The sequence below is a fragment of the Leopardus geoffroyi genome, chromosome A1 (genome assembly GCF_018350155.1).
Source record: "Leopardus geoffroyi isolate Oge1 chromosome A1, O.geoffroyi_Oge1_pat1.0, whole genome shotgun sequence".
Classification (NCBI taxonomy): Eukaryota; Metazoa; Chordata; class Mammalia; order Carnivora; family Felidae; genus Leopardus; species Leopardus geoffroyi.
In genome coordinates this window covers 146871093-147015271 of record NC_059326.1, presented here as the reverse complement: position 1 = coordinate 147015271, position 144179 = coordinate 146871093, and the positions used below count along the sequence as shown (strand labels likewise).

At 37.5% G+C, this 144179-nt stretch overlaps 1 protein-coding gene across 4 annotated transcripts; it reads left to right on the top strand.

Moving 5' to 3' along the window:
* Positions 1 to 71097: 71097 nt before the first annotated feature.
* Positions 71098 to 142838, top strand: HAPLN1 (hyaluronan and proteoglycan link protein 1). Of its 4 annotated transcripts, none has more exons than XM_045497255.1 (5): positions 71098 to 71488; positions 109852 to 109980; positions 130202 to 130570; positions 138518 to 138820; positions 141014 to 142838. In XM_045497255.1, the coding sequence occupies exons 2-5, from the start codon at positions 109878 to 109880 to the stop codon at positions 141301 to 141303; spliced, it is 1065 nt and encodes a 354-aa protein (XP_045353211.1). In that variant the 5' UTR covers positions 71098 to 71488; positions 109852 to 109877; the 3' UTR covers positions 141304 to 142838. The 4 variants fall into 4 exon arrangements, with proteins under 4 accessions (XP_045353211.1, XP_045353195.1, XP_045353204.1 ...); XM_045497239.1 differs by having other exon boundaries at positions 71101 to 71488; positions 130199 to 130570; XM_045497248.1 differs by lacking the exon at positions 71098 to 71488 and adding an exon at positions 99684 to 99902 and having other exon boundaries at positions 130199 to 130570.
* Positions 142839 to 144179: the final 1341 nt, after the last annotated feature.

Here is a 144179-nt window from a genome sequence, read left to right as displayed (position 1 = left end):
GCTCAAAGGAGACCAGGACAGAAGGAGGGAGTCATGAGATTGAAAGATAAGTCAGAGAAGGAATATGTAGCTAGAAATGGAATGTTTCCTTGAGTTATAAGGAGAGGCAAAAGACTGGTGTTCCTTGGATAAAGGCATTTCTCCTTTTCATATTTCAAACCCCAATTAGTGTGCTATTTTTCTCATGAGCATTCTTTTTTTTCGTTCATTGAACTATAATTGTATAACCCTAATTAGTGCTAAGAATCCATTAGGCAGTAAAAATTTCCTCTCTAGTTACAGAGGAGCACATGTCCTACATGTGAAATTAAGAAAAAATTAATTTTTATTTCACCAAGTTAGAAACCAATTCATTGATAATTTGGAACAAATACTGAGCTTTTAGTGTTTTCTGATGCATCGTGAAGCAAATAAAATTGATGTTTTTTGTGTTTTTTTGTTGTTGTTGTTTTTTAGTAAGTTATGTCAATACATAAGCCCTTTTATTCAGAGGAAGGTTTTTTTCTATCATTTCAAAAAGTAAAAATCATGACTGGGATAGTCATGGATATCCAAATCACTACTTTCTAGGAATCTTTTCTTCCTAAGCCAGTCATCTCAATCTTTCAGAGATAAAAATCTTACATGAATTCTGGCTGATTCACTGACATAATTAACCTTGTATAGCCTCCTATAATATAATAAACCTCATATAAAAATTAAGGGAGGAAATAAGAAAAATGATCATGGCAAGGAAGCCATGCAAACCCTAGATAAAATCAGGAAAGACCAATCTCCTTTTACAGACTTCACCATCATCCATCTTTTCTTAGTACCCCAGTGAGCTATATTTCCTAATCAGATGGCATAATTTTTGGCTCACCCAGCCAGAGAGAATTTGTAGTTGAAATCCCCTCTTTTCTTTGAACTTGAGATTTCAACTAGACATCAGCTAGACAATGTCATGAATTCTTGATAAGCTACTCTTTGAAAAAACCCCAGATAATACCTGAGTATTTTAACTATTTATCCATCCATCCATCATAGCAACAAATATTTAACACTCTATCCTGGAGGGTACAGTGATTTACATGGAAAATACACATATATGTCTAACATCTGATCTCTGAAGAGAAAAATCTACATGCAAGGAAAGGCATTCTGTCACAAATGCAGTTTATACTGCTATTATGAAAGTTAATACAAAAAACTATAGGAAATAGAAGAACCATTAAACTGCAGTGGTGATGGGCCAGGGGCTACTGAGCTGTACATTTAAGGGGGAGTGGGATTTATTCGGGAAAAGAGGTAGAGGCAGGAGCAAGATCTTCAGAACACAATTTTTTCTAACCCATCTCTGATATGTGTTGTGGCTATGAAAAATTTAATACACTCCCCCAAGAAAGCTGCTTCACATATTATTATGATCTCACATTATTGAGATCTATGCCAGAGGCTTTAAGTAGCATAATGAATGTAAGAAATAATTTTGCAAGAGAGAAGATAGCAGAGGAGTAGGGTGACCCTAAGCTTGCCTCATCTCCAGAACACAGCTAGATAAAAATCCAATCATTCTGAAAACCCAAGAAATTGATCTCAGAACTCAGAGAACCAACTGCACAACTAGAGGGAGAGAAAAAGCCACATCATGAAAGGTAGATGCTTTGGAGAGTTTATATGAGGGACTAAAGAATTGGAGGTGCTGCAGAGGGTAGGGAGCCCTGATCACAGAGGTAGGAGTCAAAGAGAAAAAGTGAAAACAGTCTTCAGGGGATTGCACAAGAAAAACCCTGCCCCAAAATCATGGACTGGGAAAAAGAGAGGAGTTGACTACCACAATTTTTTATAAGTAGTGGAGCTCAAACTCTGAAACTTTAGAAGTCCCTGCCATCACTGGGATCATGGCTGGGGGCTTAGTGGTGCCCTGTGGGGAAGAACAGAGACCTGAGATCAGGCAGCATGGTCTGAGGAGCCCCTGGGTCACATGGGGAGAAAAATTTCTTGTCCTTTCCAGGGACAAAAGAGCTGGTGGGCACCAACCAACTGCCCTGTTCGCTAGCATAGGAAAGAGATACCTGTTGAGGGCAGCAAACCTTGGTACCAGCTTTTTGCTGCATTCTACCATAAACTCAGTTGCACAGTCGTGCAGCTGCTTTTCTGTGACAAAGCAGCAGTAGCCACAGTTCAGTGAGACCCTCCCACAAAGGATCAGCGCAGGTCCCTAAAAATCTGGAGTTTTAAAACCAAGCTGCACACCTGAGATAAAACACAGATGTACTATGTCACCAGGCAGGCAGACAGATAAGACACAGACAAGGGTGAAGGCAGGGATCTGATGGAAGCTGGCAATACAAGAGGGGAGATTGTTTGCTCTCCTTTGAGGGCTTCCTGAAGAGTGGCAGATGTGAACTTCGTGTTCCAGGGACAAGAGACCTGGGTGACACCAGCCCCCACCCCCCACCCCACATCAGCAATGACCAACTTCAGTGAGCAACAAACCTCCCCAGAGTGGAGGCTAGAGCCACTTACACCAAGTCCCCCCTCCCGCCCCCCCCCAGCCCCCCCCCCCGCCAGCCCTGTGCCCTGCAGGTACTTTTCACCAGGGCAATTCTGCCTGAGAATTAGTGCAGCAGTTCCCTCCTGAAGAAAACCAGCACAAATTCCTCCCTCACACCAAGTCTACTGATCATAGAGGGCTGCAAAGCTTCAGCTCTAGGGGAACTAGGATCTAGCTTTTTAAAATCAGACCTAAACACACCTACTTAAAACTTGCTACACAGTAGACAAGGTCTACTGTGCCTCCCCCCACAGCAGGCAAGGAGAAACTCTTCAGAGGTCTGACCTAAGGGAACGAGTAGCCAAAACACAAAAGCAGAGTACACACAACATACACCAGAATCAATTCCCGATTCGGTACCAGTCCCAAGACAGTATAGGACCTCTCCTTCATATATCCATCATTTTCTGTAGCATGAATATAACATGCTTTCCTAACACACAAAAAAATCTGGCCTAGACAAAAATGTCAAGACGAAGGATCCATACCAAAAGAAAGAACAAAAAGTAGAAGTAATGGTCAGGGATTTAATTGAAACTGATACAAGATGCCTGAACCAGAATTCAAAACAACAATCATAAGGATACTAGCTGGGCTTGAGAAAAAGCATAGAAGACACTAGAGAATCGCTTGCTGCAGATATAAAACAACTAAAAACTAGGCAGTCTGAAATATAAAAAAAAAAAAAAAATACATCCAGTCAGTTTTACATCTCAGTTACAGCAATGAAAATGAGGATGGATGAAGCAGATGAATGAATTATGGGATGCAATGAAGCTAAAAAGAAGGAAATTAAAGTATGGTCATGAATGTAGACTTAAAGAACTCAGCAACTCCTTAAATCATAATAATAAGTCACAGGAGTCCCAGAAGAAGATAGGGGAAAGGGGGGGAAATACTTGAGTAAATTATAGCTAAAAAGTTCCCTAATCTGGGGAAGGAAACCCAGATCAAAATCCAAAGTGCACAAATAACTCCCATGAAGTTCAACAAAAGCCAGCTGATACCAAGACATATCATAGCCAAATTCACAAAATACTCAGACAAGGAAAGAATCCTGAAAGCAACAAGGGAAAAATAAGTCCTTAACCTTCAAGGGAAGACAAATCAGGTTCACAGTACATCTATCCACAGAAACGTGGCAGGCCCGAGAGAGTAACAGATATATTCAACATGCTGAATGGGAAAAGTATGCTGCCAAGAATACTTTATCCAGCAAGACCATCATACAGAATGGAAGGAAATAAAAAGAGTTCCTATCAATAATAACTTGGAATGTAAATGGACTGAATGCTCCAATCAAAAGACATAGGGTATCAGAACGGATTTAAAAAAAAAAAAAAAGCAAGACTCACATCTATATGCTGCCTGCAAGAGACTCATTTTACACTTAAAGGCACCTGCAAACCGAAATTAAGGGCATGGAAAACCATCTATCCTGCTGGTACACATCAAAAGAAAGTCAGAGTAACTATACTTGTAGCAGGCAAACTAGATTTTAAACCAAAGACTGTAACAAGAGATGAAGAAGGCCACTATATCATAATTAAGGGGTCTAACCATCAAAAAGAATCTAACAATTGTAAATACTTATGCCTCCAACTTTAGAGCACCCAAATATATAAATCAATTAATAACAAACATAAAGAAACTCATTGATAATACTATAATAATAGTAGGAAACAGATCACCTAAGCAGAAAATCAATAGGAAACAGTGGCTTTGAATGACACACTGGACCGGATGTACTTAACAGATATATTTAGAACATTTTATCTTAAAGCAGCAAAATGCACATTCCTTTTGAGTGTGCATAGAACATTCTCCAGAATAGATCACACACTGAGTCACAAACCACCAAGTACAAAAGATCTCAACAAGTACAAGATTGAGATCATGCCACATGTATTTTCAGCTCATAACACCATGATACTTGAAGTCAACCTAAGAAAAAATTTGGAAAGCCCTCAAATACATGGATGTTAAAGAACATCATACTAAAGAACGAATACGTTAACCAGAAAATTACAGAAGAAATATATATACATACACACACACAAATATATGTACACACATATACATACACACATATATACACCACATTAATAAAAGAAAGGATAAAAACAATATGATACTGTCAATACATGCAGAAAAAAATATTTGACAAAATACAGCATCCATTCTTCATAAAAACTGTCAACGAAACAGGGGGCATATACAAAAGATCTCAGTTAAGACTATATACCAAAGAGGCCTCAACATCATAAAGGCCATACACAAAAGACTCACAGCTAATATCATCCTCAATGAGGAAAAACTGAAAGCCTTTCCCCTACAGTTAGGAACAAGACAAGCATGTCCACTCTCAACATTACTATTTAACATAATACTGGAAGTCTTCGCCTCAGCAATCAGACAACACAAAAAAAGGCATCCAAATCAGCAAGGAAAAAGTCAAGCTTTCACTATTTGTAGATAACATAATATTATATAGAAAATCCAAAAGACTACACCAAAAAATTGCTAGAATACGTGAACTTAGCAAAGTCACAGGATATAAAATCAACATGCAGAAATTTGTTGCATTTCTATACACTAACAACAAAGCAGCAGAAAGATCAAAGAATTGATCCCATTTGCAACTGCACCAAAAGCCATAGGATACCTAGGAATACACCTAAAATAAACCTAACTAAAGAGGTAAAAGATCTATATTCTAAAAATTACAGAATGTTTATGAAAGATATTAAAGAGAACACAAAGAAATGGAAAAGCATTCCATGCTCATGGATTTGAAGAACATTGTTAAAATGTCTATACTACCTAAAGCATCTACACATTTCATGCAATCCCTATCAAAATACCATCAGTATTTTTTGCAGAACTAGAACAAACAATCCAACAATTTGTATGGAACCACAAAAGACCACGAATAACCAAAGCAATCCTGAAAAAGAAAAGCCAACCTGGATGCATCACAATTCCAGACTTTAAGCTATGTTAGAAAGCTGTCATCATCATGACAGTATGGTATTGGCACACAGACACCTAGATCCACAGAAAAGAATACAAAACCCAGAAATGAGGCCACCTGGGTGGCTCAGTTGGTTAAGTGTCCAACTCTTGGTTTCAGCTCAGCTAATGATCTCACATTTTGTGGGATCCAGCCCTATGTTGGGCTTTAGTCTGACAGCACAGGGACTGCTTGGGATTTTCTCTGTCTCTCTCTCTCTCTTTCTCTCTCCCCCTTTCTCCTCTCTCTTTCTCTCTTGCTCTCTCAAAATAAATACATAAAATTTTTAAAAAAAAGAAAGAAAAGATAATCCAGAAATGGGCCCACAACTACATGGTCAACTAATCTTCAACAAAGCAGGAAAGAATAGCCAATAGGGAAAAAAAAAATCTCTTCAGCAAAGGCATTGGGAAAACTGGACAGCAACATGCACAAGAATGAACCTGGACCACTTTCTTACACCATACCCAAAAATAAATTCAAAATAGATGAAAGACCTAAATGTGGACAGGAAACCATCAAAATCCTAGAAGAGAACTCAGGCAGGAATCTCTTTGACCTTGGCCATAGCAACTTCTTACTGGACACATCGCTGGAGGCAAAGGAAACAAAAGCAAAACTCAGCTATTGGGATTTCAAGATAAAAAGCTTCTACACAACAAAGAAAACAACAAAAAAGCAACCGACATAATGGGAGAAGTTTTTGCAAATGACATAGCTGATAAAGGGTTAGTATCCAAAATATATAAAGAACTTACCCAATTCAACACCCAAAACACAAATAATTCAGTTAAATGGGCAGAAGACATGAACAGACACTTTTCCAAAGAAGACATCCAGATGGCCAGCAGACCCAAGAAAAGATGCTTAACATCACTCATAATCAGGAAATTACAAATCAAAACCATGATGAAATACCACCTCACACCTGTCAGAATGGCTAAAATTAACAACCCAAGAACAACAAATGTTAGCCAGGATGTCGAAAAAGGGAAACTCTCTTACACTGTTGGTGGGCATGCAAACTGATTCAGGCACTCTGGAAAACAGTGTCAAGTTTCCTCACAACATTAAAAATAGAACGACCCTATGATCCAGCAATTGCACTACTAGGCATTTACCCAAAGGATAAAAAAAAAATTCAGATTCAAAAGGGGTACATGCACCTTGATGTTTATGGCACCAATATGAACAACAGCCAAACGATGGAAAAAGCCCCACAGTCCATCTACTTATGAATGGATAAAGAAGATGTAGTATATATGTACAGTGGAGTATTACTCAGCCATCAAAAAGAATGAAATCTTGCCATTTGCAACAACACGGATAGAACTTGGGGGTATTACGATAACCGAGGTAACTCAGACACATACCATATGATTTCATTCATATGTGGAATTTAAGAAACAAAACATATGAATATATGGAAAACAAAAGAGATGCAAACCATAAGGCTATCAACTACAGAGAACTAAGGGTTGATGGAGAGAGATAGGTAGGGGGATGGGCTAAATGGGTGATGGGCATTGAGGGCATTTGTTGGGCACCCATTTTAACTAGAATTTAAATAGAATTTAAATAAAAATTTGAAAAAAATTAATTCTTCATCCATGATATTTCAGACATTTAAGATACTTAGCTAGCTAGGACTTCATAGACCCATTTTCCTGTGTGATGGAATTTTAAGAACCCAGTCCCATCCAGCAAGGCATCTCTTCACAGTGCTTCTGTCCTGATTCAACTACAAACTTGCTTTAGAATATAGTTGCATATATGAAATCTAAATCCAGGCAAACTAATTTATGGGGACAGAAACCAGACAAGTGTTTGGGGAGGGGATTTGATGGCAAAGAGAGCACCGGGAAAGGGAATGAAAATGTTTTAATTCTTATTTGGACAGTAGTTACATGGGTATATAAAACTATCAAAACTCAACAAACTAATACTTATGATTATATTTTAATTCTATCTTAATAAAAAAATAAGAAATGGTATCATTGCACCTTCCTCAAAGTGAGCTTTGTATGCATGGTACTACTCAGAGGTTTTAAGGATATGTCTGGTGCTCTGCAAGCTACAAGAACAGTCTCAGAGTTTTTCTGACGGCCCATGAGTAAATGCAGGTAACTATGGCAGACTTTGGCTTTAAATGTGTTTTTATTGGAACTATCTAGTCACTAGTTCATAGAGGTGCTGACAGAAAAGCAGTACCTACCCCCTAACTCTCTGATATTTACCAAAAAAAAAAAAAAAAAAAAAAAAAAAAAAAAAAAAAAAAAAAAAAAAAAAAAAAAAACACCTGACAATACAGCTCAATGGTTGTACTGCCTTCTGTTAATTTGCAACCCTGAATAATAGCAATTCTCACTGTGGAAATACAAAGTCAAGCTACATAGGGAGGGTAGTGTGCTGGTGAATCCCAGTGTGCTGGGATTGTAAGAGAGATCTGTCTTTTAGTTCCCTCTCTAATTGCTCGTGAGCCAGGTTTACAGATGTGCTGAGATAGGGCTCACATATCTACTATCCTCACAAGGCTTTCTATAGTGTCTTGCACTACATATTTAAATACTTACAGTGAAGTAGAGGAGGAATAAATATAGAAAAGTTTGTTTCAGGTATATGTTTATTAATTTGCCAAACCAGAAATTTGTAAAGCCAAAAGAGGACAAAAAGAAAAGGAAAAAAAAAAGGAGAGGATTTGGGAAAAGTATTGACAATTGACAAGAAATAGACAAATATTAGATGCAAGAACCTTGCAAATGTTGTTACTGTCATACTCCTTTATCTCCTCAGTACTTTTCTTCTCTCCTTAGGAGTCTTTCTCTCACCCTATACAAACAATGAGCTTAATTTTAAAACTATTGTTCTTAAGGAGGCTGATAAAAACATCATATCTCAGACTTAAACTATGTTTATTCCGGCAAATGAGTCAGGCTTGGTTTGGTTAAAGCTCTTAAGCTATCTTAAATGATTTCCAAAAATATTATAACCTAAAACTGAAAAGCCCCACCTGCATTACATTTTCAATTTTATATACCTATTTATATACCAATTGTATATACCTATATACATTTTCAATTTTATATACCTATATACCTATTTCAAATTTATATATCAATTTTATATACCTATTGAAATTTGATAGCATGTGCCTTATTCCTCCACAGATAACAATGAAATAGTTTAGCCTTGATTGAGTGCATACTACAGTGAATCTGATATTTCTGAGGTTATATATTTCAATCTCCTTATTGACTGAATAAACAGAAAAAAATGCACACACAATTGTAATGTGAATACTGCCTCATGAATCAAAAGATAGCAACCCTAGATAACTAGTTTTCCCTGTAGAATAGAAACTCAGGATAGTGAAAAAGTAAGTTTTTGTCACATTCATTTTTAAAATGTCAGTACACGGTGAGCTTTGATTGTAAGGCCAAAGGAGTTGCGGGCGGGCAAAGGAGGAATAGTAAATCTGTTGACCTTTTAACAGACCAACAATGTTTGATGTGAATTTGCATTTATATTTCCAGATGCATAATATTTATGGCCCTTAAAAATTAGCGTATTGCTGAAACACCCAGTTTTTTTTGAAAATGCATAGGATACTGCAATGTCCATAGAACAGCAGGCATACAACATGCCTAATACAAGCTTCGCTTTTGTACAGTCTGTTCCAACTACGACACCATGTACCTTGGGGACTTTGCTTACATATTCTAGAATGTTATTTAACCTAAAGATAAATGAAAGTCTTTAAAAGAGAGTACAGAGGCAGCATTTTGAAGCCCAGGTCTTACTTTATTCTTGGGTGCAACTCAACCCACAGAAAGATTATTCACACCCACTCATAGGTCCCAGCTGCAATCCCACCACCGGGTATGCATACACCCAAAATGGTCCCTTTGTATGGAGTAGGGCCTGGAAAGGAGGAACAGTATGTTCAGTCATTCTGCAACCACTGGGTAAGAAGCTCACCTTCTGTCCAAGTTTAAGAATATTAGTACCTATTCTATACGGTTGTGCAAGCCAGACCAAATGAAATGTTGTTGAAAGAAAGTCATGTTTTAGAGTTTGGAATTCTTGATTTCAGTTTTAGAGATTTCCTTGCAAGCAAATTATTAACTTGGTATTCCAACCTATGTTTGCAAAAGCACTCTGTTGTCCGTTTAGAATGTGTTTTCAAAGAATAGCTGGCATAATAAGCTTGCACAAGCCGTATTAAAATGTTAATGCAGAGTGGAAATGAAACAAAAAGTACATTTATGTTTTATATTAGGCAACAATTTTACATGTAAGGATGAGTATATTTTTTAAGTACTTTTGGTGCATATCCTGATCTAACTGGAGCTCACTATAGAATAAGTTACTGGATAATACTCATCAAACTCCAAATTGGGAATATCAGAATACATGAACTGATAAGTATGCAGAAACACAATGAGATAGATTATTTAAATCAGGATTTGTCAGTCAGAGTATTACTAACTTTGGGGGCTGGGTAAGTCTTTGTTGTGGGAAGCTTCCTGTGCACTATAGTACATTTACCAGAACCTCTTGCCTCTACCCACAAATGCCATTAACAACCCATCCCCATCTTCCAAACTGTTACAAGCAAAAATATTGCTAGATATTGTCACCTGCAGGGAACAGGGGAGGTCAAAATTACCCTCTGTTGAGAATCCCTGTTTTAAATCAAGATAGTTCTATGAAATCCTGAACATATGGTTACTAGTCACTTAACTCTAAAAATTAGGATGTTGAAAAACAATACAAGTATGAACACAAAACAATGCCACAACCACACATAAGCTCTTTTCTTTGGCTTGAAGATATTAGCTAGTGTCAATAGGCAGTTTATTGCCCAAATATTACCCAATATATCTGATTTAGGAAATGGAGTCATATTTATCTAGACAAATTTTTATATCGGTTTCCTAGTGTACACCACTTTTTTTTCTGTATTAACAAATCTGAATTTTTATTTTATATTTTTCAAGGTTTTATTTTTAAGTAATCTCTACACCCAATATGGGTCTCAAACTCACAACCCTGAGATCAAGAGTCGCATGCTCTATCACCTGACCCAGCGAGGTGACCCAACAAATCTGAGCTTTAAAAAAGAGGCATTTTCTAAATTTTCCACTAAGCTTTATAAGTAAAGTGAAATCTTATTGAATATCAAGTGAGGTCCTGGGTGGCTCAGTCGGATAAGCGTCTGACTTCAGCTCAGGTCATGATCTTACAGTTCGTGAGTTCGAGCCCCACATAGGGCCTCTGTGCTGACAACTCAGAGCTTGGAGCCTGCTTCTGATTCTGTGTGTCTCTCTCCTTGCTCTCCCTCCCCGACCCCTCATACTCTGTCTCTCTCTCAAAAGTAAATAAACATTAAAAAAAAGTTTTTTTAATAAATATTATCACCCAATTATCAGAAACCATCAGTAATACCGTACTTGGAAAATCCAACTTCCATTGTTCCAAAGATAGAAGTAACTTTGTAAAATTTTGCTTTCTGGAACAAAGGACAATTAACCAATGCTATATCGCATGCAAACTATTCTCCTATTTATTTTGAGTCCAATTTCTAGCCTCACAACTTATCTATTGTTGTCATTTAATTTCTGGGTATCTAACTGATGCCTTTTAAACCTATAAGTTCCCTCTAAACTCTCCCTTCCTTTGCACATCAGTAACTGATGGAATTTAAAGAAAAGTAAAGCTTAAGTAGTGTGTGGGGCGGGGGCGGGGGGGGGGTGGAAGAATAAAAGGAATTTGCAAAGAAGAATATAAATCACAGAGAATATTGAGATACCTGCACTCTTCCAGGGTAGGGCAAGTGCTAAAACAACAGGGGATTGTCCCAGCACAGACTTGGTAAGATGAGAAGTCTCTGCCCCACCCTCACAGGGTACCCACCTGAACCTGCAGAAGGTCCCCAAGTCCTGAGATCTCAAATAAAAGCCACAAGAGAGGCTGGTCAGTTGTGAGCTGTATGTATTTTCTCACTGAGAAGTTCCTTAATCAGAAGCTTTCCATGAATGTATCTTGTGATATTCTCATGTGAGGGATTCAGATGTTGCTCAAATGTTAATGAAGTACTCATCATACCTCTGTTCTCTTAGCAGAGAAAGTCTTGAATTCCTTAAGTTTACCCTGTCATGGCTGACCAGCAGGAAAAGAAAGACTCAATTCCAGTATGTACTTGGGAGATAGAGGGCCTGAGATATACAAGTCTCCTGGACTCATCAAGTTCTCAACCTACTGACTTTTATAGGCAAAGCAAAGTTGTTTCATTTCCGCACATAAACAACAGAGGATGGCAACAGTTATGGGCAGTCCTTCCAGCGTTGTCTCTCATAGGACTTGCTCACCTACAATGTGTGTTTGCTGTTCTAATGCTTCATGAATGTAAATCCTATTATCTGAAAATTCAGAAGGAAAATTAAAAGTGCTGGTAAAGATGAAATCATTGAATGTAGTGGGAAATGATGAGGGTTGGGTAGGGGATGAAACATTTGAAATAAGAAACAATTCTGTAAAACAAAGAGAGTTCACATACAGCATGAGAAAATTCAGAAATGAGTAAGACACAAAGTGATTACTGAAATTTAAAAATGTTTGAATATCAGACATCTGTTAGCTCAATGTTAATTGAGGGAAAGTCTAGGTGTTTTCAGAGTTCATTTGGACCTTGCAATCAGTAGACTTAAATGTGGCCTTTCAAACATAACCTGTTCTTTCAACTGTTCTCCTATAAACATCTATGACTTTGCCATATGTCTTTAACCTGGCAATTTGAATACCATTTTTTATTCTTAGAGAGGTTGAAGAAGAAAGATGTTGAAGTGTTTTGTTTCTTTTGTTTTGTTTTGGTGGCATTCAGGAATCCAAGGAGATATGATTGGAAGTAATCAATATTAGTCTGCTCCCTGAATTCCAAGATTCCATTAATAGTAGGCCTACTCCACTTGCCATACAATTTCACAACCTCTAAGTCTGTAAGTGTTAATAAAAAAAAAAAAAAAAAAGGGTAGGGAGCCTACCAACGGGAGTGCTTTTCAAAACTTTATTTACCCTGATGTCTTGGCCTAATATTTCACACCTCAATTTCTGTGTACAGATCTCAAGGACACAGCTACATTCAGACTGCCATGTAGTCACACAAACTTCATATTCAGTATTCTTTGGTCTCTTGTTTGAATATATTTTTAAAATTCTTTCTCTGAGCAAATCTCCTCCTTTTTTTTCACTTTAACAACTCCTATTTAACCAAATTACATAGACTTTTGCCTCTGAAATGTCTGTACAATATTTCCTATCTCCTACTTGACCTATTCCATTCCCAGAATTATTTTGCTTATGCTCTGACTGCACTTCCACACTTATCACCTCCCACTTCTTTCATACATTCGGGTGTTGGTTTGTATTCATACACACAGCTCTGATAATAGACCAAATCCCTACTAAAGTCAGTGAATGGCTTCTAGCTCTCCAGAGACATCAAATGCAAACTCATCCTGCACATTTTCATGGCTGCTAACAATATCACTATGACTTTATTCCCCTGTCACTCCAGCTTTATCCCTTAACCCTTTCTGGAGTTTCCCTGTTCATCAGATTAAATGGAACATTATCATCACCCAAGTAGGCCTAGCTGTGTACATGTTGTTCTCTTGCTTAGAATTTCCTTGATGCCTAATTCATCAAATATTAATAACAAAGTATTACCGATATTTCAAGTTCCATCTCCAATGCCTTGTCTCTTTTCCCAATTCCTCCTGAGTGGAGGTGACTGCTGATTTTAAAATGACCAGTCCTTAAAGAACTTTCTTTGTACTCTTTTATGGCATGAAGCCTGCACATATCACCTTGTACTCTATAGTATGTGCCTCCTGGATCATGCCATATGCTAGACCATCAGGTCTTTAAGTGTAGAAAATAAAATTTACTCATCTTTGTGGTACTTAACAAGCACATAGTCAATATTTGTAAAGTTAAAAATAAAAGAACAGGAAGTATCGTCAGGGGCTTGAAGAAACATGCAAGTATTCACTCATGTATTCAATAAATATTCTTGAGTATATATATATCACTTGCCAGAAACTGTCCTATGATACAATTAGTTCTGCTCTAATGGTTGTTCCCATGTGGAAGCACTTAATATTATGTACTTGCCAATAACAATGAAAAATAAGCCAACTCTACTTCAAAAATAATCAATCTGCTGGGGCGCCTGGGTGGCTCAGTCGGTTGAGCGGCCAACTTCGGCTCAGGTCATGATCTCGTGGTCTGTGAGTTCGAGCCCCGCGTCGGGCTCTGTGCTGACAGCTCAGAGCCTGGAGCCTGTTTCAGATTCTGTGTCTCCCTCTCTCTCTGACCCTCCCCCATTCATGCTCTGTCTCTCTCTGTCTCAAAAATAAACAAACGTTAAAAAATTTTTTTTTAAATAAAAAAAAATAATCTGCAACACAGCTTTCACCAACAAAATCTGGCAGATATAATTTCTCGTTATGTTAAAATACGTAAATGAAATTAAATCTCCCTATGTGTTAATTTACGCATTATCTCTGCATAGAAATCATGATATATAAGTAGAAATTTTCACCTTCTAGGATATACTCGATGCAAAATAAACATATAACTGACAGCTGACAGCTTTGTACGATTAGTGTTGGAAAAACTCCGTAAAATTAGATCTGTTAGCTCCATAACACACTAGGTAATGGTAAATTTACACTAAAGTAACAGTAGGCATGAAGACTGGAATAGATCTTTGCAAAAGTCGTATTATTGTACTTGCTATTTTTTTACTGGCCTATGTGTGAATTATTTAAAATTAAGTTACCAAGCATCAGAAATTGGTATAGTTGTGCATATGTGCCCAACATACACATGACTACATACAAATTTTGTAAACTAAAGTTTGTTGGAGATTGACTACTGAATGGCATAAAGACTGGGTTACAATTCCTAGGCCTAGCTGTTCTAGCTAGCCTGTATTTACTAGCAGTACAATGTTAAATCAATTAACTGTTTGAGACTTAATTTAATGAGGTAAAAAAAAAATCACATAATCAAAATTAGCTTTAAGGGACTTCTGCCATCTTGGAAGAACATGGAGTAACAGAGTCAGATTTACCCTCTTTCTGAAACAACCCCAACACCAGACAGCCTATTGAAATAATGGATTTCAGGACTCTGGACACCAGGCAAAGAAAACAGTGATCTCTGAAAATGGGCAACAAATGAAGTGATCCTTTTGATTGCCCAGTTTACTGCCTTGAGAGAGTTTCCAGATAGTGTTTTGGGGAGGGGAGACCAGGTAGAATTTGGCTGATTCTTTAAGGTGAAGAGATGAAACTAAGACCAATAGGGTGTAGTTCTCAAGCCAGAGTACTGGAGAGAAGTCAGATGCACAGAAAAGGGAGCACTGCAGATCTGCAGAAGGTTTCCCTTCAAAATTCAGGAGAGTTTAGGTCATTGCATGCATATGGAGAAACTACTCAAAGCCAGGGCCAGAACCATCCATAAGGACAAGTGAGAACATTTCATGAAACACATACAGGACAGGATACTGTTCTAGTTCCCACTAGCTAGACTAAATATCAATGAAACTCTCACTGGTTCTTTGAGATCATCAATAAACCTCTAGTCAGACTAATCTGGAAAAAAGAAGACAAATACACCAATATTAGAAATTGAAGGGATAACATCTCTAAAGATTATATATATATATATATATATATATATATATATATATGCAATATTATGAACAACTTCATACAAATAAATATGACAACTTGGAGATACAAACTACCTAGGCTCACTCAAAAAGAAAAAAAAGAGATAATGGGAATAACCCCATATCTTTTTAAGAAATGCAATTTTTTAGTTAAAAACCTTCATACAAAGAAAACTACAAACACAGTATCTTCTCTGGTGAATTCTACCAAACATGTAAGGAAAAAAATCGCTATTTTACATTAACTTTGAGAAAACTGAAGACAATTAACGGCTTCCTAAATTATTCTATGTAACTAGAATTACCCTGAGACTAAAACCAACAATGTCATAAAAACAAACAGAACTTGAGCTGAATATCCCTCATGAATATAGTTGTGAACATTTGAACAAAATCTTAGGAAATCAGATAGAACAATACATTTAAAAATTAAAACAAATCATGACAAAGTAGTGTTTGAATGAACCTTTGAATATAGGTTGACTTAAGTCAAAAATTAATTAAGGTGAGGCACCTGGGTGGCTCAGTTGGTTAAGCATCCAACTTCTGCCCCGGTCATGATCTCATGGTTCATGAGTTCAAACCCCACATCAAGGTCTCTGCTGGCTCTCTGCTGTTGGCACAGACCCTACTTTGGATCCTCTGTCCCCCTATCTCTCTGCCCTTCCCCTGCTTGCTCACTCTCTCTCTCAATAAATAAATAAACTTTTTAAAATATTTTAAAAATTAAATTCACTGTAATTGTTCATATACTAATAAAAATCCTGTTACATCCAAATTTATGCAAACCAAGTATTTGACAAAATCAGACATCCATTCTTGACAAAAACTTACAGCAAAATAGGAACAGGAGGGAATTTTCTCAACCTGATAAAGGGTATGTGTATATGGGTATAGCTTATATCATACTTAATGGTGAAAGACTAAATACATTTCTCCTAAGAGCAGGACGAAGACAAGGAGGTCTCAACCTCACCAGTTCTGTTCAAAACTGTACTAGATGGTCTCTTCATTTCCATGAAATAGAAAAATAAGTATTCAGATTGGAAAGGAAAGGATTCCGTTTATTCATAAAAAATATGACCCACTATGCAGAAAATATAACGCAATCTTTCCCAGAGCTACTAGATTTAATAAATGAGATTAACCAGATGGCAAGACAGAAGATAAATATTCTGTAGGCAATTTTATTTATATATTTATTATCAACAGGCACTGTATATTAGAATTTTTTAAAACTCATGCCATTTATAATAGCAAAAAAATGCAAAAGATATGTACACTGAAAACTGCAAAAAGTTGTTGAGAAAAAATAAAGTAGACCTAAATAAGAGGAGAGACATACTTCATTCATGAGTTGGAAAAATACTCAAGATTGTATGCCTTCCAAATTAATCCATAGGTTGAAGCCAATTTTAGTTAAAATTCCAACAGCTGTTTTTATAAAACTGACAGCCTACATATAAAATTCACATGGAAATGCAAAGGACCTAGAATAATCAAAAACAATTTTGAGTAGAAAAACAAAGTTGGAAGGCTAATATCTGCTTTACAGATTTATTATAAACCTACACTGATCACTACAGTGATCCAGAAATATACCCCTATTTATGGAAAAGACTTTTTTCAGCTTTACTGAGGTATAACTCACAAATAAAATTGTAAGATATTTAAAGTGTATGATGTGATTTGATATATGTATACATTGTGAAAGGACTAACCCCATTGAGTCAACTACTATCTCACGTATTTACCTTCTATTTTTTGTGGGGTTTTTTTTTTCACTTTTGGTAAGAATATTCAAGTTCTACTCTCTTAGCAAATTTCAATTATACAATATAGTGTTATCAACTACAGTCACCAGGAGCCCCAGGAAACCACTTTTCTACTCTCTGTTTCTTTAACTTTGACTGTATATTTTCTACATGTAAGAGATACCATGCAGTTTTTGTCTTTCTCTGGCTTTATTTCACATAGCATAATGCCCTTCAGTATCATCCATTGTGTCACAAATGACAGGATTTCCTTTTTTTTTTTTTTTTTTTTTTTTTTGGTTGAATAATATTCCATCGTGTTTACCACATTTTCTTCATAGAGGTTAAACTCCTGGACATTGGTCTTGGCACTAATTTTTTTAATCGGCAACAAAAGCAAAAATAAGCAAGTGGAGCTACATAAACTAAGAAACTTTGGCAAAGGAAACCATCATCAAAATGACATGGACATACACGGAACACGAGAAAATATTTTCAAACCACTTATCTGATAAGTGGTTAATATCCAAAATATATAAGGAATTCATAAAATTCAATGGCAAAAAAACCTCTAAAAAACAAAAAGTCCAATTAAAAAATGGGCAAAGGGCCTGAATAGACTTTTTTCTACAGAAGATAAAAAACCAATGGGTACATGAAAAGGTGCTCAACATCACTGTGCATCAGAGAAATGCACATCAAAACCCCAATGAGACATCACCTCCCACCTTGTTAGGTTGTCTACTAACAAAAAGACCAAGTGATAACAAATGTTGCCAAGACTGTTCAGGAAAAGGAAGCCTTGTTGCACTAGTGGTAGGAATATAAACTGGAATAGCCACTATAGAAAAAAGTATGGAGTTTCATGAAGAAATTAAAAAAGAATTGCCACGTTATTTAGTGATCCCACTTCTGGGTAAACATCCAAAGGAAACAAGATCGTTGTATCATAGAGCTATCTGCACTCCCATGTTCATTGCAACATTATTCATAATAGCCAAAGTATGGACAATTGATTTTCAACATAGAGAGAAGATGGTCAAGAAATAGTGGCAGAAATAACTGTCTGTATGAAAAAGCATGAACTTTGATCTTTAACTCACACTATAATAAAAACTAACTCAAGATGAGTTATAGAACCAAATGTGAAACCTGAAACTACAGAACTTTCAGAAGAGAATTTAAGAGAAAATCTATATGGCCTTGGATTAGGCAACAATTTCTTAGACACTGAAAGTATATCCATTTAAAAAATTGATAAAATAGACTTTGTCAAAAATGAAAACTTCTGCTCTCCACATGACATTATTAAGAATATGAAAAGACAAGCCATAGACTGCGAAAAAATATTGACAAAGCATATTTCTGATAAAATACCTGTATTGTAAAAATACAAAAACTGTCAAAATGCAATTATAAGAAAATAACACAATAAAAATGGGGGGGGGGAAGGGAAATGCATGTGAACAGATGCTTCTCAAAAGAAAATATATAGGTAACAAATAAGCATATGAAAATCTAAATATTGTGAGTTATTAGGGAAATGCTAATTAAAACCACAATGAGATACATACATCATAGAATGGCTATACTTAAAGGGACTGACCATACCAAGTGTTGACAAGGATGTGGAAAAACTGATGCTTTCATACACTGATAATGGAATGCATAATTGTCAAACACTTGGGAAAAGTTTGACAAATTCTTAACATGTTAAATATAAACTTATAATATGATCTAGCTATTCCACTTTTAGCTAGTTACCCAAGATAAATAAAAACATATGTCTACACAAAAATATGTATCTGAATGTTCAAAGAAGCTTTATTTGCTACAGCCCTAAACTGGGAACAACCCAAATGTTCATCTCAAAATAATCACACCGAGTGAAAGAAGCCAAACAAAGAGTAAACACTGTATAATTTCATTTCTACAAAGCTCTAGAAAGATATCTAGAATTATCTCCAACATTTGCAGATGACATGATTCTTTATATAGAAAACCCAGAAGCCTTCACCAACAACTGCTAGAACTGATTAACAAATTTGGTAAAATCTCAGGATACAAAGTCAACACACAGAAACCCGTTGCATTTCTATACACCAAAAATGAAGAAGCATAAAGATAAATTTAAAAATCAGCCCCATTTACAATTACATCAAAAACCCTAAGATACATAGGAATATACCTACCAAGGTGAACAAGAAAACTTCTGGATGTAACAGAAACATTCACTATCTTGATTGTGGAGATAATTTCACAGGTGTGTACATGTGTCAAAACGTTTTAGGGACACCTGGGTGGCTCATTTGATTAAGCCTCTGACTCTTGACTTCAGCTCAGGTCATGATCTCACCATTTAGTGAGTTGGAGCCCCACATCAGGCTCTGCACTCACAGCGCGGAGTCTGCTTGGGATTGATTGATTCATTCATTCATTGGTTCATTCTCTCTCTCTCTCTCTCTCTCTCTCTCTCTCTCTCCCCCCCCTCCCCCCAAAATAAATAAATAAATAAATAAATAAATAAATAAATTTTAAAACCTTTTTAAGTTGTAAAATTTAAATCTGTGCACTTTATTACATGTCTGTTTTACCTCAGTGAAGTTGTTTAAAAATGTCCTTTGAAAACCTATGACATTATTTATACTTGAATTAAAAAATGTCTTGAAAACCCATTAGCTTGCCCCTACACTATAATAAACATACATATATTACATACACTGTAAATTCTTACATGGTGAACCACTGTGAGAACCACAAGAGGAGACTAAAAAAGGACCAAAGGAAAGTGTGTACACAGATATTAGGGCATTCAAACCATTCTGCTTCTAATTTCAGTGATGAAGACAAGAGCAGGGTGAAAAATTTCAAGACATTCTTATGTTCAGTGTTTACTCCTTTTGGTTATACTATAAACCTGACCATGTGAATGCACATTACTAGATTTGTTTGTTACTGTACAAATAACAGGGTCCTATCAAATTTTGTTGTGGCTTGTTGGCATAAATTAAAATCATTTCTATGTTCAGACTCCACTATAATTTCTACCTACTGCATTGCTTTTTGGATGTTTGAATATAAAAATTAGCTTCTACCCTAAAGGCCTGTACATTCTATTGGGAAAGTCAGCATGCAAACATTTGTAACACAATGTTGTTACGGCTACAGACAGGCAATTGATTTTGCATAGGGACAGAGGGTCAGGTAAAGCTTTAGAGAAGATGTGAAATTAGAACTGTGACTTGAATTAAATACAGTTATTTTCCTAGAAGGGAAGAAAGAGATTATTTCAGAAGAAAGTGTCTTTTCTTGGTTAGAAGCACCTTTAAAATCTCTCCTTGTTGCCACCCAAAATTTTTCAATTGCCATCTCCAAACCTTGTGTTGGTTACCAGTTGCTAAGCTTTAATGTATGTATTAATGTATATCTCACTCTGTCTTACATTAGCTTTGCAGAATGGGTAATGTTACCCCCACTTTATAGATAAGAAAATGTGTAAATCACTTTAGGCTAAGGTACAAAGTAGTATAGCAATAAGGGTTTATTTCCTGCTCACATTACGGGTCTCCAATGTGGATAGATTGTGTCTGTGCTTCATGTCTTCTGTTTTTCCAGACAAAAACTGAAGAAACAGCCCTTATCTGGTATAGACCAATCTTGTAAGAGGAAAAGACCAATAGTGGAAACACAAAATGGCTCTTAAAGCTTTTATTCACAATATGTTGGCTAAAGCAAGTCACTTGGTCAAATGCGATGTAATGGCTGGAAGTCTAATACTCTTATGGAAATCTACCATGAGCCACATGCCATGGGAAGAGACATGTCATTCTCTCACTGTTGAGGGTAGCAAATATCTAGAACTTCATAGAACTAAGGTTCAAAAATTTGTATAACTTGCAAGCCATAGAGCTGAGTGGCAGGGGCAGGGTTCAAAACTGTTCATTATCAAAACCTCTACTTTTTACACTAATACCACATTTCCACACTCATTTATCTCAAATGTACAGGTCAAGTTTGAGTGTAGCGAATATCCTTGGTAGGGAAGAGAGAATCTCAATAGTATGTGTGTATCCACACAAGCATGCATGTGTGTGAAATAGAGAACGAGGCAGGTAGACACAGACAGAGACACAGAGATGAACTGGAGAAAAATGAAAACAGGACTTGATCGTTTAGTCTTACCTCAATTCTATGGCTATAATAAAGAAGAAGTTCTTTATTTCTCCACAAATTTATCCCGCCCTTCCCCTGAATATGGATAAAAGTATTAGATACAAATTTGAGGCTATTTAATATAGTCTCAACATATGGCAATATGTCACTTGGCATTTAGTAAGCACACCATGGATATAGTGCTAAACCAGGGAGTCTAGAGAGACATCAGTCAGATGTCAACCCATGTGAAACAGCATTAGAGCTCCTACAACCCAAACAACAAATGCTTAAGATACTCCTTCAGATACATTGCTAATTGGGAGCATGTCCCACACACAAGTTAATCTCACCTAATCTGAGGTTCCACATCCCATTCCGCCATGGGCAACTCATTTTACCCTCCCTGTTTGCCTTCCCTGGAATCCTTTAGCACACAAGTATTTCCATATTAAAACAGAAGGATGAGCATGATAGAGACGCTGGCCTCCTTGTCTTGAGCTTCAACATAAATCAATGAGAGAGAACTTCAGTAATCATCCAAGTCCTCATCATTCTCTTCTGTCTTTGCATGGTTCTGACCGAGTGTCACTTGCCAAAGTTAAACTTTCTTGAGGTATTTCCTTCTAAATCGTCACAATTAAATAAATGCAGCTGACTGTATATAGCAAGGAAGGGGCAACAATTATGTGGCATTCTCAGCACGATGGAGCCCATTAATTTTCTTTCCTTTTTAAAAGAATGCTGTCACTTTAACTCTGCACTTAAGGCAAATTTTTAGAAGTCTTAAGTTGCTAAGAGTATCTAGAGAAAATTGTTAAAACACCATAAGTAAATCTGTGTTACATTATATAGAATAGTCAAGTACCAGTCAGCAGAGGTCTGGAAAAAAAAAAAGACATAAAAGATATAATTTTATTTTGAGATTGTATAGTGTGATTCTCACCTTGAGGGCTGCTGTGTCCACTAGTCAAATGTGTCATGGGCATCGTGCTTGTGAACTACTGGGAAATTGGTTTGTAAGGAAGTCTACTGGGGCTCTTTGGAAATAACTGAGCTTGTATCCATTTATGGGGTTCAGTTGTCCTCAGGTCTGCCTGGAAAACTGGAGTAGCTGACAGAGCGTATCAGGGGAAGAGAAGGTGGCAGAGTGTGCAGACAGCAAGTGAATTCCACAAAGGATGGCAACATTCATGGTCAAGTTGGCTCAGAAAAAATAGATTTGCATGGATGGTGCAAGGAGTTTTTAAGTATAAAGGAAAAGTGGAATTTCTCAGAGGCAGGTGCTGTTTATGCCCTGGCAGCAATGCCAGCTCACCTCAGAGCCTGCGTCTCTTTGTTTCTCAGTCATTGGGCTTTCTCCAGAATCATGCAAATTTGCCCAGTGTTACAGGGTAGCCCAGAAATAGCCCAGTGTAGCTCGAGAGTTATCACTCCCCAGGAGTACCCCCTCAACAAATGAGAAATGGGAGCCAGCAGATAAATAACCAAGTTTCCTAGACATTCAGTGGACAATTGTGACATGTATTCCACCCAATATCTCAAATAGCCCATAGTGAGGTTGAGCCCATAACCCGCTTATGAATGAACCTTTATCAGTGCTTCCCTCCCCTCCCCATCTCTTTCTTTACCCCTTTACTTGTGCTTCCTGGAATACTCAATAAACAAACCACCTGTTGTTATGTCATCTCAGAGTCAGCTTTTGAGGAATCAACTCTAAGTTACTCACTGAATACAGTGTATCACTGGGTCCAAAGAACTCAGCTTTTGAATTCTATTAAAAAAGGTGTAATACAAAGGAGGAAAAGACACTTTTCCCCGATTCTGCAAGATTATCTCAAAGCTCTGGCACCAAGAAGATTCAAGGTGATCACCAGGAGAGAAACATGTATCTGATAGAGCAGTGAGAGAACAGAACCCTTGCAAGGCAGTTACAAAGACTGAAGGGTAGAGGCAGCACTCACCACCCTGTTGGGGTGACAGATGCCATGTAAAGAGGGCCATGAATCAGTGAGGCATAATGGCATGGTAGATGTTTCACAGGGGGAGAGTAATAAAGGAGATTTTAATAGGAGTGTATTTTTATTGATGTGTTGCTTACATAGTGGACGTTTTGAAATTATAAATAGTAATGGATAAAGTAAAATCTGACACAGAAATAAAGATATTCCATGCCTCATTATTGATCAAGCAATTATAGTTACTTATTTCCTGCTGGTAGGGTTTAGGAAATGAATATCAGAGCAGAGCACAGACTGCACAACTGAGAGCAAAGACTGAAAACTGAAACGAATGAAAACTGAAGTAAAGCACCCAAGCAGTGGACTAAGCTCTTAAAGATGTCACCAAGAGGATTCTCCAAACTGAACCCTGAGGGAGGGGTTAACTCCCAAGTTAATGTAAGGAACAGATACAGGGTAAACAAGATCCATGTACTAATTAAAATACCTTGAAAGTAAAAAATTGGCCTACTAGGATAGAGGTTAAAAATTCCAATTTTGGAAAAATATCACTAAATGAAACTATTAAATTTTACATAATAAAACAAGGATCTACAAATGGTTATGGAGATAATAAACACATTTCAAACAAAATACTAAAATACAAACATTTGTAGACAAAAAAAAAACCTACACAAAAATAAATCCAAAAAAATGCACTGGAAAATATGTAAATATATTTGGATATGAAATAGAGTTAATATTTGAATATAATAGATCCAGAAGAAATAAAAATCTCCAACAACCTAACCTTACACCTGAAGAGATGAGAAAAAGAAAAACAAAAGAAGCCTAAAGCCAACAGAAAGAAGGAAATAATAAATATTAGAGCAGAAATCAATGATATAGCAACTAAAAATCAAAAGAACAGATCAATGAAACCAGGAGCTTGTTCTTTAAAAAAATTAATAAAACCGATAAACTCCTAGCCAAACTTATCAAAAAGAAAAGACAAAGGACCCCAAATAAAGAAAAACACAAATTCGAGAGGAGAAATAACAACAAACATCACAGAAATACAAACAATTGTGAGAGTTTTATGAAAAACTATATGCCAACAAATTGGACAACCTGAAAGAAATGGACAAATTCCTAGAAACATATAAACTACCAAAACTGAAAAAAGAAGAAGTAAAAACTAGAACAGACCAATAGCCAGCAAAGAAATGCATTCAGTAATCAAAAATCTAAAAAACTAAAGTCCAGGTACAGATGACTTCAGCAGAGAATTCTACCAATCATTTAAGAAGAGCTAATACCTATTCTTCTCAAACTATTCCAAAAAATAAAAATGGAAGGAAAACTTCCAAATTCATTCATGAGGGCAGCATTACTCTGATACCAAAACCAGATAAAGAACCCCCTAAAAAGGGAACCACAGGCCAATATCCCTGATGAACATGGATGCAAAAAAAATCTCAATAAAATCCTACCAAGCCAAATCCAACAGTACGTTAAAAGAATCATTCATCACAATCAAGTGGGATTTATTCCTAGGCTGCAGGGATGGTTCAATATTTGTATCTCAATCAACATGATATACACATTAATAAAAGAAAGAATAAGTACCATATGAACCTCTCAATAGATGCACAAAAAGCATTTGACCAAGTACAGCATCCATTCATGATAAAAACCTTCATAATGTAGGTTTAGGGGGAACATACCTCAACATCAAAAACCAACAGCTTACAAAGCTGTAATCACAGGCACTGGCACAAAAACAGACACACAGATCAATGGAACACAATAGAGAACGCAGAAAAGGACCCATAAATGTATGCCAACTAATTTTTGACAAAGAAAGAATATCCAATGGATTAAAGAGTGTCTCTTTCACATATAGTATTGGGAATACTGGACAGTGAAATGCAGAAGAATAAACTTGGACCAATTTCTTACACCATACATAAATTAAACTCAAAACGGATCAAAGACCTGAATGTGAGGCAAGAAACCATCAAAATCCTGGGGGGAGAAAACAGGCAGCCACCTCTTTGACCTTGGCCACAGCAATTTCTTGAGACAAGGGAAACAAAAGCAAACATGAACTATTGGGACTTCAAGATAAAAAGTTTCTTCATGGTGAAAGAACAATCAACAAAACTAAAAGGGCAACCGACAGAATGAGAGAAGATATTTGCAAATGGCATATCTGATAAAGGGTTAGTATCCAAAGTGTATAAAGAACTTATCCAAATCAACACCCAAAACACAAAGAATCCAGTGAAGAAATGGGCAAAAGACATGAATAGACACTTTTCCAAAAGACATCCAGATGACCAACAGACACATGAAAAGATGCTCAACATCACTCATTATCAGGGAAATACAAATCAAAACCACAATGAGATACTACCTCACATCTGTCAGAATGGCTAAAATTAACAACTCAGGCAATAAAAGATGTTGGTGAAGATGCTGAGAAAGAGGAACCTTTTTGCACTGCTGGTGGGAATGCAAACTGGTGTAGCCACTCTGGAAAACAGTATGGAGGTTCCTCAAAAAGTTAAAAATAGAATTACCTTACAACCCAGCAAATGCACTACGAGTCATTTATGCAAAGGATACAAAAATGCAGATTCAGGGGCGCCTGGGTGGTTCAGTCAGTTGAGCATCCAACTTCGGCTCAGGTCATGATCTCACGGTCTATGAGTTCGAGCTCCGGGTCAGGCTCTGTGCTGGCAGCTCAGAGCCTGGAACCTGGTTCAGATTCTGTGTCTCCCTCTCTCTCTGCCCCTCCCCCACTCATGCCCTGTCTCTCTCTCTCTGTCAAAAATAAATAAACATTAAAAAATTTTTTTGAAAAAAATGCAGATTCAAAGGGGCACATACACCCCAGTGTTTATAGCAGCACTATCGACAATAGCCAAAGTATGGAAGGAGCCCAAATGTCCATTGACTGATAAGTGGATAAAGAAAATGTGGTTATGGGAATGCAAGCTGGTGCAGCCACTCTGGAAAACAGTATGGAGGTTCCTCACAAAACTAAAAATAAACTATCCTATGACCCAGCAATTGTACTACTAGGTATTTATCCAAGGGATACAGGTGTGCCGTTTCGAAGGGACACATGCACCCCAGTGTGTATAGCAGCACTATCAACAATATCCAAAGTATGGAAAGACCCCAAATGTCCATGGATGGATGAATGGATAAAGAAGATGTGGTATATATATATATATAATGGAGTATTACTTGGCAATCAAAAAGAATGAAATCTTGCCATTTGCAACTATGTGGATGGAACTGGAGGGTATTATGCTAAGTGAAATGAGAGAAAAACAAACATCATATGACTTCACTCATATGAGGACTTTAAGAGACAAAACAGATGAACATAAGGGAAGGGAAACAAAAATAATATAAAAACAGGGAAGGGGACAAAACAGAAGAGACTCATAAATATGGAGAACAAACTGAGGGTTACTGGAGGGATTGTGGGGGGGGGGGGCTAAATGAGTAAGGGGCACTAAGGATTCTACTCCTGAAATCACTGTTGCACTATATGCTAACTAATTTGGATATAAACTTTAAAAAATAAAAAATAAAATTAAAAAAAAAATGAAGGGAAATACTCTGTACCAGAAGGAAGGAGAAAAAAAAAAAAGAAAATGTAGTAGAGATATACAATGGATTATTACTCGATGATTGTAAAGAATGAAATGTTACCATTGCAACAACATTGATGGAACTAGAATGTGTTCTGCCAAGCAAAGTCAGTCAGTCAAAGATAAATATCCTATGATTTCACTCATATGTGGAATTTAAGATACAAAACAGATGAACATAGTGGAAGGGAGGGAAAAATAAGGTAAAAACAGAGAAGTAAACCATAAGAGACCCTTAATTACAGAGAACAAACTGAGGGTCGCTGAAGAGGTGTCAGGTGGGGGGATGGGCTACCTGGGTGATGGGCATTAAGAAGGGCACTTGTTGGGATGAGCACTGGGTGTTATATAAAAGTGATGGATCACTAAATTCTACTCCTGAAACCAATATTACACTATATGTTAACTAACTTATATTTAAATAAAATTAAGAAACAAACATAAATAAATAAAAGCAAAAACAAAAAAACCTGAGCTAGTATCAGCCTCAATTAGGAAAAACTGACAGCTTTTCATCTACAGTCAGGAACAAGACAGGGATGTCCACTCTCACCACTGTTATTTAACATAGTACTAGAAGTCCTAGCCACAGCAATCAGACAACACCAATAGATAAAAGGCATCCAAATTGGCAACGAAGAATTCAAGCTTTCAATATTTCATATGACACGATTCTCTATATAGAAAACCCGGAAGACTTTACCAACAAGTGCTAGAACTGATAAACAAATTCAGTAAAATCTCAGGATACAAAGTCAACATACAGAAATCCATTGCATTTCTATACACCAATAATGAAGAAGCATAAAAAGAAATTTAAAAATCAGTCCGATTTACAATTGCATCAAAAACCATACGATACATAGGAATATACCTACCAAGAGGTGAAACCTATATTATGAAAACTATAGAACACTGATGAAAGAAATTGAAGAAACCACAAAGAAATGGAAAAAGATTCCATGCTCATGGATTGGAAGAAAATTGTTAAAATATCTATATTACCCAAAGTAACCTACACATTTAATGCAATCCCTATCAAAATACCAACAACATTTTTCAGAGAGCTAGAACAAACAATCCTAAACTTTGTATGGAACCAAAGAAGAGCCTGAAGAGTCAAAGAAACATTGAATAAGAAAAGCAAAGCTGGAGGGATCAAATTCTGGACCTCAAGTTCTATTACAAAGCTCTAGTTATCAAAACAGTATGGTACTGGCACAAAAACAGTCACATATATCAATAGACCAGAATAAAAAACCCAACAATGAACCCACAACTCTATGGTCATTTAATCTCTGACAGAGCAGTAAATATTATCCAATGGGCAAGAGAGGGTCTCTTCAAAAAATGATATTGGCAAAAATAGGGGCACCTGGTGACTCAGTAGGTTAAACTTCTGACTTTGACTCAGGTCATGGTCTCATGGTTCATGAGTTCAAGCCCCACATAAGGCTCTGTGCTGAAAGCTCAGAGCCTGGAGCCTGCTTCAGATTCTGTGTCTCCCTCTCTCTCTGCCCCTCCCCTGCTCATGTTCTGTCTCTGTCTCTCTCTCTCAAAAATAAATAAACATTAAAAAATTTGTTTAAATGATATTGACAAAAATAGCATGCACAAGAATAAAACTGTACCATTTTCTTTTTTTTTTTTTAATTTTTTAATGTTTATTTTTGAGAGAGAAAGAGAGACAGAGCATGAGCAGGGAAGGGGCAGCGAGAGAGGGAGACACAGAATCTGAAGCAGGCTCCAGGCTCTGAGTTGTCAGCACAGAGCCCGACGCGGGGCTTGAACTCGCAAACCACGAGATCATGACCTGAGCCGAAGTCGGATGCCCAACCGACTGAGCCACACAGGCGCCCCAAACTGTACCATTTTCTTACACCATACACAAAAATAAATTCAAAATGGATAAAGGCCTAAGTGTGAGACAGGAAGCCATCAAAATCCTACAGGAGAACACAGTAACCCGTCAGCCATATCAACTTCTTACTACACGTGTCTCTAGAAGCAAGGGAAACAAAAGCATAAATAAACTATTGATACTTCATCAAAATAAAAACTTCTGCACAATGAAGTAGACAATCAACAAAACTAAAAGTCAACTGATGGAATGGGAGAGGATATTTGCAAATGATGTAACTGATACAGGGTTTGTATCCAAAATTTATAAAGAATTTATAAAACTCAACGCTCAAAAACAAATGATTCAGTTAACAAATGAGCAAAAGACATGCATAGACATTTTTCCAAAAAAGACATACAGAATGCCAACAGACACATGAAAAGATGTTCAACCTCATTCATAATTAGGTAAATACAAATCAAAACTACAATAAGATATCACTTCCCTCCTGTCAGAATGGCGAAAATCAGCAATACAAGGAACTACAGGTACTGGCAAAGATGTGGAGAAAGGGGAACACTCTTTTTTTGTGTGTGTGGAGACACCAACTGGTGCAGCCATTCTGGAAAACCGTATGGAGTTTTCTCAAGAAGTTAAAAATAGAACTACCCTATGATCCAGCAATTGCACTACTAGGTTGTTACCCAAAGGATACAAAAATACTAACTTGAAAGGATACATACACCTCAATCTTTATAGCAGCATTATCTCCAATAGCCAAATTATGTGAACAGCCTAAGTGTCCATTGACTGATGAATGGATAAAAAGGAGGTATGTATATATATGTGAACACACACACAATGGATCAGCCATAAAAAATAATGAATTCTTGGCATTTGCAATGATGTGGATGGAGCTACTGAGTATTATCCTAAGCGAAATAAGTCAGAGAAAAATGTATGATTTCACTTATACGTGGAATTTAAGAAACAAAGCAAATGAACAAAGGGGAAAAAAGAGAGAGGGAGGCAAACCAAGGAACACTCAACTATAGAGAAGAAAGGTGGTTACAGAAGAGAGGAGGGTGGAAGATGGGTAAAATAGGTTATGGGGTTTAAGAAGTGCACTTGCTATGATGAACACCAAGTGTTGTATGCAAGTGTTGAATTACTAAATTCTACTCCTGAAACTATTATTACACTGTATTTCAACTAGAATTTAAACAAAAACTTAAAAAAATAAAAATTTTAAAAATATTTAATAGATATAATTATTTGAATAAAATACAAATATTTGGATATATTTAGATATAATTTGAATATAAAATTAAAAGTTAACATCAATAATATATCAACAGCTTCTAGAAACCAATAAGCAAAAGATGAATTTTCTGTTCCCTTCTAATCTCTGGTCTGCATCTTGCTGCTTCTCGGTCATGAGCTCTGGCCTAAATATTGTCAGTCATTTGGCTCTACCCAAAGATTTTATCAGACTCTGCTATTAAAAAAAAAAAAAAAAAAAAAAAAAAAAATCCACCGGCGCCTGGGTGGCTCAGTCGGTTGAGCGTCCAAGTTCGGCTCAGGTCATGATCTCACAGTTCGTGAGTTCGAGCCCCGCATCGGGCTCTGTGCTGACAGCTCAGAGCCTGGAGCCTGCTTCGGATTCTGTGTCTCCCTCTCTCTCTGCCCCTCCCCTGCTCATGCTCTCAAAAAAATGAATAAACATTAAAAAAATACAGTTTAAATAAATAAATCCATCCATCCATCCACTTTTTCTGGTTCAGCATCAGGATGAAAAAGCCACAAAGCAAGCCTATCTTTTTACCCTAAAAGTTGACAGTATTGAATGGCATGACTCCAGTTACCTTATTAACAGAATCTCTTTTCTCTACCTTATTAAGAATGCTACTGTTGCCTGCATCTGAATACATTTCCTATTATATGGTCCTATCTTTTTCCTATCTTTTAAAATAACCTATACTATCATCAAGAAATGGTATAGGGAGGGCCCCCCTGGGGGGGTTCAGTCGGTTAAGCTTCTGACTTTGGCTCAGGTCATGATCTCATAGTTCACAAGTTCGAACCCCGCGTCAGGCTCTGTGCTGACAGCTCAGAGCCTGGAGCCTGCTTCAGATTCTGTGTCTCCCACTCTCTCTGCCCCTCCCCACTCTGTTTCTCTCTCAAAAATAAATAAACCTTAAAAAAAAAAAAAAGAAAAGAAAAGAAACGGTATAGGGAAAGACATCCTACCATCTTACAGTAGCATCAAAATCCCATATCATTAAAAATTTTAATAAATGCATATGCAAATTTTCAGATGCAGAGTTGTAAACCATTTACTTCACTAAGCTTATTTTAATTCTTTTTTCATTTCTTTAGTATTTATATCATCATTTGATGTGACAACAACAGATGGAAATGTGTGTTAAATTCTGCCACTAAGACTGGTTTTGTCTACTTCTTGAATTTTTACTACCTTTGGTTTTATATATTTCATATATTTAATGACTCAACGTTCATGGTTATGATATTTTACTGTGGTTATTTAATATTTTGTCAATATTTTTAAAAATCTTTCTTCCAAATTATGACTTTCCTATAGTGTTTTCTGATATTAATATTGACTACCCACTATCTTTCTCTTGGCATTTGCCTGGCCTATCTTCCACTCATTTCTTTGTCTGTTTAGCCTTTCAATTTCCAAGGGAACTAAATAGTTTTAATAGTGCCCACACAGTCTCTGCAAATATTTGCAAATTCAAATAGTGAACTAAAACAGGTCTCCTTTTTTGAGGATGAGCACACGGAGAAAAATACCTTTTTATTGGACTGGGAATCCAGTTGAACATAAAGGGCAAAATAGTGCTGATTCTAAGTGTAGGGAGCTCTCCACTTTGCTGAGGGCAGTCCTTGAAATCGTGGGCATTTCATAATTAGGTGATCTTGGGTGGGTTCCTCAACCTTTCTGTCTCTCGGGTCTACCTCCTCTGAGAAATAAGGAAGATAGCAATATATACTTTCTAGGATAGATGTAAGAGTTAAGTAGGTTAATCCACGTAAAATGCTTACAATACCAGGCACATTGTCAGTATTCAAAGGACGCGAAGTAGTATCACGATTCCTATTGTTACTCCTGTCATAGGATTTGTTCCATCTGTTTCCTACTTTTCTCTCTGGAGCCTGCTGTTAATGTTTAGGGGTCCATGACAGGTTCGAGCTGCAGCGACCAGTAGGAATATGAGCTTATGAAACCGGACTTGCCATTTTTTTCTTAACTCAGCAGAAAATGTTGTGTTTGACATGGTGAAATTTTTTCACAATATCAAAGTTCCCCTCAAACCTCCCTTCCCAAGGCAAATCCTATACTCGGCTTCTTAATGTTTATTTCTGAGAGAGAGCGTGAGTGGGGAAGAGGCAGAGAAAGAGGGACACACAGAATCTGAAGAAGGCTCCAGGATCCGAGCTGTCAGCACAGAGCCCAACACGGGGTTTGAACTCAGAAACCAGGAGATCGTGACCTAAGCCAATGTCAGACACTTAACCAAATGAGCTACCCAGGCACCCCATGTATTCAGCTTCTTATGCTACCTTTCTGAATTATTGTCTAAGTCTTTAAAAACAAGGAAAAATGGAGAAAAACCAAAATGGTACTGTTCTGCCTGCACACAATACTCTGCACTTAATAATACCTCTTGTATATGGTACAGACTTTCCCCTATTTAAAGTATTCCCTGGCTTATCATTTTATTTTCAAAAATAAAAGTCACAATGAGTATCTTTGTACATATGGATATATTTTCTAAAGGGTAAGTTTTTAGAAGTAGAATTCTAGGCCAAGAGCATGAGCACTTTTAATTTTGGTAAATATGCCAAATTGTCCTCTGTGGAGGTCATATCAACCCACATTCCCAATAGGGTTGGAGGGCAGAAAGCTCACTTACTCTCCAAGTGTATTAGCAAACCTTTTCATCTCTGCCAGTCTGGTAGCTGGAAACAGTATTTTATTATGGTTGTGTACCTGTGTTTCATTCAGAATGAGACTGGGTGTGTCTGCCTCTGTCATGGTCATCGTCTAACATTTGGGCTGATGAGACAGCGAGTGAGGCGGCATCAGTCTTTGCAGAGCAGCAGGCTTTGAAAGTCTATGGTGTTCAGCCTGAACCTCGTTACAGATATTGTAAAAAGCAAAACTGCAGGTTTCTTTAGCCTAATATTTTTGTTTCTTTTATTTCATACTTTTGTACCAATTCAATAACATTTCTAAATTGCAGTGGCCACAGAAGTTCTCAGGCAGTCTTTTACACTTCTATTAATTTTCTTTTCTGTGAAATTATACTAAGAAAATATAAAGAAGGAAATCCTTTTCTGCTTGCCTACAGCAATTTAAAGGCCAATGATGAATGGTTAGCTGGGAGAGCAAGGCTCCCAAAGCAAGGGAAATAGGGTGATTAGGTTTTGTATTTTAAATGAGGAATATGTACTTGGAATACATAAGCAAGAAGATACCCGTTTGTGCAAAAGAAAGAGGAACACAAAATTAATCCATTAATTACAAAGGAATCAAGCATAAAAATACAACTTTTCCCAAAGAATAAAAATTTCTTCGTAGAAAAATGCTTTTTTTTTTTCCTGCTCTAGACTAAGGATAAGTGAACAGACATGTGTTTAGACAAAGCACAATGTATTTTCAGTGTGAAAAACTGAATCATGTAATGCCAACAAATCAGAATGTGGTTGGGGTGCCTGAGTGGCTCAGTCAGTTAAGCATCTGGCTCTTGATCTCAGTTCAGATCATGATTTCATGGTTCATGGGTTCCAACCCCGTGTTGGGCTCTGTGCTCAGCTTGGGATGGTCTCTCTCCCTCTCCCTGTGTCCCTCGCTTGCTCGTGTGTGTGTGTGTGTGTGTGTGTGTGTGTGTGTGTGTGTGTGTTTGTGTGTGTGTGCGCGAGCACGCGCGCACACACATACTCTCAAAATAAATAAGCTTAAAGAATATTTAAAAAGAATATGGTTATTCACGTGAATCATTTCTTAGTGAGGTCATTACCCCTAAATGAATTGATATTTATGAGTGGATATTCATAATCTAAACCTCACCTAGATTTTCTAAAATCCCTGTTGCCGTACATAATTGCTCAGCTACAGAATCCTCAATGACAGTACCTGAATCATTGAGTTGTGTTGGACAATTTTATTGCTACATCAAACTGGTCAACTGGTCAACTGCCCAAATATTTTCTGTTTCCTATAGTGACATTCATTTTTCTATTGATCAGATTCTGGTTTAATCTAATTTGTCCATAATGATTCATCTTAACCTTTTACTGGAATTTCTATAGAAATTAAGAAGAATTAAACACTTGAGAACATGCATCTGAAAACTGCATTGCTGGATAAATGTTATCAGTAAAGAGAGTTAATAGTTCATCAAGTTATTGTTTTGACTACCATATCTATATATGATAAAAATTGTTAAAAATGTTGTACAATATCAAATCTAGTAACAGAATAAATTAATCAATGAATAGAACAGAATTGGGCCAGGAGAGAAGGGCCAGTTTCTTGAACAAACCTCAAGACAACTTTCCCTTCTCACTTTAACAGTTTTGACTCAACACGATTTTACCAATAATTACTCATCCTCTTACCCAAAGAAGTAATAATAAACACTGGTGTAGAAAATATTTGAGGCATCTGTCCAGTACCTTCTGGAAATACCCTTTCTCCTTCATACAGTCAGATGTCTTAAGAAGAGACACCTCACGGGGTGTCTGACAGTTAAGCATCTGACTCTTGGTTTCGGGTGAAGTAAAGATGTCAAAGTCATGAGATTGAGCCCCACATGAGGCTCTGCTTTGGGCTTGAAACTTGCTTGGGATTCTCTCTTTCTCCCTCTCTCTCTGCTCCTACCCTGCTTGTGTGTGCATGAGTGCATGTGCATGCATGCTCTCCCTCTCTCAAAATAAATAAGTGAAAAAGAAAGAAAAAGAAGAAGAAAGAAGAAGGCAGCACCTCATTCAACCAAACCCTCCCTAAGCCCTGGCCACAAAGAGGAATACCTGACTCAAGCTGGTTTCAGGTTTGGAACTAAAGAAATCATTAAGCAGTCTCACCAAGAGTTTGAATTTGTGAGAAGTAAAGCTAGGGAGTTATCAATGGCAACAGAAGAATAGAGGCAAAAACAGAAAGAGAATCGCTTGTGACAAATGTCAAAAGGTAAAGGAACATACAGTTGACTGCTTTCAGATGGATGGGTCAGGGAAGACTTGGAGAAGTGGCATTCGAACTGGGTCTTAACACATGGATAAGAATTGAACATTCATTCTTTATGTGTGCCAGAAGGGGCTTTAGTGCAACTTTGGAAGTTTCTCTGTTGTTTTCCCTTCTGGAGACCCTCACTTCTAAATCACAAGCCAGTTATTTGGATATATACATAAGTATGTGAGTATGTATGCATACATATACACACATATAAAAATTTAAGAATAAAGTTATATGAGTAGGGATGTTAAGTGCAGCTTTATTCTCATTAGTAAAAAGAAACATGAATATTTCTGTTTTATATATATATATATATATATATATATGCACAGTTAATAATGACAACACATTATGACATAGAATGGTAAACAGATCTGTAAAAATTGTATTCCAGATACCTATGTATCTTTTGAAAAAATTTTATGCCGTGTATTTATTTCAATTTTTATTTTTGTCAAAGTTATACATGAACACAGTTCAGAATTAATAGCTCTTGTTTTTAAAAAAACAGCATGCCTCTGACCTCCCATATGCCACTGCTTCCTGATTTCTAGAGGCAACCACTTCTGAATCCTTTAACAATTTTTTATTAATTTTTATTTTTCTGAGTAATTTACTTTAATTGCTTCTTCTTGACCTTTGAGTTTTAGACACTATTGACTTCCCACTGTGAAGATGAGGCTCCCGCCCATGCATTCATATTTCCCATTTCCTATTAAGATAACAAAACATAATTTTTATTAAATCAATGTTCATTTTCAGCCATGGTGGACTATTCACTATACTATGATCATTTTGTGTTTTCTATACAACAGAAACTCTTCCCTCCAAATTACTTTATTTATTTCTTTGTTTCTTTATTTTTGGTGTATGCTTTTCACATTGGAGCCTTTTTCAAATGCCCAGTGATCCTCTACGGTCTGCTCCCACTTATGACTCAGCCAAAAAACTGTTGATTAGAAAGTCTACCTGTGGTGGACAGAGATGGTTGTTGAATGTGTATTCTTTTTAGGGTTGTCTGCCTAAATTAATCCACTGGAGGTAGTCAGCATCTTTACTTAGAGGATCAATCATTCCTCAGAGACAGTTTCTTCAATTCTTGCTTGTGGATATAATCCTAACAGGCAAGCTGGGAGAGTCAACATAGATATATCAATCTTTACTTCATTCCCCTGCTTCTCTGTCTCTGCAGGACGGAGACCTTCTAGAGAGGACAAACCTGCCAGCATCGGAGGAAAGCAGTGGCCGATTGAGCAGAGGAGAGGAGCAAACTGGGTGACTGGCTTTCTGGAAAGACTTTCAACCAAAATTCTTGTTTTCAACCCACTCTTGTCTCCACTTCCAGCACTTTCTAGCATCAGCAATTCTGGAGCCCTTTGCAGGTCTCATGGTATAAATCAGTTGGCTTCTTTGCTTTCTCCACTGTGTAATTAGGATTCAGCATTCTGGGATCTGCTAAGTCAGTTTTAATCCTTCCATCTGTTCTTTGGCTTCCAATGTTTCATTACTGACATTTCCTCTTCTCTTTGTCCTTAGGTATCTATCATCTTTAAAAATACCTGTACTGTCATTTTATTGAATTTTCAGGAGGGAGCAGAGGCTACTGCCTATTCAACTCACTGTGCTTAACTTCCCAATTTGCATTTTATACTAGACTTTTATTTTTTAAAGACTTCAAAAATTAGGCCTCAAGTAGCAATGTCTGCTTATTTATTGTAAACCCCAAACACTAGATTTTCTAGCAACAAACTTGGAGTCAGTTCTTTTTTTCCCCCCTCCAACTGTATGTAAGGGGATAGCAGGCAGTACAAATATATTTTAAAATAATTTGATATGATATTTAACTCAGCCTTGGTCCTGGAACCTCGGTAAACAGAGTTTAAAATGTGCACTCTGACAAATATTGAGTATTTGTATCCTAACGTTTGGAAACAGTGTACTGAAAGTTTTCTTTCTGTTTTGGAGTAAACAAAAGGGTCCCAAAAATGAAACAAAAACTTGAACATCTGTGAGACCTGAGCATCTACCAGTCACAAATTCTCATTGTATCCACTAAGTCTGAGATACTTAAATTATTGAATACCTGTGACCTTATCCCCATAAATTATTGTTAAGAAATTTAAATTTCAGGAAGAAGTGAAGGCACTTTCCCTACACCTAAGAAGTGTGCCATCTATCTTAATACTGAAACTTCTTTCAAACATGTTAATTTGAGGAAATTCTAGAACAAGTTTTGAAATCTTATTTGACAAGAATTCCTATACTTGTTTTTATCTCAACCAAAGGATATACTCACTGGTCCATGAATATTTACCAGACTTTAATATTTCACTAAACGTCTCAGACAGCCAAGAAGTAGCTTACCCACAGTATAGTTATCCATGCCGTCCAAGCAGAGACCTCTTACTAACTAGGTCATCAAAACACAGTGAGGGCTAGAGAGAACAGCCTCTCTTCAGCTTATGGAAGAGCATATGAGGAAGATTCATCTCAGGAGAGGATGGTGATCAAATCCAGGGATTTTTGCAGCAGCTCCCATTGATAAATACTAGGTTATATTGACTATGTGCACCACAATAAACCACCATTTCTAACCAGTTCAAGTCAACACTGATAGAGGTGAAAAAAAATTTCTACAAAACATTTTCACTTGCCAAGGTTAAGATAAACAGCTATTCTTCAAAATCGTCTCAACAAAAACAGAGGCTATGTGCCTGAATCTTCTGGGCTACATCCATCCTTCAAAAACTATTCCCCTTATCATTTTAGGGCACACAAAAACCTCTTGGGAAGAAAATGGTTAGTTCGATTGGAGTCAGAGCCTATGGCCATCTTGATATCTTAAGTAACTGACTGGTGCCAAATTCCCCAAGCTATTCTCAGTGTCATTATAGGACTGTGGTTCTGGAATCAGAGATTTGGATTAAAACCTGGGGGGCACCTGGGTGGCGCAGTCGGTTAAGCGTCCGACTTCAGCCAGGTCACGATCTCGCGGTCCGTGAGTTCGAGCCCCGCGTCGGGCTCTGGGTGGATGGCTCAGAGCCTGGAGCCTGTTTCCGATTCTGTGCTTCCCTCTCTCTCTGACCCTCCCCCGTTCATGCTCTGTCTCTCTCTGTCCCAAAAATAAATAAATGTTGAAAAAAAAAAAAAAAAGAAAAAAAAAAAAAAAAACCTGGGCCTGCCACCAATAAGCTGTGTATTTGGGGGGAAGTCAGGTAAACTCTTCTATATAAAATGGAAAGGAATCTTAGAATTCTTTTGATTGTTCATGTCAAAAACCCTACTTAAGGTGGCTTAACTAAAAAAAAAAATGCATTGGCTAGCATGATTTATTGGCTCTGCTTTCTTTTGGGTTGGCCTCATTTATAGGAAGATTCTTCCCATGGAGCAGCAAAAATGGGCCCTTATCATTCCAAGTATACAGATATCCCCAATACTAGAAAACCCAGATAAAATGGCAAGGTGTCTCTCCCCACGAACCCCATGAATCTCCAACATGGATTCTGGATGACTTTTTTGGGGGTCAGTTTTCACCCTTGGGACAATAATTTTGGCTACTGAGATTAGTTTTTAAAAATGGCAGATTTGATCTATGTTACATAGAAATGAAGGCACAATTACCTTCTGTACCATCAAAATTACATGGAGGCGTAGTTCCAGAAAGAAAAAGACAAATGCAATTTAAAAATTGTACAAGTCTACAACATGGCCTACCCATTCCTATTTTACAGAACCACTATGACAAATTCACAAGGTAACTTCAGCAAAGCAGTGGACATAATGACTTTTGGCAATTATTTTTTAAAAACCTTACTTACACAGATAAGCTAATTGTATCCAGGCGTTTTACCCATTTCTTTGAAAGCTAGATATGTGCCTTTTGCTCAGTAGTCTCCCGTAAGCATCTAATCAGATGCTGTTTCTTTAATTTCTAAGCATGCTAAACATGATTAGTTAAAGCTAGAGCCTTCAAACAAACTTCTTCTTCAAAAACAAAGTCTGAAAACCTTAGCAAAGTACAGATTGCAACCAATATTAGAAGTCACACACTGCCAAAAACCAGAAAATTGCCCCACAGTCAACTTTAACCTCCACCTGAACTGGCTGACACAGAAGCCATAACAGCCATAGAAATCATCGCAAATTTGGTGTGTTATAAAAATTCTGAATGCAGTCCTGAAAGTGAGATCTAGATGTTAAAAACTGTATGTTCTTGCTCTTTCAGCATGTATCTTAAAACCCAAAAATTAGAGACAGTGATATTTTTTTTTCTAAGGTCACCATTACAACTGCAAGGGTGGTTTGTGTATACACTACTTTAACCCTTTCGGGGTCCTCCCTTTGCTACTTATAAGATGATGTTTATCAGGTAGCCAGACAACTGTATGTGATATAATTTATGGGTGAGCTTAAATCCTTATTTGTCTCCTACAAGAAGAGTATGGTTAGTTATATAGTAACTAACTTAAGATAGGGTGCTTATATACTGCAATTCTTTGGGATTTCTGATGCAAATATAATGAGAACAGAGATTCAGAGGTGGGAAATTATACCAAGTGAATGCTTAGTAGTATAGTTTGTGCAGAAAAGAGAACACAAAGAAGAAGCTATGGGAAATATTCATGACACATTTTAAAGAATATCTGATGAAAGCAGTTGACAGAAAATTGGATTCTAATATTTCTGCTTATAGATGAATCAATAAAAATTATTTTAAAGAGAGGATTCTATAGACCTTTACAACTCCAGAGTGGCTCTAACTCAATGCTCCTTTCAATATACAAAAAAAGTCAAAATTATTTCACATTTGAGAAGAAAAAGAGCTCTCTCTCACACCCACTGGATCATTTTCTGGTCAAGCTCTCCTACGTTTTTTTTTTTTTTTTTTGGTTGTTGTTGTTGTTTGTTTGTTTGTTTTTGCGGGAGAGTAAGTACTACAAATTATGTGAGCTGCTTTTTAGAGCATGAATTTCACATATTAAACTTTTTTGATTTCATGCTGAAACTAAAGTAGTGTGGCTTTTTTATTAGGCAGTTGCTTTGATTGTACTGGTTTACTTACTGCCCACTACCAACCTTATTTCCAAAAGCTGGAGAGGAACCTGCTGTTAGCCTAATTGTCAACACACACCCTGGAGGAGGAAGGGGGATCATTTCCCGGGACAAAGACACCACACAATCTTTCTGGGAAAAGTCTTTCCATTAGTTTTCTTGGCCCTCAACTTGACCCTGTGTTACTTTTAGCCTTGGAAATTTCTTCAAGCTTTATGGATTGTCACAGAGAAACCCTCTTATGGGAGAGCCCTGAGTCCTCAGTTTAAATCTGGCAATGTTGCATGTGGCTATACAATGAGGAAATTTGTTTTGTTAATTTCCAGAGACTGACTTCTTTGTGCATGATGATATTACTTGCTAACAATAACTAGAGGCATTGAACTCTAAAAACCCCAAGAATGGAATCAAATAATGATAGATCAAAACCTACATTGGCATTTGAGTGAGGAAAAAAACTAAGTACATATATCACCAAGAAAAATCCAATCCGTATTCTGTAGGTAGCTCTTTTGAATGATAACTTTCAGAATTAGTCACCATTCGTGGAGAGAAGGGAGGTGAAAAGTTTTTATAATAGATGGTATCATCTCCAGATAGCAATCAGTAAACTGGTATGCTGTTCCTTACTATTAACAGTGGAAAATACAAATAAACACCTTCCTCTCAAGTAGTTTACAATCTAAAATTAGAGATAAAAGATATTAAAGAGATATAGTAACAAAGCATCATAAAACTGACAATCAAAATTGTCATAAAAACATCACTGGGTTGAGAAGGCAGCATATATAAATTCATGTTGAGAGAGCCTCATGAAAGGGTGAAATTTTAACTTGGACCTTTAAGAAAAGGTAGGATTTTGATAGAGAAATGTGTTGAAAATCTCTTTGTAGGGAGAACAGAGTGAGCAAAGACATGGAGGAAAAACAATGTTAAAGGAATTGGATTGGAATTGAAGCTTTGTGTGAGAAAAGTAGATTAGCTCCCAAGGTATATAAAGGGTAAATTGTGTGAGCCCTCAGATGCAGTATAAAGGGATTTAGTCCCAAAGGCAAGGGAGATTAACCTTAAAGAAGATTGATGTATGCAGGGTGAGCTGGACCAGGGAGAGGCTAAAAACGCTTTGAGCATAAGCTAATCTTTGTGTGGCCTTTCAAATTCGGTGCAAGTGATCTCGAAGCGGATGGAGCCAGCGTGGTATCAGTGGGAATGGAAAGGAAAGGATGGATTCAGGAGATACAGCAAAGGAATGTCTGATTAGAGGAAAGGCTATCAGACTTTCTGCGTCTGGGTGACTAGAGAAGTGTGATACAGTAGCAAAAATGTGACATCAAAGGGATGGTTTGTATAGGGGGAAAAAGAATGGGTTTGGTTTTAAAAACGAGTTTTAGTACTGATGTCCAATGAGGAGTCCTGAAGCCAGAACCGGAGAAATAAATTTAGTGCCTTTATAAATAAGCGAAGCCACAACTCTAAAAGGTGACCCCAAAGGGGGTGAGTATAAGGAAGAAGAATGAACCCCAGGAATAGCCAAGCTTCAGGATAACAAGTTAAGGAAGAAGAGGCAGCAATGAAGAAAAAAAAATTAGGTGGACAAGACATGTACAGGGGGATAAGGAACTGAACATTGAGCAGCAATAGAACAAAACAAGGGCCGGGGGACATGGGCACGGATTCCAGGAGGACAGAGCTCTCCTTTGGAGCCCCGTGTCCTCAGAACACACAACCATTCTCTGCTCTCCACTATGTGCACTTCCAGATGGCCCTGCAGAGTCATCTATGCCAGGATCCAGGTGGGCTAATTCGTTCAAGGGAGTATTTTAGTCCCACTCGGATGCCCAAATAAAGCTACCATTTCCCATGAGCCTTATCTATAGTAGTACTAACATTTTCATCTCTCACTGAGAAGGAAAAAAAGGGAAGTCTAAAGGCAAAAGACGGGGAGAAAAGAGAAAATGTTACATAAAGTAAGATGCTATAGAAAAATTAATAAGTATGAGGGTTGTCGGCTGAAAAAAAGGATTAGAAAAAGTCTTCTGAGAAGGCATCTGAGGAAGAGAAACACCTTATTTTTTAAGGAAAGCTGTTTTAGTAGTCAAAAAGTTTGCTGCCTTCACTATTCACAAAGACAAAAAATTTGAGAGTTTCCTATAGCTCAGTATACTGAATTGAACTTGGCAGAGTTCATTAACTGTAATGGTGCCCTCAAAATTACATCCCAAAATATGAATCCATAATCAAAAGTGTTCCATAGTTTTTGTAGCATTGATTTTGCATAAGTGAAAATTAATAGAATATTCACCAGTGAACAAAAAGTTTTCTCTTTATTAATTTGGAAGGGCTACAATGACTTGAGTAGCCAAAGTTCTGTGCAGTGAAAGCAAATAAACACCAACAGCTTCCTAATTGAACAGGCACACTATTGTGTTTTGAAATATTCACTGAAAAATTTTCAGGCTTGGAAGTGAGCTGCTCAGGGTCTCTTTCTTCCATATGTCCTGTAACAATTAAAACCTCAATACTACTTTGAGGAACATTTAACACCAGCTTTCCTGCTTTCTTCAAATAATAAATGTGGCTGCTAAATCAACTGTAGACTCATAAAGCTAAAAGAAATCTCAGGATCATCAAGTCCTAGAAGAAGCATAAAGGGTATTACCTAAGCAGTTTAATCAGAGATGTATATTTCTATACTTGTGAAAAGAACTTCACATTTTCAATTTCTATTGGCTAACGAGTCAGTGATTACTATGTAGATTCATTCCTACCTTTTCCCTAGTAACCAATCTGTGCTTACAATAAAGGGATTGAGGTTTTCTAAAACATATTTTTAAATATTAAATACATGCATTAATATATGCATAAGCCAGCAAGTATGGTTACGTCAGTCAAAATTAGTTTGGGCTATAACAACTGAATCCCAAAAGAATAGTACCTTACGCAAGCATTTTATTTTTCTCATATAAAACTCTAAGGAAGGGCAGTGTGGATGATTAGGGCCACTCTGCTCCCAGCCTTCTTCCAACTTTTGTTTCCCTTTGTAAGGTCTCAATCGGCAAGATTTCCCCCTGGTCCAAAATGGCTACCTCTAATTACATTTACCCAAATAAATGTGGTCTCTCATATTGTGTATTATAAATAGCTCTGTAAGAATTCATTTACACAGAAACTTTTGTTTATATCTCCCATTTACCTTGAGTGAATTCCTAGTGCCAAAATAATCATTCAGAAAGGGTATAATAAATGATAACTTCACCATCAGCCTATAATAGTACCCTTTTACCAACACATGCCCTTGACAAAATGGAGTATATCATTTCCTCAATTATTTGACAGGTGAAAATGTTTTCTGGTAATTTTAATTTGTACTTATTTGGTCATAAGTGACCTTGAACAACTTTTGTGAATACTAACTACTCACACTTATTTCTCTTGCAAATTGTCCTGATACCATGGTAATTTGTTTGAAGCTGGAATAAGAAGACTGTATGAAAACATTTTGCATATTATAAGATGCTTTATAAATAGGAGATGCTTTTAGAGTCTGATTAATAGTAAGAATGTCTTCCCTTTCTTCTTTCGGGATTATCATTCAGATCAAGTAAATATTATATGTGACAATGCTAAACATAGTTTATATGTAGAATGCACTTGGATATATGTAAAATTTCTTTAGTTTGTTGATGAATTGGCACCCATGCAAAAGGTAGGAAAGGAACATGTGCAGTTTTTCCCATGGTCATCACTTTACTCATGACCTATCTGCACAGGAGCATGGAGCATAGTCCAGGAGCGTGGAAAAAGTATGTTTTCTAGAAAGTTCCTTCCAAAATCTACATCAACAGTAGGGAAATCAGGTTTACGGGGGCAAAAAAAAAAACACAGTAAGATTTGAAAAAGAAACAGGGCTACTTTTGACACTTCTAAAAAGGAATTGTCACTAGGAGTTTTGAAACTAACCTCACCTTTCTTCTAAGAGCAAACAGAAGGAGCAATGATGCAGGAATTACCTTAATATCCCCCCTTCTCATTAAGTTACCTAAATCCACACACACCATTGTTTGCTTGCCTTAGTATCAGAGATGATGCTGTATACATTCCCCATGCAAGCTCATTTCTGGCCAAGGCTGTAACTAATATGTGTATTTTCATCTCTCAAATACAAACTTCCAGTTACATCTCGCTATAGACCAGTTAACCCATATTTAACAAAAACTAAATTCATCTATATATTTTTGCATTTGGTGTCCCTTAAGCAAACACATTACTAACACTTTGCTAAAATAAAAACATCTTTTCTGTGAGTGACAATAAACATTGCAAATGCATATAATTTATGTTAATAGGATATGCAGATTTGGAACACAAAGAAAAAGAATGATGGCAATATTGTCCTCCTCTACCTTATTTATAAATTTTTATATATTCTGATTATACTGCTTATTTCAAAGCAGAATACGATTTTATCAGAATTTAATCTATTTGACTTATGCTATTATTATTTTTATGCATGTTTTGTTTTATTAGTTGACTTGTCATGGTTGCTGGTTATTTTTGAGAGTTTGGTAAGATATTGATGCAAAAGAAATTAAAGGAAAAAATGCATTTACTAAATAATCCTAATATTTAAAATGCTTCACAGGAAATGAAATGAGTATTTCCAAAAATGAATATTGTTTAATAAATCATAATTATCTTTTTCTGGAGAAGAGTCAAACTTAACTAAGCCTTGGCTACTGAAAATTCTATGTCTCTGTCAAGGAGCAATGAAATGTTTCCTAAATGGCTTTGGAACTAGAGTGCAGGGCACAATACCTACATGAAGGGTGGTTCTTTATACAGTTGGGAAAAATAAGCATAATGATTCAAGTGCCATCTATAGGAAATGTTCAAGTATGTTACGAAAGCTTGCAGAGTTGATTGATAAATAATCTTTAGATAATAAATCTCTTATGCAAAATGAGCTAAGTCTTTGGCCCTGAATTCTGAAATGAGTAAGAATTTCTCATGCAAGGCAAACCCTGGACTTTAGTTTCCACCTCCCCTATTAGTGCTGGCTTTGTCTTTAGATCGTCTCTGCTCTGGGTCCATCAAGGTGACTGAGTGTGGCTCAATGTCTGATGCATTAGTTGCAATCTTTTCACTCTGATGATGTGTTATGAGTGCTGCTGCTAGCAGCTGTGATTGTTGTTTGTAATTATCTCTATTTTCCTGATAGGCGGTCTCTTGCTCCTATAGCTCTGAAGCAATCATCTGCAATGTTGACTTCTCAAAGCAGTAATACTCAGGACAGAATTGCCTCCCACTTTATTTGTCTACAAATGTCAAACGTGTATTGCCTGAAGCTGCTGTCATGCACTATGTGAAATGGAGAGGGTCAGTTATTGCCTAAAAATTTAAATAAAATAAACATTGGACATTAAACTGAGGAAGACAAAGGCCAGGATGACAAGTTTTATCTGGACTGAACGTTTGGATTGGTAATGGCTGCCTGTGCTGAAGACGGTGAATCTGTATATAATCCTAGCAGAAAGCTGTGAATTATTCATTAGCAATGTCTACCCTCAGTGCATGGGTCGTGATTCAGATCTGTTCATTTGGGCAAAGGGATTCTAGACAAATCTGGTTGTCATCAAGAGTTGTTATATAATCTGTGGAGTAAATTGCTTTTAAAATCCGTCAGTAAGCAGTGTAATATATACAGGTATGGGTTAACTTTAATACTCAAGGCAAGGGCATCCAGTTAGCATTTGAAATAGATTAAAGAGGAATCCACACTCAGAAAGTGCACTTAGGCATTTCAAATATTTTATCAAAATCTTTACAAGAAATTGTGTTAATCACAAAGAAACTCAGCAGTAAATTTTCATTGCTAAAATGAATGATTTCTGAAATATATGGTTGGCTAAATGCGAGACTAAATGAAGATGGCATAAAAATTCAACAAACCCAAATTGGCAATCACTTGATATTCAAGACTCCAAAGGCCTTGGGCCACTACATTTCAGGAACAACTCTGTCATTTGACCCCAGTAACCAGTGACTGACATGGCCATCAAAATATTGTAGCATTGGCCTCAGGTTAAATTTTTCACGTAAGCTACCTGTCAGAGTAGCTAAGGACAGAGAGATGGATGTTCCAGAGAAATCAAGAACAGATTTTATGCATATGTTTTTTCCTATTCATTAATAAAGGTTTATGCATTAGGCAGAACTGGGGTTTAGGCTAAGACTTGCTTTCAACATCAAGTATCACCCGGTAACATCAAAGGTAGCCTCCCACATATCTCTATTTATCTGATGTGACATTGTTGAGCCAAACTGGCTTAGACTGGTTCACAAAAGTGGTTACTCTTTTGTTTGAGATGGTTATCCCAGCTCCCTAGGTTTCTTTGTTCCTTTTTCTCAGATACATTTTATGTGTAATGCTTTGTTGAAAATTGTTTTCTCCACCATCCTTCTCTGTACTTCTTCCTTGCTATTTTTTTATCCATAGCATTAAAGGAGGCATTTTAGTAGAATGCAAGTTTCAAATGGAGTAATGACAAATTCTCTCCCAAGTTTAAACTCACAGAATTTATAGTTATCAAAGTCTGTAAGAGCCCTGATACGCTTAAGGCATATGCACTGTTTTTTTGCAGGCTAAAAGACCAGTCATCTTCTATTTGTCAGGTATCTAAGCCACTTAAGGAAGAACAAAATACAGCATGGGTTCTAGGCCAAGGAGCTGGAAGACGAGTTTTGAGCCACTGCCAAGTCCAGAGCACCACTGGTCACACAAATGAAATGGCAGCTTCCCTTCTGTTTTGCCAGGAAGTCAAGAGCTTCGCTGCCCACAAAACAAAATTTCAAACATTTTACTTCATCAGTATGACCCAAGACATGTGTGAATTCTGCATTTAAATCTTCCACCTTTGACTATGAAAGAAGATATTATTTGTTGTTGGGTAATTATCTGTGATATCTTTATTTCCTCAGTCTCTATTTTATATTTATTGAGAGTCTCTGGTCGGAGAGGTCCAGTTCAAGTAATGACAAAGTAGTTGGTATCAGAGTAACTCTCCCACATAAAACAATTAAAACTTTGAAAAAAATTATTAAACTGGAGAAAAGAACTGCACTGAGGGACATCCACATTTACATGGCTTTTCCTCTATAGGAGAGTCTCACCAGCACACAGCAGCAAAGTAGAAACCAAGGAGAAAGCAGAAGGTTTTTGAGGAGGAGGTGTCACAGGACAGAGTTCAATTAAAGTTATGCCATTTTGTGCAATTATTAAGAAAATTGAAGGTATTTGTAAGTTTGTCATATTAATTGGAAGTATTTACTATTCAGAAAGATGATTTTTTTATTTTGCACGACTGTACTTTTGCACAAGTGAAATAATTTAAGAAGAATATTCAACATATAGTATATAATCTATAAATTCAGTTAAGTATATTTGAAGATGTCAATTAAGTTTCAAATGGTGCCAAATATTATTTCAAAAGTAATTTAAAATGATGGTTAAAAGTTGCTAGACTTACAAATTACAATAGTAAGATGTGTAAGCTAAAAAGAAGTTAAAGAATTACCAAGTCTTTGAATTCACATAACTTTAAAAAATAGTTCTAATTATTGGAACCATAAGTTAACCTTTGGGTAGTTATTCAATGAAAAAAGAAGAATCGTCAGAAATACTAAACATCTTACACTGTCAGAGACAGGAACAGAACTACTCCAACAAGGTGCCAATGGAAGTTCAAAGTTCAAGCAAATAGGCAAGACTGAGGATCTGAAGGAGCTGACAAGCCAGAGAGAAGAATGCAGCAAAACACCAAATATAGCAAAAACAGGAAGGATCTTGATGACTACCAAAGTCACCCTTTGTTCTAGCCAGGAAATGTGTGTGTTGGGGGGAGGGGGGGGAGGTATTAGATATAGATACTTAAAAAAAAAAAAAAAAAGAACTGGGCAGTAGTCAGCCTTTTCTTCCTTTTTATGAAGCCAGAACCTATCACATACTGCAGTCACCGAACTGTAGGAGAAAGTTACAGGCCACAGAGAAAACCTGCACCAGAGTAAATTGATGAACCCTACAGATCCATCATTATTTATTCTTAGAAATCAACTAATTCTGTTCACTAACAGAACCTTAACCAGAGTTTGGACAATAAGATGTACTGAGAAGTGATGAAGTGAGTTATACCATCAAGAGATAGATGTAAGCTACCAGATTATGCTTTGCTTAAACTACCAACACTCTCAAAGCCCATTCAACATGCACTTGTACCTTATCCCTGGTGAGAACAGCTACTTTTCTTTACCATGTGATTTCTGGCTTCACTTTTTATTTTTAATGCTACCACATTTAGGAATATACACAAGAACCTAGCATAGTTATGTACTTGTTCGTTTTAAAACCCACCTTATATTTGGGAGAGTAAAATCTCTATTTATAACAACACAGATCACTAGACAACAGAGTCCTGCCTTAAATTATTTTCATCTCCACTATGAAATAGATTTTCTTCCCATTTACATTTTTTCTCCAAGGCATATTAGAGTTTTCTCAGTATCATGGAAACTCATTGAAAATAGATATTGAGGGGCGCCTGGGTGGCTCAGTCGGTTAAGCGTCCGACTTCGGCTCAGGTCATGATCTCACGGTCCTTGAGTTCGAACCCCGCGTCGGGCTCTGTGCTGATGGCTCGGAGCCTGGAGCCTGCTTCCGATTCTGTGTCTCCCTCTCTCTCTGCCCCTCCCCCGTTCATGCTCTGTCTCTCTCTGTCTCAAAAATAAATAAACATTAAAAAAATTTTTTTTTAAATAGATACTGACTTAACTTTTCTGATTGACTCACACTCCTAGGTACTGTTGGATGTCCAAAAACATTTTTGTTATTCAAGTAATTATGTTTATACAGACTCTACTGCATGTGCTGTCAAGTAAGCAGAGCTCATGGGCTAGAGACTCATTCAGCCCCTTCATTATTATTTTTAAAAAATCTAATGGTATCAACCAGTTGTTCTCAAACATCTCCCTTCCCTGCACTCTTGGGATGTGTGATAATTCCTATGAATAGCAGGGGCTCACTCTGGCTAAAGTAAGGGTAGGGACCAACAGGGATGGATTTTTAAAGAAGCTTAGATGAATTTTTACTATTACCCTTCACCAAAATTCCCCTGGAAATATTTTGCACAAATGGTAGGTTAGTGGTCGAGAACGATAAGCAATTTAGGTGGGTAATTTGCTTTTAGGAAAATAAAACTTTATAGAAGCACAGAATTATTATAATTTGCAAATAAATTGCTCTTACAGCATGGTAGGTAAGAGCTTGTACTCTTGAGCCAAATGATGGGTTCAAAGATGCTACCACTTACTTAGTTCATGGTATTCAGTAAGTTCCTAAAACTCTTGTGCCTCCCATCTCCTCATTTTGCAACACAGGAAAAACAAAAATGTGAGTACCAGCTTAATAGCCTTGTGGCACTTAAATGGGTTGATACTAGCAGAGAGGTTGAGACTGTGCCTGGCCAAAACAGAAGACAAACAAGCAGCAGTAGCAGAATTCAGGAAGACTAAGCTGTTATTGTTTTCATAGTGTTAAACAAATATGCAGCCCATCTGTAATTATTTTATATGCTTGTAAATACTAATATGCATTATTTTATAATACTTATGTATTAATCTGCTCCGGCTGCCATAACAAAATATCACAGATTGGGTGGGTTAAACAACAGAAATTTACCTTCTCACAGTTTTGGTATCACAAAGTCCAAGATGAAGGCCTCAGAGGTTGGGTTCTGGTGAAGGCTCTCTTCTTGGGCTTTTGTTCTGTGTGCACACACACACAGGCAAAAAGGGGAAGACAGGGAGCAAAGGAGAGGGGGAAGGAAGGAGAGATAGAGACACATGGGGAGGAAAGGAAAAGGGGAGAGTGGGAGAGGGTACAAGGGAGAAAGGGAGGAAACAAGGAGAGAAGGAAACAAGGAAAGGAGGGAGGGAGAGCAGGAGAGAGCTCTTCCATCCTCTTCTTCTAAGGACACTAGTCCTATTCAATTAGGGTCCCTCCTTATGACTTCATTTAACACTAATTACCTCCTTATAGGCCCTGGCTTCAAATACAGTCACACATGAGGTTAAGGCTTCAAATTGTGAATTTGGGGGTAGGGAAGGGGACACAATTCAGGCCTCAACAATTCAGTCCTCTACATATAATCCATGTATTTCACATTTTTTAGCCAATCTCACCACAATATCCCTCCTGACTAATTAGCCCACATTACTTTAGCTGAATTACTCAATAGAAGAACAATTTAATGATGCTTTGTAAAATTAAATTCCTAGTTGCTACCTTCCTATAAAACTGACATTGTCAGGTGAAACTGAATTAATCATACCTCTAATCCAATATTTGCCTATATCTTACCTAAATACTTCATAAGGGAGGGCGGATTGGGCAGAGGAAGGGATAGCAGCCCATAGATGGTACCACAATAATTAAGTCACAATTATCTTCTGGAGCTTCCTCAAAATATACCTGTCTTTTTCACTAACCTCTCCAACTCTGCAAAGTATTATGTAGTTATCTTTAGATACTGTTCTAAGAACTCCCCAGATTTCTCCCATGACTTCCCTCTCTCCAGAAAATTATACAACAAATATTCCTCTGCCAGACCCATTGGCTGCCAGAGCCCATCAGCCTCCAATTCTCAGCGAATATCAAACACAGTTATTTAGAGTTTTCTAGCAATGAGCCAGATACCTTCTTATTCTCCAAGTCTACAAACCCAATTATTTTTCAGAAGAGATTACTGTACAGCACACAGTATGCTGTAAGTCATGGATTCTTAAGTGCTAATAGATGTGGGATTACTCAGGGTCATTACAAAAACAGTCAGATTTTCCCATGTCACTCTCAGAGATACCAATGCTGCAAACCTAGGGTACGATCTAGTGGCCAGACATTTCACAGTATCCCCAGTGCTTGTGCTCCAAGTGATCCTCAGCCTGCACCTGTGAAACACTGCCATAAGGTGGTGTAGAAGGTGGTGGCAGAGTGTCTGCAGAATTTTGGTCACCTTGCCAAAAATTAACTTGAACCTGCCTACTCTAAGGAGCAGTGTTTGTTCCGTCTCTCTAGGTCATGCTTACATGTCAAAAATCACCTCTCTTCTAGGAGCCCTGATCACATTATCTCCTCCTCCAATTTGTCTGGATAATTCTATCCCAGCACTTTTCCTCTCCAAAATGTGTATTTTACTTGCCAATTGATTGCTGCTGAACAGCTACTGCTGGGTTTCTTGGCTAAGGATCAGACTTATGTGTCCAACCTTTAAGTAAAACAAGACTTTACTGGGTTGGGACTTCCCAAAGATCACACAATTTCTGTTCAAAATCATGCTTCCCAGGTTGCAACCTTTTCCTTGGAGCTCCTCAGAGACACCTAGTAAGAAATTTAAAGACTTTTGAATACTCTTTAAAAAAAACTATTAGGTAAACTCTACACCCAACATGGAGCTCAAACTCACGACCCTGAGATTAAGAGTCGCACCCTCTACTGCCTGAGCCAGCCAGGTGCCCCAAAGGCTTTTGAATACTCTTAAGGGTCTTCTCTTATCTCCCTTGAGGAGCAGAACAGCAATTCAAACTACTTACTATCAATCTTTTAGTATCTATGAGGTTAATATTTGCCTAACAACTTCAAATACAGTGACTGACCAAGCTTCTGTCTTTGCTGGAGTTCTGATATTGTACTGCACACTATTCATTACCAGTACCACAGACCTATTTCTCAGAGATTTGTTCTATCTGAATCCTTCATTCATGACTGTATGTACTGGCCACTATCCTAGGTATTTCCAAAGCACTCTTTTCTAAGTGATTTCCAGCATATACACACATGGTAGTATAATATTTCCAAATTTAAATCTGTTTTCCCTATATGCACACCTTGTCTGAATTTAGTTCCCTGAACTTTTCCAGTTGTTTCCTCCAGGGGCCTCTTCCCTCTCCCAAGGCTGCACAGGGAAAAGTAGATGTGAATCATCCAATGCAGAAACATGAACAGAGCCTGAGAACAACGGAAAATAGAAAGATTCAGTTATGGCAGAAGTTTTCCACTGGCAGAAGCTCTGGAAGGAAACTGTTGGGAGGAAGGTATATAACACGTAGAAAGAAAAAGAAAGTAAGGAAACCACTAGTCCCTGGAAGCTAACTTTTCTGGAATCTAACTAAATATGCAGCTGTTGCCTTTTGAGAACTATTCCCTTGAGCAGTCAGCCAGTTGCCCAAGTTTCCTTCAGTTTGTATTAACTTTGATCTAGACCAGAGAGACAGCCCAGAGCTCAGACCAGCCCTTTCTGTCAGCTTCTGAATCTGCTAGCTCTTTGCTAGCAGGAAATCTCAGGATTTGTGGAAGCTTCCAGAAGAGAGGGTAAAGGATGTTAGATCTTAGAAAATTTGTGAGTTAAAGAGAATACCAAGAGAAGTTCAAGTCCTCTGACCAACAGTGGAAGGTTAACAGTACAGTACCGTCACATAAATGGCATAATTTATATAAATACTTTGTATAAATGTGTAAGTGCCCCTTCTGAGTGAACCAACACAAGAAGGAACCACACTCAACAGAGAGATTACAGAAAGGTGCCTCCTCTGGGCAGATGAATTACAAAACAGCGTATGAGAGCAAGGCAGATCATCAGGAGCTGGACTTCAGGGAACAGCCTGTGCAACTGCATCCAACATGTTGGCCATGGTGGGACTTCTAACTTCATGGACCACCCTTTATGTGGCTAGTTTTCATCCCTGAAAACTGAGATTAAGCATTACCTCACCTTATCAGACATGGTCAATACTCTGTTCCTCAAAGTATTTGTAATGTTTCTGCCTAAATACTAATTTAAGACAATTATATCAAGATAACTTGTTCGTGGATCTGTTTCTCTCTCCAAACTATAAACTCATTAGACACAAAAACGACCAACCATTGATCTTGGGGCTTCCAGCACCCACTATAGTGCTCGCTACATAGTAGGATCTTACTACATGTTTGCTTAACTGCCTATCCCTTGCAAAGTTGTGGCATATTTACAGTAGCATTTGTTTCTCTGTTAAACACTTCTAAACAGAAGACGAAAGCTAAAGATGAAGAGACTTGAGTAATATACAGACATTCCACTCAACAGATTCAGTGAAGAGTTGTTTTTTTTTTTAATGAGGCAAGTATAAATGGTAGCCTTTTGAATTATTAATGCACACGATCTCTCCTTTAACGTAAGTACATATTCAGGTGGATTCTTAGAAATAAAATCCTCCAACCTTAATCCATTCTGTGAAGTCGTGTATTTCAGTGCCAATTTTGGAAATATCATGAAAGGCACTAACAAGCTACAAGCGATTATTTTAACATCTGTATTTACAAGGTACATGTAGAGACTATGACCATTTTTTTTAAGCACACAAAATGCCATCACTACAAGTGGTGGGATTGCACTGCAATTACAGGAAAGATAATCTGCATATTAAATTTTTAGGTTTATAATTCATAACACAATAGTTAGTAAACGAAATATTTGAAAAAATCATTATCATGTATTGTTCCAAAAAGAGGTGTCAGGAATTCCTAATGACAGCATACTTTGCAACCTCATGATCCTCTGGAGTCTATAAAGCTAGGGATGTGTAGAGCCCAGGACTGTCGTGACATTTTCATAGTGTTTTCAGTTTTTGTAAGTAGTCATTTACGTCAAAAAGTAATAAAGCATAAAAGTGGTGCTATGGTGGCAGTGGTTTCATAAAACTGCCTCAACAATGAAATTAGTAATATACTGCAATGGTTTGATAGTCTATCTTTTTCAGATATTATCTAAATGCAACTTTCAAAACCCCGGGGAGAAAGGCATTTACATTTTAATTTTATGGGTGAACTATGGTAGGTTTAGTATACATTAATTGAAATTCCTGTATGCTTGGTCAACATGATAGCCAATGATTACCCAGACTTAATGTTTTTTAACTTTTCTCTGTTTTTTCTTCATAAAGACAAGGAAGAAAGGATGGGAAAATTAGTGAGCAAAACTTGCTAGGGAAAATCATCAGAATATTGTTTAAGAAAAATGGAAACTATTATACATGTCCTATAACAGGACATAGGTTTTATCAGTTATGGTATGGCCTTGCCATGGAGTCGACTTTGCATCCATAGGACAAATGCTGCAAAATGTATTTATCATCTTAAAAGCATGTACATATTTTGGTCGGTTGAAGAATGGATAGACTATAAACCTTGAAAATGTAAAAAGTAGTAATATGCTTGACAAAAGCAGTATAAAGTTGTTTGATAGGAAGTAGCAAATTGTGTGCACAATTCATTTCCTAATCATTTACAGCAGTCATTTAATTGATAGTATCTAAAGTTACATTTTCCGAATGGCATTGTTTAAAAGATAACTCACTTTTATTTTAGAAGCCGTGGGCAAAATTATGCAGGAACAAACTGCACAAAAATTCTTTTTATTAATGCCTCTCTGAAATACTGCCTATTTTCATACTCAAACCTTTTAAAATTGTATTTTCTTCTCATGTTTGTACATTGGACTGATATGCTAATATATACACCTTGCCAAAGCTTTAGTCATAAAGCAATCAAAAAGACCAAAAGATAGTGTAGTTAAATAAACTGATTGCAATCATGTACAGAAATAGACTGAGTGTCAAAATGGGTATGAATGAAGAGCTAAAGGAGATGGTGGAACTTTAGGTCCTGAAGTGTGTATAGGTTAAGGACAGAAGAGCTTTGAAGGCATAGGAGATCCAGAAACAGCTCTGCTAACAGGGACCAAATTCTTTTGCCTTTCAGTAAAGAAATGCCTTGATTCATTGATTCTGCTCTGGTTTGGGAAGGAGGGGGGAAACTAGTGTGCAGGGTATCAGTGAGAAAGCAGAGATAAAAGAGAAGAAAACCCAGAAAATAAACAGATAAATAGTTGAAAAAAACCTCCATATGTGCTCCATATGTACTCCAAGCACAATTGGATGAAACAGGTTGGCAGGAACCAAGCATTAATGGCAGGGTATGGAAAGAACTCTGAATGAAAAGGTGAATTGGGATTCAAACATGGAAGGCACAGAGAGATAAACAGAGTAGTAGATTTTAGCAAGTATGAATCATCACTTGTGGTTTTTAAGCTAGACTCTGGAAATATTTCAATGGTGCAAAATGAACTAGAAGTACAAAAGAGGGAAAGGAGAAACAACCTTTCCTAACAATCAAGGGACAGAGCTTGGTAACTTCTCTTTCGTTATCTACAGCAACCCCATGAGGCTTATGTTATGGTTTTCAATTTACAGATGAGGAGATTAGGGCTCACTGATGTTAAATAGCATGCTTGATCAAGGTTGGCAGGAAATGAGACTATAAAGATGCTGTTGAAGAGACAGGTTTCTGGGATGGTAGGATAAAGATCCCCAAAAATCCACTCCTCCATACAAGTAAAGAAAACACGGACAAAACCAACTTTCTCAGACCTCTGAAAGTTAACTAATACACGCCAGAATCCAAGGAGTGTTTATTCAAGAAAAAATAGTTAAGTTTTGGTAAGGGCAGTGAGCTTTGAGGTGAATTCTAACAAACATTTAAAGAAAAGTAAACACCTATTCTTCTCAAACTATTCCAAAACATAAGAAAGGGAAGAAAACTTCCAAATTCATTCCATAAGGCCAGCATTACCCTGATACCCAAACCATATAAAGCCCACTAAAAAAGAGAACTACAGGCCAATATTCCTGATGAACATCGAAGCAAAAGATCTTCAACAAAATACTAGCAAATCATATCCAAAAATACATTTAAAAAGTCATTCCCCGTGATCAAGTGGAATTTACTCCTGGTTTTCAAGGGTTGTTCAATACCCACAAATCAATCAACATGATATACCACATTAATATAAGAAAGGATAAGAACCATATGATCCTCTCAATAGACACAGAAAAAGCATTTGACAAAGTACAAAATACATTAGTGATAAAAACCCCTCAATAAAGTAGGTTTACTTTACCTTTTGTATTTTTTGTTTTCTTTGTCTTCATTAAAGGTGATAATGTCTTCGGTAGTGGCTACAGCAAAATCAGAAAAGAAAAAAGTAAAGTAATAAATGAATATTCCCATAATAAACAGTCTCCTGAATCATCAAGAATTTGAGTCACTTTTTACCTGTCTTTTTTTTTAATGTTTATTTATTTTTGAGGGAAAGAGACAGAATGTGAGCGGGGAGGGGCAGAGAGAGAGGGAGACACAGAATCTGAAGCAGGCTCCAGGCTCTGAGCTGTCAGCACAGAGCCCAATACGGGGCTCGAACTCACAAACCCACGAACCCACGAACCCACGAACCCACGAACTGCGAGATCATGACCTGAGATGAAGTCGGACACTTAACCAACTGAGCCACCCAGGCACCCCTTACCTGTTTTCTTAAGCTAACTATTCTTCCAATGAATAAATGAGCGGTGCACCTACAGAGGAGAAGTGGAAAAAAAAAACAACCACAGCGCATTTCTATTTATATTTAAATCTGAGCATGCCCTCTTCCTCGAAATTCCCAGACAGGTGATTTAACCTTTGTAAATAGATGATGGGGATTAAGGAATACACTTGTGATGAGCACCAGGTGTTGAATGAAAGTGCTGAATCACTATATCGTACAGCTGAAACTAATATTACACTGTATGTTAACTGGAATTTAAATAAAAACTATACACCAATAATGAAAGAACAGAAAGAGAAGTTATGGGATCGATCCCATTTACAACTGCACCAAAGCCAATAAGATACCCAGGAATAAACCCAACCAAAGAGGTGAAAGACCTGTACTCTGAAAACTATACAACAGTGTGGAAAGAAATTGAAGACAACGCAAAGAAATGGATAAACGTTCCATGCCCATGAATTGGAAGAAGAGATATTGTTAAAATGTCAATACTACCCAAAGCAATCTACACATTCAATGCAATCCCTATCAAAATACCACCAGCATTTTTCACATAGCTAGAACAAACAATCCTAAAATTCGTATGGAACCACAAAAGACCCCGAATAGCCAAAGCAATCTCGAAAAAGAAAAGCAGTAAATAGGAAAAGCAGTGTGATCTACAGGTATAAGGAAAAACCCAGTCCTTCCTGTGTTTCTTTTTTACTCTCACACTACCAGACTCCCACAGAACACTTCTAGTCACCTGATGTGTGAAGGTTTTCCCCACACTACCAAACACCACTCAATTCTTGTGTGTGTGGAGGGCGAAAGGATCCTCCACACCTCCTAGCAATGCCCATGAGACCAACTGAGTGTCCTACAATTTAACTCAAATTTCAACTCAATTCTGACATTTTCTACCTAGAGAGAGTAGCAAATCCCACAGATTTAAGAGTTCAGTCCTACAACCTGGCCCCCCTTAACTCCCAACTTCAGATGACAGTCATAAGTACAGGTTGTTACCAGGGCTAGAACAGCTCACAGAACTCAGAAACACTTTACTTACTTGACTACCTGTTTATTTAAAAAAAAAAAAAAATAGGTTTTATTCAAATTCCATTTAGTTAACATACAGTGTAATGTTTAGTTTCGGGTGATTAAACACTTATACAACACCCTGTCCTCTTCACAGCAAGTACACTCCTTAATTGCTATCACCTGTTTCACCCAACCCCTCTTCTACCTCCCCTCTGGTAACCATCAGTTTTTTTGTCTATAGTTAAAGTCTTGGAGTGCCTGGGTGGCTCATTCTGCTAAGCATCCAGACTCTTGATTTGGACTCAGATCATGATCTCACAGCTCTTGAGTTTGAGCCCCACTTGGGGCTCTGTGCTGACACTATGGAGCCTGCCTGGGACCTCTGTCTCCCTCTCTCTCTGTTCCTCCCTACCTCTCTCTCTCTCTCTCTCTCTCTCTCTCCCCCCCCCCCAAAGGAAATAAACATAAAAAAAAAAAAGAATCTGTTTCTTGATTTGCCTCCCTTTGATTACCTGATTATTATAAAATTTAGAAACAACCAGATGAAAGAGATGTGTAGAACAGGGTATGAAGGAAAGGCATGGAGTTTCCATACCGTCTCAGAGTGCACTTCTCTCCCTGAATCTCTACCTGTTCACGAACCTGAAAGTTCTTCAAACGCTCTCCTTTTGGATTTTTATTACAGCTTCATTACATAGGCTTGATTACAGAGGCATGACTAAACCATCGGCCACTGGCGATTGATACAAATTCCAGCCCCTCCCCTCTCGCGGGACGCCCTGGGGTGGGACTCAAAGTTCTAATCCTCAAATCATGGTTGGTTCTGGCAACTAGCCCCATCCTTAGGCACTGTCCAAAAGTCACCTCATTAACATAAAAAAAGACATCTTCATTGCTCTCTTCACTTTGGAAATTTCAAAGGTTTTAGGAGCTCTGTGCCAGAAACGGGGATGAAGAACAAATCTACATTTGTTATTATAAATCACAGAATCCCATTTAGGCTTATGTAAAACAAGTGAAATCTGCACCATCCCTCGCCCCACCTCTCCTTTGCTTCCTGGCTTAGGTGAATGGGCAGATGGTGGTTTCCTAAGCCAGAGCATCTCTTCTGACAAGGTCTCATTGCTTTGATGGCCTTTGAGTTGCTAAGCAACTTACCTTTCTCACCCCCAGGTCTGTCCCCATCACTGTTCATCAAACTCTGGCCCTGTCGTCTTACTCATTCCATAAGCCAAATACATACATATACATTGAATTTCCACATTCCAAGGTTCTTCCACACTTCAAGAATATTTTAGGGTTTTTTTTTTTTCCTTAAATTTTACACAAATAATCTTGTAGCTGACATTGTTTAATCTCTTATCCATTTACCCTCCTTACAGGAATACCTTCTAATCCTTTTCTGAAGTTTAGCAGGTCTTTTTAGAGGTTCCCCCTGACCCTTTCTCAAATTTTCAGGTGGAAGATCTCTGCCTATTCAACAAAATGATAGCACATCTGATGTCATTTAACAAGTCCTGCCCCATAAAGGAGGTAGTATGTCCTTTTGTTTTCACAACACTCAGAATAAATAAGTTTAAAATGGGCCTCCTGGAGACACTTTAGCAATAACAACACACAACTCCAATGATGAGGATTCCAAAGATGTGGTAGCCAGGTGGGGGCTATTTTTGAACAAACACACCTCTCTCTGTCCCTCAAATTATACCACTGGCATTGCCTCCCACTCTGTTTATAAGTGGGATCACCCTACCTCAAACAAATTCACTAACATTTCTTATTAATAGATCTGGAAGAAGATTTGTAAAGAGAAGCAAGTAAATTAGAATAGGAAAATATTTTTCTCTCCACTGTCAATGTGATTCAAAGATTCAATTAAGGACACTCTGTGGCTAAAATGAACAAATCAGGAGACTATAGGTGCTGGAGAGGATGTGGAGAAACAGGAACCCTCTTGCACTGTTGGTGGGAATGCAAACTGGTGCAGCCGCTCTGGAAAACAGTGTGGAGTTTCCTCAAAAAATTAAAAATAGATCTACCCTATGACCCAGCAGTAACATTGCTAGGAATATACCCAAGGGATACAGGAGTGGTGATGCATAGGGGCACTTGTACCCCAATGTTTATAGCAGCACTTTCAACAATAGCCAAATTATGGAAAGAGCCTAAATGTCCATCAACTGATGAATGGATAAAGAAATTGTGGTTTATATACACAATGGAATACTACTTGGCAATGAAAAAGAATGAAATATGGCCTTTTGCAGGAATTGGAGAGTGTTATGCTAAGTGAAATAAGTCATACAGAGAAAGACAAATACCATATGTTTTCACTCTTATGTGGATCCTGAGCAACTTAACAGAAGACCATGGGGGAGGGGAAGGAAAAAAAAAAGTTAGAGAGGGAGGGAGACAAGTCATAAGAGACTCTTAAAAACTGAGAATAATGCTCTTCAGATTGCATAAATCTTTCGCCTTTTAAAAACTGAGAATAAACTGTGGGTTGATGGGGGGTGGGAGGGAGAGGAAAGTGGGTGATGGCACTGAGGAGGGCACCTGTTGGGATGAGCACTGGGTGTTAGTTCCTCTCTAATTTATTTGACAATAAATTTCATATTAAAAAAATAATAAAATAAAATAAAAATAAAAAATAAGGACACTCTGGACATGAAATCTAATTTTAGTTATGGAGTTTTTGAACTTTTTTATTTTTATTTTGTTACTTTTAATTGTTTTAGTGTTTATTTTTGAGAGAGAGATAGAGAAAGAGACAGAGTGTGAGTGGGGGAGGGGCAAACAGAGGGAGATACAGAATCCAAAGCAGGCTCCAGGCTCTGAGCTGTCAGCACAGAGCCTGATGCAGGGCTTGAACTCACGAGCTGTGAGATCATGACCTGAGCGAAAGTCAGACTCTCAACCGATTGAACAACCCAGGCATCCCTTTATTTTTTTTACCTTTAAAATAAACTTTATTTTTGAACATTTGTCAGATATTTGTCATTAACTTTCCACATGCTAGTCACTGAAAATAAAGTGGTGAACAAAATGACTTAGTTGTTGTCCTAGGATAGCTTAGACCAAGGAAGACAAATATCAAATAAGTCATAAAAACATGATGTAAAGGGGTTCAGGTTGCTAAGGAAGTATATGACACAGAAACTGAAACTATAATTCTGTGTGTGTGTGTCTGTGTGTGTGTGTGTGTGTGTTTTGGTTCCAAAATTTATTGGTATTGACTGCAGCACAATGTTCCATTTAACTGAAAATTTTCTAAGCCACTATCCCTACAGAAATATTAATAAGCATAATTATTCTAGATAATAAAGCTATAATTCTTAAGAGGAAAAATTTAGATATCATTTACTTCTAGATCTATTACAGTTTTCATACTTTATCATTCCTCATGTGAAAAATATCATAAGAGAAAAAATGAGAGTAAAAGAGAATTTAATTGAGGTCCTTTTCAGATTCCTGTTCATATATAACTGCACTTTTAATTTCTAAATAGGGTTAGAACTTGGTAGGTAGTAATCTTACATATTCTAACTATAACAGCTTAATCTAGAGTATAATTTTAAAGAGACTGAAATTCAAAGACAGCGTAAGCAGAAGTCTTCCAGTATTTTGACAGATCAAGTGAGTGTTTTTTCCCAAAAACTATTCCTCAAGTACAAATAAAAATAGCAGTGATTACAGCCCCTTTTACCACTGTGCTGGTAAACACTTCTAAAGAAGAGAAAATCATGCAATGTCTCTAAGAAAAACCAACAGAACTGTATCTGGCAAGGCAATTGGGGTTCTAAACTTACTGCCCTATTACAACTTTTCCAAGCATCAAATCTTCACAGATTCTGTCCTTGACACAACATGTATTCTTTTGAACAGAACACAAATACCTCTACAGAGAATGATTTACCAATAAATAAAGTACAAGTCCATCTAAGCCTGTAGCCTCAAAACTAGACAGAGGTACTATAATGCTCACTTGTCCAATATACATATATTTATATGCCTTTTATTGTATGAATTATTTTTTTTTAAGTAAAATGGAGATGCCCAATGCAGAGCCCAACTGGGGCTTGAACTCATGACCCTGAGATCAAAACCTGAGCTGAGATCAAGAGTTGGATGTTTAACCAACTAAGCCACCCAGGCACCCCTATGAATTATTATTTTCATTGCATGAATAATCCATATAGTCTCAATAATTGCTAATGAATTATTAATTCATTAAGAATACAAACTAGATGACTCACAACATAAAGAACAGACTATTGTTATTTTATTTTACTGATCAATTGATTAATGTCATTGCCCAATCCATGGTTTGGGGTAAAACCTGCTTCCATTTTCAAATGAAAACAACAAAAATTTTAACCAAAATAGTCATCACTTTAATAACAACAAAGATGGGTTGTATCAAATTACCCCTTTTCTAGAGGTCAAGTGAAGAATGGAAATTATAGCCATGGGTCTATTATTTCTCTTATTATTTGATAATACTAGCATACATAATATCAGAAAGATTACAGGCATTAAATTTAAGTGTTTTATTATTTAAGAGTCATCTTTTTTCTCTAAACCCTAAGGAAAAAAAGATATCTTTTGACAACCAGAACTTTGAAGAATCAGTGAGATAAAATATCCTTCAAATTCAATTATTTTTTTTAAATGGTACAAAGAAATCATTTTCACAGTTAACTTTTCAAAGGGCAGTTACAAAATGACATACATATTTTACATTGAAATGAAAATAAAGCCATGAACCTTCATTTTACCTTAAATTCTAAAGTTGATTAAAAATGATTCATGATTTTTAATAGCAAAACTACAAAACAAAATAATACCATCAAAGGTTAATTAATGAATTAACTATCAGGAATGTGAACCAGCCTTAATGATAGTCTAACAGACAGAAAAAAAAAAAAAAAGCTTTACCCTTATTAAAGGGCCAGGAATATACTGATTTTACCTTAAAACTTATATTTATCCTTTCCTATATAGAAGCTAGACAATATTAGGACATATTTTAAAATAAATAACATGTATGTTAAGCTCCCAAATTTGTGCTTTATTGTGTTTTCTAAGTGGGTGCTAGTACTTATATTCATTCAGAATGGGATCTCATAGAAACTCATTCTTAGCTTCTTCAATTATCGAGAAGCATCAAAAATGGAAACTCAGTCAAGTGATTGCTAGGAGTTAGGTGGAAAGAGGGATGAATATGTGGACCACAGAGGATCTTTAGGGCAGTGAAAATATTTTGTAAGATACTATAGTAGCGGATACATGTCATTACACTTTTGTCCAAACCCAAAGAATGTACACCACCAAGAGTAACTAAGAACTTTGGAGGATAAGGATATGTCAATGTAGTAGATCCATCATTTGTAATAAATGTATCACTCCAGTGGTTTGTTGATAATGGGGGAGACTATGCACATGTGAGGGGAAAGGAAAATTTGGGTGATCTCTATACCCTTTTCTTAATTTTGCTGTTAACCTAAAACTGCTCTAAAAAATAAGACTCAATAAGGCAATGTACACAGTTTTCTGTTTTTATTTTCTGTTTTTATTCCAGCTTGGGGGGGGGTAGCTTCTGAACTCTGTACACTATTCTAATAGCAATACTCAAATAATAAGTAATACTCAAATAGCTCAAGCCTTACAGCCACAAGTAAATCCACAAAGGGATCAAACTAGAACACAAAATGATCAAGTATATTTTTTGGTCTACAAATATTTCTCTATCGTTTTTAGACACACAGAAATGTAGCATAGTAACTGTCTATGAAATTGGAGTACAAAATTCCATTCAGCAGTGACCTATATGCTTAAGTTTCATGCATAGTTATATAAGGAATCAAAAAATATATTTTAGGAGCTGCCGGAGTCTGATGAACAACTATATTCACTCAACTTTATCCAAAGATAGTTTCTACTTCCTCCAAACAACTTAATTAATTCAAAGAGTAGAGAATGCCACACTCAGGCCAAGTATAGTAAAGCAATGTGGTTTTTAACATCTAGATCACAAAACCAAATATGCATCTCAGGTTTTTAGAGCTTAGCTATCCAGCAAGCTTTGTCAAAAAGGTTTTGATAAAGGCAGTGTTATGTTCAGAGTCATGACAGAGGGAAATGGTATCATGAGCAAGTAGAAATGGATTCCTGATGAGAGCTGAGTCAGGGAAGGCAAGCAGGATGCTAATACAAGAATGAGGTTCAAATAAGAAAGGGATATTCAAAATGAGAAAGAGGTGACAGGTATGAAAAATACTTCAGACTTCTTTCTAGGGGCAATAGAATCCTGACATGTTAATTCAACTTGCAGGAATGCTCAGGCATTTGTGTGGCAAGGCACTGAGATGATGAAGAGAAAAACTAAGAGGGAAGAGGCCATAAAAATGAGTCGAGTCCCAAATCAAATCATATTGTTATTTTTTAACAGAAGATAAACCTGAGAGTGCAGTCAGAAATCACTTTCCAGGGGTCCCTGGGTGGCTCAGTCAGTTGAGTGTCCAACTTCGGCTCAGGTCATGATCTCACAGCTCGTGAGTTCAAGCCCCGTGTCAGGCTCTGTGCTGACAGCTCAGAGCCTGGAGCCTGCTTCGGATTCTGTGCCTCCCTCTCTCTCTGCCCCAACGCACTCTCATTCGGTCTCTGTCTCTCTCAAAAATAAATAAACATTTTAAAAAATTAAAAAAAAAAGAAATCACTTTCCAGTTTCTTCCTGCTAACATACTTCCTCTGTGGTTTTGAGGTGATTCAGTTCAGCAAACTTTCCTTCATTCCTACATGTAGAAGGGATTGTGCTTGGGGTGGGTAGTAGGCAACACAGGAAGGTTTCAAAATACATTTGACATAAGCAGTCAATGTGCTTATAGTATAATGAGGGAGATAGGTATATACCTAACTAATGAGTTAAACTATGCAAAATTCTGTAATAGAGTTATGAGGTAATAAACAGGGAGGAGGAAATAATTAATTCCTAGTTATGTTCTAGAAGAAATACATTAGTTACAACCGTATTCTAAGTACTCTGATTTACAGAAATAGGTGGCTGAGAATAGGTATCACATGATACCAGGGTGACTTTGGGACAATTCCTTAATCTCAGGAGACTCAGTTTACTTATCAAGAAAGTAAAGGATTGAGCTAAATCATTTTAGCTTACTTTTAATTCTAAAAACTTTCTACTTCTACTTAAGTATTATTGGAAGGGGGTAAGGAGGGCTTAGAGTAGAGGACATTTACAGGATTCTGAAGTTACTAATGAGGTTTTCCCTGTATAAGCTGAGAGGTAGTCACCTCAACTTTGCTGATGTTCAGAAGACTTCATGTTCCCAAATTACCTGCCTTTAAGCTCAAAAGAGATGTGACACTGGGTATTTACACCAGCAAGCATTTTCTAGTTGACATTTAAGGCAGGATTACTGAAAAATTACAGTGTGTTCAGCAGCAAGGCTAGTAGCAAGTAGACACAAAATGGGGGAAGTACTTCCTTTTTTTCTTTGTTTACAAATTGAGGCTTTCTTCCAGTTTAACCTTTCCTAACTTAATTTAGCCATATGTTGGAAAAATTAGATTATGGTTAAGAAAGGAGTTCAGATTTCCTATTTACAATGGAATGAATTGGCTGAGCCAGGCTGTGAGAGCAAGCATTGAAGATAAATGTATGTAAAGCTATTTCTACTCTCACTGTTCAGAGGCTCCTTCTAAAATCCTTTTCTTTCCTCAGCACTTAAAATAAACCACAAGTGAGCTTTTAATGACCTTGATGCAAAAAAGGATACATATCTGTCTATATATGATAGATGTATGTGTATATATATTAAGTCTTAGCTATTCTTTTAAATACTGTCTAGTGCCTACTTTGGATATAAAGAGAGAATTAATTCTGTATATTTGGTCATATGAGGAAAAAATTAGATTTTACCTATCAAATTTAGCACAGATTTGTATATAAAATTTCAAAGCATCTCAATGTTTATTCCAATCCAAGCTTAAATCACAATTTACTAAGAGGCATGTTGCTCTAAGTATTTGTTAATATTCTCTTCCAGCCTTCTGGTAGAATTGTCCCGAAGCTTGGCACTTAACTAATCTCTCCTCTTTGAAATTCTTCATAGGCTTCTGATACAATATAATCTTGTCTTTCCCTCCATCTGTCTGACACCTCTAGACCATTTCCTTCACTTTCAAATAATCAAAGCCCTACACTCCAGTCTCTCCTGGGTAGTCTTCTCTATGCCAACCTTAGCTAATTCACCCATTTTAGCCTAAGAATTACATATTAATCACTCCAGCCCAATTAGACTTGACATCCTTTTCTTTAAAGGTTGTAAGAAAAGAGAATAAGAAAAAAAATACAAAAAGGACTACATTTGCTGATAGTTACAATTGGTTTAAATTTAAAATAACAATATTATAACAATATAAGCAAAAAAAATCAATTCAAATGGTTAATATTAGAATTCTAAGACAATAACCTTATTTTCTCCTAACCTCAACCTAGTTTCTTAGAAGAGCAAAACAGTTTACCTTTGTTTATTATCATTTATAAAATCACTCAGCAGCCAAGCATGGAAGAAAAATATGTATTATGTTTCTCTTAATTTTATTAGATCAATGACAATGATACAAATTATTAATCAACCTTCGATGATTTATTCTTTATGCCATTGGCTATTAGGTACAAAATACTCTGAACTAGCTTGTTTAATAACTAGCTTTCCTCATTTTTTTTTTTTACTTTCTCTGCTGAATTTAGACTCTCATCGTTATCTTCAACAATAGCAATAAACATTTTTTGATCAGGTTCTAACAGCAAGGCTGTGTGCTAGAAATTGAATATACAAAGATATAATATTGTCTTCCAGGAAGTTTATGACATAGCCGATTAAAAAAACTGAATATATGAAAATACCAATAAAATGCAAGGCAGCATAAAGTGGCGAGTAGGTGTTCTTAACACAGTATGCATTTGTGAAAGATGAAGAAATTTTCTGATACTAGGACAACCAAAGACAACATGACAAAGGTCATGGGACTGAATCTGGGCCTCACTGCAAAATGGGGAGAATCTGGTTAATAATGAAATAGACAGCAATTTATTGAAAAAGTGAAGAAAGAGTTTGGGCATTCTGAAGAAAAGAAACACACTGAGAAAACAATAGATTAGAATAAAGTTGCTATGACACCAAAAGCAATCCAACAGGCAAGCAGGGGACAAGTAGGCGCTCACTTCTCAGGAGCTGAGGATATTTATCACTTGGTATGATATTCATATGGCCTCACTAGCTTCTAGAACAGCTCTGCTCTTAACATTTGAACAATTTATTGCCTAATTATTTCATTTGCCCTTTTGAAGAGGCTCTCTACAGGACACTTTCTGGGAGTGAGAGCACAAAAAGGGGACCCTTGAAAAGTTATCCTCTCCCCATTGCGTTAAAAGCAAAATAACCTTTTATCAAATGCTTTGTGACCATTTCGAATATTGAATTTGTATTTTAATCTTGGAGTTCAACAGGAATATAGCCAGTGGGAAGGACTTAATTACAAATGATGTCTTTCTCATGGTTATGCCCGCAATCCCAAGGGATGTTTCAATGAAGTTCTGAGCCCTCAGACAGGAAAGGTCAAATGGCTTTCCTCCCCTGGTACCTCAAAGTGCACATAGCTGCACCTTTATCCTCACAGATGTTCAACCAGGTATAATATTAGCCAGAGGCGAAAATTCCAGGAAATGTGAACTCACAGGGTTAAGAGTTCTTTGGAATTCAGTGGATAATAGAACAGCCTCTTTCAGAGTTTGAAGAACAGATGAATTTAGATAATCACCATTTGAATACAAATGTATATTTCATTAGTGATATAATATGCCAGGAGGAATGCCATTCTCCTTGCAAATGTATCACATATTAAAAATTCATGATATTTTAGGCTGATATTTTTTAAGTGGTGAGGATGTTTCTGCAATGTTTATGCACATATTTAAGTCTGTATTACGTTAGCTGGATGAAATTTTCTTTTTTTGTAGGTCAAAAATGGTTGAATATTCCATTTTATCTGGTTCAACCTGACTATTTAAGTTGTCTTACAATTAGGAAAAGAATGCAAAGTTACATTTTATAACACCATCCTGACCTAATTTATTCTTAAAAAGTATTTTTGCACCATGCTAAACAAGATCTTTTCAAAATGTGCTGATTTGTGTTTGTGTGTGTGTGTGTGTGTGTGTGTGTGTGTGTGTGTGTGTATTCATTAGCTCTAAATTTGTATTTGCTTTTCCTCGCACTGGCCTGGATTTTCAATTTTGATTTTTAGGTTTTGTATCACGAGCTTTAGCCAAGTAACTTAAGGTAGAACCTGACATACATTTTAAGCACATAGTCGTTTTAAAAATTAATACTGGAGGAAAGATTTGGCTTTTCTCAAAACGTTAAAAAGCTGGTTGCCCTGCCTTCCCCAAACAAAACCGAAAATACCTCAATATGCCATTAAAAGCATGTGTTTCCACATGAATTACTAATGTTAATAATTAGAAGATTCATACACAGAATGCAAGTATTTGGGTCTTCCATTTTTTTTCACAACTTATACTTTCACAAAATATTTGGTCAGGAAATAGATTTGAATTTATTTAGTTCCTTAATTAGACTTTTTAACCAAAATTTATTAATATGACTTTGCCCTGATGCATAATTATAGTAACAGATGAAAGTAATGTCTACCTCTATAAAGCATTATTTAGGTGAATATTAATTAACTTAAACATTAAAATATTTTTAATATTCTTAAAGCTGATTCCAGTGTAAATTTTAAATAATTACTAAAATATGTGAAATTAAAAATGAATGGAAATGTATATAATGTCAAATTAAGTCTGAATAAGACTTAAAACACACACTTTTGGCAGGTTAAGTATCTGTGATTAAAAATGCTGGAGATCTTTTAACAAAGACTAGTAACTAGGTAACTTGGAAAGGGATCTAGGAAATAAGGGTAGGATAACTCTTGTCTGGAACAGTAGAGGTAAGCAGCTGTGGTTATTTCTTGAAGCTTATCTCACTTGGTGGAGTTGTACCTGAGACTGAAACAAACAAAAAATTCTAGAAGAACTCACTGCGATCCAACCAAATCGCAAAACAGATGGTCTTGTGTGCCTAACAGACAATTTCTGAAGAGAATAAATTCATGGAGCAGACCACAAAATAAAGGGAACAAGTGCCATCCATGGGCCAGCCCATCTGATGGACTCTCCAAGCAACTCCCAGAAATTAGGTTTTTAAGCTGAAAGAACAAGATTAGGGTCTAAGCTGTCTTTACACGATTTCGTAACCACACACTACCAGCCTCACCATCGTTATGAAGCTTTGATATAAAAATTGTAAGATACTTGTTTTTAAGTCTAATTCCTTTATGTTCCTTAAAATACGGATCATCATGAACATTTACAAGAAATGGGGGGCGCCTGGGTGGCGCAGTCGGTTAAGCGTCCGACTTCAGCCAGGTCATGATCTCGCGGTCCGTGAGTTCGAGCCCCGCGTCAGGCTCTGGGCTGATGGCTCAGAGCCTGGAGCCTGTTTCCGACTCTGTGTCTCCCTCTCTCTCTGCCCCTCCCCCGTTCATGCTCTGTCTCTCTCTGTCCCAAAAATAAATAAAATAAACGTTGAAAAAACAAATTAAAAAAAAAAAAGAAAAGAAATGGCACAAAAACTCTTCTCATGATTGAAAAGCAGAGAGGTATCTTATTTTTATTGGCAGTTAATGTGGGGTCTACACTATAACAGCTGTCTCAATAGCCATTAAATTAACAACATAAAATCGCAAAACCTTTAGCGGCCGGTTTTCTGTGGGGAGAAATAGAAAAAAATGACTAAAACGGCGTCTTCCCGGGGTTTTGGAACGACTGTACAAGAAAGGTGTTGGATTGGCTGTTGGGAGATTAATTTTTAATTCTTTCAGTTTGAATATAACTGTCTTCTTTTAGTGAGGATTTATGGGTGTTGGGTTTGTTTTTGGAACAAAATCTTTCCAAGAGGCACGTGTTAATTTACCAAGCACCTGAATGGCAAGGACGACGAGTCTGGGGCAAGAATCAGTGAAATACGTCAAGGGAAAGCTTGGGGGGGGGGGGGGTGATTTTTTTTTTTTTTTTTTTTTTTAATTTATTTTAAGATCTCTTTCCCGCCTCTCTCCAAAGGGGAAGCCACCACCGCGGTTTAGGCTTAGACTTTATCTCTGAGACAATAGCGCCGCTCGCCGCCTCGGGCGCAGCTCAGACCTCTCGCCCTGCCCTGCCCTGCCCTGCCCGCGCCCTCGTCCCCCCGCCCGGCCAGCTCATCTGCCCCGCGAGTCACCTGCCCCGCGGATGTCCCTGCCTCACTGCGCCTGTGTCCCACTGACGCCGCCACTCCACTAGCTCATCTGCCCGCAAGTCCCCCAGCCGCGCCAATCCCTCTGCTCATCAGTCCTCGGCCCCGCCGGACCCTCTGCCCCACGGGTCTCCCCGCCCCACGAGCGCCCCAGCTGGGCTGCAGCGGTGGTCGTGAAGAGCCCGCAGTCAGTCCAGCCTGCGCCTTCCCCGGCCCTCGGGCCAGAGCCGCATGAGGCCGCGAGCCCCTGGACGCCTCCCAGCGCCCCGCGCCCACGGTGCCCTGCACCCCCGGGCTCTCGGGCGGGCCAGCCCACGTCTCGCCTCCTCGCTGGCCCGGAGCCCCTCAGGCTTGTTTGCTTGTCCTCATCCCCGGGCCAACCCCGCTCCCTCCCGGCTGCTTCAACAGCCGTTTGCTTCCTGCGGTGTGTTTCTTTTTTTCCCCTCCTAGGCTCCATCAAAGGTGGCTCTGTTATTGAAATATGAAGCCATTTCCTCTCCAAAACCCTTGGTTACTCAAGGCGGGAATCAATGGACCTATATACTCTCCCAGGAGTTATAAATAAACGTCTGTTTGTTCAGGAGGCGTTTTCCCGCGTGTCCCAGCATCTTCCCCAGTGGTTATTTTAGGGGTGTGTGTGTGTTGCGCGCGCGCGCGCGCTCACCCTGTGCCCATCTGGTTCTAATCCTGGGTATGGATCCATCCATAAGCCAACCCCACCCATCTCGTCTGCCCCTCGCATTCCTCACTCTATAAATAAATCCAGGTTCTTTGAGCTCTGTCATCCAAGGATACAATAGCAGTTGTTTGTTAAGGGAGAGTCAAACCCAGATTGATAACAGAGTCCAGTTAACAAGAAAATACACTTCTTGCAATTTGGGTGGAAGGGTACCTCCAGTTTATGAAATTTTGTCTCCTGTTGTCATGATTGCCTCTCTACCTATTCACCCTAGATCTACTTTGGGGAGAGGGAGGTGGAAAAGCCAGGACCTTTTCTACCTTTGGATTTTTCTTTTAACCAAGGCAAACACACACACGCACACGCACACACACACACACACACACACACACGCTAGCGCGCGCGAAAATGCACTGTCCTGGAGTTTCTGTCTCACACTCCTGCCCCATAGACCATCCTCCAGACCCCTTACCCCAGCCCCTCTGTACAAACCTAGGAGTGGTGAGAGTTCAGGAGGTGTGGTGTGGGTGGGGGCTGCGGCTGTAGCTGCTGCTTTCCCTGAACCCCTGAGCGGGATACTCAGGGATCTGAGCAGAGTGGAAAGTCATCTAAGAAGCTGCTGTTTCACAAGATCTGGGCACAGAGCTGCCCCTCCCTTCCTCCCTGAAGTTTGCATGAAGTGCACGTTAGGCTGTAATTAGGGGATCTGGGAGGAGAACTTTCCTGGTGACGCTTTGCTTTTCTTCTGCTCTTGGTGAGAAAGTGCCTCCTTCTTCCCAGGACCAGGACCTCTGCCATCCAGCGCCACAAAGACACATTCTGCGCGCACACGCACACACACACACACACACACACACACACACTTGCCCAGAGACAAACTTAAGGTGAGGAGAAAGAGCGCTAGCTTCACTTGATCTCCAGGCTCCAACCTCAGCAGGACTTGAGAGCATCTGAACTTCTGGATTTCAGGACAAGGTAAAACTTCCATAAATTTTTCACTCTTCCTCTCAAACCTTGTGCCTTTAAGATTTCAGAGAGCAATACATATTATGATGTATAAATACGTTAAAACAATTTTTCTTATTTTCTTTAATTTTCTTTTGGGTTTAACATGACATCTCCACTTTTTTTTTTTTTTTTTTTTGAAGAGTCATATTGTCAGACAAAATGCTGAAGTGCAATAAAAAAAGTTCAGTCTACTTTGGGGTAAGGATTAACTCTAGTATCCTGGGTTTTGCTAGTGCTACTATAAATCTGGTAGGCATGTGGTTTCCAACTCTTGGCTTTTCCATCTGTGTTTCAACAAGCATTTTTATTGCACCTGAAATTATTAAAAAAAAAAAAGATAGTATAGATTGAAGGAAGTGCTGAGGAATGGGAATGACCATTCCAGACTTACGAGTTTTATTTTAGGGAATATATAAGTTTGTGTGGAAAAGAAAGATACGGCAATCATGTAGGTAATACCTGTTAGATTGATAATCTTTGAGGTGTTACCAGTTTTGTTCCCAGCTTCTCCGATTAATTGTGAAATTAAGATTATAGAATTATGTGTGTCATACATAGAATGATGTTGCTAGATAATTTTAAGGCACTGAAAAATATTTTAAAGTCATAGTTATTAAGATTACTTTTAAAAGTTGGTTAAACGATTTATGTATTGAGACTGTTCACCACCCTAAGCAAATCTGAACACTTTGGGGCTTAAATGAAGTTGTTTTCTTCCATTGAATTTGACTGTTGTGTTCAAAATGAGATGGTTTATTACTTTGAAAATAAGTTATTTTATTTTCATTTATCACTGGAAAAATACACAAAGTGGCTAGTACATTTGGGAATTTTTAGGGTGGAAAGTGTTCCTGTACATGTTCCAGCGTGATGTCATAAAATCAAACATACTGGCTGGCTTCTTGGAAGCTAACGGTTCTTAAGAAATAAAGCCTGTGAATTAATTTCTAAGTGAAATGTAACATTTATTCATTACAAATGTAGTTTCTGGTAATCATTCTATTTGATTATTTCAGTGTACTAAATTTTGCAGTAATTTTATACATACTCCAGTGACTTCAATATTTTAATGGAATCATAAAATGGGAATATTGTTGTACCAAAAATATATCATACAAGTTCTTTTTGGATAACTTTTAGTGTGATAGTTCTTAATTCTTACATTAGTTTTTATCCTCATTTGCATTTATTTCTACTAATAAAAAAGTTTTCAATTCCATTCAATAAAATAGAATGTATGCCAGAGGTCTATTGAACATTTATCAGTCTTTAGTCATTTGGGGGCTATCTGTTCTTAATAATTTAATTGTTTAAGCTAAGAGCTGACGTTACATTTTTGGTAACCTCTTCACAAAATTGGAAACAGCTTAAAAATGGGAAAAAATAGATAAGTAGGAGTAATTTTCTTTAAGCTTAATTAAATGAGCAAGAGAAAACCAACAAACTTAAAAGATCACTGGCCCCCTGGGAGAACATGCCCAGAAGCCAGTATTCCAAACAGAAGTGTCCAGTGGGCCTGGGCTTTCCATGAGAAAAGAAGAAAGAGGAGCGCATCATGTTCTTATAAAGTGAGCCATTTATTTATTGTCAGCAGGCCCTGTCTTTCAGAGAAATGACGGACACTGTAATTTAGAAGTACTGAAGAGACTTTCACAGAGAAGAATCAATTCATTATATCCCTAGTAGTTTCACTTCCTCTTCCTTCCTTTGGGAGCAAGTAACACATCCAGGATAAATACATTTGGCGGAATATGCAGAAAGATACTTTATGTGTAGATGGTTTACGGAACAGTCCTGCCTTTTAACATCTTGGTTGTGGAATGCTGGTATTTTCTGAAGAGTTGAAGAAGTCTTTGAATCTTAAGGTAACACTGTACTTTGTTTCAGGAAAAATGAACGCGAATCATTTTCAGAAAATAACTCTCATTTCCAGAAAATGCTAGTGCCAGCTTTCTTTTCATCTCCTTTTGCGTGTTTCCCATGCATGTTTTATTTTCCAGATTACATTTTTAAGGTAATGGTATTCCACCAATTAAAATTCCAACAAAACGCAAAGTTGCCTTTAGTTGATTTTCCAACATCCTGGATTCATTATTAGTAACCATGGTACTTGGTTTGTGCTATTTAAATGTACTTAGTTTGTTATTTAAAGGTAACAAAATATTGTTGGAGGAAAATGGGGAGGGATGGAACCCTGAATATGCTTAGGATTTTAATCAATAGTGTTTAAGGAGAATTAGAGGAAACAGCTGGTTAAGCAAATATTAGGTGTAGAGTGGCCGTGATAGCATAAATTAATAATGCAGCTCTTTATTTACACCATGAAAGGTAGACTCTGTGATGGTTGTGTGTGAAGTACGGTCCCTGTGTGCCACCTAGTGGATGAGTCAAAGAAGGTTTTTTTTCACCAGCCTCTTTCCCTAAAAAAAATCTGAGACTTCCATTGGGTTGACACTGAACACTAACTGTATGCCAGATGTTGGGGTAGGAGCTCAGAGTAGAAAATACGGTAAGTGACTTTCATATAATTTAAAAATCAAGGCACCACTTAACAGTTGATTAAATTCCCAGTGGCTGCATTTAAAATCAGCTTAATCTTTACTGGGTAATTTACCATCAACTTTCTGCCTCCATGAGGATATAGTTTAATAACTGTAACTCACTTCCAACACAGGATGTGTTTTGTAGAAGGATGTCATGACCTACCTAGCTCAAGAAAGGACTGGAGAGTTGGAACCTTGAATCACTCTTTCTCAAATGAAAATATATTTCTGTCTGGAATCACTGTTTCTCACATGGAAATATATTTCTGTAAAGTTGAGTGTTACTGAGTTTAAATGGGTAAATAAATACTAGATTAAAAGACTAGCACACATATACCAGCATATATCATTACATATTCTCTAGACATTTTTTTCATTAAATGTAAAAGGATAGTAGTAAAATTTGTTTGGGGTCCTGGAGGAATATTTTACAGAATATTGCCCTCAAACACTAATAATTCATGTAGAACAATGTCTTCAATACCTGTTGCTCATATGCAGTTTTGAAGTAGGAACATTGTTTTCATTAAATTGACATAATAGAAAAAATCCTAAAAAAAGAACTATTGCAAGGAAAGCCAGTGTTTGAAAGGAGCATCAGGAAGGCATAGATTAATCCATCAGAATACTGCATTGAGAATTTGGAAAACCTTTTCTCCAGGAGATACATGAATTATTATTCCAACTGGCTTTTTGCAAGATCTATGACTTAATGGCAACAGTGTTCAGCACACTGACATTAATCAAGACAAGTTCTGAAATTCACATTAGAAGGTAAAATGCCTCAGTAAGAAAAAAATGATTAATTTGTTACTTGCTGAGCTCTAGAGGTGTCATCCACAAATCGAGTTAGGGCACGCTGGTGTGGAATGGAAGTTCCCGATTTAGGGAACTTTGGTTTTGTGTATGGCAGTGAGACCTACACGGTGAAAGAAGGACAGCCTCTCATTAAGTCCTTTTTCATTAATACCACAAAATTATAGCCTGAGTTGATCAGAAGTGGTGGCTGAAAACACTATCAATCATGTAAAATAAGGCATATTATCTTAATTCTTATTTCCAATAAGCTGTTATGCACCAGAAACAAACCATTCTGTTAACAATTTCCTCTGACCATCCTCGTGATTTAGAATGAATCCCATACTTGTAGTTTAAGCACCTAAAAGTCAGAGGCCGTGAAAGAAGAAATTCAGACATGGATTACAAAATTGTCATTAATGATTTCAAATGACTTAAGGATACTAGAGTTTATGAGAAAGACCCAGTCAAGCTCTCTGAAATGCTCTGTTGCTACTGCGCTCTCAGCTATATCATAAGTAGTAGGTCCACAGAATGGCTTCTCCTGGTGATGGAGATGAGAAGGCTCCTGGGATTGAAGACTTCCTAGCCATGTTCAGATAAAGCCAGGATTTGTTTAAAATATCAAATGGTGCTGGACTATTTTGAGCTTCTATTCATTGTTTTATAGTCTAACGGGGGGGGGGGGGTGTGGGAGAGTGACACCTGGTATAGGGGTGGCAGGGGTTGCTAGAAGGCCAGGAGGCCATTTGCAAAACAAGGCAAGACAAAAACAAACAAAACAAACTCACAAAATAAAAGTAACAGAAACCTGACTACAGTTCAGGGGTTGGTTCTCAGTCTTGGAAGCCATAGAAATTTCCCTACAGGGAACACAAATCACTTGATTTATTACTAAATTCCAATTACTATACTCCAGTTACATTTACTGTATTGAATAAAATCCAATTAAGTTAAATAACATTCAAATTATTTTTATGGTGAATCTGGATTTTCCTAAACTTTTAAAGTTTCATGGATATCTTGGATCAGTCTCCACCTACACTGTCTGATTTTTTCTTATTTTGACTCTCTTATTTTGAATTGGGGATCACTTCATTTGATCATTCTTGCATTCATTTTGTTCATTCAATGAAAAGTTATCAAATACTTGCTATTTGCCCGGTACTATGCTAGCACTATGTGCTGGGACCCTTCCATGAAAATTCATTCTAAAAAAATCAGAAAGTCAAAATTAATGATAATGAATCTAAAATGCACAGGATCCTTAAGTATACTGAGAAACAGAAACAACAAAAAAATTCTAGCCTCGTAGTTTTTATATTAAGAGAATTTGGGGCATACATCTTCAAAATCATTTTCCTTATTTGCTATCTAGCTGAGTGGATAAGAGCTTTGTTTTATTCGGTTGTGTGGGCACAGATGGGCCTGGGAGGGCAGCTCTGACACTCCAGAACTCCAGGAGGGCTAGGGTTCCAATAATCCGTCTGCTTGGATGGACAGGAAAAGCAAAAATTCATTTGCACACAGTTGCTGTCTGCCAGTTTGCGGCTAAATTCAGATTGAGCACAGGATGATGTAGTGCTTACCATTTGCACCAGGCACCATACTAGGGGTTGCACAGTAATTGGCTCAAGGAGTTCACAAGCTAGTGGAGAAGACAGATGGACGCACATCATGAATCACTAGTAAAATTTGCCACGTAGGTGAAGTTTGGCTTCATAGTCTCCTGGGTCTCTTTTCTTTGCCTTTATCCAAACTTTCCACCTCGCCTCTACCTCATAAAGTGAGACTCCTGCTCTCTACCCCCACTCCGGAAGATCTGATACTTCTCTGGTTTATTGATTTCTTGACTGACTGATTACACTTCAGTGTGAATGAGTTTCACTCATGCATTTACATTTCAAGCCTTTTATGTCCCTAAAGCAAATGTTTTGTTTTCTGTAAAAAGAATTTCAAACATTTGGGGGCCTTCCTATCCTTACACCAAAGGGTGTAATTAAGCTGATTTAGTCCTCCATGGTCTTCAATCTCTCAGTTACCCCATTCCGTGTGTGAGGCTAGAGGGACTCCCTCAAGGCCCATTTCTAGAAACCTGAAGGATGTTGGATCCTGTTAATGATTGGCTCCTTTCAGCTGAGCCGGATCAACCTGTCCTTTCATCCTCTTCCCAGAGCTTTGCCCAGACCAAGTTTCCCCTCTCCTACCTGGAGGGGCTTCCAAAGCCCATCCCTTTACTTTGCCAAAACCTGCCCTCACGTCCTCTGCGGCACTTGGGTCGCTGCCCCTGGACAAAGAGGGCACCTAGAGCTTCTGATGTTCTACTCTTTGAGCCCTTAGGTCACCCTGAATGTCCAGGTATAGAGGGAAAGAGCAACAGGAATCCACATATTTGGTCCAAGGACTCCTCTAAGTGAAGGGGCTGAGGGAAGAAGATGAAATATGTGTAGGGCAAGCATAGGAATGAGCCGTCGTGTTGAAAAGATGGGTCAAAGTCAATATCTTTTAAATTATGCTCAGGTACCTAACTATGATTAGCTACAGAGAAATTTTGACATTGATGCTGATTCTAGATTCTGGAAAAGTAACTACAGGAAAAAAATTGAACATTTGCTTTGGCTTTATATAAGAAACACTAATCATAGTCATTTGTGTAAATACTTTCCCGTTTTATGTTTAATTAACATACAGTATAACAATAGTCATATTTTATTGGTTGTTTCAGATTTATGTTCTCATTGATTACATTCCTTGGATTATGCCACCATAGTTTGCTAGTCCTGTAAGATACTATCTGTTCTTATATAAAGATATGGTCACCACTTTTTAAATTGCCAGGTCAGATAACCCAGATTTAGAAAGTCCCGTTTCCTTCCCTTTCTTCCCGGCAGCCTAGAGGAAAAGGAACATTTATCTGCATTATTCACCTAGCTAGAAGATATAGATGCTCACATTCAGTAGGTGCCCTATAAATGCTTACTGTTGTTGTCAATGCACAGTACAGTGCAGAACATGGGGCTTTCTTCATCTCCTGGCCTTTTATCCCAAGTGCCTATGTTCCAGATGTCTGAACACTTCCCAAACTCAGGCCATTCCCTGACTCAGTCTTTGTTTCCTTTTTAGTCTTCTTCCCATCTTTCAGTGTTGTTAAGTGCATAAAATCTTCTCAGATTTAAATAATAATAATCGGTATAAAATGAATAATGTAAGTAGAAATAATTGATAATTTCAAAAAATCTCTAAATTTAAGAAAAGCAAGACTAAAGCCTGGAAATGAGTTTAGAGAGGCTTTGGAACAGTGTAGGAATGATCTCAAAAGGATGCATTTATTGGATGAAAGAAAGAAGTCAAGGATAGTGTGACTTTTTCAAGGACAGACGATAACATGAAGAGAAATACAATAGACTAAGATTGAGAATAAAGGAAGAATAAAGGTTTCTTGAAGAATATTGTGAATCTAATTTAGGAAAGACTGACAGGACAGTGGAGAACCCATGTGAGTTGAATGTATATATTTTAAGCACAGGAGAGAACTCAGGTCTGAAAATAGATTTGGAAGTCTTTAGTATTAAAATGGTAGTTGAAAATCATGCAGAAGAGGGAAAGACATCATCCCAGGGAAGAACAAAGGGGAAAACAGCTGACCATGAACTGAAACCCAGGAAAAAAATTGGTAAGAATGAGTTTTGCCATTGTGTGTGATTTTAACTCTTACTTTATCAATTATAAATGTCCACTGAGTTGGATAACATCAGTGTGTTATTAATCCTTATGTCTCAGAGTCTTAGTCAGTCCTCTGCGTATAGAAGGTGCCAGACATGTTTGTTAAATTAAATGAAATTAAAATGGTATTTCCGAGCCTTGATACTCTAATGACAGATTTTCATAATGATAACTCTGAACATGGGTAAGACCCCAAAATGTCTGAATTGTAGTTATTTATTCAATTTTGTCTGATACTGAGCTAGCTTTAAATATATGTTGTTGCATTTTGTTGTTTAAAGATCAGTAATCAATGTGTGGTGTAGATGGTAATTCACCAGAGTACTTGATTAACCTTAGCCCATGTTGTTTAGCTTAACATACAAATGAGTTCGCCACAGAATGCAGCCTAGTTCAGGTCCATTTATAATTCGTTTCCTAGTTCCTTGATCTTGAAGACCTCTAAATCTTAGATCAGATTTGGAGCCCAGAATCCTGGATTTCTCTGGTTTTTCCAGCAATTTGCTTCCCCCCCACCCCCCCGCCAGTTCTTCTCCCTCCCATTGTCCTCCCCACTAGGGCTGCCATATAAAAACCAAAGGATAACTGAATAATGTTTAGTAGAAGTATGTCTCAAAGATCTCATGGTACATACTTATGCTAATAAGATTATTTGTTGTTTATCTGAAGTTCAAATTTATCTGGGTGTCCTGTATTTTTCATTGACTAAATTGGATAACCCTACCCTACACTTGAAGTTCTTACTACTAGAATATGGCAAACAAGAGTTTCTCCATGAGACTTCTGAACACTTTCCTTCTAAAAGTCACCAAATGAGGTTACTGAATTTATTTTCACTAGTTAAATGTATTGAAAAGATCATCGAAATAAAATTGTCTAACTACAATATACCAATTGATGCAAATTTATAAAACATTTATAACTATGGTGTTTTGTATATATAGCCTATACAAATTATATGGTGTTTTGTATATATAGCCTATACAAATTATAAAAATGACATAATGTATATTAGTAATCATGTGTTTTGGTCTATGTAAAATGTTATAAAGTAATGTACATGTTAAAAACAAACTTTTTAATTTTCACTTTTGCAAGTCAGCAATAATGATAAAACAAGCAATTATTTTTAAATGAAAAAGCATACGTTCATACAAGCATGTATAATGGGTATAAACTCCCAAATATTCTAACTGCAGAAATAGCTGAAAGGGATCTTTTCTCTTCTTAACTATGTCATTTTGTAGTTGTGCTGCCACCTTGTGATGTTTTGAGGTATGATTCAACTTAACTCAGTCCATTTACCATTTGGTCAATGTTAAAATTATTCCTCAGGTGATTAATGTTTTTCATTTTACCAAAAAATGTCATTTATTTTTATACCTTGAAAGGGCTCTCAAATTTTTAATGCAAATATTTTCTAGAAGTTTATTGTCTGCAAATTAGTATATCATTCTTAAGATAATAAATTAGAAGTCATTTAGTACTGTTTTATGTTTTATGATAGAATTTTGGTTGTATGTGCTGTAAAGTTTACTTGACCTTTCACCCTGAATTTCCCTTAAACTAGTTGAACTCAACATGTCCATACTTGAACTCATTATCTTCCTTCTACCAAGCCTGGTCCATTCCAATTCTACATAGATACCAAGGCCATATAATTTATTAGCCAACCAGGAACACTTTGAAGATGAAATTAGTAAGGTGACTTATTAATTATTCCAGCAAAGTAATATAAATCAACACTGCCTCAAGCAAACTGGTTTTCTTATACATAAGTCAAAAATTGTCATCATCCCAGTCATCCTAACAAGAATGTTTGGACTTTTGGACGACCGGTCCATCAAACTGACCTGAAACTTCCATCCCAGACTTCCTGTCTTTCTTCTACCTGTTTGCTCCCTCACCCTTTGCTTTCTCTTCTGTTGTCCATCAGCTTGCCAACATTCTCACTGTCTTTGACCTGTTGTCTACAGAGGGACCCACCAGCCAGAAATGCTTTTTCAGGAAAATCTAACAGCCCACCTCTTCTATACTTGCTCCAAATTGCTGGGGACTGCTAGGAAAACCTCCTAACACCTTGCATAATGGGTCATCATATCTGGACCACAGATCATCATATCTGACCTCAGATGGATCTTTAATGCTGTGTGGCCGTTCTATCAGATTTCTTAAAGGTTTTCTGTTTCTTGAACGCCCTGTAGCAGATATCTAAGCCTCCCTAATTCATACTAAAAATAGAAGCCATCTGGAAAGAATTTTGTCACTGTTCTGCCACCAAAACTTGTTTTTGACTACCAGCACCTCCATAGATTCTCTTTTCCTTTCTATTAGGGAAAGAAGAAAAAACAAAAAGCTATGCTTTACCTCTAAGAGTCTAAGGCAGACATTGCACCCTGAACTCAAGATCCCATATCCTCTTCTCAGAAACAGTCCTGATTAATTAAGGTTTTTCTCTCTTGTATCTTCAACCTCTCCACTCTGGTTATTTCTTCCTATTTATTGGCATGTAACCATGGTCATAACTTTTTGTCTTAAAAATATATAACTCTCCATAATCTCACATACATTCTATCTACCAATCTCTCTCCTTCCCATCAGAGCCAAGCTTCATGAATTAATTATATGTGGTCACTCTCTACCCTTTCACCGCATCCACTTTTCAACTCACAACAATGTGCTTTTTCCCTCAACTACTCCAGTGGAATGCTCCTCATCAGAGTCACTAATGATTTCTTTTGATACATTTTCTTTCTCTGAAATTTGAACTGCTCCCAGTTTTATCTAGTGTAGTAAATTATACTGTTTTCTCTCCATTCTATTTCCAAAATCAGAGTCACCATGTTGATTCTATCCCATAAATATCTCCTTTTCTATCTCAATTAGCATAAACCCTACCTTCCATGACCATCCCCTCTTGTCTAAACTCCTGCAAACCTTACCCATTGGTGTCTGCCTCTTCAGTCTTGTTTCTTTCTAATGTACTCTCCCACACAGAAGCCAGTGTTTCTCAAGTGTGAATCTGAAAAAAGTTGCCCGCTTAACCCCTTCAACACCTTTCTATTACTGTGAACATTAAGTTCAAATTATTTAATGTCATTTGCAAGGTTCTCAGGGACCAGTGCTAGCTTACCTTTCTAGCTTCACCTCTTCTCATCTACAGTTACGCAGCATACCAGATGGTAGGCCCAAAGGACCAAAACAAACAAGCAAAGGGGCACCTGGGTGGCTCAGTGGGTTGAACGTAGGACTTTGGCTCAGGTCGTGATCTCGTGGTCTGTGGGTTCGACCCCACATTGGGGTCTGTGCTGACAGCTCAGAGCCTGGAGCCTGCTTCAGATTCTGTGTGTGTGTGTGTGTGTGTGTGTGTGTGTGTCTCTCTCTCTCTGCCCCTGCTCCACTCACACTGTTGCTGTCTCCTTCTCTCTCTCTCTCTCTCTCTCCCTCTCTCTCTCTCAAAAATAAAAACATTAAAAAAAAGAAACAATCAAAAAAATCCAGGTAATAAAACAGAAAATAGAAACAGATCAGTAAGAGATCTAAATATTAGAATTATGAGATACAGATTTTATGTGAGTAATATGCTTAAGAAATTAGACTCTGAGAGAATTTTGCCAAAGAACTGGAAACTACAACAACAAAAAAAAGAGCATTCAAATGGAAATTCTAAAACTGGGAAAACAATTAATAATTAAATACTAATAACTAAAATTAAAAACTCAATCCAGGAGTTTCTGAAAAGTTGAGACACATTGAAGAGATAATTAGTAAATGGAAAATAGGTCTGAAAAGCAACAATGACAATAAGAAGCAGACTGAAACCCAAGAGAAGAAGGGGAAAAAGTACTGGGGCTTGGGAAGCTAGGTGTGTGGGGAAAGGAGAGTAAAACCTCTATGGGCATTGTGGATATTGCCATCCATCCCAGAAGGAGAAACAGCAAATGGGGCAGAAACAATGTTTTAGAAATAAACGCTTGTGAGGCGCCTGGGTGGCTCAGTCTATTAAGCTCAGGTCATGATCTCTCAGGTGGTGGGTTCGAGCCCCACATTGGGCTCTGTGCTGACAGCTCAGAGTCTGAAGTCTGCTTCGGATTCTGTGTCTCCCTCTCTCTCTGCCCCTCCCTCCCTCACACTCTGTCTGTCTCTCTCTCTCTTAAAAATAAAAAAGTAAACATTTGAAAAAATAGCTTGTGACTGTTCATGTCACAAATTCAAGAAATACTACAAAGCCACAACAGAATAAATACAAAAAAACAAAACAAAACAAAAACAAAAAACCAACAACCCACAACCAGGCACAGGACATAAAAAACTGCTGACAACAACAAAGACTGTTAATATGTTCTGGCAATAAAAGGCTTCAGGTAGACTAACAAATAGCAAAATTAGCCAGCAGGAAATTTTTCCTTTTTTTTTTTTTTTTTTTTCCACATTAGAAAATGCCCAAAGTCAGCAGGTTGGCTTGACTGGGTGGCTCTTATCTGCTGAGCCTACTTTCTCTGAGAGAGCAAAGTCTTTGAGCCCAGAGGGCTTGAAGGGTATCAGAGAGATACCAGTTCCCTGAAGGAGCTAAACTGAGATACTGAGACTTAGTGGTGACTCAGTTCCTGCAGTCTGTTTTCAGATGTCGTCCAGTCGTATTGCTGTTTAGGAAAAATTATGGACACGTTTGGGAGGTTCATATCCATCTGTAATATGATCTAATGTTATTTATGTATTTATTTTGGTTATCTGGGATACTTTGTTGTCAAAAAAGTGGAAAGTGCAAACATCAGACACTCAGAAAAACATTCTAAAGAGAACAATTAAAAGATGGAACTCAATAAATAGAGTATGGCTAAAAATAAACTGCCACATGAATTTTACAGTTATTTGACCCAAAATTGGGACCCGATGGATCTTGTGAGCAGATCAGACTAGGTCTATGATTTAAAACATTATTTACTTTTTTTTTTTTCCTTCTGAGGGAAGAAGCTTCCTAACTTTGTAACTTTATCACTCTCCAATGTTATTTTACATTACAAAGAGGAAATCAATGGAATGATCGTAAAGTTTATGATTTATATAGGATAGTTTACAATATTGTAACTATTTGTTTAAGGCACCAAGAGGCAGATCTTGGTAGCTAAAGTAAATGCAAATCTATCACAAAGATGATGACAAAGACAGTCTCCAGACTTCATTCTCCAGATCTCTGCCCAAACATTCATGCAGTTTTTTCACCCTTTGCTCCTTCACTTCTCTCAGGCAGGAATCGCTTACCCTTGATCCCTCCCTCCTGAACTATGGCTCCCAATAGGATCATTAATAGAACACTTCCTCCAGGCAACCTTACATTGTACCGCCTGCCCGCTGAAATCAGTCACTTTTGTCTCAGTTCCCTCTTAGTATTTTATTTGCATCACCATTACTCTACGTAGCACAGTTTTCTATGTATTTATGCTGTAATTAATTATTGACAAGTCTTTCACTCATTTATAGCCTCCTTGTTAATGGACTGTTTTATCCACCTGATATTCTTAAGAGTTTTGACCTGAAAGGTTAGATCAGATTCAAACCTGAAAGGTTTGAGTCAGAGTTCAAAGAACCTGATCTGTTCCAGTGTTCCACCCACCACAGGAATCCCTTGTGTGATATAATTTGTTGATCTACTTCAACACCTGCAGCCTCAGAAAGCACTATGTATTTTGCAGGGCAATTCGTTTCACTTTGAGAGGACTTACCAAAAAGTTCTTGCTGACATTGTGCAAAATCAACTTTCCTCGCTGTCATCCATTTGTTCTGGTTTTGTCCTGTGAAGCTACCTTGAATAAGTTTATTATCTTCCTAGTTCGTATTTGGGCAATTTATTTCTAAATGCAAAACAGTATGTTTTGTTCTATAAAAGTTTATTATTTGGGGCACATCATTCCAAACTCTGCAGATCCTTTTATTTCTTCTAGCTTCCAAGCCACATTGCAATCACTCTTAGTATTAGCTTTATAGCCCATGTACAGGCTTTGAGCCTTGGAACTCTATGACTGAAAGGAAAAACCCAATTTGTATTACCATGACTTGAAAGCAAACCTCCTGATTGATAGTGTTCACAGAATTATAGAAATGAGTAAGATAATGTCCTTGTCACTGGAAAGGTCTCCTTTTATTAAACAAATAGCTGGTGCACCAGAAAAATGGAAAATAAATGTCAATGCAGAGTTGAAAACCTTTATTTTCAAAATGGAAGGCATTGATCTTCTGTACTCCTTTATTGTGACTATCTCATTATGTATTATTACTATTTCAAATTAATCTTCAGATAGCAGAATGAGAAGAACAATGCATCATCATTTAAACATCTGCATCCCATAAAAGGTTAGGTTATGTCAAAAATTGAAACCTAGCTTGGTCTCATAGTGAAATCATTCATGGTAATGCATTAATTGCCCAAACATAAAACAAAATAGTTCGAAGAGTTTGAGGTCTAAACAGTGAAGGAAAATACCAATTTACTATAATTGATATAGAGCAGGGCCACCTGGGTGGCTCAGTTGATTAAGCATCCAGCTCCTGACTTTGGCTCGGGTCACAACCTCACGGTTCCTTAGTTCAAGCCGAGTCCCGGTTAGGGCTCTGCACTGACAGCATAGAACTTGCTTGGGATTCTTTTCCCTCTCTCTCTGCTCCTCCCACACTCACACTCACACTCTCTCTCAAATTAAAAAAAAAAAAATTAGTATAGAGCAAAACATGATCTTAATGTGTGTTACTATGCATTCTGTGAAAAAAAATGCACTGCCTCCCCTCATCCCTCTTTGTCTGCACCAGCATGAAAATGTCCATGCTGAGCATCAGAAGTAAACAATCTATGACTCCTGGATAATAATTATTCCATGGCTTTGCTATAGGCCAGTAGCTGCCACCTCAGAAGGGGAGAAAGTCATTCAGATATGACATACCTACAATACCTAGAATGCCAGGGTGCCCTCTTTTTAAAAATCCTGGTTTCTATGCAGCATAGTAGTAGATAAGTGTAATTTTAAATAAAGCATGTGTTTTAACCAACCAACAGAAGGGATTCCAGTTGTTCCATTCTCCTAATGTTAAAGTAGAAGTATAGAAATTATGCTCCTGTTATTATCAACATTTTAAATTGGTTGTTAATTAAGCCTATTATCCTAAATTATGGAACAGGACTGGTTTACTATGAAATTTATCAGGAATCAGTTCTTTCTTTGTTTATGTATTTCATTTATGTATCAGAATGTTCTCATGAATTGCAAATCCAAATTTTTGGTGCATGGGTGAACACTACAGGAAATTCAAGTTTGAATGGACTATATAAAAACATTTCCCTTCATCTGTGCCCTGCTATACAATTGAAAATTATCTAAGCGTACACAAAATGTCTTGCAGTGTATTGACTGCCTGTGAAGTTGAGATTTTGATATAATTGCATTCGTGCTCTGTGTAATGCTTAGGATCCTTCGATTAAAGAAGATTGTTCCAGAGCAGAGCAACTTTCTATATAGCCCATGGGATTTCTCTTGAAGTAAAACAAAGGCATCCTGGGCCTTGATAATTTACAATTTGAACTATTTTGCTCCTTAAGGACAACCAAAGGAGTGTTATTCAGCATGAGTAGGCTCTATGTAAGTTACCCTAATGATAGTAATCGTATAAAGTCACCAAAAATATTTTGGACACACCTGACGAAAAAAATAATAATATCCTTTAAGATTCTCCACCCTTGGAGGATTATTAACTGGCTAAATAGCAAATTGAAAAGTGGTGAATGGAGATAAAAACAAACTGTATCTTTATTTATAAAGCCAGATCTTTACGTTTAGATGCTGGAAAGCACGCTTGTTGGCTGAGATACAAAGTGTAATAGGGATTGGAAGCTTACTTCAAGGGGCAGTATGGAAGGAGAGAGAGGACAGAAAGAATAAGTTCTACCAAAAAACCCAAATCCCAAAAAGCAAACAAACAAAAATGTTCCTTCAGTAGTTTATTGAAGGTAAGCTCATCACACTGGATATTTTACATTTGTTTGATTACTTCAAGGTTCTCTCTACACAGCCCATAGCTGAAGTAACCAAACAGATATAAAATATTCAGTGTGATGTACCTTACCATCATTATGCACCGAAAACAAAAAGAGCAGTATCCCTAATATGCAAAAAGTTCTTAAAAATCAATAGCATAGTTTCAACAGGAGTGTCAAGACAATTCAACAGAGAAACTATACTCTTTTCCACAAATGATGCTGGGAAAAGTAAACAGCCACATACAGAAGAATCAGTCTGGACCTCTACCTCATACTATACACAATATTCATTGAACATAGATCAAAGGCCTAAACATAAGAGCTAAAACTATAAAATTCTTAGAAGAAAACAGAGGAGTATATATTCATGACCTCGAATTAGGCAGTGGTCTCTTAGAGATGACATTAAAAGCACAAGCAACCAAAGAACAAATGGATAAACTGGGCTTCATCAAAATTAAAAACCTTTGTGCTCCAAATGTCAATATCAAGAAAATGAAAGAACAATACACAGATTGGGAGAAATATTTGCAAATCATACATCTATTAAGTGTCTCATATCTAGAATATATAAAGAACACTTACAACTCAATGATAAAAAAAACAACTCAATTTAAAAATGGGCAAAGAATTTGAATAGACATTTCTCCCAAGAAGATATATAAATGAGCAACAGACACATGAAACGTTGCTCAACATCATTAGTCACCGGGGAAACACAAAAACCAAAATGAGGGCTGCCCGAGTGGCTCAGTCGGTTAAGTATCCAACTCTTGATTTTGCCTCAGGTCTTGATATTACGGTTTGTGAGATCGAACCCCACATTGGGCTCTGCACTGATGTGGAACCTGCCTGGGATTCTCTCTCCCTCTCTTTCTGCTTCTCTGTCTCTCTCTCTCTTAAAGTAAATAAATAAGCATAAAAAAAAATGAGATGCCACTTCACACCCACTAGGATGGCTATAATTAAAAAGACAGACAATAATTTGTTTTATTAAAACCTATCCTGGTAAAGACGTAGAGAAATTGGAACCCTCATGCATTGTTTGTAGGAATGTAAAATAGTGAAGTGCAATCCCATTACTAGTCCACACAAAAACTTGTACATGGATGTTCATAGCAGCATTGTTCATCAGAGGCAAAAAGTGACAATATAAGCCTAATAGCCATCAACTTCTAAATGGATAAGCAAAGTGTGATATATTCATGCAAAGAATTATTGAAAAGAATGAAGTACTTATATATGCTACAGATTGAAAACATGAATGCAAATGAAGGAAGCCAGTCATAAAAAAAAAACCACATAGTGTATCATTCCATTTATATGAAATGTCCAGAATATGATAAATTGAAACAGACAGAAAGTGGATTTGTGGTTGTCAGAGAATGGAGAGTGACTATCACAGGTATAAGGTTTCTTTTAGGAGTAATGAAGTGTTCCAGAATTAGATAATGGTAATGGTTGCACAACTTTGTGAATATGTATCTTTAACTTACTAATCTCACTTTGTAGAATTGAGCCTAAGAAAATAAATTTAGATTGCTAAAAATTTACCTATAGCTATGTGATGACAATGTTTTACTAGAAAAACAATAAAAACATACTTAAATATACAAAATACATGATTGTTTAAAATATTTTTGGCATGTATATTTTATACACACATAAACATCCATATCCATGTAAAAGAAGATTTGATGAAATGGAAACATGCCAATCATATATTCAATTTTTAAAAATCACTTTTAAAGACACTTATAATTTGGTTTTATTTCGGTGAAAATAAAAATAGCACTTGTTATTGGCTAAAATGTTCAGATATGTATGCAATAAATATCTTCTATTATAAAAATAAGGCTGCAATAAACATAGTGGTACATATATCATTTTGAATTTGTATTTTTGTTTTCTTTGGGTAAATACCCACTGGTGGAATTACTGGATCGTACAGTGGTTCTATTTTTAGTTTTTCAAGGAGACTCCATATTGTTTCCCACAGTGGATGCATCAATTTACATTCCCACCAAAAGTGCACAAGAGTTCCCTTTTCTCTACATCTTCATCAAAACTTATTTCTGGTCTTTTTGTTACTAGCCATTCTGACTATTTTGAAGTGATAGCTTATTGTTGTTTTGGTTTGCATTTCCTTGATGATTAGTGATGTTGAACATCTGTATGTTCTCTTTGGAAAAATGTCTATTCAGATCATCTGCCTATGTTTAATCAGATTATTTGTTGTTTTATGGTGTTGCATTGTGGAAGTTCTTTATATATTTTGGATACTAACCCTTATCAGATATATCATTTGCAAATATCTTCTCCCATTCAGTAGGTTACCTTTCATTTTGTTGATAGTTCCTTTTGCTGTGCAAAAGCTTTTATTTTTGATGTAGTCCCAATAGTTTATTTTTGCTAGTGTTTTCCTTGACTGAGGAGACATATCCATAAATATGTTACTAAGGGGAATGTCCAAGAGATTATTGTCTATATTTTCTTTTAGGAGATTTAGGTTTTTGGGTCTCAGATTTAGGTCTTTAATTCATTTTGAGTTTATATTTGTGTATGCTATAAGAAAGTGACCCAGTTTCTTTTCTTTCTTTTTTGCATGTAGCTGTCCAGTTTTCCAAACACCCTTTATTAAAAAAGACTGTCGTCTCCCCATTATATATTCTTGCTTCATTTGCATAGCTTAATTAACCACAGAAGTTTGGGTTTATTTCTTCCATCTCTATTCTGTTCCACTGATCCGTGTATCCACCTGTCTTTTTGCAATTGATTTCTAACATAATTCTACTATGGTCAGAGAGTATATTGTGCATGACTTGGATCCTTCTACATTTATAAGAATTATTTTATGGCCCAGAATGTAGTATCTTGTAGAATCCTGGTAGATGCCTGGTATACACATGAAAGGAATGTATATTCTACTGTTATTGAATAGAATGTTGTATAAATAGAAATGAGATCAGGCTGATTTATAGTGTCCAAGTCTTCTTTGTGTTTACTGTTTTTTTGACTAGTTATTCTATAAATTACTGATAAAGAGATATTCTCTCCTTACAGTTGTATCAGGTTAAAACCTTTGGGGCGCCTGGGTGACGCAGTCAGTTAAGTGTCCGACTTCAGCCAGGTCACGATCTCGCGGTCCGTGAGTTGGAGCCCCGCGTCGGGCTCTGGGCTGATGGCTCAGAGCCTGGAGCCTGTTTCCGATTCTGTGTCTCCCTCTCTCTCTGCCCCTCCCCCGTTCATACTCTGTCTCTCTCTGTCCCAAAAATAAATAAACGTTGAAAAAAAAAATTAAAAAAAAATAAAAAACCTTCATGTATTTTGAAACTCTGTTATTAGGGGCATACATTTTTTTTTAAGATGGTAATGTCTTACTAATGATTTTATCAACTTATCATTATGAAATTATCCTCTTCTCCTTGCTGACATTTTTTGGTTCTGAAATCTACTTTCTGATTTTAATATAGTCTCCCCATCTTTTTTTTTATTAGTATTAGCATGTTATATACTTCTCCATCCTCTTACTTTTAATATATTTTTGTCTTTTTCATTTAAAGTGACTATCTTTTAGGAAATATACAGTTAAGTCTTTCTTTTTAACTAAATCTGACAATCTCTGAATTTTAATTGTTTTATTTGGATCACTTACATTTAACATAAATATTGATATTGTTGGTTTTGAATCTATCATCTTGGTAATTTTTCTACTCGCTTCTTCTATTCTTCTTTCCCTGCCCCCCTCCTTTTTCTTTTTTGGATTAATTTAACATTAAAAATTTTTCAGGGCATCTGGCTGGCTCAGTCAGTAGAGCATGACTCTTGATCTCAGAGTTGTGAATTCCAACCCCACATTGGGTGTATAGATTGCTTAAGTTCTTTCTTTAAGCCACTCTCTCCTCCCCACACCCCTCCCCTCTCTTCCCCTATCCTCACACCTCTCCTCTCATCTCCTCTCTTCTTCTCTTTTCTCTCCTCTCCAACATTCTGCCCTGTGATCTCTGACTTCATTGGATTTCCAGAACTCTGGGCTCTATCCCCTCAACTCAAGTTTTCCAGTGTCATCGATGTAGACTCCATCATCCTGCACTGTAGCATGGAAACTTTCTTTTGGCAATAACCTCGGACAATCACACACAAAGCACATTTTGAGTGCTGTTTTTTCTATATTTTGTCCATTTTCCTTTTAGTTATTTTAGACAAGAGGTTATAGATCCTGCCCCTCTTACTCCATCTTTATCAGAAGCAGAAGTTCTACATGGTTTTATTTTCATCTTTTGCTTTTCTTTATTTTTGTAGTTTTTCTAAAGTAATACACATATGCATAAATAGAAACTTATGATAATAAAAATATATGACTTATTTTAATAAAGTAGACAGGACAGTACTAAAGGATTTACTTAGTTATTAATCATACTAACATGCTTGAATATCTAACAAATAGTTACATAAATGGTTTTCAAATTATATCAGGTACTTTTCCCTGAGTGGAGAAAAGGCAAACAAATATCATAATTTAAGAGAGGAAAATGGGGCGAAATCTTTAAGAAAATGGACTTGTGGCTCTTGTCGCAATATCAAACTCATATTAATAACCCTAAAATGCTACAATTGTACTGATGAAAATACCATTAACTTGGCTCTAAATAGAAGTTGCCCAACATTTTTCTTATTCTAGGTTCCAATGTGTTCCCTCAATATTTTTTCATAAACCTTTTAGTCCCCATTTGCAGATGTTTCTCTCATGACCAAATAGTTAATGAGAATTCCAAGGCCTAAATGCTCTACTTTGAATTACATCTTTCACTTTTCCCAAACTCAGATTCATCACACTACTAAAAACCTGTTTCTACATCTGTGACTTTGGCTTTTATGATCTCCTTGGGTGGCTCGTTTATTCCTGGCATTTCTAAACCTCAAATTATGAAGGAATTTTTCTGAAAAAAAAAAAGTATCAGAGATTCTTAACTATGAATGTCTTGGGCTTTTAAGGGCAAAAAGAAAAGACCGAGGTACTTTCAAAATGATTGTCCTTTGCATTATATCCTAGTAGATATGACCAAGGACTAGTGCCAGGAATGTGTTCCATGCAGTCTTTCTTCTCAAGTAAGCTGAAGATTGCTTCCTCAATTAGTTCAAACTTCTGGGTGGTCTCTTAACAAATAGTTCTTTGAAGAAAATAGTGAACAAATAATACTGCAAATGTAAAATAATATTAGTTATTTAACTTTGAAACTAAGGAAGGATGAATTTTAATGTTTTGTGTTTATTAATATAGAATTTCCTATCTCTGACTTTTAAGAGGGAAAACTCTACGTAAATCCAGTGGAAGAAAAAAAGTTTAAAGATGCATATATATTTGGACTTAGAATTAACTGAGTGTAATTGTGTGTGTGTGTGTGTGTGTGTGTGTGTGTGTGTGTGTAAACTACTTGGTTTTATTATTTTTATGTGGAAATAGATGCCTACATGCATACTACATTCTATATTAAAATCAGCATACAATAAACTTAGAATATCTAAGGATATTTGGCAAATAAATAACTTCCTCCATTTCTGAGAAAAATTGTCCATTACTTGGCCTTAATTTGCATATTTGATTCTACTTTCAAGTCTGAAGTCACCCCATGTGTTCTACAGATACCATCCACCCTCTGTCCCGCCCCCCCCCCCCCCCGCCTGATTACAGCCTGCCCTAGGCAAAACACTAAAGTAGTTGAAGTAGGTTTTTGTCAGCACTTCATTCTTCCAAAGTCTCCTTTTTCCTTTTTACACTTCTTGGCTGGCCAGTAAAAAAAAAAAAATTTGTATTTCCGTTTTGAGGACATTTATTGCCCAAAAAATAACCATTTGGGCAGCTGTTCCCTCCAGAGAAACATAAGATAGGCTGACAATATTAGTAATCGTCACTACTGAAATACCCGTAACTGTGGTTTTCATTACTACACTGGCTTTGTCTACCTAACAGTTTGACAATGAAAAGAGTCACCATTTAGGCTCAGAATATTCAGTTACAGACTTGGCTAAATCCAGTGACTCCAAACCCTCCCCACCATCCACCCCAAACAGAAAAGACGGCCAAATTAATTTTGTCATGAAAAAAGAAAATCTTATATAAATGGGGGCCTAATAATTAGAATGATTGGTTAATGGACTGAGGAAACTCCAATAAAGTAGACTTTATCTGTACCTGTTGTAGACTTTGCAAGTCCTCCAGGCAAGCTCGTTTTAAATGGCATTTTTGTCTGTACCAACACAATGTCTGTACTAAGAATTGTACATAAGCGTGACTAAGTTCCCCCATGGTGCTGATAGGCTTCATCTTCTATTGGCCAAATGGGCACCAGTGAGCAAATGAATATTGTCTGGCCTTCAGCTCAGTTTTCTTAGTTTAAGGCTTTATTCGTAGAATTATTGGTAGCTATTTCTCATTGTACATAAGCAGAAAGTGATAGAAGTTTTCTGCCTCTGTCCATTATTGCCCTGAATGCATCATCTTACAGCGTTATTGTCTCCTCAGTCTATACTAATGTCTCCCATTTAAATAGCATTTCCTCAAATATCCATTTTCCAAAGTAAAAAAAAAAAAAAAAAAAAAAAAAGATTCAAACCTGCCCGCATTCGGCAAATACTATCCCAGGAAATTATCCACAATAATCGTGGGCACCCACAAAAGAGGTCAACAACCATTTGCTTTTCATGTGCATTTAATTATTGGAGAGAATTTGATTTGCCAATTATGGTAGTATTTTAAAGCAACTTCATTTTACAATTAAGAATGAAAACTTTTTAAAGTGGGGACTATGCCAGTGATTTCATGCCAGATCCATTGTGGATATTGAAAAGTTTAACTGGTGAAGAGAACCAAATAAAGAATGGCAGGAACTATTCTGCTATATAGAGATAAACATAGCCTGTGCCTCAGAAAAGGTAGCCAAGGTGGATGGTGTGATTCAGTGGTCATTGGGATGACTTCCTGAGCAAAATATTTCTCCCACTGCCTAAAATGTTCACTATGGAAGATAAAAATCAAAGGCATTGTTCAAGAAGCAAGAGACCAACAGAAGACTAAAGGCAAAGGAAATACTGGATTTAAGGGTAGAGAGGGTCAGAAAATAGCTATCACTTGGGTCAGGAATGGCAGGTCTGAGGAGAGAGCCTTGAAATGTAAATCCATGAATAAGTAAAATGTCTCAGATATCAGGGTATTCTAGAAAGAGGAAGAAGAGAGAAAAGAAACAAAGGAAGGAATTGAGGGATATGAGAACACATTTTCTTCATCCCATTTGGCTTGTTTTGTGACTAGAAATTCTTGTCTATCCAGTATTTGTTTCTTAATGAAACCAAGGGGGTAAAAACAGCCTTTTGATGTGTCAGTTGAAGAGCAGTTACGGGGAATGTTCTTATAAATGCACTTCCATAATTTAGACATTGTAACACCAAAGAACAAAAATACGAAGTTAATCAATTCTCCTGATACTTTCTTTTTTTTTTCATTATCCATATTAAAGAGTAGGATGTCCTAAAATATTAAAATTGACAGATAACTTACACAATAATCTGAAGACATTCTTCCAGCCTGCATGCTGGAGATTCAAGGGCTGATAATACAATAAGGGCAATGGAGTTACATTCTAGTTGGGGAAACTGAGCATCTAATCACATTAGTGTCACATCCAATGCAATCCAATGGGATTTCAAGAGGTCATTGCTGGTTTGGATTCCATAATGGTAAGATATTTGGGGCTATGGATTGCATTTTATATGCTTACTTCTAAAACATTGTTGAATAAATGCTTTGAATACTATGCCAGTGAGTAGATATTTATTCTGTCATTCTGCAGGAGACTAAACAGAAATTTATGCTTTTGCTGAATAGGGTATTTTGCAAAGATGTGCCTAAAGTATCACTAAAAATGCAAATTTTGGGCAAGGGTTCCTTAAATGAGGGGCAAGCCCTTCCTCTCAATGGGAGAAACAGCAGATGCATCCTTAGGCCATTCACTACATACTGAGAGAATATTTGCCAATTGTGCAGTTTTTAAAAAATTGATTTTGACTGGACTAGATCATTGAGGTTAATGATTCAGTGAGATCATTGTCTTTCCCTCTTTTCCTCTGTGTGTGTGTGTATGTGGGTGTGGGTGTGTTTTGCTTTTTAATAACTAGTTGCCCTTGTTATACCTGTTATGTTGAAGTCCTTTCAGTATTTTCAAGTACATTTCCTCTTTTGCATATATTTTAAAATACCTGTCACATTAACTATCTTAACTTACAAACAGCCAACTTAACCTATTAGCTTTTTTTTCTCTAATGGAATTTTTACAGAATGAAATTCTCCCCTTGAAAATCAGGAATGAAAAAACAAAAACAACAACACACCCTCCCAGATGTGGAGAAAATAAACCTTATTCTGCTTTGAACTTCCTGAAATTTAATTGACCTTCTTTTGTTTTGTGTCACTTTGCACCCCACCTGTTTTACTCTCCTCTCCCACCCTTTGGCCTGGCAGTGTAGATTCAAGGACTTTCCTGAGTTCACATGCTGAGTCTCTGAAATGGCTGGGATGGCGTGAGGGGTGGGGCCTGTGCCTGTGTTGGCACTGGATTTGCTGCACTACATTTTTAGTCAGCATCAGCAGAATGAAGAGGTGACATGGTTGCTTCAGAATTCATTGCTAGAAATTACCACCTGAAGTCCAACCACACTGAGCCTTTTTATTTCGTTGCTGCGCTTGCTATTACCAACTCAGATGAGAATTAAAGTACGTGGCTTTCACTATCTTTGCCTCTCATATAAGCCAAGGGAGGGTTCTAGAAGCTGTGCGGGAAGAGACCAGCAGATTTCAGAACCCCTCACTAAGGTGATTATATTGGACAGACTGGTCTTGTTCCCTATGCTACCTTTTCACCACTCATAACCGCTCCTTCTTTGTTTTCCTGGTCATGTCTTTCCCTTTTTAACACAGAGGTCAGATAATCATGCAAGGAGTTGGCCAGAGGGCATGATTCTTAAGTAAATTTTAAATTAGCAGGTAGGAGGAAATGAGATAGAAAATTTGGCCTCAAGTCCTGTTCTTTCCTTTCCTGTTCTTCCCCCTATTTGACTGCATTTTACATCCCTAATTTTTGTCTGACTCTGCCTTCACTGGAGGCACAACTTCAGACAATCTCCAAAGTACCAGTGTGAACAAATAAAACGGGAAATACTGACGAAATATTGGCTCACTCACACTAAGCTTTCAGAGGCTTATGCTATGTTTATTTTCCACCAGTGTGAGAATACTCTATCGAGAAGATGGCTGAGGGATTGGTGACAGAGGTAGAGGAGGTGGGCAGGTAGCAACGAGAGCCTGTGTAAATGCTTCAGTAACTTTTATGCTTTATGTTCTTCCACAAACGGACTACAAAAACTTGTGTGGACATACTTGAGAAAAGGCATGGGAAGACGTAGGCCCTGGGCCAAAAGTGGTCTTTTAGGTTAGATTATGTGCTTCAAATGAGCAGCAAACATGCAAGATATGCCCATGGCAGGTTGAGATTGAGGTAAGCGAGAAAGGATCATAGCAATCCACACAAGCAATGGAGTAACTGAGTTACTCCGGTAACTAGTTAACTCTGGATCACCCTTACATCAGCTGTAGGTACTGAATAATTCATTCGTTATTATTCATGTACACTCAGAGGAAACTCACACGATGCTAGGAGTATCTTTATAAAATATTATAAAGTTCTGAAATCCAGTTTTTGTCCTCAGTGGGGCTTAAACTTCTGTAACATTAACATGGAATCACTTTGAGGTGGTTCATTAATCATTTGAAAATTTTATGATTGTTTCATTTGTATAAAATGTGGTGATTGTTTCAATAGGTCAGTTGTGTGTATGTGTGCGTGTGTGTTATGTCTCATATCAAGAAGGCTAAAACATATGGTTGTGTAGGTTGTGTACTGTACAACAATGGGGGTTGCCATCCATTCTGCAGTGCACAGTGCAACACCAATGCCCCCTGAACTCCCAGTGGGTCCCAGGGGATATCATGGTAGATAGTTTCTACCCTTCTGGAGCTTGCATTCCAGTAGTTACGCACCCATGTAATGGCGTATATACTGCTCTTGAATCCCACACAATATTCAGAGAACTACTTTCAAGTATGCGGCTTGACACTCTTTTGATACAATCCAGTATGAAAATGTATTAAATTTTTGGTGTGCTCTGTGACTACACTGATGTTGAACGTACAGTAACATCTGTGTGAATCTGGCATTTCAGAACAGTAAGTGAAACCCAATACTAAAAGTTAGCCTAATAGGCTTTGAAATGTTTACATCATACTTTTGTAAAACACTAGAAATCTTTGGAAAGTGTGTTATGGATGCATCTTCCTTAGTCAATAGAACACGACACGTGTAAGAAAATCCCTGTTTGTGATGCGCTCTAGCAGTTATATTTTTAGGGTATTAATTTGAGATATGTAAAGATAAACTAAGCCACTTGCAGTGGTGGTAAAGATTTGGTTAGAAAACCGGCTGGCATCAAGAAAAATGCAAATTAGCGTGCCATGCAAGGCCTTCTTGCCCGTGCCCTGGATGCCTGTCCAACCAGGCGCCAGCTTAACCACATCGCTATTCTGATTATCCTACTCTGCAGTCACGCAGGGCCTCGTGCAACCGTTCAGCGCCTCAAGGCCTCTCCCAGCTCATTTCCTTTGTGCGTGCTATTCTGACAGACAGCAACATCCTCTGCCCCCTTCTCTATCTCCTTGTCTTGCAGATCCAGCTGTGTCATCATCCTCTTTGCGAAACCACCCCTGTCCCCTCCCAGGCTGGCTTAGGTGCCTGCCAAGGCTGCTGCGTCCTACAACTCCAAAGGGTTCCCATCCCATTGCATTCTGGGGAGCCCTTCCTCTTTCTCCAACAGCATCCCGAGTCGTCTCTATGCACTTAGCATTCTGCTCCGTGCTACTTCTTTGCAGCCTCCCTGAAGGGTGACTTTGGGATCTGAAGCCTTATTTATACTTGCCTGGCATAAAGTGGTGCTTAGTGCATAATTACGTGAATTGTGGCTTCGTATGGCACAGTACATAATTTAGGGGCCCTTAAGCTATGTAAAGCTGGGTTTTCCCTCTCTGGATCTGCTCAGATTGTTCACTTAGCCTATCTGGTGGGTTTTTCTTGGTTGTGATTTCTGTACTTCAAGTCATTTCTCCCATTTCCAGTGGCTGTTGCTGCCGGCCGCCTTTTTCAGGTATCCATTAGCACTAAGGAGCACTGCTCCTTCTCTTCCAGCGGCTGGGTTTTTCCTCTCCTTCTCCTCCTCCTCCCCCCTCCTCTTTCTCTTCCTCCTCTTCCCCTTCTTCTCTCGTTCATCTCCCCAGTTCCCCATTCCCCTCTTGCTTCTCTTCTCTTCTTCTGTTCTGTTCTCTTCTCCTGTTCTTTTCGTACGCTTCTCATTGGTAGGGGCTTTGGCACTTTAAACGACTGCTTACAAAAGCACACTTTTCTAGAACCCAATCTCTGAATCAGCCATGGACATTTTATTGCCTGTGACATTTGTAGCTTTAGTGGTCCTCTCGGTATTTGCTCTGTAGCATGCACTACAAATTATTTTCAGGTGTGCAGTTATTACCAACATCTGAGCACAGTGACTGAGAGCTGTGTATGTGCTGTTTTTGGACAGCGGTTTCTTTTTTGAAGAATTGTGCAAATGTTACCATTTCTCTTGCTTTCTAGGTACTGTGTATTCTCAGGATCACATTTCATCACCTAGGTATAAATACATCTGCATACCTGCTAAAGTTAACAAGGTAAAAGAGATTACTCATAGGTCCTTAGTACACAAATAATTCTCAACTGTCATTTGCTCAACATTGATGAGAATTTGGGACTTTTATGTTCATGGAATGAATGCTGCTTTCTATGAAAATTATGGAAGAGTAAAAAACATAGTTTTTATAGTTGTTCCTTTCCTCTGAACTTTGGCAAAACCCACCCAGGAACAAAGGCACCTCTCCTAGGCTCTCACTCGCAGGGACTTGAGACCCTCCATTAACATTTACAAAGCCACGGTCACATTTGAAATGGAAAAGACCCTGAGAAACTTAGCATTGGTAACTCTAGTGGTGGGAATTTGGAGCCAGGTTGAAAGGAAGGGTCCGTGGAAGGGGTGGGGGTGGTAATTTTATGGTGTTCAAGGACACTGAAAACCTTTGAGATTCAGGTGTAACGTGTTTTCCTTACTTCTTGCGAGAATACAACTCACTTTTATGTTTTATACTCATAGATGATTATTTGGTTCTAAGTCAAAGGCAAGCCTAATACATACTACAAAAGTTTTAACTGATATTATTATTTTTTTTTAATTTTTTTTTCAACGTTTATTTATTTTTGGGACAGAGAGAGACAGAGCATGAAGGGGGGAGGGGCAGAGAGAGAGGGAGACACAGAATCGGAAACAGGCTCCAGGCTCCGAGCCATCAGCCCAGAGCCCGACGCTGGGCTCGAACTCACGGACTGCGAGATCGTGACCTGGCTGAAGTCGGACACTTAACCGACTGCGCCACCCAGGCGCCCCCTGATATTATTGTTTATAAAAGAAAGTTATAAATTATGTAGATATCTTTAGAGTCTAGAGTAGTCAGTTCTAAGTGACTAAGTCAGTGCTTCAGTGCCTATAAAGAAGATTATTTAATGATTTTAGTTGCTTTCAGAATGAACAAATTCCTCAGCTAAAGAAGAGGATAATTTTGTTTTAAAAGCTTAAAAAATACTTTCAAAGATTACTGTAACTTAAAAACCTATCAAGATGAATTCTTAGGCTGTATCTTGCATCATAAAATCAAATTGGAAACTTAATTTAATGAGCTTAACTGTCGATATTTGCCAAGTTAATTGAAGAATATTGTATTCTCCCTTTTTGTGCAGTGTAGACACAGCCTTTTGGGCTGGAACAAGCTTTGTTACTCATAAGCCAATGAACTGAATTCTGATGAGAATTGTGCTTTGACGTAGGATGTGAACCAATACTAAACCTGCCTCAGGGTCTTGGAAGAGACCTTAAAAGTGGCAGCCAAAAGAGGTGGGGACTGCACCAAGCAAGAAGGAGACAGAAGTTTCTGCTGCAAACGATCATTAATGGATTTTTTTGTTTTTATCATGACTTAGTACAATCAGATACCTCAGTAAATCATCGATCATAAAGTTCTTCCTTGTATTTAGTAAAAAATCAGAATTGACATACATTTAAAATCTTTCTACACCTTCTCAGAGTCTGATCACCGTAAAAAATATATGTGAGTTGCCTGATTCTTGTTGTTTGTCAACTATTTTAGAATTAGATGTGGGATGCCGTGGTGAGTTTAGAGTTGGGTTTTGCATTGTGTAGAAAACTTGTGACTGTTATATCTGTGATGCCACCAAAGCTGTCTTGTAGATGATGTGCAGTTGTATTTTTAGATCCAGTGTTAATATAATGTTTAACTGAGAGATGTTGAAATTTTTGAGCTTTTAAAGAAATGCTAAGATTTTAAATGAAACGGAGTCCTAAAATATTGTTTTGCTAGCTCAATTAGACATACTTTCAAAGATAGTTTAATTGAAAGTGATGTTATGATGAGTTTTTTACCCATATAAACCCTGCTTCTAAATATTTTATTTAAACATTTTTCTTTCAAATTCTAAGGCCTGTGGACGTTTGCATCCAATTACTAGTATTCATATGAGCTAGATTCTAAACTCATTTTTATGTAACCTACACTTAAAAGCAGTTCTAACATTTCTCAATTTTATTCATATTCGCACATTAAAATATTAAAAAGGGAGTTACTTTCCATGGTTTTAAGATGATGTAAATGAGTAATAAAAAAATGGAAGTGGTTTAATTTTATATGCTATTGTCTGTTTTTGGGTTTGTTATTTGTTAGGACAAAATGAGGTAGCAATCTAAATTCTTAATCTTTTATATATATATTGATTCTTTTATAATGTTTTATAGTGTTTATATGTCTACATTGTTGGTTAAAGGGCTCCTTTCAATCTCTTTTAAATGCTGTGTTTAATTAAGTTCTATTTGAATTGCCGTTCACTAGGGAATATGTCTACCTTTGTAGAGTTCTTAATTTAGTGCCAAATTCCTAGTTCCATGTTCAAAAATCATTTACTGTTACTGATAATGACAATAAGTCATTTGATTTTACACATTAAGAAAAAAATATTTTTGAAGTCTAATTTTCTATTACTCAATGTAAGTTGTTGATGCTACTGAGATTTTTGATCATGGAATCAAAGAGGAATGAATTATAAAATGAAGTCTTTCTTGCACAAGTGTGCCTAGCAAGAATACTCTTTAGAGCATGCTTATTCACTCTACAGAGAAAGCTTCCCCCCCCCCCCCAGAACGATGCTAACATAGGTACATGCTTTAGTGTTTGGTTTTTGAAGAAATTACTCTAGGCTAGAAATGAAGAAAATTTTAGTGAAATTTTTATTTTAGTCAAAATTTAGCATGTGGACTTACTATTTCTGTAATATCACTATTATAATGTCAATATAATGCAGCATTTAGCCTAGTAAACAATAAAGAAACTATGAGATGGCCTGAGAAGTGGCAGCAACATTAATTTATATTCTAACAAACTGAATTATCTTTTAAGAATTGTTCATGATGTGATTTGATTTTTGACCATTTTCTTTATGTGTAATGATAGGAAATGAATATTTTCCTCTGTATTCCATGAAGGATGCACTTTTAAGAACAAGCAATATAATATTCATATCAAATATACTCTGATTTTTAATGTTCTATGGTAAAATTATGGTTTCCAGGGCAGCAAAAGTAGGATCCATTCGCCAAAGATAAATAGAAGGGAAGATAAGAGATTTTCTTTTAGCATCGCCATCATCAAAATGTATTTTTGTTAATATGTTAACAATGTACTTATTGACTTCCTCTACTAAGAACTGTCTGGTTAAGAAACAAACTATTAATTATAGAAGACATGTTCCTGCCTGAACCTGAAAACTTAGAAACCTCATGTAAAGGAAAGCTTTTGAGTAGACAGTGAGAACACCTGCAGATAGTATGTAGCCAGAGCTGGCAAAAATACACTAAAGCTACTGTGCAATTTCTTCTACACTCTAGGGCTTTGAAACCATAAGTCTTCTTGTCCACCTATCATACCATTTTTTTTCTCCAACAAACTGTGAATTATATGCTAACAGTAGAACCAGAATATTGGAATACATTGACAGCATGTCTGTGATTTCCTTTGAATGACCAGAAAGGAGGGTCTTACTGACTGTCCATATAAATGTGCAGAGAAACACATTTTTAAGTGTGTAATTTCAGAATGAATAGGTGTGTCTGTGTCCGCATGCCATCCCACCCATATGATGTGGCTACACATGCAAAAGTCACTAAGAACATACGATCACGAGAAAGTCATCTTTTACTATAGTTACAATGCACATTCTTTCCTTCCTGTCACGTGAGTGAATTTTGACAACTACCTGTCCTGTGGTATTAACCCACTTCGAGAGATTCTTGGGTGAAGAGGACACACTACAACATTGGAGAGCCATAGTTTACTCTGCTTACTCTTTTCATAGAAGAAAAATGAGTCAAATAAGATGTAAAATAAATATAAAATACTATATTATATCTATAAATCCATCTCCAACCTCAATATGAGCTGGGATAGATAACACAATTCCAAAGGAAGGTATTGCATGCCAATAAACTTTGAATGACATGTTTGCAACTTTTAAGTATTACTTTCAGTTTAGGGTTTTACATAGTTTATGACCTAGACATATCAGAATCCTGCTACATGTGCTTCATTCATTTATTCATCCAGCAATGCCAGACTGTTACTCAGAAACAAGTTCTTAAACTTATTAATATGTGTATGCACTGCTTCCTCCACACCCCCTAGATATTCAACAAAAGCTTGCAGAATTGAACACTATAAACATCAGATACAGTTCCTACTTTTATTCATGCACACCTTGTTTCAATTTATTTGGGAAAACCTATCAGCAAACAAAACCACTATAGAACTCTTTCATAAGAATGGTTTGGGGGAAGTCTAACTCTTAGCTCAAGAATTATTTAAAGCAGTTTCAGGTGGGTCAATGAACAGCTTGAGCAAAGGCACTTTGATTAAGTGAAGGGATGCTGAGCTTGTCCCAAACTCCATCAATATTCTCTCAGAGAGAGCTGGCAAAGAATAACCAGCCAAAAGCAGTAAGTGAATTGAATTGGCTATTTAAACAAGTATTATTGATATCATCCCTTTAAAAATCCATGAATTTGTTTGCTGAGGAGGACAGTCCTAAAATGCAATATAAGTAGATTGGAGGAGGGCCTGATCTCTCCAGTAGGAAAAAAATTACATAAAAACAACAATAAAAGTGTGTATAAAGCATTGACATTTGTCATCAGCTGTTCCAATTGATGGATAAAAAACTTGACCCCTTCAAAGCAGCTGCATGACTTCTCTCAAGGTCGCATAACTAGATAGTGGCAGAGCAAGGAATGAAACTAAATTCTGCCTTCCCTTTTTTACCCTTCTACCCTATCTCCCCATCTGCCTAGAAGAGCTCCAATTTACACGCTACTGTTTTTCCATGTAATTATAGTTTTCCTGTACATTCTATGCCCTGGTTTGTATGATAAATCAGATGATTGTGTCAAATATCGAATAATATGATAAATATAATAAAATATAGGAAGAAGAGAAGAGTGGAGAGGTAGGGTAAGATTTATATTCAATGAATGGAGAAATAGAAGTAGAGAGGAGAAACAAGAAGAGATAAAACAATGATGGAAAATGTAGAGAAAAATTGGAAATAAAGTAGGTGATTTCAAACTACAGAGGAAGAAAAAGAAGTAACTAATACGTTTTAAGACGCAAGTTATTCTGAGAGTCATGAGGATCCTAGGAAGCAACAGACTGACCACGACCAGATTAGAAAGTGACCATGGCTGGCCGTCTAATTCAGGGCATCATAAATGCTCTTTAGCTTCTCCAACAGCTTCTACGTTCATATAACAATGCAAGATGACAGGCGAAAATGCCACGTTCACTTGAAGTTTATATAGACTCACTCCCTGAGGGGAGTTGTATCATTGAACAAAGATTTCTTCTTTTTTTTTCAATTACGGCTTTTCTCTTGAGCAATGGGTATATTCCAAGCAGTTCTGCATTCTACTACCCCCATGTGTGCAATAAATCTCAGGGCTTAGGTAAAAATCCAAGTGTCCCTCTGCACACTGAACAATTCGAACGCATCATTAGGGTCAATTCATTAGCCACCATTTGGGTCAAGGGTCTGACTACTGGATTGCACCTACGTGTAGAGTCAAAACAGAAAACAAGGGCGCCTGGGTGGCTCAGTCGGTTAGGCATCTGACTTCGGCTCAGGTCATGATCTCACGGTTTTGTGAGTTTGAGCCCTGTGTCAGGCTCTGTGCTGACAGCTCAGAGCCTGGGGCCTGTTTCACACCCTCTCTCTCTCTCTCTCTCTGCCCCTCTCCCACTCATACTCTGTGTCTCTCTGTCTGTCAAAAATAAACATTAAAAAAATTTTAAAAAGCAGAAAACAAGGCCAACCAACAACAGTAAAACAACAGAGAAACTGACATAAGGTTATTTTTTTTTTTTAATTGCTCAACACACAAAAAAAAAAAACAATTAGAAGTCTACAACTCTTTTTTTTTTTTTAATTTTTTTTTTCAACGTTTATTTATTTTTTTGGGACAGAGAGAGACAGAGCATGAATGGGGGAGGGGCAGAGAGAGAGGGAGACACAGAATCGGAAACAGGCTCCAGGCTCTGAGCCATCAGCCCAGAGCCCGACGCGGGGCTCGAACTCACGGACCGCGAGATCGTGACCTGGCTGAAGTCGGACGCTTAACCGACTGCGCCACCCAGGCGCCCCTACAACTCTTAATTCCATGAAATAACGGCCATTCTAATAGCAAAAGGGTAAAAGAAAAAAAAGGTTACTTCAAAAAAGAACTAATTTTTTAATGGATTAACGTTACCTAATGAAAAATTACACTTTTGGAGTCCCTTCTCTTTTGTTTTTCTTTCTTTTTTTTTTTTTCATTGACCAAATTTTACCACTGACCAAGTTTGAAGAAACACTGATCATAAACCCTCTTCTGCCTGTAACTAGATCAGACTTAAAAGATACCGAAGAGGAAAAGATTCCATCTATTTCGAAGTAATTCTGTCAAAGGAGATTCTTAGTCAATCTCTAACAACCTTTGTATTGATTCTTGTAATTTCTAAACTAAGTTTCAAGTACTAAACTGAAACCTGGTTTACTTCATTAAGTTCTCAGTGGAGAAGAAGTAACTTACCATTCTCCATATAATAATAAGTGTAACTCTTTACAAAGTATTAAACTCTCCTCAGTCTCAGCTGCTTTAGTCCTCATAGCTGTTTCTCCCAGATTCAATTTTCCATTCATTCTTCCTCTTGGCACAGGGAGGTTCTGGGTGCTGGGTGTGCAGTGAGAAAAGCATTCATACTGTGCACTCAAACATGTCTTGTGCAAACAGGGCTGTGATTAAGTGCTACTCCTATAACCCAGTGAGAAAGGGATGAAAGACAGCATTCCAACCTGTGTGAACTGTAAGAGATCTGGGAGACCTGACTGGGAGAGTTGAAGGCATTTCTCAAGGCACAAAGGACAGACGCCGTGAGTGGCGCTGGAGAGCGCAAGCCAGAGCTCGGGGGGTCAGACTGCCCAGATCCCCAGTTTCTCGTTTTATGTGCTTGGGACTCTACCACTCCGACTCTGGTTCTGTAACTGTAAAATGTGTATAATAACACAATTCTTCAATTGCATTGTTTTGAGAAATAATAATTAAATGGGTTCAGGAAATGTGTGGCATAGGCCTCTAGGCACAGAAAACAGCACCCAGGCCTTCCATTGAGTTTTATTAACCTACTACCTCATACAGTAATTTTATTTTTTTGTTATTTTCTTAAACTGAAGTAGAGTTGACACACAGTGTTACATTAGCTTCAGGTGTACAAGAGTGATTTGACAAGCCTATACGTTACCTTGTGTCACAGTGTAGCTACCATCGTAACACAAATTTTAGCAGTGTTTAAGAAATAGCAATTGGCGGGCGCCTGGGTGGCTCAGTCGGGTGAGCGTCCGACTTTGGCTCAGGTCATGATCTCACGGTCCGTGAGTTCGAGCCCCGCGTCGGGCTCTGTGCTGACTGCTCAGAGCCTGTAGCCTGTTTCCAATTCTGTGTCTCCCTCTCTCTCTGACCCTCCCCTGTTCATGCTCTCTCTCTGTCTCAAAAATAAAAAAATAAAAAAAAGAAATAGCAATTGGCCACTTCGCTATTAGACTGCTGGTATTGGTATATCTATACTTGTATCAAACTACTAGACTTCTATGTCGACCACACTATCTTGCTTCCAAATAGCGGTTTAATTATCACCAAAGCAGCACTGGAAAATTACAGCCCTATCCTATGTCTTTGACCAAGAACACAGGCATTTCTGTTTGAACCCATCTTGAAGCTGGCTGCAGCATCAGGCAGCCAGGCTTGGTCAGCTATAAAAAGAGACGTCAATGGTGTGAGCTGCAGGTGACTGAGTGCTAATTCAAGGTTAGTAAATAGGTGGTGATATAAAGATCCCCTAGATTTCCTAAATTTTACTCATATCAAAAACTGAAACTTTTTACCTAACACACCTGGATACTCAGAGAAAATGTTGTTACAAAATGCAAATAAGCAGGATTCAATTCATTCTCTCACATGACCGCCTGCTACCTCCGAGGCATCCTTCTCCACTGAGCACCAGCACGCAGGCCTCTGGTCCTTGTGCTCTAGGACCGCACCCTAGGACCTCACGTCGCAGTGCAGTTGGCTTCAACACCTGAACACTGTGGCCCTAAAGTTCATTCTAGGGGAGCTTAGCATGTCATAGTCCCACGCTATCCTGCCTGGAGTGCGTTAACGCCAGTGAGGGTGCTTGAAAGTGTGCACCGACCCACGCCTGTATTTGAATCACAAATCACTGAAGATGTGCCATATCCTTGTTAAAATGAAGATGGTGTGTGTGTCAGTGTGTGTGTGTGTGTGTGTGTATGTACACACGTGAGCACCAAGGCAGGGTTTGTGGCCCTAGGTTGGTATCACAAGTGAGGCAGGGCACAGTCATATTACAAAAACTGCCATCTGACTTCTCATCTATAAGCTGTGAAAAAAAAGTTTATATTCACATATAACACAAATTAAGGTTTTAAGAGCTTGGTAAGTTCAAGTTAAAGAGGCTAAATAAAAAAGGCAATAAAACAAATAACAAGTTTCACTTTCAGAGCAACAAGCGTAGCTCAGGGTAGGGGTTGCTTTTGCTTGAAAGCAAATACAACTTACTAGATGTGTGACCTTCAGCAAGGCAACTGTCCGTGTCAGGAAAAATGGAAATTTTGGTCTCACGGTCTCAAGGCATTGTAGGTATCGTGCTTAGCATAGCACTTGGCAAATAGTAGACATTCAATTAAAAGGAACTGCTGTTGTTATTATTATTATTGTTATTATTATTTATACCCCTCACCCCACCTGGGATGTTTGCATTTTAAAATTGAGCTGTTGGACAATGAATATGTTAATTCAATGGAAAGAACCTCCAGTGATACAATTTCTAATTCTCTGGTATGGAATTAAAGGAGATGCACAAATTTGTGTGGAATATGCTTTAAGTAGAAGTGAATAAAAATGAGGATGACTGTAGGTCTAGGATGTACAACTGTAACAGTGTGCATGTGTATGTGTGCGTGTGTGTGTGCATAAATTTTGCTGTAAATGACCACGCAAATGTGGAAATTAACATAGCAAATTCTCTGCTTCTGCTCATCTGATCCCTCACTTAGAATTTTTCCACTCTTTAAGTGATGAAATTATATATGCTTTCCTCCCACTCCCTCTTCAACATTTCCCTGTCCTTTAAAAAAAAAAACTTTTTAAATGTTTGTTTATTTTTGAAGGAGAGAGACAGAGTGTGAGTGAGGGGGAGGGGCAGAGAGAGAGGGAGACACAGCATGTGAAGCAGGCTCCAGGCTCTGAGCTGTCAGCACAGAGCCTAACACGGGGCTCGAACTCTCGAACCTTGAGATCATGACCTGAACCAAAGTCGATGCTTAACCACCTGAGCCACCCAGGTGGCCCCACATTTCCCTCTCCTTTGATTCCTGTAGCAGGCGGAGAGCCCATGATACCTCTTGTGTTGGTTTCCCCACTGTCTTATGCTTGAGTATGGAATTGTCCCCATTATATTTCAAATATTGAAAAGATCACTTTCATTATGTGTATTCACCCAAAGTACAGTTGTGGGCTGAAAAGAGGTAATATTTGTTAATAATATTCCTATGGACAAAAGTCAGTATCTTCAAAAACGTAATCATTTCTGGGGCATCTGGGTGGCTCAGTTGGTTAAGTGTCCGACTTCGGCTCAAGTCATGATCTCGCGGTTTGTGAGCTCAGGCCCCGCATCGGGCTCTGTGCTGACAGCTCAGAGCCCGGAGCCTGCTTCAGATTCTGTCTCCCTCTTTCTCTACCCCTGCCCCACGCATGCTCTGTGTGTGTCTCGCTCTCTCAAAAATTAATATTTTTAAAATTAAAAAACAACAACAAGCATTTCCAAAAAACCCTCAGAGACACAGTCAAGCGAACTTCAGAAAATAAGATGAGCAAATCAAATAACATTTTAAAAGTGACACCCTCAGTGTCCTGGAAAAGTAAGTTTCTTCATTTGCTCATCCACTGTCTTCTTTCTGTGTCATAAGGAAGAGAAAGAAAAGGGTTCAAGCTAACATGAAAGACTGAAGCCACAGGCACCACAGCAATGCCCAGTGTTAGGAGAACACAAAGAGGGATTTCTGTCCCAGGAGAGATGAGGACGCCTGTGTCTCGTGTGTCATCAGGCTCTGGAGTCAAGGCAGGCCTGCAAGGACCTCCAGGAACAGACTCAGCGCTCTGTAATGAGTATTCCAGGGAGTCAGGCTTTCCTGGAAGAAACAAATTAGTGTGAGAAGCCAGTGCTGTGCAATTTCAGTTTTAAAAATAGCCAAGTGTTGTTAAGGCTGCCATGTGCATGGGAAAAAAAAGAAAGCCCTTGTTAATATCTGCCTCAGCTTTCACATGGAAACAGAGGAGCTACACTCAAATTCTTCCCTGGCAGCTACAAGGTCATAAGGTTTGTATCACTTGGAGTCACTTTTTGGCCCTTCCAATGACAACGTTTGGGGGCATTGTGTCCCCTTTGATCAAATTGGTCTCGCAGTAAAGAACAGCCAAGTGAGGGCTCTGCCTCTTTCACTTAGGACCAGGGCTGTGCTTAGCTGCCGGCTCAGCCCTTCATTTGCATAATTGCCCTGGGAGGCTGGCAGGGACGCTCCCTGCAGCCGTGCCTCTGCTGACTGCAGAGACCCCACCTGGCACTCTAAGTTGGTGCGTCAGCATTTTAGGGAGGAATGAATGAAAAATCAATCAGGATGACTGCAGTGGTACCATGCACAACTCTAACCTAGTTTGTCCATAATCTTCAACTCTTCACCATCGACCCAAGCAGCGTTTAAGATGGTAAGTGAATCTGTAATAAATGTGCTGCTTTTACTTAATCAGGGATTTTTGTTTGTTTCTTCTTCTTCTTCTTCTTCTTCTTCTTCTTCTTCTTCTTCTTTAGAACAAGCAAATCCAACTTGCTTAGGAATCCACATGTAAAATGAATGACGATGTCAAGTTTCATGCAAATATTTTTCATTTGCTCCGGTTTAAGATTCAGTTTCTAATTAGACCCAGTGATACTCACGTGCAGGGCAGCTATGTCAGATGGTGGTTTTGTTAAGTAATACTTCAAATTCAGAGATCAAAATAATTTTTAAAGTCTTTTTATATCCTTGCCATATCTTTTTGTAACTAACTGTAACTCTCTATATCAAAACAATACTGATTTACATCTCTAGATTTACAATTCTGCAAAGATAGAGTTAAACACTATTTGGACTCTGGCTGCATAAGGGAAACTGGAATTGTTCAAAGCTGCAGTCTTCAGCTCCCAAAGACAGCTACAGTAACTTTCTGAACAGATTGGGTTAAATATTTTTACAGACCCATTCTATGATGATAAGGCGGTAATAAGTTGTGCAGTGCAACACTCCAAAGGGTTCCAAATCTCACAAGCCTCTTTGTATGTGATGCTTTCACAGTGAAGAAGATTCTTTGGGTTATAAAGATGATGAAGAGTCTACTTCTCCTGGTGCTGATTTCAATCTGCTGGGCTGATCATCATTCAGACAACTATACTCTAGATCATGACAGAGTTATTCACATCCAAGGTAAGAAAACGCAGGTTCTCATATGAAAGTCAAATTAATTTCAAGTTACTTGGAGTTGGGGTGCTTGGTTGGTGTTTCTTAATTTTAGCTCTGCTGCATTGGCTTTTTCTTTTCCTTTCTGTTAATTGGTGAACATGCTTTTCTGGTTTTTGAATGCTATTGCATTACAGTAAAGAATTGAGGACAATTAAAGCAGAATGGCTTAGGAATGTCCAACTGCAAGGGGCTGATGCAATTTGTTCAGGGCTTTTTACTACGGTTGGTGTCTTCCAAGTAGAATGAAGGGCATAAAGTTTATTTAAATGTAAGCGAAAGGAGGGAGAAATAGGAAGTAAAACTCACGATGGAAGGTCATTCTGTTCGAGTAATCATTCAGAAAAACCATGTGAAAATGAAAGTGGGACAAGCTAAGGTTCAGGAAAGAGTAACTCACTTTACGACAATCTCCTCTGGCAAAGCTTTAGTTCCCATAGACCAATGTGTTGCTCCTGCATATTTTGCAGCTCAGCTGAATCCTAAGCTTGAGAGCTGTAGCAGGATTTAAGGCTGCAGTAGAATGCAGCTGTTTCCTCAGTCCCAGCTTCAGACGAGGGACATCCTGCCCTAAGAAAGCCGACAGACTTATGCAATAAGAAAAAGATAGTTTGCAGCTTCTCTCTTTGCCCTTGTAGGCTGAATAATTAAAATAAGAATTATAGACTTTAACAGTTCAAACACACGAAGGTATTAATTTTAGATGAGCTCGGTTTGAGGACCAGAGGTGTTGTAAGTTTGCTAAGAGACATAAAACATTAAGTTACATCTTCAAGGTCAAAAGCATAGCCTCCAAAAACCGCATCCACTGTTGGAAAGTATGGTTGCTGAAGGTCAAATGCTAGTCTGGCCAGAAGTATTTTCCTGTATTATATTATGACTACACAAATCGAATTCTGAATTTGATGACGTCTAGCTATTTTAGACATCTCTCTTTCAGTTCTCTTTGCTTCCCGCAGCTTTAAGTTTTCCAATGTTGGACCATGAAAAGGAATTATATAATCATAAATTTTACTATGCAAGCTGCTGACTCAGCTGTTCCCTTGAATGTGTATAGTAGAATCCAGGCTGTCTCCCAAAGACTATACGGTATTTACACATAGAGATTTTCTAATGAGGGATAACATCCTTTAACATCTAATCACAGAATTAAATGCAGCCAAAATAGGAATACCTAGTCATTAACAATAGCAGTTTGAAGCGCTCTATAAAATAAATTCTAGCTGTGGTTTCAAGTAATTATTAAATTCCTCTGACATTATGAACTATGTACAAACCATTTAGTCTAAAGTGCACCCAGAGTATGCAAATATTATTTTTAAAACGTGTTAACATGTTAAAAATTACTCTGGGGAGTCTCTAAGACTCAAGTTATCTCAGCAAGGAAAACTTGGTTTGCTCCTGCCTTTCCAACCCATATATTCTGCTGAAATTTAGTGCAAACGAATTTCTTACACAGGGATCAGAATTATCCAGATCATTTGCATACACTACCCAACTTTTTTAAGTGACCTGGTAGTCCACCTCATTTTAATTGTAAATCCTATTCTTAGAAAGTTAGTCACAGCTTTCAAGTAATAACACTCATAGGCCTATACTTTGCTTATGGAAGTTGTTACTGAAAGGTGATTTGGGACAGTATTCCGATGCTAGGTCCATAAGTCAGAATTTATTTTAAAATTGCTCTAAATATTCATCATCGTTACTTTTGTTTAATAGAAAGTTTTCTTTTTCCTTTATGATTGTACTCAGATGGAACTTTCATATTCTTCAATCCTTCAGAGAAACACCTCCAGCGGTCTGCCACAATTTCCGTTGTCTTTTACAATACAAAAGTAAAGCAGACAGCCAAATAGATAATCACTGAAGTAGGCAACCTTCATTATTTGCTGAAATACTACATTATTTTCTCACATTTGGAACTGTTATTAATCAAACTTGGCCCAGAAAGGATTCAAGGGAGCTGAAATCCTTGTGAATTTTCTATGAATTTTGCAGTCAGATGATTAAATTAGGCATCTAAATCTCAGATTCCTGAACTGGACTGAAGAGCAGTATATGCTTCTCTCAGGGTTAGAAAATTGCTCAAGATTCATGTTACTGCAAAAATACTTCTTCTATCTCCCATTTTTCATTAAATATCGATTTTTGTATTCTAAGTTCTCCAGACCTAAGTAACACCCAGAGGAATAATGCTCATCACCCTCAAATTCTCCTTGGCTGCAATGGTAAAGATGTTCAACACTTTAATACATCCTTGAATCTCATGCATACGAGTTACCTAATTAATTTTCTGAAGGCTTCCTGCCAATTTTGTTTTAGAAGGTTCTATGGAGATATAGGCACAAAAAAACTTAATCTGGGTTTTTTAAAAAATAAGTCAGATTACCAGGAAGAAAAAAAAAACAGCAAGGGTAGCTCCCTATGCAAAGTGTTTCTAGTGAAAAGAATTTTCTGGTGATGAAAAGTCTCCCAGATTCCCATGGGGGGGAAACACAGCTTTAAATAAAATTGCACGCATACTAATTTATTCTTTTTTTTTTTCTTGAATCAATTTGGTTACACAAGAAAGCAAATGTCACTTGTCCATAAAGTCTGCTAAAAATGAGCAGTCAAGATATTACATTGGCTGTCATACACTGCTCTCAATATAGGAGAGGGCCATTTCCTCAAATACTTGTACAGGAAGAGACAGTTCTCGTTAATGCCTTCTCCATAACCCTCTCAACTAATGGATTATATTCCTCATTTCATAATGTGCCTAGTCAAACAACTTCCAAATCCTTTGAAACTTGAGATCTTTGGGAAGGATTTTGTATGGAAATCCAAAATACACAGAAGCACAATTTTTTAAATATTTGGATCAGGCCCAAAAACTCTTTGTGTAGACTTTCAATGACTAGTAGAAGTTCAGAGATGATGAATATGCTTTTTAAAGTACAAGTCTTAAGACAGAAGAGAAATGTTGTGGTCCTTTTCTCATTGACCAATGTGAAAAGCAAAGCAGGTACAGTTATCCTGAACATGTAACTGTTTGACCTTATCCAGGTCAGAGAGCCAGCACTTCCTGCCTCTGGTGTTCAAGAGAAGGTCTTCTGATGGCAAGTTCAAGAGTTTTACCCATTATGCCACTTACTGGCTTTAGCGCTTGGACAATTGATCTCTTCAAGTCGCAGTTATCACATCTAGGAAACTGGGCATGATCACTGATTCCAAAAAGTTTTATGAGAATTAAATTAGGTAATACATGGAAAAGTGCTTAGTACTGAACCTGGCACACAATAAGCTCCTGATAGATAATAGTTGTTGTTGTTGTGGTTATTACTTCCTGACCATCATGGAAAACTGGTTTTTATGGGTGGAGGGGATGGGCTAAATGGGTGATGGGGATTAAGGAAGGCACTTGTGATGAACATAAGGTGTTGTATGGAAGTGTTGAATCATCAAATTCCATACCTGAAACTAATATTGCATTGTATGATAATTAGCTGGAATTTAAATAAAAAGTTGAGGGCCGCCTGGATGGCTCACTCAGTTAAGCGCCTGACTTCAGCTCATGCCATGATCTTGCAGTTCGTGAGTGTGAGCCCCGCATCAGGCTCTGTGCTGACAGCTCAGAGCCTGGAGCCTGCTTTGAATTCTGTGTCTCCCTGTCTCTGTCCTTCCCCAGCTTGTGCTCTGTCTCTCACTGTCTCTCAAAAATAAACAAACATTTAAAATAAATAAATAAATAGTTGTGAAAAAATAATAAAAATAATAACAGCAGCAGCAACAACAACAACAACAACAACAAAACCCTGACTTTTAAATAGAAAAAGGAGCACAAATACCAGTGGAAAACCAGTGGTTATCTTTTCAAATTCATTTGTTAACAGAACCATATCATTACCTTAGCTCTAAGGGAGTAAACATTTTATAAGTTGCCTCTTTGTCCTCCTTAATTTCACAATTTAAGATTTGTTCAACATTGTTAAACATCATCTTGTAATTTTTACTTTCCTATGGAAACTGAAGCTATCCAAACATAAGTAATATTTCCCTTAACATACTTACTAGGTAAACACAGATAAGCTACTTTAAATTTTTTGAAAGAATATTAAAAGGAAAAGATAATGTGTACCAGGAACCCTTGACAGAAATGGACATTCCCACTCATTGTGGTTGGTCCTTCCATTCGCTGTGTGCCCCAAACGACTCCTCTGTTCCAGTTTAATGTGCGTTCCTTTTTGCTAACTAACGTGCCTCCCTTGCCTCATCAGACCGTGAGCTTTGTAATACCCCAACTGTATAGTAGTGCTTGGCACATAGTAGGTGCTTAACATATGTTTGTTGAAAAACGAGTGAGTGTAATGAGATACTTCCAAATTATTGCTATCGTAATGAACATTTAAGTCCTGTGTCATTCACAGCATTTAGCATATGTGACACTTTACACTATAGGATTGCTTTACACTATAGGATTGCTTCCATTCTGTAATGTTGGCATAAGTTAAATCATAGTTTATAGAATTTGAGAATTCAGAAGAACTAGTGTAGATCATCTAGATCAATAGCCCATTGTACAAATGAGGAAATCAAGACTCACAGCCTTTACTTGCTTGTCCCAAGTTGCATGGCTGATGAGAGAATTGACTCTCAGCTAATGCCCTCCCTTTCTTCAAATCTGGGCTCACTTCTCACTTTCTTAATGAAATTTCTCTCTCAGCAGCATTCTGCCCCTCCTCGGACACCCCGATCTCTCTCACACCTTCTCTTCCTTTTCTCTGTAGCGCTGATTATCTACCCTACTTATTGTTTTTAACGTTTATTCATTTATTTTTGATACACACAACATGAGCAGGGGAGGGGCAGAGTGAGAGAGAGAGACAGAGAATCTGAAGAAGGCTCCAGGCTCTGAGCTGTCAGCACAGAGCCCAGTGCGGAGCTCGAACCATGAAGCAGGACATGATGCCCTGAGTCGAAGTCATGCAGGCACCCCTCTACTCTACTTATTTTTATGTAATTGTATCCATCTCTGCTTCATGTGTCCATCCACTCCACAAGGGTAGATAGGGATCTTCGTCTGATATATCCAGTCACCTGAACCACTACCTGGCACATAGTAGGTGATCAATACATGTTTGTTGAATAAATGCAAGACCAGAAGCCAGGTACTTTTTCTAATCCAGCCCTATTCAGTGTTACCAAAGCCATGAGGTGTCTTTCTAGTTCATGGAATGACAGGCAGTCGATGAGGAGGAGGATTGGGAGTGTGGTAGCAAATTTTGTTTGCTCGTATGCATGGCTCCCATACTGCACACAGCATGTTACGCTCCATGAGAGTCCACCAGAGGCAGGAGGCAGCAATCTTTCTGATGTGTGTAGGCAGCTTTGAAGAGTGTTCGATTTATGTTTGGTCACTGCAGTGCTATCCTGTTCCTTATGTAATATCTGCAGAGTTGGGATCTGGTGGTGCAGAGTGGATCACAATGGGTAGAATGAATTTAATAATGTATGATCACAAACCGTCTGCAGAGCCAAAGTTTAATGTGAGAACGGGATAAGTGTTATTCCAGCTTAATTTTCTCTCTTCCACTTAAAACTCATTTGGACTCTGAGTCTGTCTTGAAAAGTTAAATTAATTCATTTTTGTAGTTTTGAGGCAGAATAATGCTATTTGGCACAAATTTAAAATCCACAAAGATTAAGTGTATTTTCCAAGTCGCACTTACAGAAATATATATACTATTGATAATTCTATCTAGAAACTACTAGCTATAAAATATCAGCAAAGTTAACCATAAAATTATAAAACTTAGCAACATCATGAGTATTGAATGAACTTTCTGAAATCTATTAGTTCACAATAGGACATAAAGCCAAATATGATAATAAGAACCAACTACATTAAACACAGGCTTATCATTTGGTCTAACTAAGAATATGAATATAATAAATGAGCCATCAAGAGAAGGAAAATAATCATGTACTGCACACAAACGTACATGCACTTAGTGGGGCTGCTATAAGGGAATACCATAAATCGGGTGGCTTATAAATAGCAGAAACTTATTTCTCACAGTTCTGGAGGCTGAGAAGTCCAAAATCACAGCACTGGAATATTTGGTGTCTGATGAGAGCTAGCTTCATGATTCACAGAACAAGGTAGAAAAGAACAAGGTAGCCCTCCTGGCTCTTTTCTATAAGGGCACTAATCCCATTCATGAGGACTCATACCCATGACCTAATCACATACTAAAGGTTCTACCTCTACAAATCATTACTTGGGGATCATTGTTCAACATATGAAAAAAAAATGTTTAAGTTTATTTATTTTGAGAGAGAGAAAGTATGAGTGGGGAGGGGCAGAGAGAGGGGGAAAGAGAGAGAATCCCAAGCAGGCTCCACACTATCAGTGTGGAGCTCGATGCAGAGCTCGAACTCATAAACTGTGAGATCATGACCTGAGCCAAAATCGAGAGTCAGATGCTTACTGACTGAGGCACCCAGCTGTCCTTAACATAGGAATTTTGAGAGCATACAGACATTCTGTCTGTGGCAAGCACCTACTCTTACAGGCATTGGGGACAGAATGATGAACAGAACACACAGTCTTTGTCTTCATGCAGCTTTTTATCGAAACAGACATTACTATGAGTATAGAACTAAGGACTATGATAACTGATGGAAAAATTATGGAATGCCACAGAGAGAACACCATTACCTACTATTACTTTTATTTAAACAGAAACATTCAAAAAAGCAGTTTCTTTAAATTACAGATAAAAGTCAAACATGGCAACACCTTTCTTCAACTATATAGTCCTGGATACACACACATTGTATAATTATACATATATACATACGTACTCAATGGTCATGAATAGAAAAGGCAAGGGATTAAATGATTATAGATTAATATATAATTTCTATAAATTCCTTAATCTTGATTCAGAAATACGTATATTTTCATACCAACTTGCATCTGCTAGCCCATGCCCTAGCCTTCCCTGCATTTGTGTGTCCTTTTGAGAAAATCTGCAGTCAGGCACTTGATGAACATTGGCCTCTTTCAAGCAAAGCACTGGGTTATTCTCTGAGGAAGGACAGACCATGTCCTCAGTGAGATTACCAACAAAATTATGGCAACAAAAGGTAACCAAAAAAGAACAAAGTAAGTGTTAAACAGAGGTGGAAACATGGAGAAAAGAGTAAAGAGCTACTAAATAAAAAACTCTTATTGTTTAGAACTTTGTATCCATACTCACTAAAGTTTTTAATCACTTAGTAGATTTAAACTCATAAAATACATCTTAAGAATATTTCTAAACTTGTTACTGAGTAACCTAGAATGCTGATTCTATGTTATTCTATAAAGCACGTTAAAGCAACACATTTTATAATATTTCCAGGTATAAAAACCTACATTTAAAAATCTCTTGGGCCCGCCTGGATGGCTCAGTCGGTTAAGTGTCTGACTTTGGCTCAGGACGTGATCTCACAGTTCGTGGGTTTGAGCCCCATGTCCAGGCTTTGGGCTGACAGCTCAGAGCCTGGAGCCTGCTTCAGATTCAGTGTCTCCCTCTCACTCTGCCCCTCCCCAGTTCTCTCTGTCTCAAAAATAAATAAACATAAAAATTTGTTTTAAATCTCTTCAGGTAGCAACAAATTCACACCTACAGCCATTGCTTTCTCTGTTCCATTCTGGGTGCTGATATGCGCAAATCATGCAGGAAACCAATAATTATTTGGAAACTTTCCCAAATACTGAGAAAATCCATTTAATACAGAAACCTTTCCCTTTGGTTGCAATTTTGCAAGAACCAATGTTGACTCAGCTAAAGCACTGACCTATAGCTTAATGGCTTAATGTTAAAGTAATTTCAACATGCTATGTTTCTTTGACTTTACTAGATATCAAGAAAAAATAGATTTAGATTTCTTTATTGATTTGGCGCTTTATTTTAAATGTGAGGTAGAAAATTACTGTTTTAGGAGAGTCTTTTGGAATAGAAAAATCTACCAAAATGGTAAAAAGTTAAAATATTCAATTAGGGGTTATCAAACTGATAATATCCAGTGGGGATAAATCTTTGTTATGGAAATATTTTTATTTCAAAATGAAGACAATGAAAGAACAAGAAATGTAAAATTTCTATAAACCTTCAGAAATATTTTGTGTATATTGTAGTAGCACTAAACATATGTGCTCTCAAAAATGTAGTCAATACAAAGAGTAGGTATTTTAATCTTATTTAAATTACATATGTTGCGTGCTCGCTTCGGCAGCACATATATTAAATTACATATGTTGGTTACTTGACTTTTATGCTTACTCAGTGACTAGTTACCACATGTATGAGCTCTGAGTAGTATGTTTTCACACACTTATGGATTATTCTGTGAAGTATATTGAACAACTGAAGTTAAACAAGAATTCTCCAGAACTACCTTTTCCAACCCTGCCCACTCAGAAGGGTCAGGGACATTAAAGATAAAAACACATAAAGTCGACAGTCCATCACATATGAAATTAACAAGGCATGTTAGAACAGGGAGCATTCACTATAGTCAAGGGGGTCAGTTAGGTGAAGAAGGAAAAAAAGGAGTGTCCTACCTTGTTTCTAAAGAGGGATTATAAACTTTAAATAAGAACACCACTGAAAAGCTATCCTTGAAGTATGGAGATTCCCACTTCTAGATGATTCTATTTGTAATCGTGCTTGCTTTGCCTTATTCCTGGAAAGCATTAGAAATGATGTCTGTGTATTTGGCTCAGAGTTACAGAGTTATTCACTGAATTATAGTGAAAGCACAGGTGAACAAGAGATGTGGAGGTTGAAGATAGGTAGGTTTCCTTATAAGTCACGATAGGCATTATGTAAATTTCTTATGTTCTTAGTTACAGGACTCTATTTTTTCACTATGGATTTTTGATTATCTGTGGCTAATTATGTTGGTAAGAAAAAATAATTAACATCTTCATACAAGTTTATTTTTCCTGTTTTGTTTTTTTAAGAATAGATGGGTAAATTTTAAAGTTTTCTTCCCTAGTGTAATGTGGGTTATGAATAATTATTACTTTCTTTTGAAAAGTATCATAAGTTATACTGATACATTTTAAATCCCCAAAATCTGCATATAATTATTTTTAATTCTCACTTTGCTTTTTCTTTTATCACACAATCATTAACAAGGAGTCTTGTAGCGTAAAATAATGAAAAGCTGATTAGATGCTTAATACTGTACTTCCCTGAAATGTTTTCAAGGAAACAGAATACCTTATTTTAAAAGATGAATAAAGTAATGGGTTTTTGTAAACTGCCTACAGTATACTAAGATTGTGAGGGGGGCCTCCAGGGGAGCATGGGATGAAATGCTGTAGAGGAGAGTCAAGCAGGGTTCTGTGAGCTGAGATCTGAATAGTAAGCAGGAACCAGTCACATCAAAAGCCAGGGACAGAGCACTCCAGGTAGAAAGAGTGAGAAATGAAAATTCTCTGTGATAGGACTAACACGGTGTCTTTAGGCTGGAAAGAAGCTGGAGGTACTGCAGCCTCACAGGGAAGAGGGTGTGATTTAAGATGAGTTGGAAGAGTAGGCAGGAGTGAGACCACATTGCTTTGTATTTGGTCTAGAGTTCAGACTTTATTCTAAAAGCATTTGAAAGTGGTTACAAGGTTTTGAACAAGACAGTAATGTCATATGGTTTACAAATACAAAAGTCCACATTAATACTGAATTATGACGTGCCAAGTGGAAAGGTAAGATATTTAAGAAGGACTTGAGGTACTTTAGATGAGAAACTATGGTGGTGGAGATGAACCAATTAGAAAACAAAAGGAGCAGAGATAGATACAGAGATGAAGGGAAAGAGGCACATCAAGCTCAACTTCGAGATTTTGCCTTGAACAAATGAACAGATAGTAGAGGCATAAATAAATGGAGGAAAATTGGGGGAAGAACAGGTTTGGGCAGGGGAAGAGGGACTCGAGTTGTCTATTCGGCATCCAATACATGCCCAGGAGATAGGTGGATTTATTCATTTGGTGCTCAGGGAAAATTACACTGCTAGAAAGTTTTGGAATCATCAGCACATAGTGCTATTTATAGCCATGGATCAGCTGAGAACACCTAGAGAAGGAGGGAATGCAGGTAGAGATAAGGAGACAGCCCCGGTCTGAGCTTTGGAGGTGCTCAATACCAACAGGTAGGGGAAAAGAGGATGCAGATACCACATATTTGCTTCCCAGAGTCTGAATCCTGCTCACTGAAATGCGGTATTTTTTTTTCATGTAACTTGTTTAAAAATCTAAATTAATTGCAAACATTTTAAAATTGGAGATAGTTGCATGAAAATCTTCATTTCTAGCATCTGCTGAAAATTCCAAAGACCTGCTGTTTTTCAACCTGCATTCCCGTTGGACAACATCAGCAGGAATCGGTATCCTGCTCCCCTTCAGAATGGAGCATGCGCTCACCGCAATGGCATGGTCCGGTCCACTCCCTGTTGTTCTCAGCACCTTGGTGTTCCCATCACCTCCCTCAGCCTTGCCCACCTGGGCGTTTGTGTTCAACTTACCTTTCATTTGTTTCAGCACTCAACTTAATACTTGACACATTCTCGACTATCAATTTATGATTATTAACTAAAGAAGCAAAAGATCCCTTATGCCTCCAGGGCTGACTCTGTGACAATATTATCTTGATGTCCTGCATACTAAGTGAAGACTTTAACCATACTAGTGTATAAAACCAACAATGTCTTTTCTTCAAATTACGGATAATTTGACCTTACATTTCACCACAAAGTGGAAGTGGTCTGAGCAGAGACGAGTAGATTTGATCTCTACCCCTTCACCACATAAAGCCACATTTCCACTAATTAAGGAGTGTGTGGTTAATTACAGCCTAATGAAGATAAATGACTCATGCTAATGTTTTGGTTTCCCCATACCCTTTGAAAGAAACCTGTAGGACATTTAAAACCCTGAAAAGTATATTTTTATTAGGAATGTCATTCACCCTATTAGTGAAATATTCAAATTTTATTTTTTATTTTATTTTTCTGTAATGTATTCCTTAATCTCTTTATCACTATGATTTGGTTTAAAATAACAGTAATTAAATACTAGTTCATTATACATAAAAGTCTTAGATAACATAAATTTAAAATCTGAAAATTGTTAACCAGAGTAGATAACGCTGAGTTGACAATGGTAGTAAGGTTATCTCTAGTCCTGGGGCCAGTTATATTGGATGAAGCAACGGCAATAATATAAGCTAATATTAACATTTAAAACCACTAACTATGTGTGATCTACAACAGAAAATGCAATACCGCAGTCATCTCGTTTAGGACTCACCACAGCACTGAATGAAGGTGGTTATCCTCACTGAAGTTGAGAAAGGTTCAAAGCTTGCCCCTGGTCATAGGGTTATTAAGGGGGAAGCTGAGATTCAGACTCAGGCAGGTTAATCCTCATGTTCCTAACCCAAACAGGAACCAACTCTTGAAGACTGTTGAGCGAATTAATAGGTGAGAATGGCTCTCATTTTATTGTATTCCGTTGATACAACTATGTTTCAGAAGAAATCAAATCACTACAAAAAAACATTTGGTCTTGGACCCTGAAGAAACTATTCTTATGAACTATTCCTATTTCTTGGAGAAATCCTGCTACCATAGTGATTCTTAAGAGGAGTTAGAGGAGCGGGGTGGAGCAGGGGACAGCTGCCAATGAATACATGCCATCCCTGTCCCCAAGTGAAGACTGTCTGGAACCCCCAGGGAAATTGAGGAGGAGGCAGGAAGAAGTTAGATTCTATAGATGTAGATAGATTTGGGTTTTTCTGAAAAGGCTTCAAGGTGGTGGTCCTGGATGTACTCCTGTCCTGCTAAGAACTACTAGATTAGAAGAATCAAAGAAAGTTGATGAGATGTCAATTTCTCAGGAAGCAATACTTTCTAGGAAAGTCTTCTGAAAGAGCACAGGAAAGAAGCCAATGTGGAAGAGAGAAGCTGGTTTGCATACCTGGCACAATTTGGATCTCAGCAAATGTTAGTAAGAGTCACTGGGCACTTACGGTGTGCGAAGCACAAGGCTAAGTTCTAAGCGAATTACCTCATCTAACTCACACAAGAATCTAGGAAGAAGGTGGCTTGACTCCATTTTACTCAGGAGGAAACAAAATCACAGAAAGGTTAAGTAACACAATACAAGAGCCCATATGTTTAATCAAAGAATTATAACTACCAAAAACATACATGAACAAATCATGAACATGGAAAAACAAAGCCCACAAAGAACTTAGCAGACAGAGCTAAACACTCTCATCACAACTTACTTCTTCCTGCTAGAAAAACAGAGAAGAGACAGAGTATTTTTCAGGATATTAACACAGTTTCAGGTTTACCTCTGAGAACAAAGATTTTTACACTGTGTTCAATGGATGGATCCCTTAGAGCTACTTGGAGGCTCCTAATACCTGTTTCAAGCAGAGAAGCTCACCTTTTATCAGATATATGTGGCAAAGGTTTGTCTAATATATCCTATGGGAAGAAAAAGTTCCACTGTCCCAAGGGAAAAAAAAATGGTTGTTTTTTTTTTTTTAATCAAATATTGCCATAGATCAACCTCTAGGCTCTAAAACAATGACAACATTTATCCTTATTTTTTACTATGAAACTTGGATAAGACAATAACACAGTGCACATTCATGATAAACATCACTCAAAACAATACTATATTTTGGTGTGGGCAGTTTCCCATTACAGAATCCATTTAGCTCTAAGGCAAGGAAGGAAGATGGATATGGTCAATATCTAAGAGAATGCTCCATAGCACATCACATCAGATAATGCAGGTCTTGACAGAAAGGACACGTGCCGTTTAAGGACATCGGGAAGCCACAGTTCTAGGTAATTTGGTTCAGCTGCAGATTGATAGGAGCTAGCAGGGCACAGACTATACAGTAGTTGGAAACAAAGTGGCCCTGGCAGGAGGTCAGGGCCAATGTGGGGAGAAGTGTGTTCTTATAGTGTGTGAGTCCAAATGGCAGGGTCACAGATGGTCACAAACGGCTGTAATCACTTTACAGCAAAGAGTAGACCTCGCTTCCCAGATTTCTAGCATTGGACTTACCCTTTATAGTCAAAACTAGACAACAATCGGGACCTTTGCCAATGGCTTGGGAATAGGGAAAATGAAGTAAAACTTTCACGATTTGAAGACATTTGAAGATAACATTTTTATTAACAGACTCACAGGTCTACAAAAATATACTCCTGCAATCACACAATATACTGTAGTTGTGGCTACCATCTTCTTGTGCATCTCTCCAGAGATAATTTTGGCAAAGATTTGTGTTTGCTTGTCAATTAAATTTCCCCGACTGTTTTGTTTATTTTTGTATCATTCTATTTAGGGTGGGCATGGGTTATGTATTTGCACAGTTCCAAATTTTTTTAAATATATGTAAGTGTACACAATGAAAATCTCTCAAGGTTTCTCTCCCAAATATCCACCTTACCTTCCCACAGGCTACCAAAGTTATTAGCTGCTTGTGTTTCTTATAAATCCTTTCAGATACAGTTTAAGCAAATAGAACTATTTCTTTTGAATTTAAGTAAATGGCAAGAAACACACATACCTGTATGTATCTTCAGGTCAGACTTTATTTTTTTTTAATGCTTATTTATTTTTGAGAGAGAGAGAGAGAGCAGGGGAGGGACAGAGAATGAGGCACAGAATACAAAGCAGGCTCCAGGCCCTGAGCTGTGAGCACAGAACCCGTCGCAGGGCTCAAACCCACAAACCATGAGATCATGACCTGAGCTGAAGTCAGGCACTTAACCAACTGAGCCAGCCAGGTGCCCCAGGTCAGACTTTAAACTCCAGATGAAAGCAAAGATGAGCTACAGACAAATCCAAGAAGGTCTCAAACCCAGATCAGCTAGTTGAGGACAGGGCAAGAATGAATCATTAGAGCCTGTCCTCTGGCCTTTTCAGGTTGGCTTTTCCTGAAATGCTGAGTCCCGGAGGAGAGGCTCAGCACCCTTTGCATTTAGGAATAGCTGGTGAAGAAACTGAAGCTGTCTCTGACAAATTAAAAGCAACCATCCCTCAGAAAGGACACTGAAGGCTGTCTGGGGACCCCGGGGGACAGCCAAGACAGCAGAAAGGGCCCTCATAAAAGTTTTTGATGCACAGCTGACTAGACACAACAGAATCATAGCCAAACAATGGGAGGCTCTGACTCCTGGCGAGCAACTTCAGGAAAAAACTAGAGTCATTCCAGTTTGAAGGAAACAAAATATTCTCAGCTAAATGAGTAAGAGGCTCCTTGCTTTTTTCCGGAATTATGCATCCTACTCAAATGTAATGTGTGAGGTACAGTGAGAAACCAAGATCTCAATTATGTATTCTGCTTAAATATTGGGCTCTTAACAGGTATCTTTAATTGTGTCTGTAAAATGTGTTTATCTTGGAGCTACATCAGGATATAAAGCTAACCCCGTCACACCCACGTCTCACTGCCATAGCCGGCTGAGGCGCTAGGCAGCACCAGCCCGTGGCAGTCCTAGACCCTTGTTGCCACCGGGAAGTACCTGATGCTGGAGGAACAATGTTAACAAGGCATGGCCTAGAGAGACAGGGCGGTCATTTGCAGCAGATTATGCTAAGCACAGCCATGAAGACAGAAACCCATCTCAGTTGCTCATTCTCCAACAGGTTTGGCTTATATATGGTATTTTCACCATAAGCATCTTCACCACAAGCATTTTTGCTGCAGATATTTTCATGGCCTAATAACTGGCAGTAAGATCACTGTGCCATAAAAAACTACAAATTTTTTTTAAAAGGCACATTCATTTAAAAGGGCATAATGAGGGGTGCCTGGGTAGCTCAGGTGGTTAAGCATCCAACTCTTGATTTCAGGTCAGGTCATGATCTCATGGTTGGTGAGTTCGAGCCCCACATCAGGTTCTGAGCTGCCAGTGTGGAGTCTGCTTGGGATTCTCTCTGTTCCTACCCTGCGTGTGCTCTCACTCTCTCTCTCTCTCTCTCTCTCTCTCTCTCTCTCTCTCTCTCTCAAAATAAAAAAAAAATAAACTTTAAAAAAGGGGCATAATTAAATATGAAATAGGAATAACAAAATTAAAAAGACTTTATTACGAAATACAAAATACTTGAATACATTTAAAATGTTTGTATAGTCATGGCAATATGAGCAAAGAACTGATTTTGTTTTGTGGATGCTTCCTAAGCACTTGTCTTCAAAGTCTTTCATTCATAGTATTAGGACTTTTTTTTTCCCCTGTTGATTCAACTCCTTGTTCAGCATCCTGCTTCCTCTTTCTTCTCTACAATCTCTTCCTTCATTAAGAGACTTAACAGTTTCCAAATATGAGGATGCACATCTGTAACTGAGCTTTGTATCGCAATAGAAAAGCCTGTTATGTTGTTGTTTGTTCTTGGCATATTGTCACCTGTCCCTTTGAGGCATTCCAAAGCTCTATGGGAAACATGGGTTCAAACTCTGTGTCACCGTACGAAGGCTAAAATTTATGTAACATAAAATGGGAGTACTGCATCAATGAAGAAATAAAACCAAACTGTCAACCAGTTGATGAAACCAACAAACTACCAAACCAAAAGTGCAACCAGTTGTTTTTTTTTTTAATCTTTTATGGCCAAATTGCCTTTACCATTTATTCATGCAGCTGAATATTTGTAGCAAAAATACTTGCAGCAAGGATGCTTATGGTGAAACTACCTAGAACCAGTCTGTGTGCCCTAAGCAAACTAACACCTTCCACAGTGTTAGTCTCACAGATCCAAACCAGCCAAGTGGTAACAAATGTCACAAAAATAAGGAACCATTTTTAAAACCTGTGCAATTTTCTCAAATGACTCATCGTGGAGCTGACAATTGAATTTTTGCCTCCCAGTTTGGAATGCCAGGGAGGAATTAGCTTTTTCTTTGAAGTGATAAAAATTTTTAGAAATACTGGTGGTGGTGGTTACACAACACTGTGAAAGTAATTGATGCCAATGAAATGTATACTTAAAAATGGTTGAAGTGGCAAATTTTATGTACATTTTACCACAATAAAAAGAATTCAAAGGATGTTGGTGGAGTTTTTTCTTGGGAGAAGAGTATTTTTAATGTCCTTGTTTAGCCATCTTAAATATGTTCCCCAGTTTTATTGTTTTATTTTTTTTTTTACATTTTATTAATCTAAGAAATCCTCAAGTCTTGAGGCTACTTCATCTATATTGAGAAGTAACCTATACTCTAGTACCCTATTGAGTACCCTAGTACCCTATTGAGAAAGTAACCAATACTAACACTGGTTATTTTGCAGAATCTGCAATTCACTTTTAAAAGACAGACTTTAAGGGGTGCCTGGGCTCAGTAGGTTAAGCAGGCAACTTCGGCCTAGGTCATGATCTCAGGGTGAGTTCGAGCCCCGCGTCGGGCTCTGTGCTGACAGCTCAGAGCCTGCAGGTGCTTCGGATTCTGTGTCTCCCTCTCTCTCTGCCCCTCCCCAGCTCACGCTGTGTTCTCTCTGTCTCTGAAAAATGAATCAACATGAAAAAAAAATTTTTTACAAGGCAAACTTCGATTTGTAACACCTTCTCTTTTTTTCTGTTACATACATTTCTTTGGCAATGAACTACTAAATAATAATTATAATAATGACACTTTTAAAGGAACGAAAAACAATGGGTAATAGTCCAATACCATATCTCTAAATTGTTTTTCTGCAACTAATTGCTTTTGTCCTATTGTTTAAAAGACTTCATATAAATTACACAGCAATGCAAAGATCTGTTGTTTGGTCGTGCCGATGCTTTCATAATTTGGTGAAACTGAATGATGTCCTCTAGATTTCACAGCAGAATCTGTAAAATAATAATGAGGGCCTGCTGTTTCCCCTGGAGACAACTGTGGTCTTTGAAGGGTATCAAATCTGTCAAGTCACTGTCTTGGACACTAATAGAAATAGGAAATTTCTGTTACTTACAAATTAAACTTTAAAAAAAAATCCAGTCCTTCCAAAATGAGCATATGTATGTTGCCCAGTTTTATTCTTTCATACTTTTTATTAAAAAAGAAAAGGAAACCAAGCAATTCTCATTCTGATGATCAAAGTTTATTTTTATCCCATGTTTTTTATTTGCTTTGCAACTGCCTACTTATCAAACAGGCTGATTTAAACATTAATTTCAAGGCACTTAGGTGTTTGCATCCAATGATGAGATTCAAGACTTACCCTAGACAAGATGGGTGCAAAGTTTGTCATGCGCACACTCGATTCCGTTTTCTGTTCTTTGTATCTGCCTTCTCCCCTCTCTAGCTGATGTTTCCTGGCTGACTCCTAACATGATTGCCTGTCACGAGGAGCCTGGCAAGAATCTTAAACTGAATGTTCTCATGAGGCAGACCAGTCAGTCAAACATCCCGAGCTCCTGACTCACTGGCCAGTGCTCCTTCCTACATTTCACTTGTTCTGCAACAGATCACTCTCACCAACGATCCTCAGTGCTGTATCATGTGCAGTGTCAATCTTCTAAAAACAAGCAAACAAACTAAAAACCATTGTTCTCAATGCCAGGCTGGGGGTGTAGGCTAATGAACATTGATGGCCCTCAGTCACCCAATGTGTTACATATTGCACATCTTTCTTAGAGTTCTTTGAATTTCAGCCACAGACTTGTGGCATTGATTACCACAACACCCCAACCTCCCTTCCCAAAAAACAAGAATGGTAGAATTTTATACATTCTGGCAGCCTTGTTAGAAAAATTATCTTGTGGGAAATCAGTGGATTTTTGGTGTCTGTTCAATTCTCAATATTTTACCACATAAATCATCACCTACTCACAATGTTGGATTATAAGCAAATAGTACCTAAAAAAAAATCAGAAACCTGTAATTCTAAAATACTACGAGATGATGTGCAGGTAACCACAGGAAAAAAAAATTAGAAGTCTCAGTCCCTTGTACAAGGGTTTTGATCTTTGCTTGAACTCTTTAATTTATAAAACACTCAGACCTTGTATTCATTCTGGAACACCTTATGATTATGTAAAACCCACAATAATTTCTACATCTCCTTTATGACACAAGTGGCATTTTATGTATTTGTCACCCCACATGGTTCATAATTTTTTAAGTAAGTAGAACTGTGGAAGGTTAATATATGCCAAAATTAGGCTCAATATCAGGCAATACCATATTTGAGAAATACTGTGCAAAATCTATGCAGTGGGAAGAGTTACCAGTGAGTGCAGGGTTACTTTTGGTCAGACATAATTCTAAGTATAAGAATACTTAATAATATCCCCTATCCCTGTGTATTTGGGCATTGGTTTTAACTTTGAAGTGAAAGCCTTCAAAGAATCATGAGACTACAACCTCCTGGAGCAGGTGTCCTTCCAGGAACTAGGTAGGAGATATTCCCTACACCCTTCAGGCTCTACTGAGCAGTCAACAGCACTTTCCTCCTCCCAGAAAGAAGATACTTGGATGCGCTCATTAGGGATGTTGTAGGGGAAAAAAATTACACGTAGGGTAGAGTTGGGTAGATTTACCATTCATCCCTTATGATTCTATGATCCTAAATAAAAAGATAAAGAATAAAATCTAAAGGAAATGCTTAATGAGCTGGATTTATGATTCATTTTAATTAAGCCATTATCCTTATTTTAGTGTCTATTCCAAGTGGAGGCATTAATGGCTTAAACTTTTCAGTTTCTGAGCATTGGGCTGACTTCTAAATGACATATATTCATTTTAAAATACTCATTGCTATATGATAAAAATAAAACTACGATCTCTATTCCTCACGCTTTTTATTTTAAAATCTGAATCCTGTGTATGCCATTAAATAAGTAAGGCATGGATCTGTCCAGAGGTGAGTGGGTACTCTTCCTGACCTGTATATGTTAAATGACTGATGGCCAAGGTTTATTCACTACCTGCCTGCCGCAGGCAGGAAGAGTTGCAGAACTTCGTGAAAGGTAGCTTTTGGCAAGCTTCGAAAGCTGTGTGGAGATGAGAAGGCGTGTGTGTCCTAGAGTTTTTCAATTGCTTTCTCATTTTCAAATGTTGCACGTCCTCAAGAGACCTTGTCAAGGTCAAAAGCACAATGAGCTAACCAGGGGAAACCCCAGAGAAAGCCAAGATGTGAAAATAACAGCTGGCTCCCTAGAGAACAGGAGCCTTGCTGGTTTGGCAGGCTTGGACTCTTGCGGTGCTCTCTGGAAGGCTCTCTTGTTCTTGGGGGAGGGAGGAGGGAAACCAAAGGGCAAGAAGAAGAAAGGTGGGAGCACGATAAGATGAACTATAAAACAAAATGTAGCAGAAAGCAAAGACAAGAAGTAGAAGGAGATTTTAAGGGTACAAAAGAACCAGTAATTTTTTGGTTAATCAGAAAATAACATGTAACTTTGGATATACTTTTAACATTCAAATTTTGAGGGATATATTTCAAAACCTGAATCTCTTTAAAGCATTGGCTGAAAGTACCTTTCCGATGTCTAGTCTTCATATGAAAATAAAATATATACATACTGCTTGAAATGCTCCAGAATGTCATATTACAAGTGTATATTTGAATAAAAGCCACATATGTGAGGATATTCTAAGTTCTTTGCCCAGAACAGTGCAGTGAAAACTGATCATGTAGTTTTATATTCTTCCCATAAATAGAGATTTATTATATTAGAAATCTTAGGTGTTTTGTTTGAAATCTTGAGATGTTTTGGTTTATATTGATGAAATTAGTCATGGAACTATGCCATTTCTCTTGGTCTTGTTTCTACATTTTTGATATTGAAATGTAGAGAAAAGTAAATGGAATTTGCTATTAAATTATCAAATTTTGATGACTGTGGAGTTTTCTATTCAATACTTGTCAATTAGTATAATTAGCACCCTTCTTTTTTTCAGTGGTTTCAAATGCATGACTCCCTTATAGATGCCCTCTAGGTATTAGAGGAACCTTTCTATGTGCTTCAAAAAAGATTGTGTTCAAGAATGCAGAGAAGCTTTGTCAGATACCCTGTATAGATATATAGATAGCATATTTCATTTTATTTTTTAAAAAAAGTCTACAAGCATTTTAATGGTTCTTTTCTTTTCTTTCTTTCTTTCTTTCTTTCTTTCTTTCTTTCTTTCTTTTTTTTTTATAGCAGAAAATGGCCCCCGTCTACTCGTAGAAGCAGAACAAACCAAGGTGTTCTCACATAGAGGTGGCAATGTTACACTGCCATGTAAATTTTATCGAGACCCTACAGCATTTGGCTCAGGAACCCACAAAATCCGAATCAAGTGGACCAAGCTAACTTCAGATTACCTCAAGGAAGTGGACGTTTTTGTTTCCATGGGATATCACAAGAAAGCCTATGCAGGCTACCAGGGCAGAGTGTTTCTGAAGGGAGGCAGTGATAATGATGCTTCTCTGGTGATCGCAGACCTCACCCTGGAGGATTATGGGAGATATAAGTGTGAGGTGATTGAAGGATTAGAAGATGATACTGCTGTGGTAGCATTAGATTTGCAAGGTAGGTACCTATAAATCATGTTAAGCTTGGAAATGATAATTAATCATTTTTCATGATGAGTAATGTCTAGTGGTTACCACAGTGATAATGTGAGAACTCAAAAGTCCATGAATGGAATGCTTCTGCTCTTTTGTGTTTTGCAGTCTGTCACTGATTCCAGCTTTCATATTTGAAATGTACACACAATGGTTATACGTAAAAGTGAAGCTATTTGCAAGTAGGAGAAACGTGCAGTGGAACTGAATTAACAATACTTGGAAACTGCCTTATGCTATTCAAAATTTAAATCTCATTACATAGTTATTGAGAAATTCAGATTGAATGCATTTTTATTATGCTTCTAAAATTATCTCAGTTTCAAATAATGCCAACTTTTGTGAAGGACATCTGCTAGCTAAAATGCATGTAATTGTATTCTATCAAATAACTGAAAACTTAATTTAACAAAAAAGTGCCCTCCAGATTTACTTAAATAAATAAGTAAAGAAGTAAACATTTTTAATGGTCCAGACTCTTTTAGACACCGAATACCACGTACTCAAGGCATTCTGGAGGAATTTTATTTCTTAAATAGGCAATCTTTTCAGTAGTTTTAAAAACCAAAATGTGAAGAATGCTAAACAATAAAAAGTGTCCTCGTCATCCCACCTCCCCTCTGCCCAAAGCCCACCGTCTATATGCCCCACTAACAGGGGAACTCCTCTCTGTTTCTGATATCTCAAAATATCTCATATTCATGAATTTCAGTGTTTCTTTACACTGAAGGATGACTAATGGCTATATTGTTGGAATACTTTCCTTCCTTAGGCACATAAACTATAGGTATATGTTTGTTAGAAGCTCCTTCACATCCTAGGACAGATTTGTGCCTTTTCCACACGTGTGTTGGTTCATTAACACATCACTGAAGATGTGACCTTCTGAATCCCATAGAATCCCATCACACATATGGAGATTTATTAGCTTTATGTATCTAATAAATTGCACAGTATCATAAAGTACATTTTTGTGACCTTCTCTTGTGTGTTTTAGTTGTACTTCTTGGCTCCTGATTATATGTCACCTTGTACTTTCAGTTTTTATTGATTTACATTAATATCCATAAACATTAGCATTATTCAAGATAAAAGAAGTGATTGGCTTAGAGAAGACTGTTAACCATCAAATATGAATTGACAGCCAATTTCTTTTATCAAAGGGGCATCAGACAGTGGACGGAGCCTTGAGCTAGTAGTCCCAAGACTCTTAGGTTAGTCCCAGCTCTGCCAGTATGAGTTTTATAACTGGGGAAAGTTATTTATACTTACTGTACCTGGCTTCCTTTTCTACGAATAATAGGTTGAACTGTTACTACCCATCGAGTTACTTTTTCTTCTAAAATTCTATTTCTATACCATGTATTTCCTAAACCCAGGTAATTCACATACCATATTTACTGTCTCCCCACATTTATTTTAAAATAAAATTTTAAGTGAATAGAAACCCATATAACTCACCAGAAATAGAAGGACACCATAAAAATAAATACAACTAATATAAGATACTTCTATCTTCCACCTGGATACCTGCGTGCTAATAGCTTTGAGCATGAAAACTGCTTTACCCTTGTTTGAAAAGGAGATTCATGTGTTAGAGGATGAGGCACTCTAAGGTCAAGCTGAGACTGTATTCAAGACATAATTAAAGGTACTGAAAAGGAACTATAAGAAGAATAATTTTTTCCTGCCTAGGCCCTGCACCATCCCAAATCATCATGCTTTCCACCCTATTGGAACACTTCCATACCATATAACCCATAAGCATATGAGCCAAGTAAATGTGTCCAAGAAACCAATTTAACTGATAAATATTTTTCCAAGGACTGTTTTGGTGCCAGGAGATATAAAGATTTCCAAGTCTTGGTTCTTTTAATTCAAAAGTCTTACAGGCCATTAAAGATCCTAATATACTTTACAAAGTAAGTATTTCAAAATAAGGCAGAAGTTATAATTTTGTAGGTCACCTAGACTTCAGTTAAAATAAATAAATGAAATCAGGTAGAATTTGGTAAAGTAAGTGGGTACAAACCAGTTGCTATAATCGTGCTCACTATGTATTTTGCCCACTTGCAATAATCCCACTTGACAGATGAGATTTAGGGAAAACTCCTTTTCTAAGGTAACATGGCCAGTGGTAAGAGCTAGATTTAGAATTTGATACCAAGACATTGGAAGAAGCCTATGCCTTTATCCACTATGATCCAGGGATTCACAGAGAGGAGAAATTCTCTGTTGGAGAGAAGACCAGAGGCTTCAAAAAGACAGCAGTCTTTGGCAGCTCCCAGCTTGAGAGGATTCCTAAAGGTCCCAGAGTTATTTGGGGGATAACCGACAAACTATCTTTTGGTCATACTGCATTAATTGGTGTACTCATGGTAGCTGTTAAAATTCCCCTCACTGCAGGTAGTGTTTTTCCATCTTTCTTGTGTGCTGCAGAAAGGGTACAAGCCATCAGTAACCAGCAGACCTGCCTTGAAAAAGCTAACATTTTAACATTTAGTCTCATATACATGAATCCATTTCCAAACAAGTGAAGAAAATACAAATCTTCAAAGAATAAGATCAGAGTTCTATCTTGTACCTTCTGCTTCCTCTCCTAAGCTGTGATGTTTTCACAGCACCTTACACAGCTTTCCATTTAGCTCTCATCACATTTTGTCTTGTAAATATTTGTAAACTTGCTTGTCTCCACTTGCTAACTACAATCTACTTGAGGGCAATCAAGTGCCAAGAATAAAATTAGTGCTCAGTAAATAGTTTACAAGTGATTGAATGTTAGATAAAATGCGTTTAAACTTTTTAAATACAGAAAACTAAAAATGCCTGCCATGCAGGGGCCATGGAAAGTAGGAAGCAACACTTGATTTGGACCATGAAAGATGAAAGGGTCCTTCCAAAGGGTAGAGAGTGTGAAAAAGCAAGGGAGAGGGCATTGTGGGTATGAGAGAGAAACTTCTGAAAGGTAAACATGTGAACACCAGATGCCATAGACAGTCGGCATCCACCTGGACTGGTTTAGGGCTCTAAGCTCAGCAATAGGGTGAGATACAAATTTTTATTATAGCCAATTTCAAATATTTGGAAAAGTAGAAAGACTGACCCCCCATATACTATTGTCCACCTTCAGAAATTATGATAATGGCATCTCATTTTATCTTGCTTTATATAACCCTATTTCTACTGAATCTTTTTCAAGAAAAACTCAGAAAGCATATTATTTTATCTACACCTGCTGCAAGAAGAGATAAGGACACATATTTTAAAATGCAATTGCACACAAAAAATTTAAGCTAACCCTTGGAGAATAAAATTTCAGGAGCTTGCTTGCTGCCTGAAAGTGACTTGATAGTTTCCACATAGTCTGGGATAGAGGAGCAAGATGTGTTTTAAAGGCTCAAATAAACTGCATGTGCAAAAGCAAGCTTGAAGTTATCACTTACTAGCTCCACCCCAGTTTTTGACTTTTTTTCATTATCATTTACATTCTTAATGTGACCATCTACCAATCAGGCAGCTTTCACTCAAGCTCCTTGTCAATGTTCTCATGTGCATAAATAAGAGCACCAAAAACTAATATCATTTTAAATGTCATGACTATGCTGCCTTTTCAACTGTAATTGTAACAACGTCTTAAATTATATTGGCCCTTTATTAGAGACTAAATGCTATGTTCGCCAAAGAATTTTTCTAATTAGGAAAAAATCGTTCTTCTTCAAGATGTCCAAATTATATGCTTTGTATTTATGTTCCAAGATTTTATTCTGTCTTGGATTCAAATTGCATATCAAATCATGAGCTGTCTTCAGTAACAGGCACACCCCAAACCTGTATCCTAGAGAACCGAGTACAGTGCCTTGCTCTTAGTTGTGACTAATGAACTTTTTGAATCACACTGATAAAAAAAAATTATACATTTTTTTGAGAGACTGAACTACATGTAAATTGGAGTTAGCCGTGCAAACAATTTCTTCATATAGAATCTTGGGTAGGGTAACGCCCTCTGATTACTCCCGATTACCCACCGTAGCACCCAACAAGAGAATAGCCTCAGGTCAATATAATGAAGAAATTCATGTCACCAGAAATTAATGAATAGCTGGGTCTGCAGAAATCATCTCAGCAATAAACACATATATAAATAAAGATACGAAAAAGAACATGATGTTTGTGCTTCCAACCTTCCACCGTATTGGTTTTCCACTGGTGACAACAGCTCCAAATATACAAAAATATAGTATGAGAACTTTTACAAATAGAAAAATAATTTCAGATATGTATGTGTACAGGATGTGTACAGAACTGATAGGCACGGAAGACAGTAAAATTATACTCCATGATTTCTGTCTTTTTATTACTAAATATATTTACTTTATAAAGTTACTGAAATTTACACTAGCTTTCATATGGGCCATGGTATGAACATCTTATGTGTCTAACAAATTGTTATTTGCCAACAACTAGGGTGAATTGGACTGCGAAATTATAAATATTAAGGAATGTGTTTTCAAAACATACTTCGACTAACTGAACTCACATCATTTGATATTATTCTTTTCCATCCAATATATCATTCTTATTAATCTCCTTTGTAGTGATACATACCAGCCCTTCATGGGAAAAGATATGGTTTTTGATAACATTTTGACATATAACTATAAAATAATCATACGTGGAAAATAATCACACACCCTTGGTGTCACCTGTGTAAGTGTAACTTTTCTTATTTTTGTAATGCTGGATGAAAGCAATAACCATTTGCTCCATAATTCAGCTGTAGGAATAACACATTTTTCCACAGAGCCAAGGTTTCTGCAATTATAGTCTTAGATATTAAAATATTAACTCGATGGAAGCAAAACAAGTAAATAAATAAAATGCTAACAAACATGTAGTTTCAGAAATGCCCCTGCTTGTAAGAATCAAGATTATTGAAATGTGTCCACCCAATGTGCTCAATACAGTGAAACTTCTACAACTTTGGCTAAGACATAAAATGACCCTGATTTGCCTGAAATGTATTATTTCCAGAATCATCAAACATTAAAATTCAAGTAAATCTTCTGAGTTCGTATAACAATAAGTTGACCATTTATTCCTACAATTAAAAAATAATAAAGTTGTCATATAGGGTTTCACTTTGATTTTAAGAAGGGGTTGCATGAAGTTATGTTAAATTTGAAAAGAACTTAAATAAAAATACAGTACACTAAATTTGGAACTGAATCAATCGTGTTTCAGTAACATTCAATTGTTAATCAAGAATAACCACTAAAGAAAATTTTTTCCTAATGTCCATGATAGTCCACCAAATATACCACAGTGAGTTTAAACCAGAAAGGTTGTCTAGGTCTTTAAAATTATTACAAATTAAAATATCCTACATTCTCCACTATTTCCATCTTGAGACATCTGGGAAACAAAATCCAACCCAAATGGTTTCTTTCTCCAGATTGAAACACTTTGAGATTTGCCTTTCACTTGGGGTCTAGCTGCCAAGGAAATCTCTACTGGATAAATTAATTATTTCTCTTTTCATTGGCATTGCTGGAGTTCTGAGCAAAGAGGACGAAAGGCATGAGGGGACAGGCAGGGCTACAGCAGATCCTTCCAGCACGAACTGGGGTTCTTAGCTGGATGCCTGGAAATAGGTCTTCTTAGATAGAACCATCTCAGACTCCCCTCCACCCCCATCACTGCAGGGGGCAGTGGTAACTGACAGAGTCTTTTCCTCCTTCCTTTTGGCTCTGATTCAGCTTACAGATCTCTCAGCCAAGAACCTGAGAAGGCAGGATGAGATCAGGAAGCCTTCCTGGATCTCTGCCTCCAGTGAAGAGTGCCAGCTGGACTGCCCTAGAGGGACAAACGTGTCCTGCAGAGGCCCTGGGTGGACAGGACTTGATTTAGGCTATTGAAATTTCTTCTTGTAGAGTCTTCCAGGACAACTTATAAAAGAAAACATTTCCTGTGTCCTGGTTACACTATTAGTCAATTGTAGATTCATCTTGAATAGGGTCTGCGGTCTCATAAAATAGCACTTGTGATATAACCTACCAATTACTGTGTCAGTGGGACAATTTTTCATATTCCACATGCTCAAGTATTAATCATTTCTAATTATAGTAAAAAATCCAAGGCAAGGCCTTGAATAACCACTCTAAATCAATAATCTTTTATTTATTTATTTATTTATTTATTTATTTATTTATTTATTTATAATGTTTATTTTTGAGAGAGAGAGAGAGAGAGAATGAGTGGGGAAGGGGCAGAGAGAGGGAGACAGAGGGCTCTGTGCTTACAGTAATGAGCTTGATGTGGGGCTTGAACTCATGAACCATGAGATCATGACCTGAGCCAAAGTCCAATGCTCAACTGACTGAGCCACCCAGGTGCACCCCCTTTTTTAAATGTTTATAAATTAACAGTCTTTTATGGGGAGACATTTTGATGCAGTGGTCTTTCTTTAAGTCCGGCAAATGATACAACTTTGCTTCCTTGTGATGTAATTCTTATCCTTTAAGGAAATTGTACAGAAAGTTATGAGAGGGTTCAATGACCGCTAGTGATGATCTGACCAAAAAGAATGCTTTTGGAAAGTAATTGCATCTTCCCAGGCAAAGTCAAGTGCCGAAGTCACACTGTTCACTTTCGTTAAGTGCTTTTGCATTCTCAAATATTTTACTTAATTCTTTGGCATTAATTCAAAAGATGTTTATTATGTATCTACCTTGTATAGGACAAGTTTTGGGAAGGTTTTTCTATTTTTCAATTTGCAATAAAGAATGTTTTTAAAAGCTAGTTTCAAATTTCAATATATGAATATGAAAGCTGAAAAATAGTAATAGAAATATTTTTAAATGAAACCTTTCATTTTAGCTGCACCATTCAAGGACAGAAAAATTAAAATAAGATTAAGGGCTACACTAAAAGTTGAAATGGATAAGAGTCACAGGGAGCCTGGGTGGCTCAGCTGGTTGAGCGTCTGACTTCGGCTCAGGTCCTGATTTTGCCATTCAAGAGTTCTAGCCCCACGTCAGTCTCTGTGCTGACCACTCACAACCTGAAGCCTGCTTCAGATTCTGCCTCTCTCTCTATCTCTGCCCCTCCCCCACGTGCTCTCTCTCTCTCTCTCTCTCTCTCAAAAATAAATAAACAGAAAAAAAAGGATAAAGTCAGGATACTCTCTATGGAGGTTGTGCTACACTGGAAAGAATTATCTTATTAATATGAAGTATGGGTGCTTAATTAGGTTTTTGCTAGACATGTAAACTCACTTTAGAGTTTCTCCAAATAAGAAACCTCCTAAATGAAAATTTCTTCTCTGTAAGTTTTCAGAAACATGTGTAAAAGCAAGTATATATCTACATTTGAATAATTTATTACCGTGTTTGTTCATACATTTAAAAGGCTATATTAAGCAAATTACTAATTATATAAGAAAGATTACTAAGAAAAACATGGAAAAAACAAAATACCTTCTCTCTGAGCACTGTTTCTATACCCTCTACCACTATTAGTATTCAATATTGACTTTTTTCCAGCTGAAAAGGACTCAGTAGAAATCCCTTTTAAGATTAGTGACTAGTAGCAGAAGGTAAATTCTCAAGGGGGGCTATTTGAAAACCATAACCTGTGGATGAATCATTCCAGCAAAGAGAATTTTAAGGCTTGGGTTGAGCTCTTAGCAAAAGGGTAAAATCACCGAAGTTATGAAACTGCATAGCTGACTATGACATGCTCAGAGCTGAGACACTGTTGATGAGGAAAAGGGACCGTGAGAAACCATTTCAGGTTGACCAAAAACTGCAACTTCATTGGATGGAGATTCTATTAGGTTTTCACCAATCAAGTGGCATTTGCTCAGAGTTGTTCCTTTTTGTACCACTAATCCCTTGGCCTCTCCTTTGGACAGGTGTGGTATTCCCTTACTTCCCACGACTGGGGCGCTACAATCTCAATTTTCACGAGGCACAGCAGGCTTGTCTGGACCAGGATGCTGTGATTGCCTCCTTTGACCAGCTGTACGACGCCTGGCGGGGCGGGCTGGATTGGTGCAACGCCGGCTGGCTCAGTGACGGGTCTGTGCAATATCCCATCACAAAGCCCAGGGAACCCTGTGGAGGCCAGAACACGGTGCCCGGTGTCAGGAACTACGGGTTTTGGGACAAAGATAAAAGCAGATACGATGTTTTCTGTTTTACATCTAACTTCAATGGTAAGCTATTAACTGTACTGCCTTCTTTCCTATCCCGGGGACCAATGACGCCACGGTCAACTTTTAATCTTACCAATTAGAAAAGAACATGGTTTTGATACACTGTTCCTGTTTGAACATGTAAAGTTCTTCACTGTCATAATTTTTTAAAATATCTACCCAGGGCAAGCAAAAATGCTTATTTCCACTATTCTTAGGTTTTATTGCATCAGATTATCATAAAATAGTTTAAACTGTAAGGGTTCTCTTTCTTATTGACAAAGATGCTGCTGCCCCTGTGCGCAATAGAGATGCATGCCCTGGGATACAGAGCTCTTAATGAAGTGAAGGTAGCTTCCGAGTCATACTCTCCTTCTCTAAATTACAAAGCCAGTTATGTTCAGGGTTGATCAGCAAAGCGCACCATCAGGAGAGAGCTCAGAGTAAAGAGAACTTGGCAAGAAAAATTAAGTAGCAGTAACACTGGAGGTGAAAACAGAAGAAGAGAGATCAGGTTGCCTCAGTGTTGCTGATTGTGTTCCCTGTAACCCCCCTCTGCTCCATCCAGAGCCAGCTACGTAGTTTGTGGGGCCCAGTGCAAAATGAAAATGTGGGCTCCTCATACAAAAATTAAGAATTTGGGGCGCCTGGGTGGCTCAGTCGGTTAAGCGTCTGACTTCAGCTCAGGTCACGATCTCGCGGTCCGTGAGTTCGAGCCCCACGTTGGGCTCTGGGCTGATGGCTCAGAGCCTGGAGCCTGCTTCCAGTTCTGTGTCCCCTCTCTCTCTGCCCCTCCCCCGTTCATGCTCTGTCTCTCTCTGTCTCAAAAATAAACGTTAAAAAAAAAATTTAAGAATTTTAAGATGGTGACAGCAGTAGGTTAAAGCAAGCATGGGGCCCTGTGTAACTGTACAGGTCACACATCCGTAAAGCCAACACTGGCCCCATCATTTTATATTTTTGCTCCCTGATGACATGGTTTAGGAAAAATAGCAAGGGATCAGGGATCAACAAACTTTCTGTGAAGGGCCAGATAATAAATATTTTTGGTTTTGTGGGCCACAGGGTCTCTGTAGCAACCACTCAATGTGGTTTTGTACACTGTAACACAAAACAGCCATAGACAATTCTACACGGATGGGTGTGGCTGTGTTCTAACAAAACTTCAGCAGACTCTTGTGCTCCAGTTTGGGGACCTCTGGTGTGGATGACAGAACGAACCTTGTAGCTAATGTTGCGGTGGCCTCTACCTTCCCTCCAAATCGCATTGTCTTAGTCACGGAAGAATTGGCAAGCATTAATTTATTCTTCAATAATCTGTAGGTAATGGAGGGCAAGAAGACATCACATTGCAAAGGGTAATCAGAAAAGACTGTGACTTTATGCTACCTGAAACTAAAAGTCGAAGATAATCTTCATTGTTTCACCGCAATCGGTGTCATACTTCACACATTGTATGCATATTTAATACACATTGAAGGCATTTCAGTCATGAACTTTACTCAGTAAGTGGTGGAGACTAACTTGCTCTTTCTTGTGAAATCAAGATATGGTTAGGTGTCAGGGCTCCCACGGAGACAAGTTGAAAAAAAAAAAATTCATTCTCTTTGCTAGTAGGTGAACAGACTGGATTCGCATTTTGAGTCCGTATTATTTATGGCAAGTGACTTCCTGTATTTTTTGCATTTTCATACTGTAGTCTCTGAATAAGAATAATGTCTTATTGATACCTGTAATGAAAAGGACTTGAGGGCTTTTGAGTTTTTTTAAATGGACTTTTATGTCAGGAATGTGTTTTGATCTTTTCACATTCAAATTTTGCCTCTCCAGAAACTTGTGCTGGGGCTCAGTCTTGCTACAGCTAGAATTTAAATAGCTCTTGCTTTTAACATGGAATTCTCGCTCTAGTGCTACAGAAGGGCCCTTTGAGTCACTAATTAGCTAACAGAAACTGCAACTGTCATTTCCCTTTTCTGTTTTCAAGCTATAAAAGGGCATGTCTGAACACATGTTAAGGGGCAAGGAATAAGTTAATCTAACAGCAAATGACTGAGGGGCACTACATTAAAGTGACAATCCTATGTTCCCAGAGCTTTATAGACATTGCTCTCTATCCCCCTTCCTCGAGAAACGCTTCCGTTTGGGCTCCTTCCGTCTCTGTATGGCGCAGTCGCGGACAGGCCTTTGACGCGCGCTCTCTCTCCTCCTCCACAGGCCGTTTTTACTACCTGATCCACCCCACCAAGCTGACCTATGATGAAGCGGTGCAGGCTTGTCTCAACGATGGTGCTCAGATTGCCAAAGTGGGCCAGATCTTCGCTGCCTGGAAACTTCTGGGATACGACCGCTGTGATGCGGGCTGGTTGGCGGATGGCAGTGTCCGCTACCCCATCTCTAGGCCAAGAAGGCGCTGCAGTCCTACTGAGGCTGCCGTGCGCTTTGTGGGTTTCCCAGACAAAAAGCATAAGCTGTATGGCGTCTACTGCTTCAGAGCATACAACTGAGGGTGCCCCTAGAGCACGCCAGTGTCAAGGTCATTGAGAACATGTGAAAGGTGTTTTTTTTTTTCAATACGAACTCATGCAAGTTTTACCAAAACTGTGATAACCCTTTTTTACTTACTGTAAAGAGTCATTTTCATAAAGACCAATTCATCAATTTGTTTTTTTTTGTAAAGCTATCACTCAGTATATATTATAAATTAATATAATTTTAAGGGAAGCGCTACACAAGGAGGCTTTAGAGCCAAACTGTTTCGGCTACATCATCCCAGCGAAGTATCCTTTCATGAATGGGGCACGCGATAGCTTGAGAATTGCTAGGATTAAATTAAGGGAAGCACGGCTACTCAGAGCAGCAGCTCCCACAAGCACAAATTTTACACATTTGTACAATTTTGAAATGTACTACAATCAGCAAATTAGAGCAACAGATTTGAAATACAGGCTTCTTTACATAAACTGAGATTCTGAGAGATTGCACAAAACTCAGTTACACATGGGACAATCTACACTTTTCTAAAAGGTATTATTTCAAGTCTGCAATAGACACAATGTCTTACTCTTAAAAATCCTGCCTTTTGACCAAGAAATAAAAATTTAAAAAAATTCATATGGACTCCAATGCATATTAACAAGCACAGTTAAAACTCCTTAATAACCCCATTTATATGAAGTACGAAACGTAAATAAGCAGATAATATTTAACCAGTGAAAGACTCCTATCTTCTTTTAATTAAAATTACACATGCCTGAGAAGAATTGTTCTATCTTTTGAGTAGCTTTACTGAATTATATTTAAATTCTAAGGGCCGTTTGCTAAGCAGCATTAGCATCTACTCAGGGCAGTTATATAGATAAACTGCTGGACAGAAAAATTGTAAAATTTAGCAGCTTGATTTTATGTTAGCCTATGAAATATTATTGTCCTATAAAAATAACTTTAAACTATTTAATATTTCCTTATTTACCTTACATGAATAAAATTTAAATCACCAAAATAATGTATAACTATACACTTGCCTAAACAAATACAGACCCGACATCCAAAATTCTTATTATTCTTATTTGTATGTTTACTAGAAAGCCCAACTGGTGCCTGTGTGGAAGGAAAAAAGTGAACAAGTGGTTCTAAACCTTCCTCCATATAGAAAATGTGGTCAATGATATCACTTTCCTTGCTGGTCGTCATTAGGCTCAAATGAAATGTGGAAGCTCTCAGCAAAGAAAGAGTTTACACTAAAATCTTCAAGGCTGTAAATGAAAGGGTAAGACCAGCTTCAGAAAAACAACTTTAGACATTAGCAGCTCCAATATTAAATAAAGCTCTGTTTTCCTATATTTTTATGACTGTTGAGACCCCGCAGGGACCAATATTTGTATTCAAATTACATTTTATGGTTTCCCATTGTTTCACAATGAGTTCTAATAAATGGGATTTAGTATAATAATCCAAGTATGACATAGCTGGTATGCTTTCATGAATGTTTTTATGTAGATTTTCCTCCCATGAACATGAGTAAATAAATCTGTTTCCTGAATTGATTGTGGTTGCATTTAAAGCTCTGTAATAATTCTAATAAATTCACTCTATATAAATGTAGAGTTACATATGTGGAAGGTATAGAACAATCGGAAGTCCGTGAAACCATAATTATATCCATACATTATTTAGACAAAATATTGTAAATAAAAGTAGGCCATTTCTTTTGTCGAAGTAGATCTGGGAAATTCCCGATGCTTTAATATTTAAAGAGGACAATGTATGCATGCACTTTTTACATTAGGTTGGATATGCAAATTGTGCAAAAATATAAATCCAAAGAGATTGTGAAGTTCAACTCAAACACACTGCTGATATAACTAGAACTCAAACATCAAAATTAAAAATACCTGAATGGTCTAGGAAAAGATGAATATATTATTTAAAGAGGGGTATCTCCAAAATAACAACTTTAACACCTCCAATATGGGGGTTAGCTTATTGGAGGAAGCCCATACTTGAATGATTATGACCCACATTACAAGAATTTTATTGGAAATCCAAGTGGGAACAAATTTCTGTTGAGGCAGATATATTATTTTCATTATTGCTGCAGAACTCTACCTTTATAATATTAAGCATAGTAGTGTTTCTTAACTTTTGAATACTTACTAGTATTGGAATTGGTGCTGATCAAAATCTCTGGAGTGACTGTTAGCTAAATAAAATCTATACTGATTGCACACCATTTTTCCATGCTTGTAAAAAAAGAAAAAAAAAAAGAAAGAAAAAAAACCTTAACAGAATGAATACTGCTGGGCAGAATTTTTATCTTCTGACTTCCCTAAAAGGATCAGAATCCTCTTATCCCTTTGGACTTCTACCTGAGTAAGGGTTTTTTTAATGTTCTTATTTTGCTGTTTTCCACCAATGTCTATTTTCCTACTTCATTCTCCAAGATATCTCATTAAGAATTTCTAAAAAAGAAAAGTTATCCAAATACAATTCCTAACAGAAAGTCAGTATAGCACTGACAAATTCACAAATTACTCCTCAGACTAGGGTTCCAAGAGTATCAGAGGGATGAGATGGGAGTCTGGGTTAGGAAATCCTGTTTTGATCATTTTGTCCATAATTAACACTGTGGCCCATATAAAGAACAAAGTTGATTTGAAAATTCCACTGAGATACCTACATTTGAAAGCACAAACAAAAAGAAATGATTCATATGAAAAGAAGGAATGGAAATGAAAATAAGTCACATTAACACTGGAAACCATCTTTAAATGACTGCTGCCATATTTTATCACAGTAATTTTTAGTCAAATATGGTATTTGTAAATTTAAACTTTCTGTCATAGAAAGGGGGCCGGTACCTGTTAAAGCTTTATTGTATGCA

Excerpts from the sequence above, each read along its gene's own strand:
- HAPLN1 (XM_045497239.1), top strand. The coding sequence starts at position 109,878 with ATGATGAAGAGTCTACTTCTCCTGGTGCTGATTTCAATCTGCTGGGCT. Across the intron at positions 109,981-130,198 it reads CAGAGTTATTCACATCCAAG|CAGAAAATGGCCCCCGTCTA; the intron begins GTAAGAAAACGC and ends TTTTTTTTATAG. Across the intron at positions 138,821-141,013 it reads TTTTACATCTAACTTCAATG|GCCGTTTTTACTACCTGATC; the intron begins GTAAGCTATTAA and ends CCTCCTCCACAG.